The sequence below is a fragment of the Bos indicus x Bos taurus genome, chromosome X, assembly GCF_003369695.1.
Source record: "Bos indicus x Bos taurus breed Angus x Brahman F1 hybrid chromosome X, Bos_hybrid_MaternalHap_v2.0, whole genome shotgun sequence".
In the NCBI taxonomy this organism is placed as follows: Eukaryota; Metazoa; Chordata; class Mammalia; order Artiodactyla; family Bovidae; genus Bos; species Bos indicus x Bos taurus.
In genome coordinates, this window is record NC_040105.1 from 114069167 (window position 1) to 114208884 (window position 139718).

At 48.8% G+C, this 139718-nt stretch overlaps 2 protein-coding genes and 3 pseudogenes across 3 annotated transcripts; 4 read left to right on the plus strand and 1 right to left on the minus strand.

Moving 5' to 3' along the window:
* Nucleotides 1-655: 655 nt before the first annotated feature.
* On the plus strand, nt 656-45294 carry LOC113888166 (annotated as a pseudogene).
* A 5967-nt stretch (nt 45295-51261) lies between these two features.
* LOC113887047 lies at nt 51262-52552 on the minus strand (annotated as a pseudogene).
* Nucleotides 52553-52638: 86 nt separating this feature from the next.
* Nucleotides 52639-56480, plus strand: LOC113887048 (annotated as a pseudogene).
* An 11855-nt stretch (nt 56481-68335) lies between these two features.
* Nucleotides 68336-110203, plus strand: TMEM185A (transmembrane protein 185A). 2 transcript variants are annotated; one of them, XM_027533863.1, is made up of 8 exons: nt 68336-68580; nt 96420-96596; nt 99183-99390; nt 103426-103509; nt 106679-106855; nt 107328-107451; nt 108618-108816; nt 109566-110203. In XM_027533863.1, exons 1-8 carry the CDS (start codon nt 68351-68353, stop codon nt 109579-109581), a joined length of 1215 nt encoding a protein of 404 aa, XP_027389664.1. In that variant the 5' UTR covers nt 68336-68350; the 3' UTR covers nt 109582-110203. The 2 variants fall into 2 exon arrangements, with proteins under 2 accessions (XP_027389664.1, XP_027389663.1); XM_027533862.1 differs by having other exon boundaries at nt 108618-110203.
* A 14836-nt stretch (nt 110204-125039) lies between these two features.
* Nucleotides 125040-125831, plus strand: LOC113886693 (melanoma-associated antigen 8-like). Its single transcript, XM_027533019.1, has one exon. It carries the CDS (start codon nt 125040-125042, stop codon nt 125829-125831), a length of 792 nt encoding a protein of 263 aa, XP_027388820.1.
* Nucleotides 125832-139718: the final 13887 nt, after the last annotated feature.

The window sequence follows — 139718 nt, forward strand, 5'->3', positions numbered from 1 at the left end:
GGAGACCGTGGTGTGGGAAGGGTTGGGAGGAAGGTGGCTTCCAAAGGTGAGGGGAAGACACCTGGCAGGGCCGTCTGAGGTCCAGGGTGGCCCCAGGGCTGAGGCCAGATTGGTTAGCACAAATCGGCCCTCAGAAGCCCTGGGCTAAGATGGGGGATCTGCAGAGCATGGGCAGGCATGGGGGCCGGGGAGTTGAGGGCTGCAGTGGGGGCCAGGGGTGGGGGAAGCCAAACCTGGGACTGTGCCTGTCTGTGCTGGGAGAGGACCAGAGCCCGGCCACTGGGCTGTGAAGCCAGGGGACCCACCCTCCCTCCTCAGTGCTCCAAGGGTGTTGAGACTCTCTGTCTTGGAACTCACCTTGTACCTCTCTTCTGCTGTCCTGCCCTCCTTCCTGACCTCCCCACAGACTGCATGTGATGACCAGGTCCTCTGGGTCACCACCCCCTGTCAGCAGACCACGTGGTGATGGATGGAAAGAGCCAGCCCTCTGTGACCCTCCCCTCTGTGTCAGCAGGCTTGGCTGTTGCTTGGGCACGTGAGGCTGAGGTCCCGCCTAGGGCTGTGAGCTTGGAGGCCTCTGTGTCACGCTCTTGGTCTTTGTGGTTCTGTGTTCTGCAGCCACGTGAGGCAGTGGGAGCCCTGGGAGCCCTGGGAGATGAAGTTCGGCTGTCTGTCCTTCCGACAGCCTTATGCGGAATTAGTCTTAAGTGGTGTCAAGACCCTGGAAACTCGGTGCCGGCCTATGCTATGCAGACCAAGCAATGTACCCTGGCCGTCCACATCAGGCACCTGCAGTGAGAGGACATGTCCTGGCGGGAGCTGTTGGAGCAGAGGCTGGGGATGAGCCCCACCTGGATCCGAGCCTTGCTGCGGGATGGGGACCAGTTCAGCTGCAGAGTGACCATGGGCAAGTGAGGATCGTGGGGCAAGCGCCCTTCCCCGTGCTGCCTAGACAGCCCCGGGCACTTCCCTGGATCTCAGCTGGGTTGTGCTCATTTGTTTTCTGTTGAACCAGTTTGTGGGGGTGGGGTGGGCTAGGGTTTCTTCAGAGGGGCAGCAAGGGTACGTGGCCTGGGAGATGGTGGCACAAGTTGCCTGACCACCACTCTGGGCCTCAGTCCCGGTTGTGCTCTGAGGCAAATGTGGGTCCAGGTCTGCACGTGGCAGTTGTCTGTGTGTGTGTGTGTGCGTGTGTCCATGTGTGTGTGTGTGTGCCCGGCAGAGACCATGAGAGGCAGCACGACACCCAGCCTGGGTTCCCCAGCCCCACTACCTGCAGCTGGGCCTGAGCAAGTCCCCTGACTCCCCAGGGGTGAGGCCCCACAGCAGCACCTCTCTGCTGGTGAGTCGAATGGGGACCTGATGCCCACAGGCTCCCCACTGGGGCCCTCCTACTCTGTCCCTGCAGCCTGCAGTGGGCAGCCTGAGAGCTGCCCGTGGCCTGGTGGGTTCATGGAGCACCAGGCCTCTCCCTTTCATTTCGCTCCGTCCCTCGATTGGCCTCGTCCCGAATTCCCTTTGCTGAGGTGAGCCCATCTGAAAGGCTCAGACAGAGGACCCAGTTCACCCCGGGTCCCCTCTGTGATACGGTCTTAGTCTCTAGCAGGAATGACTTTGAATCACCTTGCTCTCCTTCTGTGTCCTGTCTTTGTACACAGGTCTTATGGACGTTGGGGACACTTTGCTGTGCCCATAAAACCTAGGACCCATTGAGGTGGAGGAGCTGGAGAATCAAGCCCTGCTACCCAACCTGCAACAGAAGTACCTGACTGTGCTCGCCGACCCCCGCTGGAGGCTGCAGCCTGTCCCAGGGAGGGCCAGGAAAGACATCTTCCAGGTAGATACCCTCAAGCACCTGATCCCCTTTGTGGGGGAGGCCTGTCCAGGCTGGGCTGTCGAGGGGAGGGTGACAGAGAGACCAGCTCATGGTGACACCGTCCAGTCACAGCTGTGCCCTGTACGTGCCCGTCTGGTTTGGTCTGATTCGGCCCCGCCCTGGGGTGTGCTGCCCACTTGGTGGGGGTTCGGGGTCTGGTACTCCTCTCATGTGGTTTTGCTCTTGACTCAGGGAGAGTCTTTGGGACTTTGACCTTTATGAAAAGATGGCATCGCCACTCGTTTTGGCCCTGCTGGGTCTGGGTGCTTGAGAGAAATGTGTTGTTAGGAAACCGGTTAGTGTTTTTCCCTCTGTGCTCTGGTCCAAACTCCCTGTTTTGGAACAGTGTCCAGAGGGTGATGGGGGAGCCCGGGGGCTGGGCTGAGCATCGGCAGGCAGAGAGGCCCGCAGGCCCAGAAACAGGCAGCAGTCTGTCCTTGCAGGCGACCCTTGTCCTGCTGTAAAGTGTCCCTTGGCTCACAAAGCATGTGTGTTGGACATGGTGCCTGGTGGCCGCACGTCCAAAGACAGGCTCCTAAATACAGTTGTGAGGGCAGAGCGACAAGGGCTGGTGTTCACCTTGTGGAAACTTTGTACTTGTCTTTGGGTTTGGGATCACGTGTTTTCAAGGCCTTTGGCAGTGGCGTGACTGTGTTTTCCGGTGAACCTCTTGGGGAGGCCCCTGGATCAGGAGCTGGAGACACTCAGCTGCTGATCAGAAACTTGTGGCATCATTGGGGGACTCATAAGGAGCCTTTTTTGCTTTAGGGTGAATGACTCATGGGAGGTGACACCCCAAAGGTCAGGAACCTGGCTGGGCTGTCTACTGAGTGGCAGCCCAGGTCAAGGTGTCAGCAGACATTGGCTCTCATGAGGGCTGTGGAGAGAGTCTGTCCCATCTTTCCCCCTCCTCACTTCCGGGGCTTTGCTGGCCATGGTGTGCATGTCTGGGCTTGGAGAGATCCTCTTTTCTCTTCATCGTGAGTTCTCCCATGTGCCTCTCTGTCTCTCAGTGTGTCCTATGTATGGGGACAGCCATCGTGTTAGAGGAGGGTCCATCCTAATCAGCTCACTTGATCTCCATCAGCTCTGTGAAGACCTTTTCTTTGTCTGTAAGGTCACACCAAGGTACTTGGGATTGAGACTCCAGGACTTGAGGGACATGATGTGACTCCTCACACCCTACAAAAGTTCTTAGGCAGGAACACACTGGAATGTTTCATGGATGGAAGGATGGCCTTCATGGCTACCAGGGGGAATCTAGGGGCGAGGAGAGCAGGCCACCAGGATAGGAGCCTGATCACGTGGTGCCTCGTGGGCCTGTGAGAACTGTGGCTCTGTTGTGCTCGGGGAAGGAAAGGCCCGGGAGGCCCTGGGCTGGGTTCCTCTGGGACCTTGTCCCCATCCTCATAGCCATGTGAAATGGAGCCTCCTTGTGAGGTGCTGAGACCCTGCTGAGGTTCAGGCCTATGGCTCTGGTCCTCCCCTCCCCCCTCCAGTAAACAGGGACCCTTCCTCCAGGTACAAGGAAAAAAGTGAGGACGGAGGTGTGTGTGCTCAGGTCCCCTGCAGTCATGGGCTATCATTCTATCCCTCGGTGCCTCCTCAGCAGTCGAATGAGGTGACAGTAACCTAATGGGTTATTTGGTCCAGGGTGGCCCCAGGGCCAAGGCCAGACAGGTTAAAATGGATCTGCCCTCAACAGCCCTGGGCTAAGATGGGGGATTTGCAGAGCATGGGCAGAGATGGGGCTGGGAGCTGAGGGGTCTTTGTCAGCTGTGGCTTGGGACACTCGTGTGGTGTACACACAAGCCCTCATGATGTCTAAGGCCTGCCTTTCTCAGCCTTGCTTTCTTGTCCCTGTGCTTGGCATCCCCACTCTGGTGTCCCCAGTTCAGAGACCTTCCAGCTGCTCTTCTTCCTCTCTGAGGCTGGGGAGACCTGGAGCCTCGGGGTTCTGCCCATGTTATCTGCCCTCCCATATCAGAGGAGGCTCTTGTAGCGTCCTTATCCCAGTGGGCACTGGGGCCATTCAGTCAAACACTCCATCTCTGAGGCCATTCAGTCAAACACTCCATCTCTCCTGCTCGGAGAGGAGCTGGTCAGCCTGGCAGGTTCAGCCTGCTGGTCAGCCTGGCAGTTGGGCAGGAGGTCCCATGGCAGCAGCAGGGACAGGGCACCACCCTCAGGCAGGAGGCGCTGGGACTGGACAGAGATGCAGGCCCCTGGCAGAGTCAGTTCCCAGCAAACCCCAGAGAAGCCCCACAGTGCTTCTGATTCCCCTTGTCCCCTTCCTTCCACGGGCCTGATTTTGTCACCTCAGAGGCATCGTGTAGCACTGAGAAGAGGAAGGCAGGAAGGTAGGGCCACAGCCTGGGGTGGACAGGCAGGGTGGGGGCTCCAGAGGAATTGAGATCAGGGCTCTGAGCCCACCCCAGCCCAGTCCTGGGAAGATGCCCAAGGGCTGTAGCCTCAGTTCTTCATCTGGGAGGCGAGTGGGTGTGAGGAGCCCCGTGTGTTGGGCTGCAGGATACATGTGAGGGACGACACAGAGCTCAAGGCCTGGCGGCTGTTAGCCCTGTGATGACGAGGCAGGAATTTCTCACACTGTTGCCCCCAGACACTCCTCCAGTAGGTGGAGTTGGCTGCTTTGTGGTCCAGGACAGGTCAGAGGATATGCACCTCAATAGGATGTTTCATAAATAAAACTAAGAAACTTTTCTAGTTAGACCATAGTGGAACATAGTGTTAGTCACTCAGTCATGTCTGGTTCTGCAACTCCATAGACTGTAGCCTGCCAGGCTCCTCTGTCCATGGAATTCTCCAGGCAAGAATACTTGAGTGGGTTGCCATGCTCTTCTCCAGGGGGATCTTCCTGACCCAGGAATTGAACCCAGCTCTCCCACAATACAAGCAGTTTCTTCATTGTTTGAGCTACCCAGTAACCCCATTTCCAGTTAGAGGACCTGTGAAATTTGGGTGTGGAGGAGTGTTCCAGCAGGACCCAAGCTGCTCTCGGAAATAGAAGCAGGAACCACTCTTTGCCTGTGTCCCAGCTGTTCTTCCATCCCAACCCTTATTTTCATCATTGCAGTGCCAATAAATGCCGAGTCTTTGATTACAATGCCCAATGAAAATCAAGATAATTAAAAGCTAGTTAACACCTTGAGACCTGGGTCCCTGGGACCAGGAAAGAGAGGGTCAGCCCATGGATTTCTGGGCATCATTTCAAGGGAGTGTGACAGGAGTTCTGCAGGATTTCTAGCAGATACTGGGTAGAAAACACCTACTCCATCCCTGTGGTCAGCAGAAATGTGAGAAGAGCCAGGACCCCTTCCATCCTGCCCCAGAAACAGATCTCTCTGGGGTTTATCTAAGATCCAAAGGGACACCTTACAGCAATGTCTCATTTCCCCTCACTCCCACGACGAACCTCATGTGACCGTGGCTCTCAGACCATTGCTCCAGGTGTGGGGCTGTCCTGCTTCTCCCAGTGTCCCCACTGCTAACACAGGGCTTTTCATGGAGCAAAGGCTCCATAAAGGTCTTCAGAATAAATGAGCCAGTGAGCAGGGGCTGCTTGACTCAGATTACTTGCCACTTCCTTTGATAATCCGGGCAAATCCAAATGAACAGAGATCCCTTAGCTGTACAAAATGACACACAACAAGTATAAGAAGCAAAAATTCAGTACTATCACTTTTTATTTTCTAATTCTTCCACCAACTATGTCACTGCTAAATAAATGCACATTTCCAAAATCATTCTAATTCTAATTCCATGTTATCTTGTGCAGGACCACAAAATAAAATGGAAGCGTTCCCAATCTCTTTTACAAAAGAGAAAAAACTCTTGTTCTTGAACTGGCTGGGTACAAACACACGGTGATCAATGTCACTGACACAGTTAGATACTGGGATGCATCGTCTTCTATAAAAATGAATAACATTTGAAAAATTCCTCAAGAAAAGAGAGATGAGTCTCCGTGTCATTGTAGAGAAAAGGAACACAAAGATGCCACACACTGGGTTCCCCCAGTGGGCCCGGGCTCTCACTGCTGAGAAGGCTGACCGCCCCCTCTTCAATCACAGAGGGAAGGATCACCTCCCTTCCTGCACCCCCCAGGACAAGCTGCTGGATGTGGGCCTGGAAGGAGCCTGGCTGCTGCTCTGGCTCAGAGTCACCATTCCTCCTCCCTCGCAGCCTCTGCAGAGGGGGTGGAAGGAGCTGGAACCCCTTCAACCGACTCTGTCCAGATACTCCAGGACTTTAAACTTGCTGGTCTCTGCATAGGCCCAGGAAGCCCACAGGAACTTGTATCGAGCAGGGCCGTTGTCAGGCACCTACCGGTATTCCAGGTACCCCTCCCGCACCCACACTTGGGTCAGCAGCTCCCTGGGATCCCCATACATGTAGTGCTCCCTCCCAGGACACCCCCATCCTGCTGAATGCTTCCCAGACCTCCTCCTCAGGGGCACGGTTGTCTTCCACAGTGATCAGGCACAGGATCACCACCAGGAGGCCGGCCTTGGGCAACCCCTGCCCATCCCTCAGCATCTCATTGAGGGTGAGGCCCAAGGTGGGGACCAGGATATAGGTCTGCTCACTCTGATCCACCTCCTTCATCTCCAAACCAAAGATCAGCTGCAGGTACTCTGAGGCTTGACCGAGGACCACCAGGAAGTAGTCCTGGTAATCTTTGAGGACACTATTCAGCACTTCTGCCTTTGTGATCGGCTCCTTGGCAAGATACTTGCTGAGCAGGAATCACACCAGCTCTTTCTTCTTCACCCATAGTGCATCTTGGAGCAAGGACTTTGCATCTTCCTGGTCACGTGAGGTGTCTGGCACTTCATCTTGTCTGCTGAGGCCATGGTCTTCAGACTGGCTCCCAAGATTGGCAGCCATGGCAGTGGGAGAGGGGCAGACACCTAGAGGGCTCTGGGGGAAACTGGTTGTTGCAGTAGCAGCCACCTCCTCCAGGGTGCCCCAGACTGGGAGACAGGGAGAGGAGGAAGCTGCATCTCTTTCCTTCATCTGCTCCTCCTCCTCCTCACCCCAAGTGAACTTTGCCACCATCAGACCCTCATCCTCTCTTGGATCCTGAAAGACTCTCTCAGGCTGTCAAAGCTCATGCATCCCAGGCATGATGACCAGGGTCGAACTGCAGACAGGAGTGAGGCAGGGGGACAGATGGGGACCCCAGGTCTGCAGGAGAGGGGGGTTGTGAGCAGCCTCATATGAGAAACCCAGCCTGGGCGGTCTGACTCAGGCCACTTACAGGTCTCCTCTTGAGAGGTGCTCTCAGGCCTCACAGAGGAGCTCCTCCAGATTGGCCTGATGCCTGGCTACCCGAAGGAGGATGGGAGGTGGCCCCCCAGGTTGCAGTCAGCACAGAGTGAGGTTCTGGGTCTGACGTGCTGTGGGAATTAGGACCTTGTGGGCTCTCCTCTGTGCTGGGATGGGAAGCCCCTGGTGCACACTCAGGACACCGTCCTCACCTTGACTCCTGGCACTGCCTGGACCTCCTCTGGTCTCTGACCTGTGGACACGGGCCACAGACCTCCGCCTTCACCTCTTGGTTCCTGGAGCTCCTGTATCAAAAATGGAGGGGGCACCTAGGGGGTAGACTGTGGCACAGACTTGAGCCTTCTGTGCTGGTAAAAGGGGTGAACTCTACGAGGTCCCCCAGTTATGGGGTGGCTGGTCCCCTCTGGACTCCCTTGTATTGCCCACTGTTCCCCTGGCATGGCCTGGTCCCTCCCCCTTGGGGGCCTGCAGGGAAACTCAGAACAAGACCTGAGTCTGAACAGAAAGCACTGAGGGCTCCCACGTGTGGTGTCACCTGTCCAGGGCCTTCGGCAGGTCCTAGGCTGGGGAGATGCTCAGTGCTCACCTCCTCCTCACATCCCGCCTGGCCTCCTAACACTGACCCCAGAGGTGGGAGGGAGGTCTACTCAATACTGCTTCAGGGTCTCGAGAGTCCATCCTCTGCAGATCTGAAGCTTCCACCCTCTGCCCTAACACCTCACCTCCTGAAGTTCTGTGGAATAAATGAACCAGTGAGAAGGGGGCTTATTAATCTCATCAATTTTCTCCTAGTTTCTTAAATAACAACCTGGCAAAATCCAAGTAAACAGATGCAGATTAGCCGTAGAAAAGGACAGTCAAAACCTATAAGAAGTGAGAATTCACTACAACTGTTTTTTATTTTCCAATTTTTCCACCAACTATATACTGCTAAGTAAGTTCACATATCCAAAGTATTTGTAATTCCAATTCTTTATGATCTTGCTCAGGGTCACAAAATAAAATAGGAGAGTTCCCAATCTCTTTTACAAAACAGCAAAACTCTGGTCCTTAAACTGGCTAAGTACAAATACATGTGGGATCAATGTAATTCACAAAGTTAGATACTGAAGTTTATTAAGGCTTAAGCTGAAAAAACACATTTGAAAAATTCCTAAAAAACAGAGATTATTTTCCATGTCATCACAGAGAAAAGGAACACAAAGCTACACACCGGGTTCCCCCAAGTGGCCCAGGCCATCACTACTGAGAAGGCTGACCGCTCCCTCTTCAATCACAGAGGGAAGGATCAGCTTGGCTACTTTTATGGGTCAGGGCTCCTATTCCTCCTCCCTCACAGCCTCTGCAGATGGGGGTGGGAAGGCCCTGGAAAACCTTTGGTTGTCTCTGAGCAGATATTCCATGACTTCCTACTTGCTGGTCTCTGCATAGGCCCAGGGACCCTACAGGAACTCGTGTCAAGCAGGGTCGTTGTCAGGCACCTGCCAGTACTCCAGGTACCCCTCCCACACCCACACATGGGTCAGCAGCTCTCTGGTATCACAAAAGACACAGTGCTCCCTCCCAACAAACATCCCCATTTGCTAAGTGCTCCCCAGACCTCCTCCTCAGGGGCACGGTCTCCATTCCACATGATCAGGCTGAGAACCAGCACCAGGAGGCAAGCCTTGGGCATGCTCTGCCCACCACTCGGCATTGCATCGCAGGTGAGGCCGAGGGTGGGGACCATGATGTAGATGTGCTCCGTGGGGTCCACCTCCTTCACTTCCATGCCACAGACCGGCTGCAGGCTCTCCGAGGCTTGGCTGAAGACCACCGACAACTGTTCCTGGTTATCCCTGAGGACCTTCTTCAGCATTTCCATCTGGGAGGTCAGCTCCTTGGCTCAATACTTGAGGAGCAGGAACGTCACCATGTTCCTGTCACCATCTCATTAAGAGTTTCCTGGGGCAAGGCCTCCACAAGGGTGGAGCAGGAGATAGAGGGGATGAGGCCAAGGCAGATGCAGCCTTCCCCGCCTCAGTCCCCAAGAGCTGCACCTCTTCCGGGCCCTGGGCCTCACCTGGGTCCTGAAGGTTTTCCTCAGGCTTGCTTGGCTTGCTCAGCTCACTCATCTTGACCATGAGCATGATGCCTGGGATCAAACCACAGACAGAAGTGAGGCAGGGGGACAGATGGGGACCACCTGCCTGGAGGAGAGAGGGGGTGTGAGCAGCCTCGGCTGAGAAACGCACCCTGGGCGGTCTGACACAGGCCACTTACATGTCTCCCCTTTAGGGGTGCTCTCAGATCTCACAGGGGCGTGCCTCCAGAGTGGCCAGCCCCCTGGCTACCTGAAGGAGGAAGTGAGGTGGCTCACCAGGGTGCAGTCAACACAGCTTGAGATTTCCAGTGTGACAAGTTGTGGGAATTAGGCCCTTGTGGGTTCCCCTCTGTTCTGGGATGGGGAGCCCCTGGTGCATACTCAGGCCACCCTCCTCACCTTGACTCCTGGCACTGCCTGGACCTCCTCTAGTCTCTGACCTCTGGACATGGTCCTCAGACCTCTGCCTTTGCCTCCTGGTTCCTGGATCCCCTGTGAGAGAAATGGAGGGGCACCTCAGGGGTATCCTGTGGCACAGCCCTGAGCCTTCTGGGATGGTACGAGGAGTGGACTCTGTGAGGTCCCCCCAGTTGTGTGGTGGGAGGTCCCCTCAGGGTTCCCTTGTAGTGTTCACCTTTATCCTGGCACGACCTGGTCCCACCCCTCTGGGAGCCTGCATGGAAACTCAGAACAAGACCAGAGTCTGAACAGAAAGCACTAAGGGTCTCCACATGTGGCCACACTGCCCACGGCCTCCTGCGGGTCCTCAGTTCCTCCTCACGTCCTGCCTGGCCTCCCAGCACTGAGCACAGGGGCAGGGGTCTGCTCGGTCCTCCCTGAGGGTCCTCACCTAAACTCCTTCAAAGCCTAAGAATCTCCCCTCCAATCCGCCCCTTATGCCAAGTCTTCAATGTCTCTGAGACCCCGAGCTCATGCCCCCACGAGAGTCGCCCCTGACTGACAGCAGGTGCCGGGATCTGTGGGATTCCCTGTGTCCTCCCTCAAGGTCCTCATCTTGAGCCCTGGCAGGTCGGGGGATGCCCCTTGTGTTGACTGGAGGCAGGGTCCTCACACCAAGGCCATCACTTCACTGGGATCCCTCAGGGGGAGTCTGCAGACACGACATCAGGGCTCCATGCCCAGGGCTTCCCAAGCTGAGATGATGCCCCGGAATTCCTCAACCCTCCTCCTGCTCTTCACTTTGACTCTCAGCAGGTCTGAGCACCACCCTCTGTCCCTGACCTTGCTCCCCTTAGAACCAGGCCCTCCCCAGCCAGGACCCCGAGAGGCAAGCAGGAGTAGGGGGCTCACTCCCACAACCCTTCCAGGGTCTCCCAGGGCTGACAGAAATGATGACCTGGATTGTCGTGGGGTCCCAGAGCCCCCCTCAGGGTTCTAGCTGACTCCTAGCACAGCTGGGTTCCTTCACTCTGCTGACCTGAACCCGGGCACCTGACCCAGGCCCTCACTTCACTCCCATCAGGATCAGTGACATTACATCTGGATGCCAGGCCCTATGGTCCCCCAGGGCTATCAGGAGGGCCACACATGCATCCCCTGGGGACCCTCAGCCTCCTCTAGTCCTCATCTCAAGTCTCCACAAGACGTGGGCCCCTCCCTCTGCCCACCTGAGACTGCGCCCCAAAGACCAAGCCTCTGACTCCCTGAGTTCACTGAGGAAGTGAGGGGGTATGGGGTCTCAGCCTGACAGCCCAAACTGGGACCCACAGGAGTCTCAGTCAGGGTGGAGTTGTATTCTATAGGATCCTCTGTTCCAGGGTGACTGGACCCCTCGTCCTCTCTCAGGAGGGGGCCTCTTTAAGCCTTGAGAGAAGGCTGGTGTCCTAGCTCAGATGCTGGATGGGGGCTACTCAGCCCATGACCATGGGGGAGCTGAGGGAGCCACTCGCCTTCCCATGGGGGCCCCTCAGTGTCACCAGACTTCAGAAACTTTTGTATAAATGATGTTGTTTTAGTTGAAGAGGGTGAGCAGCGGCAGGTGAGTTAGCAAGAACTCAGCAGCCTGTAGATGGCCTTGGCTGCTCACAGTAACTTCACATGCCTCCTCTCTGGGGTATCCCCAGGGTCATTTCCTGGTGGCTCTCTTCCACTGGTCTGCATGGATGCCCCCTCCCATGGGCCCTTCATGGGCAGAGTTGGCAGAGGGGCTTTCGGGGTTCAAGAACTCGTGAGTTGTGGGTTCTAAGTCCCCACTGGTCAGGCAAATTTAGACTCTTCCCACAGAAAGGAGAGACATTCAGGGGTAGGGTGGGTGGCTGACCCGCCCTGCCCCTGGGGCCCCTGAAGGCCAAGGGCTCAGCCTCACTGCAGTTCAGCCCAGCCCCCATGATGGCCTGGCCACCCCCAGCACCCCCCCAAAACCCCCCATAGCACTGCTTAGAGGCCAGAGGTGCTGCCTGAGCGAGGCTTGGGCATCCCCAGGTTTGCTGAGGGTGGGGTCATGCAGAGCTCGTTACCTGGGGGATTTGCATGGGGCCTTGGAAGGTCCCCTGGCCAGGACCTTAGACCCTGGAGATGGGGACCATCCCTCTCTTTCCAGAGGCTCAGCAGATGGCTGAACACCTTGCTGCCCAGTCACAGGCCTTGCTTGTGTGGTTGGGCGTGGACAAGACCCAGGCTGTGGTGTCTCATCAGCCTCCCCTGCCAATTTGTAGCTCAATCCAATCTAGTGCCTTTCCTCATGACAGTGCCCACGGAGTCCCAGGTGGTTCCTCCTGCAGAGAGCTGGCACTCCAGAGCACTGCCAGCCTTGCTCACCTTGTTTCCATCATCCAGAAATCAGCTTCTTTCAGCCTCCCTACCTCATCTGTTTGGCCATGGCACCTCCCTTTGTGAAGGGACAGAGCATGGGAGCCCAGGGGCTACTGAGGACCTAAAATGAGCACTGGGCTGAGGGAGGCTTGGGCAGAGCTGGTGGGAAATGTGTTGGCCATGGATCACTGGCTCCTCAGGATCTGCCTGGTTGAGCCTCCAGGGTCACCCTTATCTAGTTGGAGCACTTGTGAGGCAGGGCCCGTCTCTGAGACACCCTGTCTGGTTGAATTGTATTTCCACTCTCCTAGACACTGTTGCCTGTGTGGTCCTGGGGAGAGAACTAATTCTGTGCCTCTGGAGCCACCTGGCCTCTCCTCTGGTGACCCGGGCATGCGTGGGGCTCAAGACAGTTTCACTGTCCAGGGCCAGCCCATCAAGGCCATGCTCCCTCCCTACACTCCTGTGTGACCTTAGGCTGCCGCCTCTGCCTGGCCCAGGAGGACGCGTGCTTAGCCACTTTACTCCACAGACATCAGTCAAAATCTACTGAGGACTGAGCATTGTACCACATGGGTCTCTTTTGATGTCAGGCAGCCTTGACTTTGTCAATAAAAGGTGCCTTTTGTGACAAGCAGATGACTTGAGATTGCAATCTGAACAGTTTCACTTTCTCTATAGGTTTACAGGTAAGCATGTGCAATACATACTGAGGTTTCTGGGAATGTGGTTTTTAAATAGCAGCATCTGCGTGTGATTCCAGGTTAAGAGGCATATGGAAGTCAAGGCAAAAAGACAAATGAAAACTTCTCAAAAGGTAAGGTGTTCCCCAGGCAGCGAACCTTCATAAGGGGCTGTGTTTTGTCTCGAAAGTGAGCAGCCTGGTCGGGCATCACAGCAGCTCGGTGCTGGGGCTGACAGAGCCCTGGCCTTCACCACCCCAAGTCCTTTCTCAGGGGCCTCCTGTGCCTGCACCAGACTTCCAACAAGGGAGACCTGGCCTTCCAGTTCCAGTGGACTGGTGTGTACGCTCTCCCCTCTCCTGACCTCGAAGCTCTTGTCTCTGTAGTGCAACCCTGGAGGGCTATTTGCTATGATCCTCAGGACAAACTCTTTTAAGAGAAAGCACGTTATAAACTGGACACCCCAGCGAGCAGAGGGTGCTGAGGTGTGACACCCTCAGAGTCCTCAGCTGAAAAAGGAAAAGAAAGAGAAACAAGAAAATGTCACCAGATGCAGGCCCTGCCATGAAGCCAAACCTCAGGCCTGGTGTCCAGACACCAGCAAGCCCCCAGACTGAACACCCGCACGCCTCGGGCAGGGACCACGGGCTCCAGCCCTGTGCCTCTCAGGAAAGGAAGGGCTCTTTTGGGGCCCCGGACAAAGGGAGGCGTAATTTCTCCTCATTTGTCAAGGGAGGAGCCTGCTGGACAGTGTCTCTGTGCCCATTGGGCCACTCTGCCAGGCTCTTGTCCAGCCTTTGAGAGGTCTTTTCAATGAGCGGGTACAGGGTGTCTGTGAGACTTACCCAGCTGTGTATGAGGTGCCCGCATTGTGCCGGGGGTGGGTGGCCATCTGTCTTGTCTTCACAAGCAAGCAGCTGCCTGAGGGGACTCAAATGCTCAGCCAGGCCCAGGATGGAGGTGCTGCAGATGTGTGCTGGATGGGAAATACCTCATGTTTTCAGCCTCTTTATTGCCCTGTAGTGTTCTGACCACAGGGCCACCTCTATCTGTCTGAATAGGATGCATGTTTGGGGTCCTTTGGGGGCACACCTGAAGGGGTTGGGGATTATGGGAAAGAATGGCTGGAGATTATGGGAAAGAGGGGCTGCCTGAGAAGTAGTAGAAGGGGTTCTGGGCCTGAGCAGTCAAGGTCAGGTTGGGGTCTGGCCTGGCAGCCATGACTGGCATCCACATGGTGCACAGAGGCACCAGTGTGGCCACTGGGAGCTGCCCAGAGGGTAGGCTGAAGATCTGGGTAGGCACAGTGGTGGGGCCCACCACCAGCATGGGAGGAACCATCTGATCAGGAGGCCAGGTGAAGCAGAGCCTTAGGCCCTCAGTGGGCAGGGCCACCACCTCAGGACAGGGATTAGAGAGACTGGAGCCTCTGTGCCCTTGGGCTGCCAGGTGTCAGGACCCATCGAGTTGGGTGGGACCACTTTCTCTGGACCAGCAGCAAAGGAGCATAGGTCCTGGCCAGGGCGGTGATAGGGGCGAGTTCCAGGTGGCTGTGGTCCCCTGGGCACCCTCAGGGCAGGGTGACAGGCCAGCCTGTGGCTGTGTGGTTCTGGGTGCAGGAAGGACACCCAGGGCTGCTGGCCTGCCCTTCACCTGCCGAGATGCAGACTTAACGCCCACTCTCCTCTTAATCTTCCCCAGGAGGTGTGGGCTCTCTCTCTTAAACAGGGGACTGCAGCAGAACTGTAACTTGGCTTCACTGAGAGAGAGAGAGAGAGAATAGCAAAGTCTGAGTCTCAAAAGGCTTACTGAAACCAGCACCCTCCTGGCTAGGCCCCTGGGTGCCCTCACCCAGTCATCTTCAGGCCACTTTGGAGAATGCAGGACCCTGTCCCACAGGAGGCAGTGCCCCAGCTTGCCCATCCTCGGGACTCACTAACTCACCATGGTCTCTCGCCCTTGGAAAATGACAGAGTGGCCCAAGAGTATCCGCACAAGGCCCAGAGAGGGGACTTGGCATTTGCAGTGGGCAGACTGCAGAAGCTTCTCTGCTTTCTGTGCAGGTGTCGACCCCTGACCTGCACTTCCTTGGCTGACCAGGACACTTCCCAGGAAAGGACCTGTGCTTCCCTGCACTAAACTTCTGCTCCACAGCTATGGGAGTCATGTGCTTAGTCAGTCATGTCTGACTCTTTGCGACCCCATGGATAATAGTCTGCCAGGCTCCTCTGTCCATGAGGATTCTCCTGGCAAGAATACTGGAGTGGGTTGCCATGCCCCCCTCCAGGAGACCTTCCCAACACAGGAATCAACCCCAGGTCTCCCATATTGCACGTGGATTCTTTCTGGTCTGAGCCACGAGGGAGTCATGGGAGCACAGAAGGAGGACAGGCTGCTGTCCTCTGGGCTCCGCAACCTGCCATGTCCACACCAGGTAGGCCTTGCTCTGCATATCATGGTCCCAGGCATGCAGGAGGGGGCGGTCTCCCTGGGCCTTCATGCACAGTGTGGCTCCCTTTCCTATGACCACCATCCACGGGACCTCTGTCCCACTCTGTGTCCAGGCCATGAGAGCTGCCATTCTGCTCTGGGGCCTGATGCTCTAGCATCAAAGAGGCGGCCATGCAGGACAGCCCACATTGGTGGCCCACCCCACTAATGCCCCTCACCCCAACTCTGGTCCTGGGGTTGAGGATCTTCCCGAGATTTCCAGAATCAGAAATGCCTCTGACCTTGAGGAGTCAGCCAGCTGGGGCCCAGGAGCCTGGCCCAGTGGGTGAGAGAGAGGGCTTGTGTGAGGAGATGCCAAGGTGGGCACTGCTGCCCTGCTGATCCCCAGCTGATGCCCAGCTGCCTGCCTCACCCACTCTGAGCCTCTGCTTCCCCACACAGGTAATCCTAGGGGCACCTGCCTCATGGGAAGACTCGGGGGAGGTACAGGAGGTGGCAAGGTTCCTGACGCGTAAGTCTGCCATGTGGTTATGGGGAAGCGTGCTGTGTCTCACAGCAAGTCTGCATCTAAGGTGCATAAGCACTGATCTCCCGGTGGACATTGGCTCCATGCTGGAAGCCTCCTGTCACAAGTGAGGGGTGGGCTTCTTTGTTGATTCTTGCAAACTGGGGGCTGAAACACCATCTGAATTAAATGTTTATAGACACAGCTCAGGTGAGCTAGATAGCATTGCCCGGTGTCCCCATAGCCAGAAGCCCTACTCAGTGCCCTCCCATGTGACCCAGGGATGCCTCAGACCCCTGAAAAGGTGAGTTCCATTTTAGACTCCCTGGGACTCAGCAAACACTCTTGGCTGCCTCCTCAGCTGTCAGGATTGTGGCAGGGCACTCCCTGCCAATGGCTGAATCCCCTGCCACCCCCCTCCTCGCCTTCCTCTCTGTGTGTTCTGGTTGCCCTTGCATACTCCTGTGAGATGCTCACCTACCCCTGCTCCCTTTGGCCGTCCATGGCAGCTTGAGGTTCCCTTTTGTTCTGGCTGAGATAACTCCCAGCATCCTGATCCAGAAAACTACCAGAGTTCATCAATGAATTCAGTGAAGCTGCAGTATAAAAAATTGATATATAAAAATCTATTTGCATTTATGTACACTAACAGCAACCAGAAGAAAGAGAACTTCAGGATATTATCCCATTTGCCATTAAATAATTCCATTTAATTGCATCAAAAAGAATAAACTACCTAGAAATAAACCTACCGAAGGAGGCAAAAGACCTGTACTTGGAAAGCTGCAAGATATTGACGAGAGTAATTGAAGACAGCACAACAAGATGGAAAACTATACCCTGTTCTTGGACTGCAGGAATCAATTTTGTAAGTGACTATACTACTCAAGGCCATCTACAGATTAAATGTAATCTCTATCAGATTACCAATGGCATTCTTTCACAGAACTAGAAATTTGTATGGACACAATAGACCCCAAATAGCCAAAACCATCTTGGGGAAAAAAAAACAAAGCTGGAGAGACTTCCCTGGTGGTCCAGTGGCTAAGACTCCATGCTCTCAGTGTAGGGGCACCCGGTTTGGTCCCTGATCAGAGAACTAGATCCCACATGCAGCAATTAAGGGTTACCATGCTGCAACTGAGATTCACATGCCACAACTTAGAGTTCATATGCTACAGCTGAAGACCCTGCATGCTGTATCTAAAGAGATCCCATGTGTTGAAACTGAGGATTCTGAATGCCACACCTGAGGATCCCACATGCCTCAATGAATATCAAAGATCCCATGTGCTGGAACAAAGACCAGACACTGTCCATAAAGGAAAAAGAGAAAAAGAATGGAGCTGGAGGAATCAAACTTCTTGACCTTAGACTATACTACAAAGCTATAGTAATCAAAACAGTATGGTACTGGCACAAAAACAGACCTACAGATCAAGGAAATAGGATAGAAATCATAGAAACATGCTTATGAACCTATGGCCAATTAATCTACAACAAACAGGCAAGAATACAGTATGCAGTGGAGAAAAGAGAGTCTCTCCAGTAAGCAGTTTGGGAAAACTGGATAGCTGCATGTAAAAGAATGAAATTAGAACATTATCTAACAGTATATACAAAAACAAACTCAAAATGGATTTAAGACCTACACATAAGGTTGAATATGTAAAACTTCTGGATGAAAGCACGGGGAGAACACTCTTTAACATAAATCACAACAGCATTATTTTTGGATCTATCTCTTAAAATCGAGGAAATAAAAGCAAAAATAAACAAATGGTCTTCCCAGGTGGCACTACTGATAAAGAATTTTCCTGCTAATGCAGAAGACATAAGAGATGAAGATTCAACCCCTGGGTCAGGAAGATACCCTGGAGAAGGGCACAGCAACCCCCTCCAGTATTCTTGCCCAGAGAATTCCATGAAACTCGGCGGGCTACATTTCATTGGGTTGCAAAAAGTCAGACATGACTGAAGCGACTTAGCATAGCACAGGGACCTAATTAAACCTAAAAGCTCTTGCACAGCAAAAGAAACCACTGAAAAATGGAAAGAAACTACTGAATAAGAGAAAATATTTCAAATGACTGATTTGGGGTTAATATCCAACATATATAAATAGCTCAAAAACACAATGTCAGAAAAGCAAATCACTTTAAAAATGGGGAGAAAAACTGAATAGAAACTTTTCCAAAGTAGATATACAGATGGCTAACAGGCACATGAAAAGATGCTCAACATCACTAACCCATCAAGGAAATGCAAATCAAAATCACAATGAGATGTCACCTCATACCTATGATAATGGCTATCATCAAAAAGAGCACAAATAACAAATGGTAGCAAGGATGTGGCAAAAAGGGAATCTTTGTGCACTGTTGGTGGGAATGTAAATTGGTGCAGTCACTGTGGAAAATAGTAGGGACGTTTCTCAGAAAACTGAAATTGAGCTATGTGACCCAGCAATTCCATTCCTGGGTATATATCTGATAAAAACAAAAACACTAGTTAGAAAAGGTACATGCACCCCAATGTTCATGGTAGAATTATTTACAATTGTCAAGATATGGAAGCAATCTAAGTGTCCATCAATGAATGAATGGATAAATAAGGTGTGGCACACACACATACAGACATATGTATACATAATGGAATACTACACAGCCATAAAAATGAATGACATTTTGCCATTTGCAGCAACATGGATGGACTTGGAGGGCAATAAGCTAAGTTGAATGAGTCATACAGAGAAAGACAAATACTGTATGATCTCACTTAGATGTTGAATTTAAAAAATAAAACAGACTAATAACCTCAGATATGCAGATGACAGCACCCTTATGGCAGAAAACAAACAAGAACTAAAGAGCCTCTTGATGGAGGTAAAAGAGGAGTATGAAAAAGCTGGCTTAAAATTCAAGATTCAAAAAATTAAGATCATGGCATCTGGTCTCATCACTTCATGGCAAATAGATGTGGAAACAATCGAAACAGTGACAGACTTTATTTTCTTGGGCTCCAAAATCACTGCAGATGGTGACTGCAGCCATGAAATTAAAAGACGCTTGCTCCTTGGAAGAAAAACTATGACCAACCTAGACAGCATATTAAAAAGCAGAGACATTGCTTTGCTGACAAAGGTCCGACTAGTCAAAGCTATGGTTTTTCAAGTAGTCATGTATAGATGTGAGAGTTGGACTGTAAAGAAGGCTGAGCACTGAAGAACTGATGCTTTAGAACTGTGGTGTTGGAGAAGATGTGGTGTTGGAGAAGAGTCCCTTGGACTGCAAGGAAATTCAACTAGTCCATCCTAAAGGAAATCAGTCCTGAATATTTATTGGAAGGACTGATGCTAAAGCTGAAACTCCAATACGTTGGCTGCTGCTGCTGCTGCTGCTAAGTTGCTTCAGTCGTGTCCGACTCTGTGCGACCCCATAGACGGCAGCCCACCAGGCTCCCCCGTCCCTGGGATTCTCCAGGCAAGAACACTAGAATGGGTTGCCATTTCCTTCTCCAATGCATGAAAGTGAAAAGTGAAAGTGAAGTCGCTCAGTCGTGTCGGACTCTTAGTGACCCCGTGGACTGCAGCCTACCAGGCTCCTCCATCCATGGGATTTTCCAGGCAATAGTACTGGAGTGGGGTGCCACTGCCTTCTCTGAATACGTTGGCTACTGATGCAAAGAACTGACTCATTCAAAAAGACCCTGATGTTGGGAAAGATTGAAGGCAGGAGAAGGGGAGGACAAAAGGTGAGATGGTTGGATGGCATCACCAACTCAATAGGCATGAGTTTGAGCAAGTTCTGGGAGATGGTGAAGGACTGGAAAGCCTGCCATTCTGCAGTCCATGGGGTCACAAAGAGTCGGACAGGACTGAGCAACTGAACAACAACTGAATATTAACAGATAAGTAGCTGACTCAGACACAGAGAACAAACTAATGGTTACCAGTTGGGAAAGGGAAGGCGGAAGGGGCAAGATAGGAATAGGGGAACAAGAGGTACAAATGATTATGTATAAAATAAGCCCCAAGGATATATTGCAAAACATGGGGAATATATCCAATATTTTGTAATAGCTATAAATGGAATATAACCTTTAAAGTTGTAAATCACTATATTGTACGTCTGTAACATATAGTTCTGTATAGCCACTATACTTCAATTAAAAAAATGAGTTTTCTCAATTGGTTCTGTGGTTTCTAGAATTAGCTCTGTAATCTGATTAGGGTTAAAGGTGCTAATGACTCTGTAGTAAAGACAGCATTGATAGTCTATGGCAATACATATATGCAAAATATCTGCTTTGGATATGCCTGATGAACCACTTAAAAGAAGTTCTGGGTGCAAGGTGTTCTGTGACTGTGTATATGATACTTTTGAACATTTTTATAACACCAATAGGTATAATGAGCTTTCTGGTAGCTCCCAATGTAGTTGGAAAGAGTGGTTAAAGAAAAGGAGTAGCTCAGTTTACAGTTAAAGACGTAAAAGATTCTATGTGTATCCATAAGGAGACACTTATCTCCTGTAGATACAGGGTTAAGATTGCTAAGGATCATATGCAAATGCACATCCTGCAACTGGTTGAATTAGACTAGAAGTTAAATTCTGCCACTAAGGTGTTTCCTTTTAAGATGAGGGCACTGACTTGGAAAGAATGGGATTCTGTACACTGTGATAGAGCTGTGTGGGAAGACCCTGATGAAGCTGGGGACACTGAGCCCATCAAGTCTGGTGAGTTATCCTTGCCAGGAGAAGTATCCTCCCCACTTTCAGTTAGAAGCAGCCTCTTGACCCCCAGTGGGATCAGCCTCCCCACATAATGCTAGATCAGGCCAAAATGATTCACTAAGCATACATTCTGCATTTAGTATTGCAACTCAGGGAGTGATAAAGGGCTTTTATTAGTTTGGTAGGCTGAACTATGGACCAAAAGTTGGCCCACAGTGAGTGAGCTGGAAATGTCAGCCCTGCCTTGGTTTAATACAGAGGAAGGCATTCAGAGGTTTACAGAGATTTGACCATTAGTGTGGATTTGTCATTTAAGACCTACTCATTCATACTGGGAGAATCCTGAAGACATACATTTCCCAAGACTGTGAGGGGAGCCCTAGCACCCTTGAAGAACTCTGTGATTGCTCTTCTCTGCAGGCCAGAACTCACAGTAGGAACTGCAGTCACTGAACTGGGAAACCTAAATACAGTGGAGTATTTAGATCCCCAGATGGCAGGAGCCAAGTGGGAGCACACAACCACCAAGGGCCAGGTGGGCCTGGTTACAGTAATGGAGAGAAGAGTCAAAGCACAATCACAACAGGCTGACTTGGGCAGCTCTATGGGTTTATCTAGTTGCTCATGATCTTCCTAGAAGTAAAAGAGTTAGGAAGCCCAATAAGTTCTTACTTGGTCTGTATAAGCAGAGATGTCACAGGTCAAATGATCAAAAGTCTACTCTGAATCACAAAAACAGAGAGTCGCAGCCCTTTGATCAATTTCCAGACTTGAGCCATTAAAACTCTCAGAAGAAAATGCAGAGGTACACTTTTATGATGTTGGATTTCAGCAATGGATTCGTAGATGTGACACCAAATGCATGAAAAGCAAAATGAAAAAAGACAATGTAGGTGAACCTCAAAAACATCATCCTAGGTGAAGGAAGCCAGCCACCAAAGACCACATATTATGATTCCATTTATATGAAATATCCAGAATAGGGAAATCTACAGATAAGGAAAGAGAATTAATGGTTACCTAAGGCTGGAGGCTTCCCACATGGCACAGTGGAAGACATGGGTTCGATTCCTGGCTTGGGAAGATCCCCTGGAGAAGGATATGGCTACCCACTCCAGTATTCTTGCCTGGGAAATCCTGTGGACAGGAGGGCCTGGCAGGCTGCAGCCCACGGGGTTGCAAAGAGTCAGACATGACTGAGTGACTGAACACACACACACACAAGGCTGGGGTGGGCCAGGGGGAGGTGGTGGTGGATACAGTGTCTGTGAATGTTCATCCACTTGGGTTCTTACTGGTGTGCTAGATATTTTCTAAAACGGATTGTGGTTATGCTTGTCTGACTCTCCAAACACATTAACAATGACTGCATTTTACACTTTAAATGGACAAATTTTGTGCTATATGAATTTGTATCAATAGACATATTTCAAAGAATATTTTAGAAGAAGTAGAATATTTAAATAAAACTTAAAAGACAGGATTTCGGGGACGTCTCTGGTTGTTCAATGGTTAGGAATCTGCCTGCCACAGTGGGGAACACGGGTTTGATCTCTGGTCTTGGAAGATTTAACGTGCCATGGAGCAACTACTGAAGCCCATGAACCCTAGAGCCCGTGCTCTGAAACAAGAGAGTACTCTCCACTAGCTGCCACTAGAGAAAGCCTGTGTGCAGCAACAAAGACTGAGCATGGCCACAAATAAAAGAAATAAATTTTTTTAAAAGTAAGAATTTTGAATTATTATATAAAAATTCTTTCCACAAAGAAAAGCCCAAGTTCAGATGGCTTTAATTTTGAATTCTACCAAACAGTAAAAGAATGAACACTGATCCTCACACTGTACCAAAATGTTAAAGAGAGGGGAAACACTTTACACAGCCAGTATTATATGCCAAACTGAATAAAGTCATCACAAGGAAAGACAACAATAGACCATGACAAATGTACAAAATGCTCAACAATATGCTATTAAACTGGATCCTGCACCACAGAAGAGGGATGATACACCGTAGTCAAGTTGGGTTTATCCCAGATATGCAGCTGTTTTAACATGTGAAAGTCAATTAATGTCATGTATAATATTAATAGAAGAAAGGACAAAAACCACAGGATTACCTGAATATATATAGGAAAAGCATTCAGTGAAATTCAACAGCCTTTTTAAATAAAAACTATGGGCTTCCCTGGTGGCTCAGAGGTTAAAGCGTCTGCCTACAATGCTGGAGACCTGGGTTCAATCCCTGGGTTGGGAAGATCCCCTGGAGAAGGAAATGGCAACCTACTCCAGTATTCTTGCCTGGAGAATCCCATGGACAGAGGAGCCTGGTAGGCTACAGTCCACAGGGTCACAAAGAGTCAGACATGACTCAGTGACTTCACTCACTCACTCATTCATTCAATGAGCTAATAATAGAAGCATAATTCCTCAACCTGATTAGGGTATATATAAAGAAAAACTTACAGCAAACACCAAACTGAACACTAAGATGCATTCAATGATATACTGAAAATGAGTGAAGAGTAAAATCTTTGGTATGTAAAATATATGTCAATACAATTGGTAGATCAGTTGTTCATGTTGGTCTCATGGGTGCTATTTCTGACTGGTAGAGAGAAAGAGCGCCTACCAGGAACTTATGGCTTGCCTCTCTGGAGAGTAACTGAACTTGGTAGCTTCCATCACCATGGCCCTTTCTCTTCCCTTCACCCTTTCCCACCCACTGCCTGTTACCCACAGGTACCATCTTGGCTGGGCACTGTGTGACCCTGGGAAAGGAGAGCAGAGAAAAGCAGAGGGAGTCATATGTGGGGGAACGGGGCTGGGAGACATGTCAGTATGAGAGAAAGGATGCTTTTAGAAAATCCGCAACGGTTGCCAGCCATTTAAAATTCGGAGAGGCAACATCGAACTCTGGATTTACAGCTCAATTTAAAAAAGAGAGGAAGCACTGACAACACTTGGCCCCTGTGCTGGGCTGGTGTTTCTCCTGCATCTGGGCAGCTTCATTCATTTTTAATAGCCACCGAGACCCCACCAGCATCTGCATTTGTGTATTCCTTTTGTCTTGCCCTGTGCCACAAACTTCTGTTCTGGCCACAGAATGACCCTATTGGGACTTCTCACATAGGACTGCACTTCACACTTCTGGGTTAGCGGTGCATGTAGTGAGCTTCTCCTCTCTCTCCTGTTAGCTCTTCCATGAAGCCTCCTCCCGTTCCACCATTCATACCTGATTTCACTCTTCAGTCTCTCTTCTGAACCTTGCTCAGATCTGAGTAGGCAAACCCCACACCTGCCTCTGCCCTAGGCATCTGCATGCTGTTCTAGGGCCTCCACTAGACTCTCATCCTGGTTTCTGTCTTACTGATTGCTGCCTTGACTACCTTACCCCCTAGATACCAATACACAGTAGGTGCCTAATATTTTACAGACTGGATGGTCTTGCTGGCCTGGCCTATGCTGAGGAAGGAAAGTTGCTATCAATGTAGGAAAAGATTCAGCACAGAAATCATGGTACATTAACTCAGAGCAGTGACAAGTTAAAGAATTTAGCAGCAAAGACCATGGGGAAACACTCCTTAATTGAACTGACCTAAGTCTGTTCAGAGATATTCCCATTCAGAGATATTTCACAACGTGGCTCAGTGGTAAGCAATCTGCCTGCAATGCAGGAGATGAGGGTTCAATCCGTGGGTCAGGAAGAACCTCTGGAGGAGAAAATTACAACCCTCTCTAGTATTCTTGCCTGGGAAATCCCATGGACAGAAGAGCCTGGCCGGCTGTGGTCCATGGGGTCACAAAGAGTAGGACACAACTGAGAGACTGAACATGCAGGATCTCACTCAAACTGCAAGTGGCCTCATTCCTTCCAACAGCAATGCTCTCCTGACAGTGGCTGGTAAATGGCGTGTTGGCAGCTAGGGGAGTGAAAGGTGATCTGGCCTGTGCAGCCAGTGCTTGCAAATCTGACAATCACGTTTTCTGACAACCTCATGGGCGAAGCGCTACTTCTTCCTCCCACTAGAACAGGCTAGACTTCAGGGGTGACATACAAAGCACAGAAATCAGTATTTATTGCCTGTCTCCACCTGAGACATTAGGAGAAAACCAAGAACAGAGGTTTGGAGTTTGGGTGGGGGCTGGGAAGAGAAGTCCTAACTTATGTATTCCTTTAAACCATTAAGATCATTTTTTTTTTTCCTTCATGGTCCTTGCTCTTCAGTTATGAAAAATTTCATCTCAAGAATGAACGAAATCATGCTCCTAAGGAACTGAGAACAACTCTTGCTAGGTGAGTAACTATCTGGAGCTTCCAAAAGTCTCCACTGAAGAAATCAGGCTCAATTACTTCTGAATATGCGTGCGTGCTAAGTCGTTCATGGACTGTAGCCCACCAGGCTCCTCTGTCCATGGAATTTCCCAGGCAGGAATTCTGGAGGAAATTCTGCGTTTCCTCCCGCAAGGAATTTTCCAGATCCAGGGATCAAACCCTCCTCTCCTGCAGCTCCTGCATTGCAGGCGAATTATTCACCACTGGGTGGCGGTAGAGGTTAAAGAAACGCTTGCCAACCCAGGACGGAACTGAAGCCACTTGGCAGGCACGCAGGAGCCACTGGGGAAGCCATTCCTGACCATGGAAAACACAATGACCCTGCAGTCACAGACTCTACAAGGCAGAGGACCACAGCCCAAGGCGCAGTGAACACGTGGTGACTTGCCCCCTCCCCCTCCTGAAAGTGAAGTGTGAGTCTCTCAGTCGTGTCAGACTCTGCAAACCCATGGAAGCTGCCAGTCTCCTCTGTCCATGAAATTCTGGGGTTGCCATTCCCTTGTCCAGGGGATCTTCCAGACCCAGCGATCGAACCTGGGTCTCTCGCATTGCAGGCAGATTCTGTACCATCTTAGCCACCAGGGACGCCCCTCCCCATTCTGGGGATCTCGTTAATATGCAGATCCTCGCTGTGTAGCTGGGTGGAGCCTGTGATCTTGGTTCTCTTCTCTGCACCCAGGTGATGGAGTGCTGCTGGTCCAGAACCACTGGTGGGCTGCAGAGGAGGGCAGGAGTTGGGGTGGGGGGGAGGGTGGGTGGCAGTGGAGACAAAGCCGCCAGAGTGGGCCTTGGCTCACCCCAGGCACAGGTGGGTGCACCCTGGTGGTCCTTGAGAAGGCTTGGGATTTGTTCAAGCAGCCCTGGCCTGTCACAGCTACTTTTGGCTCCTGCCTTCTTAGAGATCAGACATTCTCTGGTGTCTCAGAATCATGGTAAAGCATCTGCCTGCCATGCAGGAGACCAGGGTTCGATTCCGGGGTGAGGAAAATCCCCTGAAGAAGGGAATTGCAACCCATTCCAGTGTTCTTGCCTCAAGATTTCCATGGACAGAGGAGACTGGCAGAGTCAGACACGACTGAGTGACTTTCACTTTTCCTTAAAGATCCACCAAAGGATGGTGACGGCCCTGGAACCGGTCAGTGTGTGCAGGCAAATGTCAGTGTGTAGTGTTGGGCACAGGATGGGATTGGCTGGGACTAGATATGACCTCCCCAGTGTGTCCTTCCCCGAAGTGCCAGAGAGATGAGTGGGATCATTCTCAGGGACGCCCTAGGGAACTCGGGGGAGACCCCACACCTCTCCCCAGTCTCTCTCCTCAGGAGATCCCGGGTCCCCCCTCGGGAGGTGCCCGCAGCGCCTGACCGTTCTCCCTCAGGGGACTGGTGTCTCCACCAGACCGAGCACTCCCTTGGCCCCAGGCGAGCAGGTGCCCCAGGGGTGCTGGCCCGCCGAACTTTCCTCCCTGTCAGGGCGTCTCTCCACGGGTGCAGGTGGCAGCCCGCACCACTCTCGTCGCTGTCCCTCCTTCAGGACCTGCGGCACCCCCTCAGTGGCACCATGCAGGCCCTGGTCTCCCCGGAGACCAAGGCCATCTTCGTGGCTCTGTTCCTCTTCGCTATCCTGCTCATCCTCTGCGTGATCTTGTGGTACATTTGCCGGGACCTATACGATGATTACATCCGAAGCAGGTAAAGCTCTGCCTCAGCCCCCTGAGGCCCCACTCGTGACCCCGCTTTTGTCCCTGGAATCTGTGTCTCTTCCCAGGACCCCGAGCTCTTCCTATGGATTCTGTGTTGCTCCCCGGGACCCCAAGCCCTCTCCCAGTCCTGCATCCTTCCCCGTACTCTGGGTGCCCCCATCTCAGACCCTGCACCTCTTCCTGGGACCACTTGCCTTTCCCTTGTTTCCAAATTCCTTCCCTGGACCCGGCGCCTCTCCCCAGATTCCTTGCCCACAACCCAATCCCACGCCCCACCTCTCACCCCGTGCACTCCTCCCCTGGACCCCGTTCCACTTCTCAGGACCCTAGCACCCTCTCTTAAGCTTGGCATCCTTTCACAGCACCCCGTTGCCCTCCCTGGACCCCCAGAGTCCTCTCAGAAATCTCCAGGATTCCGTGTTCTTTCCAAGACCCTGTGGCTCCATTCTGATCTGTGATCCTGAGCCCTCTCCCTGGACCCCCCTCTCTTCCTTGGAGCACTCTCCCCTCCCCCAAGCCCCGAGGCCCTCTCCCCATCTCTGAAATCTACTTATTGCCCCTACTCCCCACCACACCCCTGCATCCTCTTCTGACCCCACACTCTGCAGCTTTCTCCAGACACTGGAGAAACCCAGCGTCTTTCTTCAGAAACCCATAGCCCACCGGCCAGCACTCCTCGTCCCTCCCCAGGCCCAGAGCCCCCTTCTCTCATAACCTTCCCAGGATGCCTGGGCCTTCTCCCGAGCTTGGCCCTTCCTGGGGTCCTTTGCCCTTCTCTGGATTCTGCCCCCACCAACCGCTATCCCCACCCCCAGTGCCTGCTCCCCTTTCTAGCTCCTGGCAGGTGCATGGGCTCACTTCATTGCCCCTCCCACTCTGCTGCTGTGTTTTGTGTCTGAGCAGCAGGTGACTGAAGGCCAATGAGGGGACTTCCGGTGGCCAGCGGCCTCCTGTCCACTGCTCCCCCAACTCGGTAGGCTGCCCTCCTTGTTCCTTGCATGGATGTGCTTTCATCCTTCCCACAGGTAGAACTCCAGGGTTTCTTGAGCCTATACACCAGCAAGCAAATCGTGATTTTACATGTCACTCCTGTGTCCTAAGTTGCCTCAGATGAGGTTCAGTCCCACAAAGAAGTTGCTGGAACTGTGGCTGAGCATGGCTCGGGAGATTAAAGGGTGCACCAGGGATGAATTCTTTGGTGGAAATGGAGTAATAGAGGCTGGTCCATACTAGTTAGATCAACCGCTTCTAGTTTTGTGCTTCCGATGGGGTGGGTCCATCTGTGGGCAGATGGTTAGTCAGAACGTGACCGGGTGGACACTGGGGCATCATCCACTGAGGCTCCTCTGGGAGAAGTAGGTGGGAACGTGGGCAGGGAGTGTGAGGCTGCTGCCTTTGGTGCCCTTGGCATCACTAGGGCATGAAGACTGACCCAAACACCTGGTTGAGCAGAGACTTGAAGTGAGTTCACCCCAGATTCTCCCTGCAGAGGCCAAGGGTCTCCAGCAGGATGGAGTACGGCATCTTCAATGGACCCTCTGGACAGACATGTGTAGGGTGGTGCAGGTACATGGCGTGAGAGCTGGGTTCCCGTTGCAGACCAGCTGATTACCAGCTGTGCTACTGTGCACATTACATCTCCAAGCATCTATTATTTTATCTGTAAATGGGAATTAATGACGGTGTCAGGCTCATTGAGGGGATTATGTGAAATACTGTATTTAAGCTGATAAACAGTCTTACATGCATAAAATTTGCAGTTAGCAGTGGTAGTTACTTCTGGACAGCCGACCATCCTCTAAAGATAACCTATTGTTTTACTTATTTGTGAGGCATAAGTTACATGGAGTAAAATTCACTATTTTCTGTGTACACTGCTAAATTTTTACAAACACAGTAAGCTGTGTAACTGCCACTACAAGCAAGATATGAGTACCTTCTATTGATAACCTAATACTAAAAATATTTTCATTTCCACGTTTTTAAGTCCAAGAAAAATAGCATCTAAAGCTTGTTTTGAAGAAACAAGGGAAATGTTCATTTATATTTATATTCAATATAAACATTCATTACTTGTTTAATATTTTAGTGGTTTGAGATTTGCATGGTACTGGTTGACTGCCCCACCAAAATGCGTCATTTTTTTTCACCAATATTCATGGTACTCTACGTTCAGTTCAGTTCAGTCGCTCAGTTGTGTCCAACTCTTTGCGACCCCATGAACTGCAGCATGCCAGGCCTCCCTGTCCATCACCAACTCCCGGAGTTCACTCAAACTCATGTCCATCGAGTCGGTGATGCCATCCAGCCATCTCATCCTCTGTCGTCCCCTTCTCCTCCTGCCCCCAACCCCTCCCAGCATCAGAGTCTTTTCCAATGAGTCAACTCTTCGCATGAGGTGGCCAAAGTACTGGAGTTTCAGCTTCAGCATCATTCCTTCCAAAGAACACCCAGGGCTGATCTCCTTTAGGATGGATTGGTTGGATCTCCTTGCAGTCCAAGGGACTCTCAAGAGTCTTCTCCAACACCACAGTTCAAAAGCATCAATTCTTCAGCACTCAGCTTTCTTCACAGTCCAACTCTCACATCCATACATGACCACTGGAAAAACCATAGCCTTGACTATGTAATGTAGTAATGTCTTTGCTTTTTAATATGCTGTCTAGGTTGGTCATAACTTTCCTTCTAAGGAGTAGGCGTCTTTTAATTTCATGGCTGTAATCACCATCTGCAGTGATTTTGGAGACTCAGAGGACTCACGATACAGTCGCACTGACAGCTAAGATATAAGTACAGCAGTGCAGTAAGGACGCAAAGGTGAATCACAGGGAGAAAGACAGGCAGAGCCTGGAAGAATCCATGTGCAGACTTCCTTATGCTCTCTCCCTCCCATGTGGGGCTACAGAGAGGATACCCTTCCCTCAGCAAGGAAAATGCACTGACAGATGTGCAATGTTTCTGCCCAGGGCAGCCCAGATTCGGAGCCCACAGTTTTTCTTCAGGGCTGGTCACATAGACAGCATCTGCCTACTGTGCACCAGAATCCCAGTCTCCCAGAAGGAAAATGGAGTTTGGCATAAAACACACTGTGTAAATGGTCTGTGCACAGTTTTCTGTTAACTGGGGACATTCTGAGAGCCACGATGCTAGACGCCAGCAGAAGGCCACTCTTATAAGCAGCCCTTTCTATGAACAGCAGTCTCAGGCCTGCTACATTAATTCATCTGCATACCCCCCTCAGTGTTTGGGGTCTTGTTTCATGTCTGTGCCCACAATGTCAGGAATTCTGAAGAACATCTTTTCACACAAGCCCCATCCAAAGGGGAATATAAATATATCTTGTGTTTATAATTGCATCCACTGCACACTGAGTATATTCCTGACAGGACGGAACTTATGTTCATTGGCTTTACATATCTGATCATGACTGAAAGACTTTCCCATAGACTAGCTTCTAGCTCCATATAGTGTGACTGTGATGCTCCCTCACTGTCAGCGTTCTTCTGGTACCTAGTGCTGTGAAGCACAGTAACATCACAATGTTCCCTTCAGCCTCTCACCTCTTGTCCTGATACTGCGCAGAGGCATGGTAAGTTTGAGTATTCCTGGAAGCTATTTCAATACAGGAAAGCTAGGAATAACTTGAATGTGTACAGAATTGTTTGGGAGCCCCTAAAATATGTTTCTCGAAATCCAGACTACTTTCTCCTGATTTAGTCTCCCCTTAGCCAGATTCCCAATATGCCCATGGTCACTGTATAGCCACCCAATACAAGAGCAAGAGGGATGGAGGCAGCAGAATGGACACAGAGATGCCCTGAGCCAACTGTGGCTAAACCACCTTTCGTTGATTTTACAAAGCAGACTCTGGCATATATCATAATGCTAGGGCCCCTTCCAGGCCTGGAAATTCCAATGACTCTGAAGCTTAATCTTAAACTTCATTAGCTTTGCTGTTCATCTCTGTCTGGTCCAGAGACTTACAGAAGGGAAACCAAACACCGAGAAAAGGCTTATGACTCAGATAACAAGGCAGAAGGGAGGAGGGTGTCTAACCAGAAGCAAGGATAAGGCATCAGGACGAATTCCAGATAACCAGAATGCAAAAGTACCTGGGAGTGGGACTTCCTTGGTGGTCTAGTGGTTAAGACTCCTTGCTTCCACTGCAGGGAAATGGGTTCAATCCCTGGCCAGGGAACTAAGATTCCACATGCCTCAGAGCAAGGCCAAAGTAAATAAATAAAAATTAAAAAGACATCTACATTTACTGACGGCTCAAAAAATAAAAAAATAAAAAGTACCTGGGAGTGAGTGACTAGCATGTGACCTAAAGAATGGATAGCTTGAGAGGGGACACCACACAAGGACCCAAACTACAGAGCTGTCTTTCCTCCATGGCTGAGGTGAGAAACGTGGCATGACGTTGGGTAGACACTGAGTGGTAGGAGGAGGAAGCAGTTCAGGGAGGCGGGCTTCTTGAGCCAGCATCAGAGAAGAACCATGCTGAGCCAGCACAGAATCAAGTCAAGCAACGCAGAAACCAAAAAGACAAAGACAAAGACAACCCTCTGAGTCTGTCGACACTGAATTCCCGGATGGTACAGTCATAGCATCCAATGTGTGGCGAGTTTGAAAGGACTTCCTATGTCCCATGTTCCAGGCCCCACCCTCTATGGGGACAGGGAGCAGGTCACTAGTGCAGGGGTCAGGACTGCCCCTGGGGGTGGACTCCTGTCTCGCTACCATCCACACCCCACCCACTCTGCAGTGTGCCACTCAGAGCCCGCCTTCCTCTTCTCACAGGGAGAGGCATCCTCGCACTTCAGATGTTTCTACAGAGAGTGGTCCTGCGTCCAATGAGATTACTGACATATCTGCCTCACTTACTCAACTCGCACACACTGATGCCTGGCCAGGGCCCATCTCATCACCTGCCGAATCATGAGTGGTACAGCAGAGTTGATGAGTGCCAAGTGACAGCATAAAGAAAGCTGAATGCAGAAGAATTGATGCTCTTGAACTGTGGTGTTGGAGAAGACTCTTGAGAGTCCCTTGGACTGCAAGGAGATCCAACCAGTCCATCCTAAAGGAGATCAGTCCTGGGTGTTCATTGAAAGGATTGATGTTGAAGCTGAAACACTAATACTTTGGCCACCTGATGTGAAAAGCTGATTCATTTGAAAAGCCCCTGATGCTGGGAAAGATTGAGGGCAGGAGGATAAGGGGATGACAGAGGATGAGATGGTTGGATGGTATCACCGACTTCATGGACATGTGTTTGGGTGGACTCTGGGAGTTGGTGATGGACAGGGAGGCCTGGTGTACTGTGGTTCATGGGGTCGCAAAGAGTTGGACACGACTGAGCGACTGAACTGAACTAAACTGAAATGACTCGAAGCCAACAGTCAGCACCTAGTCAGTGTCTCCTCTGGCAGAAGCATCTCTGGGGACAGTACCAAAGTAAACTGGGCGGGGTCTTTATCCTCAGAGGGATTGCAGTCTAGCTGGGGTAACAGTGCATGCGTGCACTTGTGCACACGCACACACACAGAAACAGAAACAGAAACCACCCCAGGTAACCTTGCACAAAAGGAGTACTATACAGAGGGTTCTGGAAGGTTTCACACACATGGACACACACACACAAACACATACACACAGAAACCGCCCAAGGTATCCTTTCACAAAACGAGTACTATGGAGAGGGTTCTGGAAGTTGTGGGGAGGAAGGAACAGTCCTGAAGTCAGCTTCGGAAGCTTCAGAAGGACATGGGAAGTGAGGAGGGAGGAATTGCTGTGAGCAGCAGTGTGGAGGGCTGGGCACACTGGGAGCAGGCTGCGGGAGTGGAGGCGAGTCCATGACCATCGGGGAGACAGGGGGAAGTGCTGCTGCGAGGAAGGGAGGAAGGCCTGTGGTAGGGGTCAGAGCCCCAAGAAGCATGGAGAGCGATGGCTGATCCTGGGCCCAGAACTGTTTTCATTGACCTCATTTGACAGACGGGCAAGATGAGGCCAGAGAGCTGCAGGCACTCAAACACCAAGTTGTGGGAGTCAGGGGTTGCCTGGGGGAAAGCTGTGTTTTAGGATTCGTGGTTATGCTACCAGGGTGACCTGGGTGGGAGGGGCTGGAGAAGGATTAGTAAACTGCCTGTGTCGTGTCAGCACAGGCCCCAGGTTAAGAGAGCTCAGGAAGCACTGGATAGACAGAGTATTCTTCCAGAAACTTCTTCTTAAGGATTCTATCTGAGACTCCTCTACTCCTAACTGCTGATTTTATGCCAGGGGGAACTGAGTGGGAGAGAGGTGGCTGGAAAAAAAGACTCTCGTGCTTCATCAAAGGTGTGCAAGGAAGGCTTAGGCACGGGCCCTCCACATGTACCTGCGGTGACCCAAATGCTCTGGGGATGTGACGGGAAGGCAATGCACTCTGGATCGGTACCCCAGACACACACTGAGCCCTATGGCCCCCGGCAACCATCCCTGGCATCCCTCCGCAGAGATTCCAGATTCTAGGAGCTGCGCCTTTCTGTCCACCTGTCTGGGGCTTGTCAGCAAGTTCCCCATCTTCTCCACCCTTGTAGACCCAATGCCAGGCACCAAGGAGGTGCTCACACACCAGAGAGTGAGGGGATTAATGAAGGAAAGAAGGTGACCGGTGGCCACTGACAGAGCTATTGATGGACCAGTCGCCATACTCTCAGCGTCTGGAGGAGGGGGCGGTTGGGCACACTCTGTCTGGGCTTCCCAGGTGCCTGATGCTAAAGAAGCCCATTGACAAGTCCTGGGAACACACATCCCCTAGACTGTTCTCTTCACTGACTGACCACCTAAGGAACACCTCTGTGTTTGGATCCAGCCTCCCTGGTGTTCAGTCTCAATTGCTTCCTCAGATGGTGCACATGCCACCTCCACCCCATGGGAAAGTGGTCATCCTTCTTAATGAAGGGCTCGGGCAAAGCCACCGAGCACACACTGTTCTCCTGCCATATTCCACAAAGGATACCTGACATTTCAACACACTGGCTACTCTAGCAACTGGGCTTTTGTCTCCTTGCTAAAGTGGGTTCCTCACCTTAGTCATGATGTTACCGAATTGAAACAGGCAAAGATTGACAAGCAAAGCCCTATGGTCTGTCAAAGCAGCCGGTCTTCTGGACACACACCAGAGCAGTCTCAACAGAGTGCTAAAGACAGAACACTCTACCAACTCTGAACCTGGAGCACTCAACTCAGCAATGGACAGAAAGGGTGGAGGCCACTTACATGAAGGTATCTTTCTAGATGCCACATCATTAAGATTATCAAGAAAGCACATGGATGCCAGACACACCAACAGCTGTCCACAATTCTGAACCTTCACTTAGACATACAGTGTGGAGACAGGCCTCAGCCAGGGCCTGAAAGCAGGTCACTTGTTTCTGTCAGAAATTCCCTTAGAAAAGTGTCCATTAGCTTACCTTGTGGCTCAGATGGTAAAGAATCTGCCTGCAATGCAGAAGACCCAGGTGTGATCCCTAGGTCGGGAAGATCCCCTGGAGAAAGGAATGGCTATCCACTCCAGTATTCTTGCCTGGGAAATTCCATGGACAGAGAAGCCTGGCAGATTACACTCAGTGGGGTCACACAGAGTTGGACACAAGTCATCGACTAACACTTTCTGTATGATCCAGACTACAACCAAACCAAAGTGCAACTCTTCTTAACAAAGTGCAACAGCTTCTTAACCCAAATTGTGTTCTTCAGAAAATATTTTACAGATGTTTCAGACACTCACAGTTGAGAAACAAATACTTTCTGTCTCCTTCATATCCCAGGTCAGTTTCCAGATTTGTATAGTTGAAGATGTTGCCCTTAATAGAAACATTCATTCAACACAGATTTTTATTTTATGACACAATCAGAATAACAGTAAGAACTCCAAATCAAAGGATGTGAAAGGTCAAAGGCAGTCTGTGATCAGACCCTTGCTTTTCAAAATGCTATCCATGGACCAGGCACTTAGGCATCAATTGGGATCTGTTCAGAAGCACAGAATCTCAGGTCCACCTCAACATGTGAATCAGAAGCCACATTCCACAAGATCACTGAGGGATCTGAATGCACACCAAAATCTCAGATCTAGTTTTCAAACTGTGTTCTCTGGCACCTTTTGGGGGCCTCTATGAGGAGTGGGCCAGGAAGAGATTAGGAAGGAGGGGGCTGGGGAGCAGGCCTCGCTTCAGCTGAGCAGCCTGCCTCTGATCTGTTTGGGAGGCTGAACCCCACACCACCTGCCAGCCAGATATCCCATGGACACAAAGGTTGGAGAATCCCTGTTCTGGACCAACCATCTCATTTTCTACATGCACAACTGACAACTTCCAGATAGCATAAGGGAATTTCACCAAGGTCACATTAGAGTCCCTTGAACACTGTTAGAGGATTCTGAAATTTACCAAGTCTGGGAATCAAGAAAAATCTTCATAGGCAGTGTGGCTGGAACAACCTCCCAACTGCAGAAGTAGAAGCAAAGACAGACCCTCAGCCCCAGTGGGAAACATCATGACGTCCAAGGCTGTGCCCTGGAAAAGCCCTGTGTCACGAGCATCATCTTGTGCTACCTGGTTTTCAACAGAGGAGAGACACCCAGAGATAGCAAGTGCCAAGGCTATACAGCAGGAGAAGAGCTGATGTCCAAACCCAGGTCCCTGGATCCAAAAGCCCAGGCTCTGGATTATGTCATTCACATCATGAGCACAAATAGGCAGCCCCTCTGTGTGCCCTATGCACTGGCCCAGCCTATGAGCTACATGGACACACATCCACTCAAAAAAGGAGCCATCCACCCTCACGGACCCATGGGATACAAACAATGGGCTTCTGTGCCAATGCCTGGGCTCCTGCTATAGGCTCAAGGCACGGAACATGCAAATTCAGTTGCTATATCTTTGTGGTAATGAGAGTTAAGAATCCATTTTAATATCCATTGCTATGTATCTGACATCTCCATGCCTTGTGAAAGTTAAAAGGATTAAGAAGACAGAAATGGTCAGAGGAGGAAAAGGAAATGAAATACTTTACTATGTATTACATATTAGGTTTAGCACCTCATTTTTACATTCACACCCTCCAAGCACTGCCTGGAGCTTTCTGCCGTGGAAGCTCTTATTGCTAACCACTTTTAACTAAAACTGAAGCTGAACAAAAAAAAAAAGACCATCCAATCAAAAAATGGTCAGTAGACCTGAATAGACATTTCTCCAAAGACACAAATGGCCAAAAGGTACATGAAAAGATGCTCAATGTTCTTAATTATCAGGTAAATGCAAATAAAAACTCCAATGAAGTATCATCTTACACTGGAAAGAATGGCCATCATCAAAAAACCTACAACGACTAAATGCTGGAGAGGGTGCATAGAAAAGGGAACCCTTGTACACTGTTGGTGGAAAAGTAAATTGGTACACTCAATGTGAAGAACAGTATGGAGGTTCCTCAAACAACTACAAACAGAACTACCATATGATCCAGCAATCCCACTCCTGGATATATAACTGGAAAGGAAAAAACTCCAGTTTGAGAATATACATGCATCCCAATGTTCATTGCAGCACTATTTATAATAGCCAAGATATGGCAGCAATGTAAATGTCCATCAACAGATAAACGGACAAAGAAGACATGGTATATACACACACACACACACACACACACACACACACACACAGGAATACTACTCGGCCATGAAAAATATTGAAGTAATACCTTTTGCAGAAACATGAGTGGACCTAGAGATTATCATACCAAGTGGAGTATGTCAGAAAGAGAAAGACAAATGTCCTATGATATTAATTATATGTGGAATCCAAAAAGATGATACAAATGAAATTATTTGCAAAGCAGAAACAGACTCAGAGAATAAACTTTTGGTTACCAAAACAGAAAAACGAGGGAAGGGATTAATTAGGAGTTTGGGATTAACAGATACACTCTACTATGTATAAAATAGTAGTACTGTGGTGCTGGAGAAGAGGCTTGAGAGTCCCTTGGACAGCAAGGAGACCAAGTCAGTCAATTCTAAAGAAATCAACCCTGAATATCCATTGGAAGGACTGATGCTAAAGTTGAAGCTCCAATATTTTGGCCACCTGATGTGAAGAGCCAACTTACTGGAAAAGACCTTGATGCTGGAAAAGACTGAAGACAGAAGGAGAAGAGGGTGCTAGAGGATGAGGTAACTGGATGGCATCACCGACTCAGTGAACATGAGTTTGAGCAAACTCTTGGGGAGAATGAAAGACAGGGAAGCCTGGTGTGCTGCAGTCCATGGGGTCACAAAGTCATATACAACTGAGAAACAGAACAACAATGTATAAAATACATGATTAAGGTCCTACTGTATAGAACAGGGAACTATATTCAATATCTGCAATAACTTATAATGGAAAAGAATCTGGAGGTGTTTTATATATATGTATGTGTGTGTATGTATATATATATATATATATATATATATATATGTAAAGTGAATCACCTTGCTGTACACCAGAAATGGACACAACATTGTTAATCAACTATGTGAAAGTGAGGGAGAGTCACTCAGTGGTGTCCAACTCTTTGTGACGCCATGAACTCTACAGTATACAGTTCATGGAATTCTCCAGTCCAGAATATTGGAGTGGGTAGCTTTTCCCTTCTCCAGGGCGTCTTTCCAATCCAGGAATCGAATTGGGGTCTCCTGTGTTGAGGGTGGATTCTTTACTAACTGAGCTATGAGGAAAGCCCTATATATACTTCAGTTTAAAAAAAAAAAAAAAGTGAAGCTGGACGAGCTGGCCAGCAGATGGCACAACGAGCAAGCAGCACATTACTGTCAAACTCTAGTTTCATTTCAGAAGCGAAGCTGGCCCCTTTCCTAAAGCCTCCTCCAGGTGCCATTTGGGAACACTAGGTGGGCAATACAGCAGGCCAAGGCCAGCCTCCCATATCATCTTGTCTTCACTGCCTGCACTACTCCTTCAAAGGCAGTAAGCGAGGGGCCCACACTGCCAAACTGCTCCTGGCGCTTGAAGCTGCCACAGTTCAGGCCACTGGGGAGCTGGTCTGGGCAAACCTGCACCACGTCTTCCTTCTCTGCACAATGCATCAGCAGCAGCCACTCTGCTCAGCCTGGGGGACACTGGGTGCCACAGGGGGCAAATCAACCTTCTGCCGGGAGCCAGGAGAGCCTGGGCCCAACGCCCTCACCTCTGTGTGTGTTCGGTCGCTAAATCGTGTCCGACTTTTTGTGGCCCCATGGACGCCAGGCTTCCCTGTCCTTCACCATCTCCCAGAGTTTGGTAAAATTCACGTCCATTGAGTTGGTGATGCTATCTAACCATTTCATCCAGTATCCAGGCAGTAAGTCTCAAGACATCTCTCCAAACCTCTTTCTGGAGTCAGTAACAACCATTGGAAACCTGCACACAAGCCAGGAGAAGTCAGCCTGCAGAAGACAGTGCCCATGTCCAGTTCAGCGAAGACAGGCAGCAGCTGCCAGAGCCACTCATCCTGGAAAGAGCCATGCTGGTTATTGCCTGACTCACCTGTGTGCCCCTCTTGTCTACCTGCAGCCTGACCCTGTCTATGGGAGGCACACAAAGTTTTGTCCAATCATTGACTAACCAAATGACTGAATCAATGAATTCTTCTCAGGGAGAGAAGCAATGGCTTTCCTTTTAAACTGCAAGTGAGGGCACTGATCAGCTGTACGCAGGGTATAGGGCAGATGCCTTAGAGTCGCCTCTGAGTCGGACCCAGTCTAGTATCCTAGACCCTTTCCCATGACCTTGATCCAGCTACAGAGCTGAGCTCAGTTCCCTCCATGGGTCTGATCCTTCTGGGGGCCCTTCCCCCATTTCCCATCCAAGGAGACCCTCTCTCCTACAAGTCCCAGTCCAGACGGCCCTCCCAACTAAAAAGCCTTCCATGGTCTCTTGATGTGAGTCAGTATTTGGTTCCCCACTGTACACACTCCCAAACTTCTGCCTCGTTTCAGGCTCTGCACTTCACAGGTCTGCCTGGAAGATGCACTCCAGTCTCCGAACACCTCAGCCCTGAGTGATACAGGGGTGAGTGGAGACCTGATGCCCTGCACAGTGGAGAAGCCTCTTGCAGGACAGGTGTCCGTGGACTTGAATGCACTTTGCCTTGTGAGGTCTGGCACCCAGACCTGCCCTCTCCCATCAGGCTGGGCTTACACCGGGGCTAGCAGATGACCAGGTGGCCAGCACACTGGAAGCAGTTGTCCTGCCCAACCCAGCAGTTGTCTGATGCGAAAGACACCAAGAGCCCCTCCCACCAGCCTGCGTGCAGGGCATAGCGTGGAGCCACCCAGGCAAAGCACTTGGCGTCCTGTGTGTACACACGGCCACCGCTCAGGCACCAATTCCTTTCGTCAGTTCTCCTGCTCGGTCAGTAGTGATCATGAGCCTCAGGCACTGTGAGGGCCCAGCACTAGGGCCCACTGTGGACATCTCCAATGACTGTCTGTGCTCTGCACCTCCCGACGGGCTGGCAGGAACTGTCAGGTCAACACTGCAGGTGAGGGGATGCCCTGCCCACCCCTTCCTGCTCCCTGTCCCCTTGGTGGTGAGTCCCCAGCCAGACTCTGGCACCAACTACCTCCCCCACCACTCATGGGAACAGCCTCACGAAGGACCCATCCCAAGAAGGCTGGCCCAGAAGTGGTCCAAGGAGAGGTGGAGAGATGGAGCCTTTGTACAGGGTTGACATCCCCTGTCCCACTGGTTATGAGGAGCCATCCTGTGCACTCAGCCCTGGGCTCAAGGCCACAGCCCAGCTGCTAGAACTTTTGCTGGTCTGGCAGGGGGAGAGGAATTTCCTGGCAGGTGAGAAGATCCAGGCATGTGGATCATGGGAGGAATAGAGGGAAGTGACTTCTTTCCTTTGCTGTCTGCTGGGGGATGATCAGCCTAGGGTGAAAAACAGTGAATACCAAGGCGGGGTTGGGCGGGATGCCAGGGTCTTCCTGGTAGCTGACAAAGCTTCAGGAAGTGGACAAACGTTGGCCCAGGATTCAACAGGAGTGGCTGAACCAAAAAGACACTGAACATTCCACCAAGGCAGGCCTGACCCACTGGTATCGGAGGTCTTCTTGGGAAAACCTGCATCCCTGACACAAGGGCCAGGGAGACCAAGAGGCAGGCCCCTGACGACCAAGATTCCCCAAAGGTCTCTGAACTTCTGAGCCTGCGGCAGCAGCCCATCCCCTGCCCCCTCACCCTATAAAGAGTTGGTGCCCCCCCACCCACAAGGGAGCACATGGGACTGGATTCGTTCATCACAGGTACCTTCCATCCCAGGAAGCAGGGGAGCTGGCCGCCCCTGATCTGCTGCACAACCCAAATCACTACCAGCATGACCCTCCAGGAACCACGGGAAGAGGTGGTCACCTACTGCCTTGCCACCAAGGAGAGCAAAGTCATTGTGTAACACAGGCCAGGCTCGCCGGGGCTGGTGATGGAGGAGACGACACTCCCCTCCCTCCGTCTCCGCTGCCCAGGGACTGCAGCAGAGCTCGTGGTGTTGCACTGAGTGGCCAGGAGCCAGGGGCCAAGACAAGGGCTGCTGCCACCCAGGAGGCTGGACCTACAGAGAAGGACAGGTGGTCAATACAACATGCCCTCCTGGGGGCTCGATGGATGGGCAACCAACCAAGGTACAGTCCAAAACAACACTGAAGCCAAGGGCAACTGCCCCAGTAAAAAGGTCAAGGTCCCTCATCCAGGTTTGGCACCAAAGCCAGTTCTAGATCTGGAACCAAGGAACGGGGATGGGCAGGTCCCCGGGGGAAGGACCACAGCAAACAGACACCAGAATGACCCAGGCCCCTCCCAAAGGGACCTTGGGCTCTGCGATGGTGAACCCACGCAGGGAGGTGGGACCACCAGAGGGATACAGGTTGCCAGACCTAGGGTCAACTTGACACCTACGTGAGAGACCCAGTTTACTCTGACTCTGTAGCCACTTCAGGAGGACCCCATGGGCTAGGGTTTCTGGGCACAGGGGGTCAAGGGGCAAGAGACATGGTGCCAGTCCCGAGGATTTGTCAGTCAGTCTTGAGCTGGGAGAGCCTAGAATGCACGAGAGTCCACTCGCTGAAGTCCTTCACCATGGGTATGGGATGGCAATGTGCACTCCAGACTGTCCTCCCTGCTCCTCAGTCTCACAAACTAAATAGCTGGACCCATTCAGTGGGCCTCAGCAGGGTGTCTGGACGCCCCCTCCAGTGGTGGGCTGCTGTGATACGCTCCAACCTGGGCCTCACCGTGCAGGCTCAGTTGCTTGTCCGCGGTTCCCCTCCTGGTGGGGCCCAACCACGAGTCCATGGAGGGCAGTCCACTGACTGTGGTGGCCCCTGGATCCTTCCAGAGTGGCAGTGTGAGAGGAGGAGTCATTTTCTCTTGTTCCTTGTGGAGTCTCCTGGGCTGTAAATCTCCATCACTCCTGGGGGATGGGTTTCTATGCTTCGGGCTGAGGCATCGTGGGGTCCCTGTCCCAGCCATGTGAGGACAGGCCAGCTGCTGTGATGAGCAGAACCCACCCTGAGGGAACATGCACGTGTGTTTCTCATCAGTTGGGCCCTCCTGGGTCCCCGTGGTCTCAGGCGCCTGCCGAGGAGAAGACCATGGTGGCTTGTTGTCCAACACTGCTGTCTTGTCACAGGTGATTTTCTCCCTGTTCCTCTGGTCCTCGTGCAGGTGAAGATGCCCAGACAAGCAGGTGGAAGAGGGTTTTCTCCTCTGGCCACCAAGCAGGCACCCTCTGCTTCAGGCCGTAGGAGTGCTTGCAGCCATTTCTTGCTCAGGGATTCCACCCACAGGTGAGCTTCGGTGGTACCCAGGAGGAAGGGGGTTGGGTTGGCTGAAACACTGAGTGGTGGAAACTGGGCAAGCCTGGGATCCAGTCACATACCCCAGTAGAAGACGGCAATGGCCATGCCCCAGGGATCATCCAGGCTCTATGGTAATTAACACAGACCCAGTGAAGAGAGTGACCCTTTCTCACCCAGCAGGTGGGCAAAGGTTCAGTGGGATAATGATGTTCGGGGCAAGCCAGTGTGGAGGACATGGCACACTTGACTGTGGTTGGGGGAGTGGACGCTGGGGAGCCTTTGCAGAAGGCCATTAGCTGGCATGTGTCAGCACCTCGGGTATATGCCCTGTGCCCCGGGCCTCTTCCTCTGTGGTTCTTCAGTCAGTGAATGTGTGGTCACGTCAAGTGGTTGTATTGGCACAATGAGTTTTCCCTTCCCTTCCATCAGGAAGGAAGAGTCAGTAACTTGTGGGACCCCCGACACTGGGAGGTGAAAACAGACACATGAAGATGTGCAGACATGGAGGAGTGTGCCTGAGATGCTGGGAGTGGAGAAGTCATCCCCCAACTCCCCGTTTGCCCCTGCGGAGAGATGTACAGACAGGGCTGACCTTCTGTCTTCATTTGCCAGCAGTCATGTCAGGATTGCATTGGGTGGCTCACACTACAACTGTGTTGGTTCAGGAGGCCGGCAGCCGAGGTTGAGGTGTCGGCTGATGTTGGTGCTCATGAGGGCTGTGGAGAGAGTCTGTCCCATCTCTCCCCCATCACTTCCGGGGCATTGTTGGCTATGGTGATCGTGTCTGGGCTTGGAGATCTCGGCCTTCCTCTTCACCCCGATTCTCCTGTGTGCCTGTCTGTCTCTAAATGTGTCCTTTGTATGGGGACAGCTGTCCTGTTAGAGGAGGGTCCATCCTAATGAGCTCACTTGACCTCCATAAGCTCTGTGAAGACCTTTCCTTTGTCTGTAAGGTCACGCTGAGGTACTCGGGATTGAGACCCCAGCACCTGGATTTGAGGGAACGCGATGTGACTCCTCACACCCTACAAAGGTTCTGAGGTAGGAACACACTGGAATGTTCCAAGGATGGAAGGATGGCCTTAATGGCTACGAGGGGTGAATCCAAGGGCGAGGAGAGCAGGCCTCCAGGGCAGGAGCCAGATCACCTGGGGCCTCGTGGGCCTGTGAAAACTGTGGCTCTGCTGTGTGTGGGGAAGGAAAGGCCCAGGAGGCCCTAGGATGGGTTCCTCTGGGACCTTGTCCCCATCCTCACATAGATGTGGAAACAGAGGCTCCCTTGCAGGTGCTAAGACTGTGCTGAGGTTCAGGCTTGCTGCTCTGATCTTCTGCCTTCACCCCCCCTCCAGTGAACAGGGATCACCCCCCCTCCAGGTAAAAGGAAAGAAGTGAGAATGGAGGTGTGTGTGGTCAGCTCCTCTGCTTCATGGGTTATCTCTCTATCTCTTAGCACTTCCTCAGTTGCAGAACAGAGTGACAGTAACCTAGCAGGTTATTTGAGGTTTGAATTCTGTGATCCCTGTGTGGTGCTGTCCCAGGCCCTGGCGAGGACACAGAGAGTGCCCATCCCAGTAGTTTCTGCTCTCCTCTGTTCTTTCTCTAGCTCTGGGCAGGGGCCAGGGCATCTGCTGACAGTGGAGGCCATGGTGCACGAAGGGGTGAGAGGAAGGTGGCTCCCAAAGGCAAGGGGAAGACTCCTGGCAGGGCCATCTGAGGTCCAGGGTGGCCCCAGGGCCAAGGCCAGACAGGTTAGCATGGGTCTGCCCTCAGCAGCCCTTGACTCAGATGTGGGATCTACAGAGCATGGGCAGAGATGGGACCCAGGAGCTGAGGAGTCTTTGTCAGCCATGGCTTGGGACAGCGAGGGTCCCTGGGCTGGGAGATGGCAGCCGAGGTGCCTGACCACACTCTGGGCCTCAGTCCCGGTTATGCTCTGAGGCAAAGGTGGGTCCAGGTCTGCATGTGGCACTTGTCTGTGGATGTGTGTGTGTGTCCGTGTGTGTGTGTGTGTGTGTGTGCCCAGTAGAGACCATGAAGGCCGCACAACACCCAGCCTGGGTTGCACACCCCTGCTGCCTGCAGCCGGGCCTGAGCAAGTCCCCTGACTCCCCAGGGGTGAGGCTCCACAGCAGCACATCTCTGCTGGTGAGTCACTTGGGGACCTGATGCCCACAGGCTCCCCACTGGGGCCCTCCTACTCTGTCCCTGCAGCCTGCAGTGGGCAGCCTGAGAGCTGCCCGTGGCCTGGTGGGTTCGTGGAGCACCAGGCCTCTCCCTTTCATTTCGCTCCCTCCCTCGATTGGCCTCGTCCCAAATTCCCTTTCCTGAGGTGAGCCCATCTGAAAGGCTCAGACAGAGGACCCAGTTCACCCCGGGTCCCCTCTGTGATACGGTCTTAGTCTCTAGCAGGAATGACTTTGAATCACCTTGCTCTCCTTCTGTGTCCTGTCTTTGCACACAGGTATTGTTGACGTTGGAGACACTTTGCTGTGCCCATAAAACCTAGGACCCATTGAGGTGGAGGAGCTGGAGAATCAAGCCCTGCTACCCAACCTGCAACAGAAGTACCTGACTGTGCTCGCCGACCCCCGCTGGCTGCTGCAGCCTGTCCCGGGGAGGGCCGGGAAAGACATCTTCCAGGTAGATACCCTCAAGCACCTGATCCCCTTTGGGCCGGAGGCCTGCCAGACTGAGCACTCCAGAGTAAGGTGACGGAGAGATCAGCTCATGGTGACACCGCCCAGTCACCGCCACGCCCTAGGCATGTCCATCTGGTTGGGTCTGAATCGGTCCTGCCCTGGGGTGGGCTGGCCACTTGGTGCGAGGCCAGGGGCGGGGACTCCCCTCATGCAGTGCTGCTCTGGACTCAGCGAGAGTCTCTAGGACTTTGACCTTTATGAAAAGATGGCATCGCCACTCGTTTTGGCCCTGCTGGGTCTGGGTGCTTGAGAGAAATGTGTTGTTAGGAAACCGGTTAGTGTTTTTCCCTCTGTGCTCTGGTCCAAACTCCCTGTTTTGGAACAGTGTCCAGAGGGTGATGGGGGAGCCCGGGGGCTGGGCTGAGCATCGGCAGGCAGAGAGGCCCGCAGGCCCAGAAACAGGCAGCAGTCTGTCCTTGCAGGCGACCCTTGTCCTGCTGTAAAGTGTCCCTTGGCTCACAAAGCATGTGTGTTGGACATGGTGCCTGGTGGCCGCACGTCCAAAGACAGGCTCCTAAATACAGTTGTGAGGGCAGAGCGACAAGGGCTGGTGTTCACCTTGTGGAAACTTTGTACTTGTCTTTGGGTTTGGGATCACGTGTTTTCAAGGCCTTTGGCAGTGGCGTGACTGTGTTTTCCGGTGAACCTCTTGGGGAGGCCCCTGGATCAGGAGCTGGAGACACTCAGCTGCTGATCAGAAATTTGTGCCATCATTTGGGGACCCATAAGGAGCCCTTTTTGCTTTAGGGTGAATGACTCATGGGAGGTGACACCCTCAAGATCAGGAGCCCAGCTGAGCTGTCTGTTGAGTGGCAGGCAAGGCCCAGGGACCAGCCCATCCTGGGCTCGCCTTAATGCTTGGCTTATGAACCAGATCCTTGGCCGGGCGTGTGAAATGCTGCTTCAGGTGAAAAAGGACCACAGGGACCAGACCGAAGCCTGCCTGGGCTGTGGGCTTCCAGCTTCATCTGGCTCACCCAGTGCCGTGTGTGAATAGCATGGACAGATAGAAAGAACAGACTTGCAGTTCTTGTTCAATGCTTTATTTAGTCCGGTGGAGTTTTGCTTTACTTTATTAGAGCCAGAAATCAATTTTTGATTACAAGATAGTGCTCTTGAGTCTCCCTAGGAATCTGGGGGCTCAGGGATTGGGCTTGTCCTTGACCTGCTCACAGAGGACACACATAATCTGAGGACTCTCTCTGCTCCTCCTCCACCTCAGGGGCCTTGTTTGGGGCCATGACGGAAAGGGCTGCTGTCAGGATGGAGTAACAGGTGTTGTACAAAGCCATCACTGATTCATAACCTGGGTACTCTGGGGGGCTCTCAGGCAGTTCCCCTGGGCTGTCCCTTCCAGCTGTAGCTGGGTGTACAGACATGGCATTGCTGGATGTACCCTCTCCACTGGGGCCGCCCTGTTCACTGGGGAGATGGTTTCCCCTGGCCCACCGGGCTACGCTGCCGGTAGACCAAAGGTGAGAGAGCACAAATGAGCACCGGCTGGGGTTCTGTGAGCAGCTGGGCTTCTCTTCTGGACTTTCTTGCCCGCCTCTTGGGCGCACTGGTTGTGGTGGAGTTGAGGAGAGTGTCTGGTTGCCACCGCTCACTTCTTTCTCTTTGGGGTCACTATTGAACCAGTGGTGGGCTGAGCAGTTGTTCTGGAGTCATCTTTCCTCTGGATGTTCTGCAGGAGGACAGGCTTGTCTCTCTGAAAATTGGAGTGCGATAGATCTGAAAGGAAATGAATCATTTTCGCCATGGTGGGGGAGAGGAGCCCTTCCTCCCCACTCTCCTCCCAACCACTGTCCTGGCCTTGCCTAAGTATAGAGATAAGGTCTCTTCATTCCTGGCATGTTATGAGGCCCTAGCATGTAGCTCCTCACTTGAGGTGTTACTGGACCTCCATGACATTAAGTGGCCCCTGAAGGTCCTGTCTAAGGGGGTTCATGGAACACGACAGGCCCTGCTTTCTCCTCTTTCATTAGCCACCCTCTCACAAGAAAAATGTTCTCCTGGAAAATGAAACCCATCCAGCACTTGGCTTGCCTAGCCTAATCTCCCTGGAATGGCTTTCTACGTTACCATCATCCTCTTCTTCCCTGCAGAGCAACCCGGAGGGCAGATTTTACTGAACCCATAGAGGTTCAGTTCATGGGTGAAACTCTTCACACTGTTTGTCTCGAAGATTCTGTCTGTGCCTCTGTGCTGGAGGACCTCCATCTGGAAGAGATCTGCCTTGATGACCACCATGTCTCCCTCGTTGTTCCAGTGCACAGAGGTGAAGGCCGCATCCTCCATGATCCTCTAGAGCTTCCTGGGAAAGCCCTAGGACAGCGTTGTTCTCTTCCTCATTGGCCATTTCTGGGTTCTGGCCCTGTGGGGGCAGATTGTCATGGAGGCCTGGATCGGGGCTCTCGGGTTGGTCACCCTGCTTCTCCAGAGCCTCCTTTGAATCCACGTTTGGATCTGGGGAGGAATCACAGGGATCCCCTGCTGCAGGCTCCTCATCAGTTGATGGGGCCAGCAGGGCTGCACGTGCCTCATGGGAACTCTCACTAACCATGGAGCCAGTCTAGCTCAGGAGCATTCTCCACCCAAGCAGTGAATGCTCAGGGCAGAAGGGCCTCAGACCACGGTCGGGGTGCCCCATAAATAATCTCTGGAGATTCTAGAATCTGTGTCTTGGGCCAGGCAGCCAATTAAGTGGTCAGCTCCCTTAATTGTTTCATGATGTCACAGAGGTGATGTGGAGAGGCAGCCCTGGCCCAGTGTGGGGGAGTGGGGGATGGGGACAGAGATGTGATCCCCAGCTTGTCTCTTGTCTGAAAGTACAGAAAAGTATATTTCAGGTTGCCTGCAAAGGCTCCCATCTGTGGCCAGGCCCCTTGTTTCAGGGAGCCAGGCCCTGGATGGGTTGACAAACGTGCCCCTGGCTCCACTCCCTCCCTACCAGTGGGCAGGCTTCTGCTGAAGGGCCAGATCCTGGCGAGTCCTGGCTTGGCTACCACGGAGAGAGACCCCAGGGGTCCGATGGGCCCCTGGCAAGTGCCCCTCCCAGAAAATGGGGTCTGTAACGGGCTGTTTTGGCCTAGCCTGAGTTGGTGGTCCCACGTCTCCACCCTCGGCCCTAGCCTTGCCCCTCTTCTGGCTTGGTCTCTTCTGGCTGGTGCTGCCGGTTGCTAGGTCCCTCTGAGATGGCCCAAAAGTCAGAGTCCTGTTGTCCTGCTCCGCTGCCCCCCAGGTTGAGCTCTCCCCAGAGTATGGCTGTGCTCGAGCACAGTGGGAGCAACCTTACATTCCACTTGACTGTTCCCCAAACACCTGAGACACAGACTACTCATGACACAGTATGGGAGGGCGCAGCCAGGTGCTCTGCTGAGCTTGCAGCCTCACGGAGCTCTGCCCACACCATACGTCATCCTGCTGGAGATCACAGGCTGCTGTCTTCAGTTTCCATTTCTTCCCATAAAGACCACTCTCGTGGCCCTAGAGTGCTCACTTGGGAACACCTGTGTGTGTGTGCTTTTCTCGTCCCCCTCCCAGAGCCTTGGATTCAGCCTCCCTGAGGCTACCTCAAAATTCCTGTTTCCTTTTGTCAATGGGTTGGATGGGCTTCTGCTACCCCTGTTCCTGGCCTGCCATGTCCAACTTGGGTCTCCGTGGGTACCTGCCCTTTGAAGGACTTGATTGGGGGCTCAAGGTACAGGTTGTTCTGTTGAAAACAAGCATTTCACTGGTCTTCTGTGAGGCCAGCTCTGGTCTTCTTTGCCCCTGCCCCTGTCGCCACCACCACTGTGGACCAGTTCTCCCTTACTCAGATGGCAGGTACATAGAATGATTTAGTTGGCTCACAGGTTACGTGCTTTTCAGGGGGCCTCCTTTATACACACTCACTCCCAGGGACATGTCTAACTTGTTGAGCTAGATGTGACCAAAGGAAGTCCCCGTTTCCCTGTATTTGAAAATGGATGAGAGTTGGGGTGTGGGACTGGACGAAGCCCCAGTGAAAGTCACCCATCTTCACCACACATGGGCAATAGGGCAGTGGGTTTGGAGATGCATGTTCTCTGACCTTGGGGGCCACTGTTCTTCAACATCACCATATAGGGGACAGACTGGCACCTTGGAAAGGCCCATGTGTGAGGACCCTAGAACACTGTACCGCTAGGGAGAGTGTCCCCCTAATTTTGCCACTCAGCAGGGTCTTTGCCCTGTGTGAGGGGCACAGCCTAGTGTCTGAAAGGGGAGAGCTAAGAGGGTGTGGAAGAGGCTCACCCAGGGCCTTTCAGTCTGAGGTCTGGCGGCTAGAATGGAGCTCGCAGGCCTTGACCTGTGCTTGCTCCCTTGCCTTTGTGCTCCTAAACAGGTTGACAGAGCATTCCTTCAGGTCAGTTCATCTGACTGGGACATGACCCTGGAGGCTATGATCGTTGGTGGGGGCCCCTGGTGGCTCCTCCGAAGGGGACCAAAGACTGTGGTACCTGTGGTAGCCTGGCTAGGTGGCCTTTCCTGCTCCCATCCTCTCCCCATTCGGGGTCCCTCCTTGCCCCCTGGGTCCTGAGGGAGCTGCCTTTTCTGGCCCCCCTCCTCCAGGCACCACCCGGGCCCTGGCACTGGGTTTGCGTGGCACCAAGGAGTCTTTGTCAGCTCTGGCTCAGGACACTTGCACTGTGCACACACAAGCTCTCATGATGTTCAATACCTGCCTTTCTCAACCTCGCTCTCCTGCCCCTGCACTTGGCGTCCCCGCCCCAGTGTTCCCAGCCCAGAGGCCCTCCAGCTGCCCCCTACACTCAATGCAGCTGGGGAGACCTGGAGCCTCGGGGTTCTGCCCATGTTACCTTTCCTCCCATATTGAAGGAGGCTCCTGTAGGGGCCTTATCCCAGTGGGCACTGGGACCATACAGTCAGGCCCTCCTCCCTCCCGCTCAGTGAGGAGCTGGTCAGCCTGGCAGGTTCAGTTGGGCAGGAGGCCCCATGGCAGCAGCAGGGACAGGGCACCACCCTCACGTGGGAGGCGCTGGGACTGGACAGAGACACAGGCCCCCAGCAGAGCCAGTTCTCAGCAAAACACAGAGCAGCCCCACAGTGCTTCTGATTCTCCTTGTCCACTTCCTTCCCTGGGCCAGCTTTTGTCACCTCAGAGGCACCGTATAGCACTGAGAAGAGGAAGGCAGGAGAAGTCAGAAGGTCGGGCCGTGAACTGGAGTGGGTGGGAAGGGCGGGGGCTCCAGAGGAATTGAGACCAGGGCTCAGAGCCCACCCCAGCCCTCACTAGCATGTGGTTCTGCAAAGATGCCCAAGGCCCATGGCCTCAGTTCTTCATCTGGGAGGCAAGTGAGTGTGAAGAGCCCCGTGTGTTGGGCTGCATGATGGGACAGAGCTCGCAGGGCCTGGCAGCTATTTGCACTGTGACGGCAGGGCAGGAATCTCTCACATTGTTGCCCCCAGACACTATTCCACTCTCCACTGAGGGATGGGGTTGGCTGCTTTGTGATCCAGACATGTCAGAGAATACAACCCTCAATAGGATGTGGAAAAGCTAATCAACCAAACAGGATATTTCATAAATAAAACTAAGAAACTTTTTTCCTTAGACCATGGTGGACCATAGTGTTTGTTGCTCAGTTGTGTCCAACTCTTTGCAACTCCATGGACTGTGGCCTGCCAGTCTCCTCTGTCCTTGGAATTTTCCAGGCAGGAATACTGGAGTGGGTTGCCATGCCCTTCTCCAGGTGAACTTCCTGACCCAGGAATCGAACCCAGGACTCCCACAATGTAAGCAGAGTCTTCATTATTTGAGCTACCCAATAAGCCCCATTTCCAGTTAGAGGGCCTGTTAAATTTGGGAGTGGAGGACTGTTCCAGCAGGACCCAAGCTGCTGTAGGAAATAGAATTAAGAACCACTCTTTGCCTCTGCCTCAGCTGGTCTTCCATCCAAACCATTATTTTCCTTCATGGCAACCCCAGCGAAGGTCGAGTCCTTGATTATGATGGCCAGTTACAATCAAGATAATTTAAAGCTAATTAACACCTTGGGTTCCAGATCCCATGGACCAGGAAAAAGAGGGTACTTCCATGGATTTCTTGGGCACCACTTCAAGGGAGTGCGAAGGAATTCTGCAGGATTCCTAGCAGATATGGGGTATGAAAACACCTCCTTTGCCCCTGTGATCAACAGCAATGCAACAAGAGCCAGGACTCCTTCTTTCCTGTCCAAGAAAGAGATCTCTCTGGGCTTTGCTGCTGCTGCTGCTAAGTCACTTCAGTCGTGTCCGACTCTGTGCGACCCCATAGACGGCAGCCTGGTTGGATACCTCACAGCAATGATCCATTTCAGAATTTCCCATCACCCCCCAGACACACTGTCTGCAAGTCTGAGGGCTGCCACCACCCAGCCTCATCACAATCACCTCCCACAGAAGGAACCCAGCTTCTCAAAGCCCCAAACTGCCCTGGCTCAGGCACTGGCACTCCAGTGCTCCTCCTGAAGCCCCACCACCCTGCCCTGTGTTGCCTTGTTCAGTGTGACTAGGGGACATGTCTCTCCACTTTCCTTGTGTGACTGTGGCTCCTAGACCATCGCTCAAGGTGTGGGGTGTCCTGCTTCTCCTAGTGTCCCCACTGCTAACACAGGGTCTTCCACAGAGCAGAGGCTCCGTGAAGGTCTTCAGAATACATGAGCCAGTGAGCAGGGGGCTTAATTAATTATCTGCTACTTCCTTAAATAACCCAAGCAAACCCAAAAAAACAGAGACAATTTAGTTTTTGAAAATGACTCACAAGAAGGACAGAAGCACGGATTCACTATGATTACTTTTATCATCTAATTCTTACCCATCAATATTACTGCTAAGTAAGCTCATGTTTCCAAAACAGTTCTAATTCCAATTCCATTGCATCCTGTTCAGGACCACAAAACACAATGGAAGAGTTTCCAATCTCTTTTACAAAACAGCAAAACTCTTGTTCTTGAACTGGGTAAGTACAAGCACACTGTGATCAACATCACTCACAAAGCTAAGACACTGAAGTTTATTTAGCCTTCTGTGACAACAATGAAAGCTTTAAAATTTTCTAAGGAAAACAGAGATGAATCTCCATGTCATCATAGAGAAGAGGAACCCAAAATTGCTATACACTGGTTTCCCCAATTGGCCTGGGTCCTCACTTCTGAGAAGGCTGACTGCTCCCTCTTCAATCACAGAGGAAAAGATCAGACTAGCTCCTGCTCTGGTTCAGGCTGCCAAGTCCTCCTCCCTCACAGCCTCTACAGACAATGGTGGGAAGGCCCTCAAAACCCTTTGTTTGACTCTGAGCAGAAATGCCACTTGCTGGTCTCTGCATAGTCCTGGGGACCCCACAGGAACTTGTAGTGGGTAGGGTGGCTGTCAGGCACCTTCCGGTACTCCAGGTACCCCTCCTGCACCCACACTTGGGTCAGCAGCTCCCTGGGCTCCCCAAAGACGCAGTGCTCACGCCCAACACACAGCCCTATCTTGCTGAGTGCTCCCCAGAACACTTCCTCAGGGGCCCAGTCTCCATTCCACATGATCAGGATGAGGAGGCCAGCCTTAGGCAGGCCCTGCCCACCGCTCTGCATTGCATCGCAGGTGAGGCCCAGGGTGGGGACCATGATGTAGATGTGCTCCCTAGGGTCTACCTCCCTCACCTCCACACCACAGACCAGCTGCAGGCTCTCGGAGGCTTGGCTGAAGACCTCCAAGAAGTGCTCCTGGTTACCCCTGAGGACCTTCTTCAGCATTTCCGCCTGGGAGGTCAGCTCCTTGGCTTGATACTTGAGGAACAGGAACTTCACCAGTTTCCTGCCACCATCTCATTAAGAGCTTCCTGGGGCAAGGCTTCCACAAGGGCAGAGGAGACTGAGGGGACAAGGCTGAGGGGGATGCAGCCTCTCCTGCCTCAGCCCCCAAAAGCTGCACCCCTACTGGGCCCTGGGCCTCACCTGGGTCCTGAAGGTCTTCCTCGGGCTTGCTCATCTCACTCATCTCGACCATGAGCACGATGCCTGGGATCAAACCACAGAAGTGAGGCAGGGGAACAGATGGGGACAACTGGCCTGGCTGAGGGAGAGAGGGACTGTGAATGGCCTTGACTGAGAACTGCACCCTGTGTGGTCTGACACAGGCCCCTTACAGGTCTCCTCTTGAGGGGTGCTCTCATACCTTATAGGAGTGTGCCTACAGGGCAGTCAGTCCCCTGGCTACCTGAAGGAGGGAGTGAGGTGGCTCTCCAGGGTGCAGTAAGCACAGCCTGAGATTTCCGGGGCTGACTTAATTGGGGGGATTAGGTCCTCGTGGGGTCCCCTCTGTTCTGGGATGGGAAGTCCCTGGTGCACACTTAGGGCGCACTCCTCACCTTGACTCCTGGTACTGCCTGGACCTCCTCTGCTCTCTGACCTTAGGCCATGGACCTCAGACCTCTGCTTTCGCCTCCTGGTTCCTGGAGCTCCTGTGAGAGAAATGGAGGGGGTACCTTGGGGGTATCTCATGCATTTCTCAGCCAAGGCTGCTCACACCCCCTCTCACCCTGAGGTGGGTGGTCTCCATCTGTACCCCTGCCTCACTTCCGTGTCTTGTTCAACCCCAGGAATCATGCTCGTGGTCAAGATGAGTGAGCTGAGCAAGCCCAAGAAAGACCTTCAGGACCCAGGCAAGGCTCAGGGCTGGGTGGAGGCATAGCTCTTGGGGGCTGAGCGGGGGGAGGCCCCATCTGACTTGGCCTCCTACACCCCAGCATCCTCCTCCTCCCCTGGGGAGGCCTTGCCCCAGGAAGCTCTGAATGAGATGATGGCTAATCTGATGAAGTTCCTGCTCCTCAAGTATTGAGCCAAGAAGCTGACCTCCCAGGCAGAAATGTTAAATAAAGTCATCAGGGATAACCAGGAGCACTTCCCAGTGGTCTTCAGCCAAGTCTCAGAGTGCCTGCAGCTGGTCTTTGGTATGGAGGTGAGAGAAGTAGACGCCAGGGAGTACATCTACTTCATGGTCTCCACCCTGGGCCTCACGTGTGATGAGATGCTGAGCAGTGGGCAGGGCCTGCCCAAGGCCAGCCTCCTGGTGCTGGTCCTCAGCCTGAATGTGCGGAATGGAGACTGGGCCCCTGAGGAAGCATTCTGGGGAGCACTCAGCAGGATAGGGCTGTGTGTTGGGAGTGAGCACTGCATCTTTGGGGAGTCCAGGGAGCTGCTGACCCAAGTGTGGGTGCAGGAGGGGATCCTGGAGTACCAGAAGGTGCCTGACAGCCACTCTGCCCACAATGAGTTCCTATGGGGTTCCCGGGCCTATGCGGAGACCAGCAAGTGGCAAGTCATGGTGTTTCTTCTCAGGGTCAACCAAAGGGCTTTTAGGTCCTTCCCACTCCCTTCTGCAGAGGCTGCGAGGGAGGAGGACTCGGCAGCCTGAGCCAGAGCAGCAGCCAGTCTGATCCTTCTCTCTGTTATTGAAGAGGGATCAGTCAGCTTCTCAGAAATGAGGACCTGGGCCAGTTGGGGGAACTGGTGTGTAGCAATTTTGGGTTCCTGTTGTCTACAGTGACATGGAGATTCATCTCTGTTTTCTTTAGAAATTTTTCAGACTTTGATTTCATAGAAGGGTAAATACAGTTCAGTGTCTTAGCTTTGTGAATGATGTTGATCCCAGTGTGTTTATGGTTACCCAGTTCACGAACAAGAGTTTTGCTGTTTTTTAAAATTGGGATTTAAGATTGGGAACACTTTCATTGTGTTTCGCAGTCCTGAACAATGGAATAGGAATTAGAATTGTTTTGAAAATGCGAACTTATTTAGAAATAATATTGAATGGAGAATTATATAATAAAAGTAATAGTAGTGAATTCATGCTTCTGTCCTTCTTGTCTGTCATTCACAGTAACTAAATTATCTCTGTTTATTGAATTTTACTGGGCTATTAAAGAAAGTATCAGACAATCTGAGTCCCCTGCTCACTAGCTCATTTATTCCGAAGACCTTTATGGAGCCTCTGCTCCATGAAAGGCTGTGTTAGCAGTGGGGACACGAGGAGAAACAGGACACCCCCACACTTAGAGCGATGATCTAGAAGCCACAGTCACATGAGGTTTGTGTTGGGGGTGAGGGGAATCTCTGAAATGGATCATTGTTGTGAGGTGTCCTTTTGCTTCTTGGATAAACCCCAGGGAGATCTCTTTCTAGGGCAGGAAGTAAGGGGTCCTGGCTATTGTTGCATAGCTATTGACCACAGGGATGAAATAGGTGTTTTCTACCCACCATCTGCTAGGTTTCCTAGAGAAATATAAATCTTGCTCTTTTATGTATGGCCCAGTATTCCCTGTGCTGGCCCTCCTCTCTCTGCCCTGGGAAGCTGATTACCAAGTACATTGAAATGACAGTTTATTTGGGCATCTGGACTTTATTATTTTCACTTGTGAGCATGGTCTAGATTTCATTTGGATGAAATGAGTGAAGAGAAGCTGCAAAAGTGGACAGGACCTGCTGCATGACTAGAATCCTGGGATCTTTGAGTGAGCTGTGCCCAGCTGGGAAAGATACTGCTCCCCATCCTCAAACCCTCACAAACACCCAAATTGAATAATATATCCCCGGGGAGGAAAACACACAGAACAGCAATTTTGAGTGGTTTTCTATTCCATTTCCTATTGAGCTGCCACTTCTCTGAGGTGTCTTAAAAAGAAAACAATTTTCAGAGGAGAGAGGGACAGAGTCTGAGATCCAAATAACACTAGAAATAAGTAGTAGCCAGGAAAGATGCAACATCCGCCAGTGTTCCCAGGTTCAGGCAGGTTCAGAAATGTGGAGGCAGCAGAGACACAGGTTAAGGCTGTGCCTGGCATCAAAAGGCAGGAGCGACTTCCGGGCCTAAGGAGGTGGTAAGGTCACTGCAGTGGGGGGTGCGAATGGGTGCAGGGGGCTGAGGGGCAGCTCTCCGTGCTGAGTGCCAGAGAACAACAGGCACAGGAGATGTGATTCTGGCCACGTATATGGCAGCTGCCAGATAGTCAGTGGACACTTGGAAAAGGTGGAGAATTTCAAGACCCATGTGACCTGCTCAGACGCTCCTCCCCAAAACAAAGGAGATTTTTAACTGCTGCTCTTTGTTAAGCATCTGCTAGGCAGTGTGCAATTGGAGAGATGTCAGGTGCTCGGCCACCTCTTGTCTTCCTCTCTCCCTGCACACATGGGGACACGACCCTGCCAGGCCTCTTCACTTAGGAAGCGTCATGTGATGACCTGTGACCAGTGAATTTTGAGCAGAAGCAATTTTGTCACGACCATTTGTTTTTAAGGGACACAGGCGCCTGGGGTTGATCCTCAAGTCAGGACAACACACAGACACAGACCGCTCCGAGTGTGGTTCCTCTCCCAGAGACTAAAGTCCTGCACCTCTGACCCTTGACAGAGGCTGCCCCACAGGGAGCTGGCTTCAGGAATTCCTCTCACCCCTCACACAGACACACACCCCTGCTGCCCACCCTGAACCACGCTGTCAGCCCCCTCGGGGCTGTGCTCAGTCTCCATCAGGAGGACAGCAGCTAGCTCCCAAAGTTCCCTGTTGGGGTTGGGGGCATCCTCCTTGTGGGGCCCAGCCCCGAGGCCATCCACCCCTGCTGCCCATAGCACCCCCTCTCCCCTGGAACCTGGGCTTGGGATTTGTCCTGCCTGCCCCCCTGAGAGCAGCTTAGGCCCTGGTCCTGATGACCTCATGTGTGTATCTTTATCTGGAAGTCCCAGGGCGGCATCCCCTTCCACAGTGCTTCAGGTGGAGCCGTCAGGACTTGATGCAGCCTGTGGGTGAGTGTCCTGGTGGTGGGTCAGTAGTATTCATTGCCATGGAAGTGTGGGGCACATCTCTAAGATCCTGAGGTATATCAGACCATTCCCTGTGGAATCCCACGTGTTGGAGTAAACTCAGGGTCTTGTGAATGTGACTTTGAGGTCCTGGCTTTTGAGCCTGAGTGTAAGATGCAGAGGGGTGCCTGGTCAGCCACCTGTGCAGCCAGCTAGGACTTTGGTGTCCCCATTCCGGCTGTTTGAGCAGAGGATAGGCTCTAGCAGTTGGCAGGGTTGGTCCCCAGGACACTCTCCCAGGCACCAGAGGCCCAGACTCCAATGAGGATTCAGAAAGGAGCCAGGCAGGAGACTGTGGGGTCCCGGGGGTACAGACTACAAAGAGGGTTGGCCGCCCCAGAGAGGTGGAAGCAGTAAGCCCCTGTAGATCCCATCAGACCCGCCCGGGGCTGGCCGGGAGATGGAGAGGGGCACAGATGCCGCTGCAGGTGAGCTGCCGCCCCGACCTCCATGAGGACATCTGTGCTCTGGGGCCAAGGCCGGGACCACAGCTCCAGGGGGCAGTCCAGGATGGATACATGACAGCTCTCAAAGCATGTACTTGTCATGCCCCTCACTGGATATGACTGCTAGGTGTGGTTGGGTTCTTGCTCTGGGTACATAAGAACCTCAGGCCTTTGGCTGCTAGGAGGTGCAAACTGCCCCCTGTCCCCACTGACTTATCTGGGGGTCATTTCCAGGATCCAGCATCTTCTGCAGCAGCCTCTGTGTGGACACAGACCACCCTGTTCCCAAGCTGATCTTGCCCAGGGCACCACAGATTGGGCAGGTGCTATCCCTGGGTTAAGGATTCTCAGTGAAAGTTTTACTCCTCTGAGAAGTCCCTGTGTTTCCTCATGGCTTCCCCGGAGGCTCAGTGTTAAATAATCTGCCTGCAATGTGGGAGATGCAAGTTCTATCCCTGAGTGGGGAGATACCCTGGAGGAAGAAATGGCAGCTCACTCCAGTATTCTTGCCTGGGAATTCCCATGGACAGAGGAGCCCCAGGGGGTTACATTCCTGGGGTCGAAAAGAGTTGGACATGACTGAGCGACTGAACACTCACACGTATGCACACCTAAAGTTTTGCTCTGGACCCTTGATATCCTTTCCAACAATTTGAATCCTGCCTGGATCTTGACAGACTTCTGTGGCAAATAACACTGGCAGATGTCTTAAAGTGGTTTTTGAGCAAATACAGGGTTCCAGGTCTATACCTGGCCTCAGTTGTGGGCTCTTGCTGTAAATCACAGCCCTAGGGGGCTCTCCCAGAAAAAAACAGGTATTCTTTGTGTCTATTCATGAAATGAACTGACTGATGGGTGACAGTACTAGCCCAGGGGAAGTCCAGCAAGCATGACAATAGTAGCCACGACATATCAAGAGCAACCCAGGGCATTCCGGGGGAGGGGCATTTCCCGGGGGCACCATCCTCTCCAGTAGACACTGCATAAGCACAAACCACCCAGGCACCCAGGTTATTCTCACCAAGGTGGGGCCAAGCACAAGGAGCTCCCTGCCCATCAGAGAGAAGCTCTCGCATTCTCTAAGTGCCCTGAGCCTGCCCCTTTAGGTGCTGGTGGGAGTTGTCTCAGCCGGAGTTCTTCTCCGGAGAAGCCCCCATTCCCCACCCACAGTTGATGTCTGCTCTGACCTCTAGCCTCCTTGGCAAAGGACTGACCTCCTGTCTGGCTCTCACCTACCCTCCTCTGTGGCAAATATCACTGGCTACTGCTTTAGGGACCTTTGTGAGCAAGGAAGGAATCCCAGGCCTTTGCTTGTCCTGGTTCCCTGAGCTAGGCCTGGGTACAGGGATAGGGCTGGGATGGTGGTGGGATGCAGGATGTGAAGCCAAGGGATACTCACAGGATTACATCTGGGTGGAAAGCCACATGTGCTCAAGCATCCAGAAGGAGGGGCATCCCAAAGACCCACAGTCTCAAGGGCTCACCCTGCCCTGCAATCACTGTCCTTTAAAGGACAGGCTTCCCCTTGCCTGACAATCAGTCTGCCCGGAGCAGTGAGCCTGCAGGAGAACATGGAACTCTGCAGCAGCTGGGAGAGAAGTGAGGAGAGTGGGCATGGAATGAGAGAGCAGGACTGTAGCCTGAACATAAGAGCAGCCTTCAGTGGGCTGTGCCTCCAACCCTCCATGTCCAGGAGCCTTCTCCATCCTCACACTCTCTATGCTAGATCTCACCCCTCATCCAGGATCTCATATTCATTCCAGGGGAGATGGTGTCTTGAGGGGTTTAGGAGAGTTGCTGTGGGCAGTGTCCAATGTCAGGCTCTCTGTAGAATGGAGACTGTAACAGTACAACTTCTGAGCCTTGATATGAGATTATATTATTATATTAGGTTCCTAGAGCTGCCCAACAAAGTACCACAAATTGGCGGGCGGGGGCGGGGGGTGGGGCGAGTTGTGACTTCTCTCTCTTTCCTCAAGGCTCAAGTGATTTTCTGAAAGTCACAGTGGTGGTAGGGCCATGCTCCCTCTGATGGCTCTGGAGGAGGATTTTTCTTGTTTCTTCCATCTTGTGATGTCTCCAAGTGTTTCCTGGTTTTTGGCTGATTATTCCAGGCTCTACTTTCATGCTCTCGTGGCTGTCTCCCCTCTGGACATGCCTATGTTCAATTTGCCCTCTTCCTATACAGATAACAATCCTATGGGATAGAGTTCAGTTCAGTTGCTCAGTCATGTCCGACTCTGTGACCCCATGGATTGCAGCATGCCAGGCCTCCCTGTCCATCACCAACTTCCAGAGTTTACTCAAACTCATGTCCATTGAGTTGGTGATGGTATCAAGCCATCTCATCCTCTGTCGTCTCCTTCTCTTCCCGCCTTCAATCTTTCCCAGCATCAGGGTCTTTTTAAATGAGTCAGTTCTTTGCATCAGGTAGCCAAATTATTGGAGTTTCAGCTTCAACATCAGTCCTTCCAATAAATATTCAGAACTGACTTCCTTTAGGATTGACTGGTTGGATCTCCTTGCAGTCCAAGTCTTCTCCAACACCACAGTTCAAAAGCATCCATTCTTTGGCGCTCAGCTTTCTTTATAGTCCAACTCTCACATCCGTACATGACCACTAGAAAAACCATAGCCTTGACTAGATGGACCTTTGTTGGCAAACTAATGTCTGTGCTTTTTAATATGCTGTCTAGGTTGCTCATAACTTTTCTTCCAAGGAGTAAGCGTCTTTTAATTTCATGGCTGCAGTCACCATCTGCAGCAATTTTGGAGCCCCCCAAAATAAAGTCTGCCACCATTTCCATTGTTTCCCCATCTATTTGCCATGAAGTGATGGGACCAGATGCCATGATCTTAGTTTTCTGAATGTTGAGCTTTAAGCCAACTTTTTCACTTTCATCAAGAGGATCTTTAGTTCTTCTTCACTTTCTGCCATAAGGGTGGTGTCATCTGCATATCTGAGGTTATTGATATTTCTCCCAGCAATCTTGATTCCAGCTTGTGCTTTATCCAGCCCAGCATTTCTCATGAAGTACTCTGCATATAAGTTAAATAAACAGGGTGACAATATACAGCCTTGACATACTCCTTTCCCTATTTGGAACCAGTCTGTTGTTCCATGTCCAGTTCTAACTGGTGCTTCCTGACTTGCATACAGATTTCTCAAGAGACAGGTCAGGTGGTCTAGTATTCCCATCTCTTTCAGAATTTTCCACAGTTTGTTGTGATCCACACAGTCAAAGGCATTGGCATAGTCAATAAAGCAGAAACAGATGTTTTTCTGGCACTCTCTTGCTTTTTCAATGATCCAGAGGATGTTGGCAATTTGATCTCTGGTTCCTCTGCCTTTTCCAAATCCAGCTTGAACATCTGGAAGTTCACGGTTCACGTACTGTTGAAGCCTTGCTTGGAGAATTTTGAGCATTACTTTACCAGTGTGTGAGATAAGTGCAATTGTGCAGTAGTTTGAGAATTCTTTGGCATTGCCTTTCTTTGGGATTGGAATGAAAACTATGGGATTAGGCCCAGTCTAACGACCTCATCTTAATGTGACTATATCTACACAGGCCCTATTTCCCCTTCAGTTCCCCTGGTAGCTATGGGCATGAAGATTTCAGCATACCTTTTGCGGATATAATTCAAATCCTAACAAATACGATACAAGGTGTTACCTGCATATGAAGTGGCTGACCCAGAGTTGCTGCTCAGTGACAAGGGGCTATTTTTACTGAGTATTCAAGATGTACCTTCCCCCACATTTTAATATTCCCACATCTATGTATGTCTAAGGATCCATTTATGCATTGCTTGATGCATATTTTTCTCTTTTCAGTTAAAATGTTATCAAATGGATGACCTATCTCATGTCTGTGCAAACATGGTTTAACTTGTTCTATAATAAGATTCAAAAAGCTTCAGCATGTCCATGCCCTGGGAGAATGAGAGGGCAGCTGCCCACAGATAATGCCTGTAGCTACTGGAAACTTAGAAAGCAGAGATCATGGTTCTGACAGAGGTGGGGGACCCAGGGTGAGGTCTAGGGTGTGGGGAAACTGCTTGCTAGCATGGCTCTTGTGTAGCTTGGACTCCCAAATTCATTTCCTGAGCACCTATAACCTAAGGGGCTGCAGGGAGGCTGAGCTGTCAGGACACAGAATTTGGTGAGAGCACCACCCCCTTAGAATGCAGAGAGGTCAGGGCAGGGTGGAGCACCATGCATGGGGCTGGAGAAAACATTTTAGGAGGTGGCAGGATCCCACTGTAGATGGGAGACTGTGACAGAGCAATCTATCCATCTGACAAATGTCTACAGCTGCTTGACTGTTCCAAGTGGTGCTTGTCAGAGGCCCAAAAGCCTCCCTCCCTACCTGGAACACTTTCCTGGAGTCTCTGGTGGCAAGAGAGGTCCACAGCAGAAGCCACAGGGACATACTGGTGGCCCTAGAGGCCCAGACACAGCCTCCCTACTTGACCTTACAACAGGAAATGGTCCCTGCTTGCTTTAGTGGGTAGCTTGCTCCAGGAGAGGTGTTCATCCACTGGCTCCCAGGGACAAGTGACAAGAGGGCCAGAGAGGCCTGGACACACCCCTCCTTCTTGTCCCAGCAGCAGCAGTATGCTAATCCTAAGGGACTCCTCCCAGCAAGGGGTGGCCCTTCTGATCTCTGAAGGAAGATGTAGTGGGGGAGGGGGGCAAAGTTCAAGCAGAATGGAAGCCCCTCCCTGAGCTCCTCAAGCCCCCAAACCCAGCCTCTGCCAGGGAGCTCTCAGGGCACAAGAGACTAGGCACTTACGGAGTCTAGCTAAAGGAGCCAGAAACAAAGGGTCCTCTCTGGAAGTGGGCATGGATGTGGGGGGTGCATCATATAAGTGAAGTCTTGGGGACTCCAGGGATTTTCTCATTGGTGGCATTCAGGATGAGCCCTTTCAGGAACTCAAGAGTGCAGAATTTCAGGTCGAGAGGGCCAGTACAGTAATACAATTCACGCCCCAACCACTCAAGCTAAAGAAGCTGAAGTCAACAGTTCTATGAAGACCTACAAGACCTTCCAGAACTAATACCAAAGAAAGATGTCCTTTTCATCATAAGGAATTGGAATGCAAAAGTAGGAAGTCAAGAGATGCCTGGAGTAACGGGCAAGTTTGGCCTTGGAGTACAAAATGAAGCAGGACAAACGTGAACAGATATTTGTCAGGAGAAAGCACGTCATATGGATACCCTCTTTCAACAACACAAGATATGATTCTACACCTGAACATAACCAGATGATCAATATCGAAATCAGATTGATTATATTATTTGCAGTTGAAGATGGAGCAGCTCTATACAGTCAGCAAAAGCAAAACATGGAGCTGACTGTGGCTCAGATCATGGACTCCTTATTGCCAAATTCAGACTTAAACTGAAGAAAGTAGGCAAAACCACTAGGCAATTCGGGTATGACCTAAATCAAATCCCTTATGATTATACAGTGAAGGTGACAAATAGATTCAAGTGACTAGGTCTGGTAGCCAGTGCCTGAAGAATTATTGACAAAGGTTTGTTTCCATTATTGTATAGGAAGTGATGACTAAAATAATCCCAAAGAAAAAGAAATGTAAGAAGGCAGAGTGGTTGTTTGAGGAGGCTTTACAAATAGCTGATAAAAGAAGACAAGTGAAAGGCAGAGGAGAAAGGGAAAGATATACCCAACTGAATGCAGAGTTCTCGAGAGTAGCAAGAAGAGATAAGAAAGACTTCTTAAGTGAACAGTGCAAAGAAATAGAGGAAAACAGTAGAATGGGAAAGACTAGAGATCTCTTCAAGAAAACTGGAGATATCAAGGGAAAATTTCATGCAAAGATGGACACAACAAAGGACAGAAACAGAAAGGACCTAACAGAAACAAAAGAGATTAAGAAGAGGTGGCAAGAATACACAGACCTGTACAAAAAAAGGTCTTAATGACCCAGATAACCAGGATGGTGTGACCACTCAGCTGGAGAAAGACATCTGGGATGTAAAGTCAAGTGAACTTTAAGAAGCATTGCCATGGACAAAGCTAGTAAGGGTGATGGAATTCCCACTGTTGTTGTTCAGTCGATCAGTCATATCCGACTCTTTGCCACCCCATGGACTGCAGCGTGCCAGACTTTCCTGTCCTTCACTATCACCTGGAGCTTGCTCAAACTCATGTCCATTGAGTCGGTGATGCCATCCAACCATCTCCTCCTCTGTCATCACCTTCTCCTCCTGCCTTCAATCTTGCCAAGCATCAGGGTCTTTTCCAATGAGTTAGCTCTTCACATCAGGTGGCCAAAGTATTGGAGCTTCAGTCTCAGTATCAGTCTTTACAATAAAAATTCAGGACTGATTTCCTTTAGGATTGACTGGTTTGATCTCTTTACAGTCCCAGGGACTTTCAAGAGTCTTCTCCAACCCACAGTTCAAAAGCATAAATTTTTTGCCATTCAGCCTTCTTTATGGTTCAACTCTCACATCCATATATGACTACTGGAAAAATCATATATTTGACTATATGGATCTTTGTCAGCAAAGTAATATCTCTGCTATTTTAATATGCTATCTAGGTTTATCATAGCTTTTCTTCAAAGGAACAAGTGTCTTTAAATTTCATGACTGCAGTCACAATCTGCCCCCCAAATTAAAAGTCTGTCACTGTTTCCATTGTTTTCCCATCTATTTGCCATGAAGTTATGGGACCAGATGTTATGATCTTAGTTTTCTGTTGAGTTTTAAGCCAGCTTTTTCACTCTCCTTTTTCACCTTCATCAAGAGGGTTTTTAGTTCCTCTTCACCTTCTGACATAAGCATGGTGGCATCTGCATATCTGAGGTTATTGATATTTCTCCCAGCAGTCTTGATTCCAGCTTGTGATTCATCCAGCCTGGCATTTACCATGATGTACTCTGCATAGAAGTTAAATAAGCAGGGTGACAATATACAGCCTTGAAACACTTCTCTCCCAATTTGGAACAAGTCCATTGTTCCATATTCAGATCTAACTGTTGCTTCTTGACCTGCATACAGGTTTCTCAGGTGGTCTGGTATTCCCATCTCTTTAAGAATTTTCCACAGTTTGTTGTGATCCACACAGTCAAAGTCTTTAGTGTAGTCAATGAAGCAGAAGTACATATTTTTCTGTAATTCTCTTGCTTTTTCTATGACCCAATGGATGTTGGTAATTTGATATCTCATTCCTCTGCCTTTTCTAAATCCAGCTTGTACATCTGGAAGTTCTCAGCTCACATATTGTTGAAGCCAGCTTAGAAAATTTTGAACATTACTTTGCTGGTAGGTGAAATGAGTGCAATTGTGTGGTAGTGTGAACATGCTTTGCCATTGCCCTTCTTTGAGATTGGAATAAAAACTAATCTTTTCCAATCCTGTGGCCACTGATGAGTTTTCAAATTTGCTGGCATATTGAGTGAAGCACTTTTAGAGCATTATCTTTTAGGATTTAAAGTAGCTCAGCTGGAATCCCATCACGTCTGTTAGCTTTGTGTGTAGTAATTCTCCCTAAGGCCCACTTGACTTTGCACTTCAGGATGTCTGGCTCTAAGTGAGTGATCACACCCTAGTGATTATCTGGGTCATTAAGATCTTTTTTTTTTTTTTTTTTTTTATAGATCTTCTGTGTATTCTTGCTACCTCTTAATCTCTTCTGCTTCTATTAGGTCCATACTGTTTCTGTCCTTTATTGTGCCTGTCTTTGCATGAAAAATCTCTAATTTTCTTGAAGAGATCTCTTATTTTTCCCATTGCAGCTGAGCTATTTCAAATCCGAAAAGATGATGCTGTGAAAGTCCTGGACTCAATATGGCAGCCAATTGGGAAAACTCAGCAGTGACCACAAGACTGGAAAAGATCAGTTTTCATTCCAATCCCAAAGAAGGGCAATGCCAAAGCATGTTCAAACTACCACACAATTGTACTCACTTCACGTGCTAGCAATGCAACGCTCAAAATCCTTCAAGCTAGGCTTCAACAGTACGTGAACCAAGAACTTCCAGATGTTAAAGATGGACTGAGGAAAGGCAGAGAAATGAGAGACAAAATTGCCAACTTCTGTTGGATTATGGAGAAAGCAAGAAAATTCCAGAAAAACATGTACTTCTGGTTCATTGACTACACTAAAGACTTTGACTGTGTGGATCACAACAAACTGTGGAAAATTCTTAAAGAGATGGGAATACCAGACCACCTTACCTGCCTCCTGAGAAACCTGTATGCAGGTCAAGAAGTAACAGTTAGATCTGAATATGGAACAATTGACTGGTTCCAAATTGGGAAAGGAGTATGTCAAGGCTATGTATTGTCACCCTACTTATTTAACCTGTATGCAGAGTACATCATGGGAAATGCCAGGCTGGATGAAGCACAAGCTGGAATCAAGATTTCTGGGAGAAATAACAACCTCGGATAAGCAGATGATACCACTCTAATAGCAGAAAATGAAGAGGAACTAAAGAGCCTCTTGATGAAGGTAGAGGAGAGTGAAAAAGCTGGCTTAAATCTCAACAGAAAACTAAGATCATGGCATCTGTTCCCATCACTTCATGGCAAATAGATGGGGAAACCATGGAAACAGTGACAGACTTTATTTTTCTGGGTTCCAAAATCACTGCAAATGGTGACCTCAGGCATGAAATTAAGACACTTGTTCCTTCAAAAGAAAAGCTATGACAAACCTAGACAGCATATTAAAAAGCAGAGCCGTCACTGTGCCTAAAAAGGTCTGTCTAGTCAAATATGTGATTTTTCCAGTACTCATGTATGGATGTGAGAGTTGGACCATATAGAAGGCTGAATGCCAAAAAAAGAGATGCTTTTGAACTGTGATGCTGGAGAAGACTCTTGAGAGTCACCTGGACAGCAAGGAGATCAAACCAGTCAATCCTAAAGGAGATCAACCCTGAATATTCCTTGGAAGGACTGATGCTGAAGCGCCAATACTTTGGCCACCTGATGCGAAGGGCCAATTCATTGGAAAAGACCCTGATGCTGGGAAAGATTGAGGGCAGGAGTAGAAGAGGGTGGTAGAGGATGAGATGGTTTGATGGCATCATCAACTCAATGGACATTAATTTGAGCAGACTCCGGGACATGAAGAACAGGGAAGTCTGGCATACTGCAGTCCATGGGTCACAAAGAGTCAGACACAACTGAAGGACTGAACAACAACAACAAGGGCCAGCCTGGCTGAAGAAGCTCTCAAGTAGGTCCCCCAGGAACCCTGGGGCAGGTGCTGTTCCCCAGCAGGCCTGGCATTGGTTCCTAGCTATCCCTCTCTGCACTGGAGGGACAGTGACACCAGTCTGAGTCCTCTGTGTCCCCTTCATTCTGCCACTGTGGTGGCCTGGGGGAGCAGCCCTGGTGGCACGGACAGCTGGGCAACAACTATTTTGTTCCCTGACCCAGGTCTTCCATGACCAGAGTGTCTGAAGGCATCATTGGCTCCTTTTAGGGCCCTGCTCTTCAGAAGCCCACCTTCCACTCACCACATTGGAGTCAATGTGAATGCTGAATTGGAAAAGTCACCTACTTATCCGAAGGGTAGCATAAATCCAAGGTGGTCTTTAAAACTATGGTCCATATATACACTGAAGTTTCTTGAACCCAGTAACACGTGTCCACTCCAAAGCCACATGGATATGCTTTCTGGTTTACTTGGGGTTCATGCCTTTTCAACCCAGAACCATTTCAGGCCTTCGTATGAATATTATTGGCAGCCTCTAAGTAAGGTGGCCCTAAAATGTGGTAGACAGTCCAGGCTGGCTAGAGATGATGAAGGTGTCATCCTTTGCATGGCTCAGGGGCTTTCCTCAATGCTCGGGTCACTCATGGATTTGTCCACACAGGCCACTGAAGCTTTGGGCTGCTGCACAGGGTCAGACACTGAGTGAGGGGTCTGAGGTGAGCAGCAGATTGGCAGCAGAGTCTTTTGTGCTTGTTGGAAAGAGACAAGAGGGTCACCTGGATGCTCTGAATCTTATTTCCATGGGAGCTCCAGGAAAATACATGGCAGGGCCACCAGTGAAGTTGAGGCAGTGCAGGCACCTCCACTTCTCAAAGGTTCAGGATGGGAGGCTTGGATAGTCGAATTTTTCCTATATGTCCTCACGGACAGGCCTTTATGCTCCCTTGGTAATTTGGCTTGTCAGGACAAAAGAATACAGTGACAGTTGTTTGTGCATTGGCATCCTGTTCCCGCAGGCTAGGCAGCCCCCACAGGCTGATCATCTTGGATGTGGGGGGTACTGCCGGCCTACAGAGCAGTGGCTCAGCTCTGAGATTCTCTGGGACCTCACTAAAGTAGTGCCTGCTCTCAAGTCTCTGGAGTCTGAGCAGCCTGTTTGGTCTCTGTCCATGAATCTCTTGAAAGGGCAACAGTACCTGGTACTCAAGTGTCTTAACTGACCAACAATCTCACTCTTAATGCCTGTTTGGAGTGAGGCCACTAGTAAGGAAGTGGTGCTGGCCAATCTGGTCACTGGCAAGTATCTCTTTTTTTTTTTTGCAGAGTGTGGGCTTCAGGTTTGTCAGGAACTCCAAGTCCTACATCCTTCATTGCTGGGCAGCTCAGGGCACATTATACAAGCTTTTCTGTGCCTCAGCTTTCCCTTCTGTATTTCTATGCCCATTGAGAACCTCCTCAGGGATAGACAAAGGACTCCACTGGAAGGATGGGCTGGTGAGATAGACTCAAACTCTAGGACAGTCCTCTGGTGCTTCGGCAGCTAACAAACTTGATTCAGGTTACTCATCCTTAAAAACAGGTCATATAATAATACCCACTCCCTAATGGGTTTGGGAAGCCTAATTACCACTTGTGAAATGTTTTGCAAGTTCTCAAAAGAAAGGTAATACATCATAGCAAAGTATGACTCTCATAATTGTGATATTCTCAAGCTGCCTCCAGGGCTAAGTCCTATAAAACTGCCATTTGAGAAACTGCAATTGTAACAAAGTATAACTATTACCCATAATGATAGGAGACTAATGTCTAAGGTATTCCTGTGCCCATGGAAAACTCGTATCAGCGGGGAAGTGAAGAAGGTAGACTAGGCCACCTGCTTGAGCTTGTTCTGCTAATTCCAAAAGTTAACAGACTCCTTGAAGAGAGGCCCCTGCAGAAGCACCAGATAGCAACAGTGTTCTCAGAGCACCGAGTGTGCACCAGGCAGTGTGTTATGCATGCTATCTCACCGAGTCTTGCCAAGTTTAGGAAGTAGGTTTTATTATCTCCATTTTGCAGAGGAGAAAAAAATGAGGCTCAAAGATGTTGACTTGCCCAAGGAAAATGAACCCGGCAGTTATAAATAGGATGGCTCATAGTGCAGGAAGAGCTGGGCCAGGTGGGACGTGACCACAGAGTCTAGGCAGGAGCCAAGGAGACTTTGAACTAGGTTAGCAAAGCCAGGATAACTTCCAGATTTCCAGTTTGGGCACCCCACCTTGCAACCAAGCCGGTGATTAGGTCTACTGCCAACGCAGAGAGGCAACTGAGGAGGGGAAGGCCGTAGGGAGGGCGGATGACTTTGGAGCGGGGTAGCCTGAGTTTGGGACGGCCAGCATATCTCCTTGCGCTGACGTGGGCCTTGGGAGGGAAGTTGAGAAGCGGTCATTGACACGTTTGACAGGTGAAGCCTGGGAGGAGATCGCCAAAATGCAATGTGATTCCTGGAGTCACTACCCTCAAGGCTCAGTTCTCGCTGAGGGAAACCTCCAGAAGGCAGCGCGGGCCAAGGTGTCAGGGGTCCGCGAAGACCACCCCGCGGGACTCCCGGGCGGACCGCTCCCTCCCCGTGGGCCTGCGCAGAGTCAGCACCCTGTTTGGTTCTCCGCGCCCTCCCCCGGGTCCCCTGTCCCTCCGGCCTCCGTTGTCCCCGCCGTCTCTTTAGCCCGGTGCGGGGCCGAGGGCCGGGACCTTCGCGCGCCGGGAGCGGGGACACCGGCGTCGCGCATTGCCCACCGCGCTCCTCGGGCCGGCGGGGCGGGGCTCAGGGCGCATGCGCAGCGGCCTTACGGAAGCCCGGAAGGAGGGGAGGGAGGTGCAACTCAGGTTTCTCCGGGAGGCGGCGGCGGCGACGACGGCTACGCGGCCAGCGCTGGCACCATGTACCCGCTGTAACGCGCAGACCGTGCTGCTCGGGGGGGCGGGGGGAGGAGGAGGAGGAGGACGCCGCCGTGAGTTCTCCGCCATGAACCTGAGGGGCCTTTTCCAGGACTTCAACCCGAGGTGAGGCGCCGCCCGCACGGCTTGGGGAGGCGCGGCGGCCGTGATGCCGCGGTGGGCGACGGGGCCTGCCCGAGCCTCGGAAAACCGATCGGCCTCGGCGCCGACCCGCTGCTCCTCCCGCGTCCGCTACATTCAACCTCCGGCCCACCGTCCCTTCTAGAACCTCCCGGCCGCGGCCCCAGCCCTGCCGGAACCCCGCGCCCCTCCGCTCGCCCTCCCTTGTTGATGTCCCGACTTCCCTCTCACCACTCCATCTTCTGGCACCCACTGCCTGCCTCCGTTCGCCGGGCCAGGGCCGCTTCACTTGACCCGACACCCCTACCCCCCACCCCAGCTGTTTCCTCCAGTTCCTCCCAGCCCTTGAGGTTTGCCTTGGACGTTTGCCCAAACCTCGCTTGTTTGCTTCTTTGTGGAACTGATATCTGAAATACTGTTGAATCCTTGGAGTCCGTGTCAGGGTATGGCGGGACCTTACATAATGCTTTCTGGGGGGTAAACCTGACAATTTTCCATGCGTGTTGTCTCATCAGTCTTGATTATATGTTTATTTGCAGGAAGTAGATATTGCTGTTCTGTTTCCCAGATGGGGACTAGCGAGTGGACAGGATGGAAGGCACTCAGGCTAAGGAATCGAGCGTCTCTCCTTGCACTACTTGCCCAAGTGTTCTGTAACTCTTTTACGTCCTCAGACTGTGAACTCCCTAAAGCAGAGATGGTCTCCTACTCAATTCTCTATTCCCAACAGGCCCCTGCTGTGTCTGACACACACAGGAGCCACTTGTAAAATGTGGAACTAAACTGAGCCCAAAGACCAGGCCATATGTAACTGGGGGATTTTCTGCTCATGTGAAAAATAAGGAGTTGGTCTAGCTGATCTCTTAAGTCCATTGCCCTGTGAAGAGAGTGCCCTGTCTCTCATATTTGCTGGTTGGAAGCCACGCATTTGATGAACCTTTCCTATGCTGGGTCCTGGGCTGGGAGCTTCAGATACTGGGAGGGCCCATGGGAATGGAGAAGGGCAGGGAAATAGACGATTTATGGCAGTGTGCAGTGTTGTACGGAGAAGGCAATGGCACCCCACTCCAGTACTCTTGCCTGGCAAATCCCATGGACGGAGGAGCCTGGTAGGCTGCAGTCCATGGGGTCGCGAAGAGTCGAACACGACTGAGCGACTTCACTTTGACTTTTCACTTTCATGCATTGGAGAAGGAAATGGCAACCCACTCCAGTATTCTTCCTGGAGAATCCCAAGGACGGGGGAGCCTGGTGGGCTGCCATCTGTGGGGTCGCACAGAGTCGGACACGACTGAAGCGACTTAGAAGCAGCAGCAGCAGTGTTGTACTGTGGCAGCCCAGGAGAGACCACTGTCCAGGCTGCTTGTGGGGGATGCAGGGAAGTCTTGGGGGAGAGATAGAGGATGAGTGTGTGTGTGTTGGGAGTGCCATCTCCTTAGGGATGGTGACGTTTTAAGCTGCAAGCCACTGTGACTTCCTGAGTGCTCTTACTCCTCTTTGAGCACTGTCCTGTTCATCTTCTGTCTAGTCTGAAGTGCCAGTGTGCCCATCCCAGTGCAGTCATTATCACTGTTGGCCTTCAAGATGCTCTGCATAGAGGAGCTTGTTGAGAGCAAGTAGCAGAGAACTGACTACATGCACCGCCTTCCTCTGCTGCTCCTAGGTAGGGGTTAGGGTTGATCTCCGGGATAGCAGAGTTGAATAGGCCTTGTGTAGCTACACTGTTTGGTGATGGTGATGAGAACGATAAGATCTGAATTGTTTTGTGTTCTTGGGCCACTCACTTATCTGTTTTATTGGTAGCAGAATAGGGAGGCCAATTTAATGATTGATTGCAAAGCGCTTTACAAATAGAAAGCTCCAGGACAATTTTGCAAGGTGACAAGAGCATTCTAAAGCTACAAAGAGCTGCCTGGAGTGATGGAACTAACAGTTGGCGAAGCAAAACCATGCTGCACAGATAACGTCCTTAACCACTTTTTTCGGTAGCTTCTCCCCTTGCCCCCCAAAATTTGCACATGAAAATTATAATCAAATACCAGCTATCTAAAGGCTTCCCAGGTGGCACTAGTGGTAAAGAACATGCCTGCCAAGGCAGGAGACCTAAGAGACGTAGGTTCGAGCCCTGGGTTTGAAAGATCCCCTGGAGGAGGAAATAGCCACCTAGTTCAGTGTTCTTGCCTGGACAATCCCCATGGACAGAGGAGTCTGGCGGGCTACAGTCCATGGGGTCACAAAGAGTCAGACACAACTAAAGCGACTTAGCACACACACATGCACCAGCTATCTAAACAGGTTTATAGTAAACATCACCATATTTGTCAGCCCTTTAGTTCTCCCAGGATTGAGATGCACAACTCCCTGGGAAGTGTAAAGGTGTGGTGGGTCAGTGGAAGTGAGCAGTGTTTCCTCACGGTGGAGACTGCTGAGACAGTGGCCAGCTCACGTTGGCAGCTGCCAGTTTTCAGCTGGCAGTGTGTTATGTCTCACGGGCATACCTTGTTTTTGACACTGTTCTGTCATTTTTAGTCTTGCTTCATGCCAAGGAGGACCTGCCAGAGAGCTCAAAGCAAGCTGAGGGCTGTGCCAGGGCCTCCAGCTTTGCCCCCTGCCTGGGATTCAGAGCCCATTCCACACCTGCCTCCTAGCCCAGCACCTTGGCACACACTGTTCTCTTTGTTGGGAATGTTCCCCTCTCCTCCTGACCTAGTGAACTCCTGTTTCTCTTTGAGGTCTCAGCTCACTTGTTGCTTGCTGAGGGCAGCTTTTCTGCCTTCCCCAACCAGCCCACTGAGCCCTGTTTGTACCCCTGTGCATAGAGTGCTGTGCTCCTCCTCCATGCACTCCTCTGGACCCTTGTGTTTGTCTGTGTGCTTGTGTGATTAATGCCTGTCTGCCCCGTGAAAAGACAAATGTAGCTCTGTCAGGGCAGGCACTTGACTCTGTGCATTATGGTAGCCTGCCTACCTGACTCAGAAAGTGTTTGTGGGAGGGATGGATGAATGAATGAACAACTCACTCTGTAGAGTCACTGTCTTCCTCATGGTCTGCGGCCTGGTTCTCTTTCTTCTCACCCCCTTCCCTCCTTCAGAATGCAGCCCTTCCATCAGAGAGCTGGGAACACCGTGACACCAAGCAGACTGTGGCTGCCTTGACTTTGCATATTGTGTGTGTCACAGGAATAGTCACTGTCAATAGTCAAGGCAGGGGCCATGACTCCAAATCTCCTTTCCAGCCTTTTGATCTTGGTGAGTCTGAATCTGCTGCTGTATTGCCAACGCTCTGGGAAGTGGCACAGACAGAATGATTCACAGCTGTCAACACTCAGATGTGCAGGACTGCCAGCTGACCTTCTGCCTAGTTGCATCTGGCTCAGAACTGGTTGATCATGAGCTTCTTTTTAGTTACAGAGGTTAAGGCTTGCTGGTAATTAACAAAAGGGAGCTGCCTGGCCTTTAAGAGGTGTTTGTAAAGTACATGTAAAGCATTCCTTCATCAAACATCTCCCTGGTTCCTGCTGCATGCCAGAGATGTGCTGGGTGCTCAGAGTACAGTTGTGAATGGGATGTGGTCCCTCACCACGCTCCTCAAGCCCAGCAAAAGAAGCAGAAATGGAAACAGATTAAAATTCACACAGGATGAAGCATTCCAGGGACAGGAACCTAAGAACCATATGCTGTGGGAACATGAGGGGCAGAGCCACGAATTCTGTCTAGCTCAATAGGGAGGGTTCCACAGCCTGGTCCTGAAGAATAGAATTATAGGCTTTTGTCAGACCAGAGGGCAGGGAGAGTATCTTAGGAGGGATGAAGTATGCAGAGGTGCAGGGTCATGGGAAGGCCTGGTGTGTTAAGACAGTGGTGAAAGGTCAGTGTGGTAGGGACATTGCAGACAACGCCCATCATGTGATTTTAAAATACTGTATCTACATAGTGCTCACAATTCCTGTAAATATTTTTGGCACATTACTGTTTTTTTTTTTTTTTTAATGATGCATCAGTGGTGAGTGTATGTTGGTACTGTTAATGAACTCCTAACCTCCCAAATGTCTGTTTATCTGTCGTTCTGTCATCTCAAATTACCTATAGTAAGAAAACCCTGTTGATTATAGTGAGGTTATTATTAATAATAGCTATGACTTATGCGACACCTACCACGTGCCAGGCACAAAGTCAGTGCTCTGTACCCATTATCTTGAATCTTTATAGCAGCCCTGTGAGTTTGATATCAGCCTTGTTTTGTAGAGTCTTAGCTTGTGACTTCCCTAAAGCCACACAGGCAACAAGGGGCCAAGTCAGGATTCTAAGAGGTTGGTCTCCTTCTGAAGCCTTTGCTTTTGGGTAGACCATGCATGCCCCCCCCCTCTAATTTAGTGACATGCCCCCCACCCCAACCATGGCACAGTAGGTCCAATATACTAAGGAGCCTTCTATTTATGAGTGGTAATTAAACAAAGCAAACCTTGTGTTTGAGCTGACACATCCAAATGAGTGTTATCTTTCAAAGAAGTTACTTAGGGAAAAGGTAAATATATACCTGTTGCATTGCTCATACCCCTTGTTACTCATCTGAAATTTTCCTTTGAAGCAAATCATCTAAGAAAATCTATCTCACTGCTTTATAATCATATACAATTGTTGAACCAAAATAGTGCCACCTAGTTTGATCACATTTCCTATTCACCAAACTTAGCTCTGACTGACTTTTGGCCATTTCCAAAAATCCACTGTCAATGAAGATTTGGCACCATTGAGGGTATTCAAAAGAACAGACTGTGGGTTCTCAAGGCAAGTCCAGGAGGAAAGGTCCAAAGATGACTTGAGCAGTCAAGTGAGATTAATGCCCTGCCTCCCAGGGGGACTGTTTAAATGAGAACAGTCTCACTTGAATGCAGAATTTCTGGTTTCGAAAATATCATTCCCATTACTTGCTAATTACACACACATTTTTCTTGGGTACTAGTTCTTTGAAGAGCAGGATGGTGAGGGGCTCGATAAATGTGCAGATTGTTGGGTACAGAGAGAGATGAGCCATTGGGAACTCTGTTATAGGGGAGAGACAGTGGATTGGAGCCGTTTTAGATAGTTTCCTAGGACTTTGGAAGTGAAGCTTCCCAATATTGAGCTTGGGGTTTCCATTTGCGTTGCTAGATCATAGGTCATGCCTGTACAAGGAGACTAGAATTTAAGATGAAATCCCTGAACTCTGGAGATAGGCTCTTTATAACTGACGATTTGTACTTTGTCACCTATTACCTAATAGTGAGTAAAATGATTGCTAAGTGAGCTTGTTACAACTGGTTTCTTTGGCCATACTAGAGGTAAAATTCATCATTTACAGGCACTTTCTTATCCCCTTATCTTAATGAGTGGATATATGAGCAACCTAGTGTGGAGAGAGTGACCCCCACCCCACAACCACAAAGCTGGGAAACAGTTCCCACAGTCCTGGGTTCTATCTAGTCCTCCTCAAAAGTCATTTGCTTTTATTTGGCTTTTGTGTGTTGCCAGTAAATGACTAAATTTTGTAAGGTTCTGCTCAGTGTAAGAGGTGCAGTTCCTTTAAAATGTTGGGAGAGTGTCAGCAGCTTGTCAATTGGAGCCATTCTCTGAAGTTATAGACAGATGCTAACAGGGATGTGTCACCCAGAGCATGTATGTGTGCCTGCTTCAGGTAAAGCCAGCGGCTTTCACTGGAGAAAACTATGAGTTCAGTTGCATTCTTTTGACTTGTAGAAAACAAAATACTAGAACTTTATACTCACAGTGTCATCTCTTTATTTGGTATATTCCCTCCGTCCCTAAATCCTTTTCCCCTCGCTCCAAGGTGGAGAGAGGGGATTTGAGCCTTAAGCAGAGAGCTCCGTGTACATTTCAGAGAGGATGCTAGCTTTGTAGTTTGACTCATGTGACTCTACTTAGTGATCTTGTATTGACATTACAGATTCAGATGAGAGTGTAGTAAATCCATTTTTAGGGTGTAATTGGAAGAGTGAAATTGAGGAAGTGGTGGTTCGATGCCAGAATATCCACTGGAACCTCCATTTGCTGATTGGTAGAGAATTGAGCAGTCTGTTTTTATACTTGGATTCTGGTCTGAAAGTTTCTTGAAAAGTAACTCATACTAGTTTAGGCTTTTTTTTATTTTTAATGATTTTTTTTTAATCGTGGTAAAAGTCACAGGATATAAAACATACTGTTTTAACAGTATTTATCTGTTCAGGTCAGTGGCATTAAGTCTGTTTACATTGTTGTGCAACTGTCACCATCATCCATCTCCTGAATCTTTCACCTTCCAAAGTTTAGACTTTTTTAAAAAAGTAAACTTTCTTATCACTGTGTTACTGCTGTGTCATAATCTCTTCCTGCCAATCAGCTTTGAAATTTCCTATTTAATAGGCAGTCGTATTTTTCACATGGGTTTAAATGTATTGGTATTGTTGAGATACTCTTCTTTTTCTTCCCAGTTAAAAACGTGTATAAATTCAACATTTTATAATTTCTGATGGTATTAATTTGTTTTATTTGATTGACTCTGGAGTTGTTTGTTTTTTCAAAGAGCCAGCTATTCATGTTACTTATTGATTTCATTTTGGTTCCACATTTCTACTTCTACTTTTATTATTTCCATATTTTGGCTTCTTTGCTTTTTTCCCTTAAAATTATTGATCTTTCTTATTTTAGGCCTGTGATAGCAGAATGATGACACCTGTCCCCCAAATATGCCCACATCCTAATCCTTGGAACTTCAAAACACATTCCATTACACAGTAAAGGGAAATTAAGGTAACAGCTGGAATTATGGTTGCTAATCAGCTGACCTGAAAATAGGGGAGATTATTCAGGATTTTCTGGCTGGGCCCATTATCCGAGGTCTTAAATGTAGAAGAGGGAGGCAGAAGAGGAAGTCAGAGTGAGTCAGTGTGGGGAAGAGTGCTGGATCTTTGAAACTGGAGCTGGGGGTTACTAGCCAGGTCTGAAACAGCTTCTGTGTGTGCATGTGCTAAGTCGCTTCAGTCGTGTCTAACTCTGCAACCCTATGGGCTGTAGCCCATCAGGCTCCTCTGTCCATGGGATTCTCCAGGCAAAACACTAGAGTGGGTTGCCATGCCCTTCTCCAGGGGATCTTCCTGACCCAGGGATCGAACCTGCATCTTTTATGTCTCCCACATTGGCAGGCAGGTTGTTTTCACCAGAGCCACCTGGGAAGCAGCCTCTTTAAGCTGGTAAGACAGGGAAACATTCTCTCATAGAGCCTCCAGGAGGCTCAGAACCCTGGTGACACCTTGATTTTCATCCAGTCAGACCATTTCAGACTTTTGACATTCAAAACTGTAAAGATACTGTTTGTGCTTTTTAAGCCACTAAGTTTGGTGCTAATTTTGTATGGCTACAATAGAAAACCGATACCACAACACTTCATCCTCTTTAGATTTTTCTAACAACAGTATTTGAAGAAGTTATATTTTGTTATTATTTGTTATTATAAATTATTTGTCCTCTTGTAAGGTCACCTTTTTTCCTTGATATTTTTAATTTTTCATGTAATAGACCCAGAGCTCTTAATATCCCTTTGAAAAGTAAAAGTGAAGTCCCTCAGTCGTGTCCGACTCTTTGCAACCCCATGGACTGTAGCTCGCCAGGCTCCTCCGTCCATGCAATTTTCCAGGCAAGAGTGCGGGAGTGGGTTGCCATTTCCTTCTCCAGAGGATCTTCCCGACCCAGGGATCGAACCCGGGTCTCCTGCATTATAGGCAGACGCTTTACCATCTGAGCCACCAGGGAAGTCTAATATCCCTTAAATTATGTCAAAAATTATTAAATACTTTTCCAACATTTTAATTTTCATTATTTCCACTACTCTTTCTTTCTTTTTTTTTTTTTGCCTTACAGCTACTGAATTTATTTATTTTTTTCTAATTTTATTTTATTTTTAAACTTTACATAATTGTATTAGTTTTGCCAAATATCAAAATGAATCCGCCACAGGTATACATGTGTTCCCCATCCCGAACCCTCCTCCCTCCCTCCTCCCCATACCATCCCTCTGGGCCGTCCCAGTGCACCAGCCCCAAGCATCCAGCATCATGCATCGAACCTGGACTGGCAAGTCGTTTCCTACATGATATTTTACATGTTTCATTGCCATTCTCCCAAATCTTCCCACCCTCTCCCTCTCCCACAGAGTCCATAAGACTGTTCTATACATCAGTGTCTCTTTTGCTGTCTCGTACACCGGGTTATTGTTACCATCTTTCTAAATTCCATATATATGCATTAGTATATTAAGTAATAGAACTCTTTTAGGGAAGATAATGTATTTAGCTTACAGGGTTTACTCTCCCCCACCTCATTTATTTTTTTGTTTATAGTCTGAAACTCCTTTGGAAAATTTTTGCCTCCACGTATTATCTAATTTACCTAAGAACCTTGTGTTTGTCATTGTCCTTGCATTTGTTAATGTTCTAATCCACTTTTTTCTTTTAAAAATCCTTTCTGTTTTCCAGTCCATTGTTTCTGGTACTGATATATGTAGCTGAGGGCTTTGGTTGACAAATTGGTTCTGATTTTCTAGATTGTGTGATATCCCCCTGTGCTATCAGAGAGAAAAAGTTCTCTCACCTGCTAACTTTGTGTTTCTACTAGCTCTTGAATCTCCCTCAAACCCTTTTCTTTTCTGAAGTCTAGGAACATCATTCTTCTCTTGGCATCTTGCACTTGTAGCGCTCTCCCTGGGTGGCGGCTTGTAAAGGCCTCTCTCCTTGTTTCTGAGCATGAATAATCATAACTAACATATATTTAGTGCAGGAGTTATCAAACTGTTTTTCACAGACCCCCTTGGGGCCTTGAGAAACTTGCCAGGGATCTGCGAGGTCAGAACTATTTTCATAATAATATGAAGACAGCTTTCGCTGGGTTGCCATTTCACTCTGGTGAGTAAACTGCTGGCACCTGAGCACAAATCAAGCTGGTGCCAGGAAAAGTGAAAGTGAAAGTTGCTCAGTCGTGTCCAACTCTTTGCGACCCCATGGACTATAGTCCATGGAATTCTCTAGGCAAGAATACTGGAGTGGGTTGCCATTTCCTTCTCCAGGGGATCTTCCCTACCCTGGGATCGAACCCCAGTCTCCTGCATTGCAGGCAGATTCTTCACCATCTGAGCCACCAGGGAAGCCCTTCTGATAAAATAGGTTGTGATAACAACTAATGTGCTTTTTTTGTTGCTATAATATAGTGAAATGTGTCAGCATTTAAAGATCTTCATTACTCAGTGCACTAATATTTTCTGGTTGACCTATATGGAGTTAAAATCATGCAAGGATAAAAGATTCATTCAAAGTGCAAGAGAGACCAGTGTATTTTAATGTAGCAGACTATAAAAAGTTCACTGAAGAAATTCCCTTGTGGTTAGGACTCTGTGTTTCATTGCTAAGGGCACGGGTTCAGATCCTACTTGGGGAACTAAGATCTTGTAAGCCTTGCAGCATGGTCAAGAAAAAAAGTTTATTGATGGTGTTTCAGACTCCACATCAAGGAACCACCACTTATTGAGTTTTGGTGTCCTACTGAAGAAAAAAATCCACCATTGTCTCAAAGACCAATTAAAATACTCAGTTTTTTTCTGATGACATATCTGTGACATCAGCTCTTCTTCACATGCTTGAACCCAGACAACGTCAACAGAATGAATGCAGACATAAATATTATAATCTAGGTATCTGCTATGAAGCCAAACATTTTATTTTTTCTGATTTTTAAAAAAATTTTATTTGAAGGATAATTGCTTTACAGTATTGCATTGGTTTTTACCAAAGAGAAACATGAATCAGCCATAGGCTTACCTATGTCCACTCCCACTTGAACATCCTTCCCACCTCCCTCCCCATCCCACTGCTCTAGGTTGTTATCCAGCCCTGGTTGGAGTTCCCTGAGTCACACAGCAAATTCCCATTGGCTATCTATTTACATATGATAATATATGTTTCCATGTTACTCTCTCCATACCTCCCACTCTCCTTCCCCAACCCAGGTGTGTCCATAAGTCTGTTCTCAATGTCTGTGTCTCCATAGCTGATCTGCAAATAGGTTCATCAATACCATCTTTCTAGATTCCATATATATGTGTTGCTGCTGCTGCTGCTAAGTCGCTTCAGTCGTGTCCGACTCTGCGCTACCCCATAGACGGCAGCCCACTAGGCTCCCCCGTCCCTGGGATTCTCCAGGCAAAAACACTGGAGTGGGTTGCCATTTCCTCCTCCAATACATGAAAGTGAAAAGTCAAAGTGAAGTCGCTCAGTCGTGTCCGACTCCTGGCGACCCCATGGACTGCAGCCTACCAGGCTCCTCCGTCCATGGGATTTTCCAGGCAAGAGTACTGGAGTGGGGTGCCATGGTATATGTGTTTCTCTTTCTGACTTACTTCACTCTGTATGATAGGCTCTAGATTCATCCACCTCATTAGAACTGACTCAAATGTGGTCCTTTTTATGGCTGAATAAATATTCCATTCTATATATGTACAACAACTTCTTTATCCTTTCATCTGTTGATGGACGTCTAGGTTGCTTCCATGTCCTAGCTATTGTAACTAGAGCTGCAGTGAACATTGGGTTACGCGTGTCTTTTTCAGTTTTGGTTTCCTCGGGGTATATGCCTAGTAGTGGGATTACTGAGTCATGGTGGTTTTATTCCTAGTTTTTTAAGGAATCTCCATACTATTCTCCATAGTGGCTGTATCTATTTGCATTTCCACCAATAGTGCAAGAGGGTTCCCTTTTCTCCACACCCTCTCCAGCATGTATTGTTTGTAGATTTTTTTGATGATGGTCATTCTGACCAGTGTGAGGTAATGTCTCATTGTAGTTTTTACTTGCATTTCTCTAACAATGAGCAATGTTGAGCAGCATTTCATGTGTTTATTAGCCATCTGTATGTCTTCTTTGGAGAAATGTCTGTTTAGGTTTTTTTGCCCATTTTTTTGATTGGGTTTTTTTTTTTCCTGGTGTTGACTTGTATGAACTACTTATATATTTTAAAATTAATCCTTTGTTAGTTGTTTCATTTGCTATTATTTTTTCCCACTCTGAGGGTTGACTTTTCATCTTGTTTATAGTTTGCTTTGCAAAAGCTTTTAAGTTTAATGAGGTCCCACTTGTTTGTTTTTGTTTTATTTCCATTATTCTAGGAGGTGGGTCATAGAGGATCTTGTTGTGATTTATGTCATAGAGTTTTCTGCCTATGTTTCCTTTAGGAGTTTTATAGTTTCTGGTCTTACATTTAGGTCTTTAATTAATTTTGAGGCTATCTTTGTGGATGGTGTTAGGAAGGGTTATAATTTCATTCTTTTACATGTAGCTGTCCAATTTTACCAGCACCACTTATTGAAGAGACTATTTTTGCTCCATTGTATATTCCTGCCTTCTTTGTCAAAACTAAGGTACCCATAGATGTGTGGGTTTATCTCTGAGCTATCTATCTTATTCCCTTGGTCTTCTTGTTCAGTTGCTCAATCATAGCTGACTCTTTGCCACCCCGTAGACTGCAACATGCCAGGCTTCCCTGTCCTTCACCATCTGCCTGAGCTTGCTCAAATTCATGTCCATTGAGTCAGTGATGCCATCCAACTATCTCGTCCTGTCATTGCCTTCTTCTCCTGCCTTCAATCTTTCCCAGCATCAGGGTCTTTTCCAATGAGTCAGCTCTTTGCATCAGGTGGCCAAAGTATTGGAGCTTCAGAATCAGTACTTCCAAGAATATTCAGGATTGATTTCCTTTGGATTGACTGGTTTGATCTCTTTGCAGTCTCAACAGTCTTCTCCAACACCACAGTTCAAAAGCATCAATTCTTCAACACTCATCCTTCTTTATGGTCCAACTCTAACATCCATACATAACTACTGGAAAAACCATAGATTTGACTATACGGATCATTGTTGGCAAAGTAATGTCTCTGCTTTTTAATATGCTGTCTAGGTTTGTCATAGCTTTTCTTCCAAGGCGCAAGTGTCTTTTAATTTCATGGCTGCAGTCACCATCTGCAGTGATTCTGGAGCCCAAGAAAATAGTCTGTCACTGTTTCCATTGTTTCCCCATCTATTTGCCATGAAGTAATGGGACTGGATGCCATAATCTTAGTTTTTTAAATGTTGAATTTTAAGCCAACTTCTTCACTCTCCTCTTTCACTTCATCAAGAGGCTCTTTAGTTCTTCTTCATTTTCTGCCATAAGGGTGGTGTCATCTGCATATCTCAGGTTATTGATATTTCTCCCGGCAATCTTGATTCCAGCTTGTGCTTCACCCAGCCCGGCATTTCTCACAATGTACTCTGCATATAAGTTAAATAAGCAGGGTGACAGTATACATCCTTGACACACTCCTTTCCCAATTTGGAACCAGTCCATTTTTCCATGTTTGGATGTAACTGTTGCTTCTTGACCTGCATACAGGTTTCTCAGGAGGCAAGTAAGGTGGTCTGGTATTCCCATCTATTTGAGAATTTTCCACAGTTTGTTGTGATCCACACAAAGGCTTTAGTTTAGTCAATGAAGCAGATGGGTTTTTTTTGGAATTCTTTTGCTTTTTCTATGAGCTAATGGATGTTGGCAAGTTGATCTCTGCTTCCTCTGCCTTTTCTAAATCCAGCTTGTATGTCTAGAAGTTCTCAGTTCACATACTGTTGAAGCCTAGGTTGGAGAATTTTGAGCATTACCTTGTGAGCATGTTAGATGAGTGCAATTGTGTAGTAGTTTGAACATTCTTTGGCATTGCCTTTCTTTGGGATTGGAATGAAACTGACTTTTTTGCACTCCTGTGGCCACTGCTGAGTTTTCCAAATTTGCTGACATATTGAGTGCAGCACTTTCACAGCATCATCTTTTAGGATTTGAAATAGCTCAGCTGGAATTCCATCACCTGCACTAGCTTTGTTAGTAGTGATGCTTCTCTAAGGCCCACTTGACTGTTGAAAGTTCTTGCATTTAATGTTGTCCCAGAGAACTCTGAGGCTATCCTCAATTCTTTTCATTCTTTTTCCATTATTGTGTTCTTCAGCAGTTATTTCCATCATTCTATGTTCTAGCTCACTTATCCATTCTTCTGCTTCCATTAATGTATTGGTTCCGTCCAGAGTATTTTTAATTTCAATAATTGAGTTATTCATCACTGTTTGCTTAATCTTTATTTCTTCTGTGTCCTTGGCAATTGTTTATTCGTGTTGATCACTTCTTACATTTTCTCCATTCTATTTTCAAGGTTTTGAAATATCTTTGCTATCATTATTCTGAATTCTTTTTCAGGTAGTTTGCCTATTTACTCTTTGTTTAGTTAGTCTTGTCTGTTTCTAGTTTGTTCCTTCGTTTGCACCATACTTCTCCGCCTTTTCTTTTTTCTTTTTTTTTAATGTATTGTGTTTGAGATCTCCTTTTCTCAGATTTTGAGGTCGAATTCCTCCTTCCTCTTGGTTTATGTCCTTGGTGGGTAAGGTTGATTCAGTGGTTTGTGTAGGCTTCTGTTGGGTGTGACTTGCGCTTGTGCTCTGGTGGGAGAAGGTAAGTTTTTTTTTCCTCTGGTGGTCAGGGCTGTATGAGGTGCTAATCCTGTTTGCTGGTGATCGGGTTTGTGTTTTTGTCTTTGTTGTTTGGATGAGTCGTACTGTATTGCGTTCTGCCAGTAGTTGGGTACTGCCAGGTCTTGTATACAGGTGGAGGCCTTTGTGGGAGTTCTCACTAATTAATACTCCCTGGGTTAGAAATTTTCTGGTAGTCTAGAGTCTTGTCAGTGCTCACACTCCAAAAGCTCAGGGCCTGATCTCTGGCCAGTGAACAGAGATTCCACAGGTGGTTTGTTATGGCATTAAAGGGGATTAAAACAAGAAACAAAATGCAAACCCCAGACAATTGGCAAATACAAAATCAGACAAATACTAACAAAAATAATGGAATATATATACACACACATATACAGATATAAACAAAACCAAAACAGTCCAAAAAAAAAAAAGAAAGAAAGAAAGAAAGTAGAAGAGATTGACCTGGTGAGCAAAGGAAAGTAAAAATGATATCCAACAGGTGAAAACAAAACTAATTAGAGCATAAGCTGGAAAACAAAGCCAAAGCAATATGCCAACTGGGGAATAAAGCAATGAAAGCAAAACAGACTGATAAACATGGTGAGAAAAAGAAAAGAAAGAATAGAAAAGCGAAGTTAGAGGTAGATAAAGGAGATTTGTATATATTAAAGAATAAATATGACAGGAAAAGAATTAGAAAAGCAACAAAAGAATATATGTAGAAAAATAATAAATTTTAAAAAATTAAAAAAGAAAAAAACCCTCAAAATCGTAAGAGACCATCATAGATGCAGATGTATTTAAAGGAAATAAAAGGTGTGATTAGCAAAAATATTCTCAAAAGTGTAAATAGATTTAATAGTACTATTAAAATCAACAACTACAGCAACAGAGGGGAAAAAAAGGAAAAAAGAAAAAATCCAGAAGCAACTACAGAACAAGTAAAAATATAAGAATAATGTTTTTCTTTGATCTCAGTTGTCAGTGTCTTTTACCTCACTGTGAGTCACCGTCCACCCCAGGATGCCCTCCAGTACTGGGCTGGTCTCTTCACCTGTTGCAGGGGAAGCTCAGACTCTAATCTGGTCCTACTCCTGTGTGTTCTTGACTCTCATGTCCACATCTGCCTGTGCTAGTGTGTTTCTTTTGAGGGACTTCTCATTATGCTTTTATATATTCCATAGACACACAGTCAAGTCAGGCATTTTAAAACATTGCAAAACTCTACAGTCTTGAAAAAGATTTCATTAAAATTATGTTGTTTATGTTAATATGTTTATTATTTTTAATTTTATGAAGTAATATTTTGAATAATGTTTTAAAATCTGATATAGTAAATAGCAATAGCAAACATATAACCTATATAAACAAAGCTCTTTAGAGTCCTCAGTCACTTTTAAGAGTGTAAAAGATTCTTGATACAAAAAATTTTGAGAACCATCAGTTTAATGCTTTACACAAAGCACTTTTCATATTAATTATATTATATTCACAGCCACCTTATGAGGTACATATTACCCTGGTTTTGTAGCAGAGAATGCTATGAAAGTATTAGTAATATTCTAAGAAAAGGCTGTATAGACACTCTAGTTAGAAACCTCTCCAAATTTGATTGTCCTCCCACTGTTGTTTATACTCTTGGAGGTTAGCTTCTGAGCTAAATTTTGTGGGTCCTTGTTGTTGTTATTCAGTCGCTCAGTCATGTCTGACTCTTTGCCACCTCATGGACTGCAGCATGCCAGGCTTCCCTGTCCTTCAGTATCTCCCAGAGCTTACTCAAAGTCATGTCCATTGAGTTGGTGTTGCCATCCAACCATCTCATCCTCTGTTGTCCCCTTCTTCTCCTGCCTTCAATCGTTCCCAGCATCAGGGTCTTTTCCAAGGAGTCCGTTCTTCACATCATGTGCCCAAAGTATTGGAGCTTCAGCTTCAGTATCAATCCTTACAAGGAGTATTCAGGGTTGATTTCCTTTACGATTGACTGGTTTGATCTCCTTGCAGTCCAAGGGACTCTCAAGAGTCTTCTCAAACACCACAGTTCAAAAGTATGAATTCTTCAGTGTTCAGCCTTCTTTATGGTCCAACTGTCACATCCATACATGACTACTTAAAAAACCATAGCTTTGATTATATAGACCTTTATCAATAATGTCTCTGCTGTTTAATACACTTTTGAGGTTGGTCATAGCTTTCTTTCAAGGAGCAAGCATCTTTTAATTTCATATCTGTAGTCACTGTCTACAGTGATTTTGCCATGAAGTGATGGGACCAGATGCTATGATACTAGTTTTTTGAATGTTGAGTTTTAAGCCAGCTTTTTCACTCTCCTTTTTCACCTTCATCAAGAGGCTCTTTTGCTCCTCTTTGCTTTCTGCCATTGGGGTGGTGTCATCTGCATATCTGAGGTTATTGATATTTCCCCTGGCAATCTTGAATACACCTTGTGCTTCAACCAGACCGGCATTTCCCATGATGTACTCTGCATATAAGTTAAATAACCAGGGTGACAGTATACAGCCTTGACATACTCCTTTCCCTATTTGGAACCAGTCCATTGATCCATGTCCAGATCTAACTGTTGCTTCTTGACCTGCATACGGGTTTCTCAGGAGGCAGGTAGGGTGGTTTGGTATTCCCATCTCTTTAAGAATTTTCCACAGTTTGTCATGATCCACACAGTCAAAGGCTTTATCATAGTCAATGGAGCAGAAGTAGATGTTTTTCTGGAATTCTCTTGCTTTCTCTATGATCCAACGAATATTGCCAATTTGATCTCTGGTTCCTCTGCCTTTTCTAAATCCAGCTTGTACGTCTGGAAGATCTCAGTTCACATACTGTCAAAGCCAAGGCTGCTGGAGGATTTTGAGCATAACCTTGCTAGCGTGTGAAATGAGTGCAACTGTGTGGCATTTTGAATATTCTTTGGCATTCCATATTTTGCGATTGGAATGAAAACTGACCTTTTCCAGTCCTGTGACCACTGCTGAGTTTTCCAAATTTGCTGGCATATTGAGTGCAGCACTTTCACAGCATCATCTTTTGGGATTTGAAATAGCTCAGATTGAATTCCATCACCTCCACTAGCTTTGTTCATAGTGATGTTTCCTAAGGCCCTCTTGACTTTGCAGTCCAGGATGTCTGACTCTAGGTGAGTGATCACACCATTGTGGTTATCCGGGTCATTAAGATCTTTTTTGTATAGTTCTTCTGTGTATTCTTGCCACCTCTTCTTAATCTCTTCTGCTTCTGTTAGACCCATACTGTTTCTGTCCTTTGTTGTACCCATCTTTGCATGAAATGTTTTCTTGGTATCTCTAATTTTCTTGAAGAGCTCTCTAGTCTTTCCCGTTCTATTATTTTCCTCTAGTTGTGGGTCATATCATCTTGAAATCTCCCCCCTTTTTTCCAATTGAAATTTCTTATGTTGTTTCTCATAATACAAGAGTAGTGCATGTATGTATCAGTCAGTTCAGTTCAGTCGCTCAGTCGTGTCCAACTCTGTGTGACCCCATGGACTGTAGCACACCAGGCTTCCCTGTCCATCACCAACTCCTAGAGCCTACTCAAACTCGTGTCCATTGCATTGGTGATCCTGTGCAACTATCTCATCCTCTGTCGTCCTCTTCTCCTCCTGCCCCCAATATCTCCCAGCATCAGGGTCTTTTCCAATGAGTCAACTCTTCGCATGAGGTGGCCAAAGTACTGGAGTTTCAGCTTTAGCGTCATTCCTTCCAAAGAACACCCAGGACTGATCTCCTTTAGAATGGACTAGTTGGATCTCCTTGCAGTCCAAGGGACTCTCAAGAGTCTTCTCCAACACCACAGTTCAAAAGCATCAATTCTTCGGCGCTCAACCTTCTTCACAGTTCAACTCTCACATCCATACGTGATCACAGGAAAAACCATAGCCTTGACTAGACGAACCTTTGTTGGTAATGTCTCTGCTTTTGAATATGCTATCTAGGTTGGTCATAACTTTCCTTCCAAGGAGTAAGCATCTTTTAATTTCATGGCTGCAGTCACCATCTGCAGTGATTTTGGAGCCCAGAAAAATAAAGTCTGACAGTGTTTCCACTATTTCCCCATCTATTTCCCATGAAGTGATGGGACCAGATGCCATGATCTTTGTTTTCTGAATGTTGAGCTTTAAGCCAACTTTTTCACTCTCCACTTTTCACTTTCATCAAGAGGCTTTTGAGTTCCTCTTCACTTTCTGCCATAAGGGTGGTGTCATCTGCATATCTGAGGTTATTGATATTTCTCCTGGCAATCTTGATTCCAGTTTGTGTTTCTTCCAGTCCAGCGTTTCTCATGATGTACCCTGCATATAAGTTAAATAAACAGGGTGACGATATACAGCCTTGACAAACTCCTTTTCCTGTTTGGAACCACTCTGTTGTTCCATGTCCAGTTCTAACTGTTGCTTTCTGACTTGCATACGAATTTCTCAAGAGGCAGATCAGGTGGTCTGGTATTCCCATCTCTTTCAGAATTTTCCATAGTTTGTTATGATCCACAAGGTCAAAGGCTTTGGCATAGTCAATAATGCAGAAATAGATGTGTTTATGGAACTCTCTTGCTTTTTTGATGATCCAGTGGATGTTGGCAATTTGATCTCTGGTTCCTCTGCCTTTTCTAAAACAAGCTTGAACATAAGGAAGTTCACGGTTCACATATTGCTGAAGCCTTGCTTGGAGAATTTTGAGCATTACTTTCCTAGCATGTGAGATGAGTGCAATTGTGCAGTAGTTTGAGCATTCTTTGGCATTACCTTTCTTTGGGATTGGAATGAAAACTGACCTTTTTAATTCCTGTGGCCACTTCTGAGTTTTCCAAATTTGCTGGCATATTGAGTGCAGCACTTTTACAGCATCATCTTTTAGGATTTGAAAGAGCTCAACTAGAATTCCATCACCTCCACTACTTTGTTTATAGTGATGCTTCCTGAGGCCCACTTGACTTCCCATTCCAGGATGTCTGGCTCTAGGTGACTGATCACACCATCATGATTATCTTAGTCATGAAGATCTTTTTTGTACAGTTCTTCTGTGTATTCTTGCCACCTCTTCTTAATATCTTCTGCTTCTGTTAGGTCCATACCATTTCTGTCCTTTATCGAGCCCATCTTTGCATGAAATATTTCCTTGGCGTCTCTAATTTTCTTGAAGAGATCTCTAGTCTTTCCCATTCTGTTGGTTTCCTCTATTTCTTTGCATTGATCGCTGAGGAAGACTTTCTTATCTCTCCTTGCTATTCTTTGGAACTCTGCATTCAGATGCTTATATCTTTCCTTTTTTCCTTTGCTTTTCACTTTTCTTCTTTTCACAGCTATTCATAAGGCCTCCTCAGACAGCCATTTTGCTTATTTGCATTTCTTTTCCATGGGGATGGTCTTGATCCCTGTCTCCTGTACAATGTCACGAACCTCTCTCCATAGTTCATCAGGCACTCTATCTATCAGATCTAGTCTCTTAAATCAATTTCTCACTTCCAATGTATAATCATAAGGGATTTGATTTAGGTCATACCTGAATGGTCTAGTGCTTTTCCCTACTTTATTCAATTTAAGTCTGAATTTGGCAGTGAGGAGTTCATGATCTGAGCCACAGTCAGCTCCTGGTCTTGTTTTTGCTGACTGTATAGAGCTTCTCCATCTTTGGCTGCAAAGAGTATAATCAGTCTGATTTTGGTGCTGACCATCTGGTGATGTCCATGTGCAGAGTCTCCTCTTGTGTTGTTGGAAGAGGGTGTTTGCTATGACCAGTGCGTTCTCTTGGCAAAACTCAATTAGCCTTTGCCTTGCTTCATTCCGTATTCCAAGGCCAAATTTGCCTATTACTCCAGGTGTTTCTTGACTTCCTACTTTTGCATTTCAGTCCCCTATAATGAAAAGGACATCTTTTTTGGGTGTTAGTTCTAAAAGGTCTTGTAAGTCTTCATAGAACCGTTCATCTTCAGCTTCTTCAGCGTTTCTGGTTGGGGCATAGACTTGGATTGCTGTGGTATTAAATGATTTGCCTTGGAAACGAACAGAGATCATTCTGTTGTTTTTGAGATTGTATCCAAGTACTGCATTTTGGACTCTTTTGTTGACCATGATGGCTACTCCATTTCTTCTGAGGGATTCCTGCCCGCAGTAGTAGATACAATGGTCATCTGAGTTAAATTCACCCATTCTAGTCCATTTTAGTTCGCTGATTCCTAGAATGTTGACGTTCACTCTTGCCATCTTCTGTTTGACCACTTCCAATTTGCCTTGATTCATGGACCTGCCATTCCAGGTTCCTATGCAATATTGGTCTTTACAGCATCGGACCTTGCTTCTATCACCAGTCACATCCACAACTGTGTATTGTTTTTGCTTTGGTTCCATCCCTTCATTCTTTTGGAGTTATTTCTCCACTGATCTCCAGTAGCATATTGGGCACCTACCGACCGGGGGAGTTCCTCTTTCTGTATCCTATCATTTTGCCTTTTCATACTGTTCATGGGGTTCTCAAGGCAAGAAAACTGAAGTGGTTTGCCATTCCCTTCTCCAGTGAACCACATTCTGTCAGACCTCTCCACCATGACCCGCCCATCTTGGGTGGCCCCACAGGGCATGGCTTAGTTTCATTGAGTTAGACAAGGCTGTGGTCCACGTGATTAGATTGACTAGTTTTCTGTGATTATGGTTTCAGTGTGTCTTCCCTCTGATGCCCTCTTGCAACACCTACCATCTTACCTGGGTTTCTCTTACCTTGGACGAGGGGTATCTCCTCACCGCCACCCCTCCTGACCTTGAATGTGGAGTAGCTCCTCTGGGCCCTCCTGCGCCTGCGCAGCTGCCACTCCTTGGAAATGGGATAGCTCCTCCCAGCCGCCGCCCCTGGCCTCAGGCGTGGGGTAGCTGCTCTGGGCTATGCTTCTGCGAGGTCTGTTCTGTATTAGCATGCATTTATCTTGATGCTTTTCCAAGAGTGTTGAATAATTAGTGTGAAGTGAGTATTGAATAGTACTCCATTAGAAGAACTTTGGAGTCAAATAGTTCTTCATTTGAATCTCAGCCCTGTGAGCTACTATCTGCTTGGACAAGTTAAATTTAACATCTAAGCCTTCATTTCCAATCTGTACAATGGGAATAGTGAAAGTGCCTCCTTCACAGCGTTGCTGTGAGGCTTAAGTGAGATTGCCTGACTTTTCATAAATAGGCATTGATGTGTAAATAGATCAATATTATTGTAGCTAGGCCAACATTAATGAAGTGTATTTTGCATGCAGTAAGTTTTATCATTTTTAGTGCTCAATCCTATGAGTTTTAATAAACCCATTCATTTGTGTAAGCATCACCTAAAGACAGAAATATAGAAAAGTTCCATTACTGCAGAAACTTCCCTTGTGTTCTTTTGTAGTCACCCTTTCCCCCAGCACAGCCGCAGGTAAATACACGGATCTATTTTCTGTCGCTATACTTTTGCTTTTTCTACAATGTCAAATAAATGGAGTCATACAGTGTGTTGTGTTTTCAGTCTGAGTTATTTTACTTAGCATAGTGCATTTGAGGTTATCCGTGTTGTTTGTTTGTTCCTTTTTACTGATTAGTAGTATTCCATTTGAATAGACATATCACAGTTGGTTTAGCCATTCACCAGTTTTTGGACATTTGGATTGTTTCCAGTGGCTATGATAAATAAAGGTGCTTTGAGCAGTTGAATACGAGTCTTTTTGTGGACATATATTTTCCTTTTTCTTAAGTAAATACCTAGGTATGGGATTGCTGGGCTGTAGAGTAACTGTATACTTAACTTTATGAGAAACTACCAAAGTGTTTTCTAAAGTGCCTGCACTGTTTTGCACTCCTGCTAGCAATATATGAGGGTTCCATTTGCTCCATGTCCTTAGCAACAGTTGTCATATGCTGTGAGGTTGAGTCTAGGTTCATTATTCCTATCTATCCAGTTGTTTCAACACCATTTATGGAAGCCCGGTTCTTTCTCTACTGAATTGCCTTGGCATCTTTGACCATGTATGTATGGGTATGTTTTTGGACTCTATTCTATTCTCTGTGTCTCTCCTGATGCTAATACTGCATTTTCTTGATTACTGTAGCTCTATAGTTAAGTCATGAAAGCATGCAGTATAAGCACATAGTATAGTTTCTCCAACTTTGTTCTCTCTCATAATTGTTCTGCCCCTTTGAAGTCTTTTGCATTTTCATATAATTTTTAGAATTAGTATGTTAATTTCTCCAGAAGAGGCTGCTTGGATTTTCATTGGGATTGCATTGAATCTTTTTTTTTCCCTGTATATTTATAGCAGCTTTAATCATAATTGCCAAAACTTGGAAGCAACCAAGATGTCCCTCGATGGGTGTATGTATAAATAAACTGGTGCATCCAATGGAATATTGTTTAGCACTAAAAAGAAATGAGCTATCAAGCCTTGAAAAGACATGGTGGAACCTTAAATGCATACAGGCATACCTTGTTTTATTGTGCTTTGCTTTATTGCCCTTTTCAGATATTGCATGTATTCTTTTCTTGCAGTTTTATTGAAACATAGGTGACATACAGCACTGTGTAAGTTTAGGGTGTACGGCATAATCATTTGACTTACATACCTCATGAAATTATTACCACAGTAAGTTTAGTGAACATTAATCATCTCATATACAAAAATAAAAGAAAAAAATATTTTTCGTTGTGATGAGAACTCTCAGGGTTTACTCTCAACAACTTTCATATATAACATACCACAGTGTTAATTACATTTATCATGTTGTAAAATTCCTCTCTAATACTTATAAAGGAATTTTCTATGTTTTGACTACCTTCATCCAACTCCCCCTTGCCCCACCCTAACCTCCAGTAACCATGCATCTAACATCTTTTTCTATAGGTTTGTTTGTTTTTGAGATATAATTCACCCACAACACTACGTTATTAAATAGTTCCTGTTGTACAACATAGTGATTTGGTATTTCTATACATTTTTAAATGGTCACCACAGTGTCTAGTTACCATCTGTCACTATTTAAAGATACTATATTACTTTTGTTTAGCACTAAAAGGGGACTGTATTCCCCACACTGTATATTTCATACCCATAGCTTCTTTATTTTGTGGCTGGAGGTTCTAATGCTGAATCTCCCTTACCTAGTTCTCTCCTCCCCTCCTCCCACCACCTCTGGCAACCATCTGTTTATTCTCTGTACCCATTACTCTGTTTCTGTTTTGTTTATTTCTTTTTCTAGAGTCTACATATAAATGCAGTTATATTTGTCTTTCTCTAACTTATTTTACTAGTATAATGCCCTGTAGGTTCATCCAAGTTGTCACGAATGACAAGATTTCATTATTTTTTGTGGCTGAGTAATGTTCCATTACACACACATACACACACACACTCCTCACATGTTCTTTAAACAGTCATCTCTTCATGGCACTTAGGTTGCCACTTAGGTATATTTTAGCTATTGTAAATAAGGTTGCAGTAAACATAGGGCTACATATATCTTTTCGAATTAGTGTTTTTTTCTTCAGATAAATCCCCAGGAGTCGAATTGCTGGAGCACATGATAGTTCTATTTTTAAGTTTTTAAGGAACCTCCATACCATTTTTCATAGTGGCTGCATCAGTTTACATTCTTGCCAACATTGCATGTTAATTCCTTTTTCTCTACATCCTCACCAACACTTGTTATCTGTTGTCCTTTTGATAATAGTCTTTCTGACAGATGTCAGATATTATCAAACTAGACTACTTCCTAATACCATATACAGAAATGAACTCAATTTGGATTAACAACTTAAATATAAGACCCAAAACCATAAAACTCCTCAGAGAAAACATAGGCAGTATGCTCTTTGATGTCAGTCTTAGCAATATTTTTTTAATATGTCTCCTCAGGCAGAAGAAACAAAATCATAAATAGCAAATGGGACTACTTGCATTGACTCTTCAGAATAACGTGATGAGTATGGTAGGCTAAATAATGTCCCTCAAAGATATCTACTTACTAATCCATGGAACCTGTGTATATTACCTTCTCTGGCAAAAAGGTGAATATTACCTTATATGGCAAAAGATATGATTAAATTACAGATCTTGAGATGGGAGAATATCCTGGTTTATCCAGGTGGGCTCTAAATACATTCATGGGTTGCCATATAAGAAGGAGGCAGAGGAGATACTATAAAGAGAAGACAATGTGATTGAAGCAGAGAAAGAGATTTGAAGATGCTGCCCTTCTGATATTAATAATGGAGGAAGGAGCTCAAAGGAGTACAGGGAATGCAGCTCTAGAAACTTGAAAAGGCAAGGAATGGATTCTCTCCTAGTCTCTGGAGGGAACATGGCTCTGCTGACTCCTTAGTTTTAACCTAGTGAACCCCATTTTGGACCTTTAGCCTGCAGAACTATAAGAGAATAAATGTGTGTTGTTTTAAACCATCATGTTCATGGCAATTTGTTATAGCAACCATAGGAAATCGAATAGAGGATGTAAATTTTAATAGTATTGAATTTTTTAATCTGTAAAAATGGTGGATTTCTCCATTTGTTTAGATCTTTAATTTTAAGACTTCTCAGGTAGCGCTAGTGGTAAAGAACTCTCCTGCCAGTGCAGGAGATGTGAAAGACACGTGAGGGTTCAATCCCTGGGTGGGGAAGATCCCCTGGAGAAGGAAATGGCAACCCACTCCAGTATTATTGCCTGGGAAATCCCATGGACAGAGGAGCCTGGCAGGCTGCAGTCCATGGGGTCACAAAGAGTCAGATATGACTGAAGCAACTTAGCAAAGCTACAAAATTTTTTTGGCAATGTTTGTTAGATTTCAGAATCTTTAAGTCTTGCAGATATTTTGTTAAATTTGTCTCTAGGTATTTCATACTTTGATACTGTTGTAAATGGTAGTTTTTTCATAAACTTCTGATTTTAAATATTATTGTTTATAGGAAAGTTGCAGTAAATTATAGTTTTTTTTAAAAAATCTGTGTCCATTTTCTCATTGCTAGCATATAGAAATGCAGTAAATATTTTCATTTATTTACCTTGTATCCTGCAACTTTACTAAATTCACTAATTAGGTTTAGTAGCTTTTTTGGTCAAGTACTTAGGATTTTCTACATAGACAGTCACATTGTCTGCAAATATTAGATTTACTCCTTCCTTTCCAAACCTGTATCCTTTTTATTTCTTTTCTTGTATTATATTTGTGGCTAGGGCTTCTAGTACAATGTTGAATAGTTGTATTGAAGTGGACAAACTTCTTGTTTACCATCTTGCGGAAAGTATTTAGTCTTTCACCATTAAGCATTTTTAACTATTTTTTTTTCTAAACATGAAAGTTGTTCAGGCATGTCCGACTCTTTGCAACCAATGGACTATACAGTCCATGGAATTCTCCAGGTCAGAATACTGGAGTGGGTAGCTGTTCCCTTCTCCAGGGGATCTTCCTAACCCAGGGATCAAACCCAGGTCTTCTGCATTGCAGGCATATTCTGTACCAGCTGAGCCACCAGGGAAGTCCAAGTCCAAAGGCCCAGAGCCCTTGGCAGCAGACACTGAAGGCGACTGTCAGGTTTTTTCTAGATACCCCTCTATTCTTAATTTGCTTAGAGATTTTTATCTTGAATGAGTAGTGAGTTATATCTAATGTTTCTCCTGAAACTATTGAAATAATCATATGGCTTCTCTTTTTCATTCTATTAATACAGTGAATTACATTGATTTCAAATGTTAAGCCAAACTTGCAGTCCTGGCTAAACCACACTTAGTCATAATGAAGTATTCTTTCTATATATTGTTGGATACAATTTCCTGTTTTTTAGGGGTTTTGCATCTGTCTTTCATGAAGGAAACTGGTTTGTAGTTTTCTTTCTTGGTCAGGTTTGAGTATCAGGGTAATGCTACTAGCTTCATAAAATAAATTGGGAAATGTTCCTCTCTCATCTTTTTCTGCAAAAGTTTGTGAAAATTGGTACTAGTTCTTCCTTATGTATTTGGTAGATTTTGTCTGGGCTTAACAGTTTTTTGTGAGACTGATTCTAACTACAGTTTCTGTCATTCTTTAAATAGATGTAGGAATATGAAAGTATTTCTTCTTGTGTGAACTTTAATAATATATTTATTTCAAGAAATTTGCTTGCTTGAAGCTGTTCATAATATCCACTTCTAATACCTGTAGGATTTGTCATGATGTCCCTGCTTTCATTCCTGGTATTAGTAATTCTTGTCTACGGTTTTTTTTTTCCTGATCACTCTAGCTATCAGCTCAGTTCAGTCACTCAGTCATGTCCGACTCTTTGCAACCCCATGGACTGCAGCACACCAGGCTTCCCTGTCCATCACCAACCCCCGGAGCCTGCACAGATTCATGTACATTGAGTTGGTGATGCCATCCAACCATCTCATCCTCTGTCGTCCCCTTCTCCTCCTGCCTTCAATCATTCCCAGCATCAGGGTCTTTTCCAGTGAGTCAGTTCTTCGCATCAGGTGGCCGAAGTATTGGAGTTTCAGCTTCAGCATCAGTCCTTCCAAAGAATATTTAGGACTGATTTCCTATAGGATTGACTGGTTGGATCTCCTTGCAGTCCAAGGGACTCTCAAGAGTCTTCTCCAACACCACAGTTCAAAAGCATCAATTCTTTGGCGCTCAGCTGTCTTTATGGTCCAACTCTCACATCCATACATGACTACTGGAAAAACCATAGTTTTGACTAGATGGACCTTTGTCAGCAAAATAATGTCTCTGCTCTTTTTTATCTTTTCAAAGAACCAGCTTTTAATTTCTTTGATTTTTCTCTAACATCTTTCTTTTTTTTTTTAATGGATAAACAGAATGTAGTATAAACATACAACTGAATAATATTCATCCTTAAAAGGAAGGAATCTGTCACTTGTTATAACATGAATGAACCTTGAGGACATTGTGCTAAGTGAAATTTCATTTCGATATTTGGCAAAACTAATACAATATTGTAAAGTTTAAAAATAAAATAAAATTTTAAAAAAAAGAGCAGTTCCCCATAGCCCTCTCCCCTAGTTCTAGGTAACATCTTTCTTATGTAGTTCATTTATATTTGTGTATGTATTTATTATTGACTTCCATTCATTTTTTAAAAATGTCCTTCCCTTCCTAGGTTCTTAAGATGGATCATAAGTTGTTGACTTGAGATCGTTTCTACTAAGCATTGGGTCGGGAAGATCTCCTGAAGTAGGAAATGGCCACCAGCTCCAGTATTCTTGCCTGGAGAATTCCATGGTCAGAGGAGCCTGGTGGGCTACAGTTCATGGGGTCGCAAAGAGTTGGACATGACTGCGACTTTCACACAGAGAACATTTACATTTGATGTAATTGGCAATAGGGTTAGATTTTAACTGCCTTCTTACTGCAGTCTGGAATTTAGCTCCAGGCAGTAAGCTGGAGCATTGATAGAGTTTATTTCCTTTTTTTTTTTTTTTCAAATTTCTTTCTGCCATCATGGTCCTTCACTGCCTGTTGCCCTGTGTTTGAAAACTGTTATTTCATATATTTCATCCAGTTTCTTTTTAAGGTGGGAGGGAAAACTGCATTCCTCATATTCTACCAAAGTTGTAAGTAGAAGTCCTTAACAATGTAATTTCTAATTAATATTTTTAAAACATCCTCTTCATGAAGCCTGTTTTGTATAAAATATGAATGTATGTATGTGTATAATTCAGTCACCAAAAGACTAACACATGGATTAAAATATTACTGTAAATGAATATGGCAGGTGGCTACTTTTTTAAAAATAGAATCAAATAATTAGTGACACAAGTTGACCATATCTTGAACTGTCAACTTTTTTCAGTCTCCATGTCTGGATGGCTAGTTCCTTCTGCTTGGAATGCTTCCTCATCTCATATCCTTTCCTGCGTGGTAGCTTTCTGTGTGTCCTTCAGACTAGCTTCAGGCTTATCACTTCTCTGCTTCCCAGTCCCCCCCAGACAGAATCCATGTTTCCTCTGTGGGCTGGCATCACATTCTACCCATAGAATCATTCTGACATATGCCTGTTATATATGTTTCTGTATGGACTTCTCTTACCAGGAAGCCCTGGAAAGTAGGGAACTTGTTTTAGTCTTCTTTATATTTCTTTTATCCTCTAACAAGAGTATGTCTTCTACATAGAATTTTCAATATATGATTATTGAATTGGTGATTCTTTTCACATGCTAAAAAGTTAATGCTGTTATCACACCTCATTTTATCGCCTATTTGTAATGTGAATCTTTGTTTTGTTTTTCTCCTAGTAAATTCCTCATCTATGCCTGTCTACTGCTGTTCTCTGTGTTGCTGGCCCTTCGTCTAGATGGCATCATTCAGTGGAGTTACTGGGCTGTTTTTGCTCCAATATGGCTGTGGAAGTTAATGGTCATTGTTGGAGCCTCAGTTGGAACTGGAGTCTGGGCACGAAATCCCCAATATCGGTAATACTGCTTTATAAAACCTGTTGGTCTCTACCCTGGGCAGGTGCAGGGGGGAGTATCTTGTTTTTCACTTCTCATAAAGTAAGGAGTATTTTCTTTTCTACCTGTCAGAGGTTTTAGAAGAGCTATAATATAAGCAAGCTTATATCTATTCTAAGTTTTTAAAAATTAAGTGTTTGATAGCCACTGTTACTTAAGTCCCTGGCCAGCCCACAAAATTTTATGTAATCTAAAATGCATCCAAAATATAGAACTGTTACACCATGCTAGACAAGGAAGTTATGAAACCATCATGTTTGTAGGAGAAATTCTACAAATCAAAGTTCTAGTTTTGGCCATCAGGGACATACCCTTCTCCATTAATTTCTGGAACTGGGTCTCCCCTTACCCCAATCTCCTAGTCCTGGGATTTTAGGCCTATTAGTGGTGTGGGGGAAGCAGCTTGCCCAGGACACAGTGAGGCCCTGAGACTGGAAAAGATGAGACCCAGATGCTGTGAAGGAGAATAGAGCCCTGGGGGCCAGGAAGAGGTGCACTCTTTACCTTCACCCCTCCCCTCACACCTTTCTTCTTGGACGCCTCAGTTGGTCCAAGTCCCTGTCATGGGCTTAACTCCAGTGCACATCCTGCTGCTGCTGGGGCCCACCAGAGTCTCTCTGCTCTCCCTTGCAAAGTCTGCCACTTTGGAAAGAAAAAGGGGCGACTTGTTGCGGGGAGCTATTCTAAACCATCACCAGGCAGATAAGGAGTGACAGAATGCCCAGTAGGCAGGTGGGGAGAGAAGAGGGGAATACATGCAGCTGCTCATATGAGAAAGTATATAAGTTGGGGCCATCTCAACTTGTTTAAATCTTCACTATGAACTTTAAAAATAAGATTTAGATCATCTAAAATATGTTACCACATATGTAGCTAAGAACTTGAAAATAGCCACACACAGAGCCTTAGCAGATGGGGGACATTAGTGTGTAACTTAGATTTTTTTAAATTCTTAGATTTTTTTTTAAGATTACCTGTGTGGCCACAAATCTTTTTTTTTATGAGATATTTTCACATATCTAATGTTTGCTCTACTTTGGCCACCTCATGCGAAGAGTTGACTCATTGGAAAAGACCCTGATGCTGGGAGGGATTGGGGGCAGGAGGAGAAGGGGACAACAGAGGATGAGATGGCTGGATGGCATCACCGACTTGATGGACGTGAGTCTGAGTGAACTCCGGGAGTTGGTGATGGACAGGGAGGCCTGGCGTGCTGCGATTCATGGGGTTGCAAAGAGTTGGACATGACTGAGCGACTGAACTGAACTGAACTGAATGTTTGCTCATTCTCTGCTGCCCCCTTCTCCTTTTGCCTTTAATCTTTCCTAGCATCAGGGTCTTTTCTAATGAGAAAGTTAAATAGCATCACCGACTCAATGAACACGAGTTTGAGCAAACTCCAAGAGATAGTAAGGGGTAGAGGAGCCTGGCATGCTGCAGTCCATAGGGTTACAAAGAGTCAGACACGACTTAGTGACTGAACAAGAACCTTTGCTACTTAAAGAATGAAAAGTGAAATTGCTAAACAGTTTAAGTTCCACTAGTTGTTTAGAAACTGTTTGAGTTTTTTTCTTTTGGTTTAAGATACCTTTCAAGATTCCCTTAAGAAAAGGAATTGTATGTGTGTAGTTCAATGTCCTGAATGTACAGACATGGTCATTCTAGCATCAACATTGTCCAGTGGAACATTGTTGGGTCTTACAGATTATAACTTCTGATCTCATTTTCTCTGTGTTCTAAAGTCACACCAACATGATGCATCACAGATGTTCACCTATATATTGAATTAAGTGCATTGTTGGCCTTGCAGACGCATTTTTAACCATTTTCCTGATTAGTGGCCTTATTATTTTTTTAATTGTTAACCTATTAAGTCCATGCATGATCCATAAGCAGCTTAAACTGATTTAAAGAACAGTTTTAATGGCTCTTCTTTAGCATCTGCAGGTGTTAGTTTATCCTAATGGAATAGGATAGGAAGGAAAATAACATTAATAATTTGATTTGCATTTTAAAATAGCACCTAACAACAGTTGCTATATTTTCTTGAAATATAACAGACACTTATGCAGTAAAACTAGGGTTTTTTTTTATTGTATTGCATGAAATGTGATTTACATGGTTTTTAATTCATTGAGAGAAGGGGATCATGAGATTTAAGGGATATGTGTCAGCTGTTAGCATTAGAAGTAATAGCTTAAATAATTTTGGAAGTAGTTGAATTTAAATTTATGAACAAAAGTGTTAATGTACACTGTCAGGAAATAAAAACTGTGGTATTGCTTCTGAGAATATTCAGTTAAAACTCTTAAGTCCGGTTTGGTTGTAAATATTCATTGCTTGTCATGTGGTAGTTCTTTGATGTTTGAAAGATTGCCCCTTAAAGAGGAATGTTAACTTAGCTTTCCACCTGATTTCCCTTTGCCTTTTGTCAGATTTACAAATACAATCCAGAGTATCCGTGTAAGTTGGTGTGCTGGGCTGCTTGCTCGCTATGGAGATTTTGAACTGAGGATGTTTTTTTCTTCTTCTTCTGTCCCTCTTTAGAGCAGAAGGGGAAACATGTGTGGAGTTCAAGGCCATGCTAATTGCAGTGGGCATCCACTTGCTGTTGCTGATGTTTGAAGTGCTGGTGTGCGACAGGATTGAGAGAGGCAGCCACTTCTGGCTCCTGGTCTTCATGCCACTCTTCTTCGTTTCCCCCGTGTCTGTGGCAGCTTGTGTTTGGGGCTTTCGCCATGACAGGTCACTGGAGGTGAGATTTCATATTTTTAGGAAGGTTTCAAAAATCAGAATCTTTTGATGAGTTACTATGATAGAAGAGATTGATCACTAATGCTAGATCATGGTATATAAGGAAATGAAAGACAATGGAAATAATCATGTTTCTCTTTCTTGACTTAAACACTGGTTTTTCTCTCAGGCCATCAGGCTTCTTCCTGCTTCATGTCTTTCCCTGTCCACCTGGATCAGCCAGCTTCTCCTGAGAAAGAGACCCAGTAGTATAGATGCAGATGGAGATATAGTTGCAGATATGTAGATAGGTGTTCACATAGGAGGCTTATTGGAAGGTGCTGGCTCACGTGCTTATGGGCGCTGGAGATTCAGCAGGATTTCTCCCTCTCCAGGAAACCATGGTCTTTGCTCCTAAGGCCCTTTAGCTGATTGGATGAGATGTAACCATACCATCGAGGGGAATCTCCTTTAGTTAAAGTCAGTACCCTCACAGCAATACCTAGACTATTTTTTGATTAAATGACCAAGTACTACAGCCACGCTGCCTGCTTTGGCACTGCACCACCGCCCCCCCCACCTCCGTGTCCTGCTGCCTCATCTGGAGGCCTTTGGAGCCCTTGTCTCACTGACCACTCTGCAGGTCCTGACACTCTGGGTCCCTCCACCAAGCTGGCTACCTCAGCCTGTATTCAGCTTCTTCACTGAATTCTTTCATCTATTCCTCACAAGTCACTGTTTCTTAGGATCCTCAGTTTAGTCACTCAGTCGTATCTGACTCTTGCGACCCCATGGACTGCAGCACGCCATGACCAACTCCCAGAGCTTGCTCAAATTCATGTCCATCAAGTCGGTGATGTCATCCAACCATCTCATGCTCTGTCATCCACTTCTCCTCCTGCCTTCAATCTTTCCCAGGATCAGGATCCTAACCTTGGGCATTTTCTGTCCTCACTGTTCACTTCCTCTGAATGATCTCGTTCACACTTCCTGCCTCCACTGCCACTTCTGTGCTCTCACTTCCTGAATCTGCATTTCTCAACTCTGATTTCCACACGAGCTCCAGGCTCCTACCTCACTTGCCCCAAATCTGTATTCCCCGTATTTGTTGAAGGTGCCATTTCCAGCCCATCACACTTACCTTTCCACCTTATGCGTCTTTTGCTTTGCATTCTTTTCTATTATCTGAGCAAATGAAGTAACAATACCACGGTTTAAAAATCATTTGTATATTAAACAAAATCACTGACATTAAACTTTCTAGATTTTGCCTATTTGGGGCAGTGTTCCTCAGTGGGGGCTGGATATGCTGTTGTCCTTTGGGATAGGAAATGTCTTCTTGAGCAGGACTGTCCCCTGCATTTCAGATCACTTACTGCTGATGTCTGCCTAGTAAACAGTAGTGGATGTGCTCCCGCAGGTTATTTTCACATCCAGCAGGGTCTGTGCACATTTCCTAGCTCCTCCCCAGGCAAGCAGCATTACCCAGGTTGAAAAGCACTGAGAAAGTTACGTAAATACTGTTGGATGGGAGCTGAGGAAGAGATTAAAGAAAACTAAAAAATTGGAACTATATGTCTTAGAAAATGAAAGCATATACCAGGGCTACAACTATACTAGGCATAAAAATGTATTTTCCTAATGCAGAGTTCTAGAAAATATGTCACTCATAGGGTCACACTCTTGGCAATCTACCTGCGAGAAGAAACCATATACCAAGACTTGAGCCCCCCTCTTGGTTTTTGTGTCTCAGGAGGAGGAGTACTCCTTGGTTAGAGGTTAGTGGGCCTAGGCTTCCCCATGGCCATGCAGGAGGAGTCAGGGTGTGGCAGGGTGCCCTGTGCAGGAAGGAAAGGGGATGGTATTTTTCAGGCAGAGGAAATAACACATAAGAAGCCATAGACATAGAAGAAAGTCTGTCATGTCAAGTGAACAGTGGCTCAGATATGACTGGAGCACAGTTTTGCAAGATGCAGAGAGTCCTGGAGATGGAAAGTGGTGATGGTTTCACAGTCATACTCATATGGTAGTAATATGAATATACTTAATACAGTTAAACTGTACCCTTAAAGAGACTCAAGATGGTAAGTTTTACATTATTTGTATTTTTCCACAGAAAAAATGCATGGAGCATAAAGTGTAAATGAAGGAACTAGGGAGAAGTGGGGAGGCTGTAGAGAGGGATTGGGCTGACTAAGGACCAGTCCTTAGTCTTCAAGGCAGTGCCCAGCTGCCCAAGGCACCACAGGGTGCTCACAGGGTACCATGGGATATTGGGCATTTTTGAGGGAGAAGCAATGATCCCTGACATCTGTGGGGATACACAGTGAACTACTAGCTCCACATAGTTTGGGTCTTATTGTTAGGGCACACTGCATTGATTTCAGTGGTGTCATAGAAGAGTCTAGGTTGTTGGCTTTCTCTGTCATGAGAAGGCAGTGCTGTGCAAAAATCCATAGAGTGCTACTTAGGATGTCAGTATTCCTTTTAGATCTAATGACTTAAGTCAGTGGAACCATTAGATGTTTCTTTTGGCCCATAGGCCTCGGAAGGAATGGCTGAATCACTAACTGCCCAGGGAACTGGGAGCTTTGGGGCAGCCGTGGGCCAGGTTGGGTAGTGTCCTGTGATTTTCATTCTGTGGGTGGTGGTGAGCTGTTGAAGAGCAGCAAGTGCTGGAGCCAGCAGGAGGGCCACCTGTGGGGCACTGGGACAGAGACTGGGCTAGGGACCCTAGAGAAGTCTGCATGGTAGAGGACACAGGCAGTGCCTGAGCCTAGAGCATGGGGAAGGGAGTGCAGCTGTGTACCCATGTCCTGATTTGGGGAATCCAGGCTGTAGTGGCTCCCAGTGAGACAGGAGGCTATGGGAAGCTATGGCACAGGGTGAAGGAGGCCAGGTATGGGAGATGATCGACTCTCTAGGGGATGGCTTCAACTGAAGTGCCTCAGGGAGAGCCGACTCTGGGCCCTGGCAGGAAGGCTGCAGTGGAGACGGAAGTTGCAGAAGCGAGCAGGAGGAGGGCGTGCCTGCCAGAGGTGTGGAGGCCGAATAGAACAGAGCAACGGAGTCAAGAAAGCACGCATGTTTGTGTTTGTGTCTCTCCAGTGGGTAGAGAAGGCAGACTTTGGGGGCCATCACCATTTAAAGAGAGAAAAATGTACCTGATAGGGAAGTATCAGAGACCAGGAGGCTGGCGAGACAACACACTGGGTTCCTCAACGAAGGAAGAGTGGTGGGCAGTGTCACTTGGTGTGGCAGCACCCAGTCGGGTGCAAGTGGCAGTGTCCCCAGTGCTGCAGAAGTGACTGGGGACCTGGAGGAAAGCAATTTCCAGGTAGTTGTTGTGGGGACAGAGGCCAGTGCACAGTGGACCCCAGAGCTTGGAGTGGCAGGGGAGGCCATGGAGACTCCAGTGTCCACGGTGTCTCACAAAGCTCTGTGGTGATGGAAAGAGAGAACTAGGGCTGGTAGGGGCATTAGATCAAGAGAAGTGTGGGTTCATTTGGTCTTGGGGTTATTTCGTGTCTAATGGAGATGAGTTGAACATGTGCTTGCAGGAAGGATCCATGGCATGGTGTGATTCAAGATGCAGTAAAGCATCCATGAGTGACATCTTGATGTGACAAGGTCCTCCAGGATCAAGAAAGGAAAGTGTGGGGTGTAGGCGGAGTCCCAACACAAGAAGGCAGGACAGTGATGGTTAGGAACCATCCTAATATAGATACGTATGGGAAGGGGCAGGAGGGGAGCTGGGGACTCCAGCAAAGACTGCCTCTACAGATTGCAAGCTTGGAAACAGGTCACTGCATGGATGAGCTTAAAGGGCCAAGCAGCCACCAAGCAGAGAGGACAGGACACAAGGCCAGAGCCAGGCTTCTCCTTGGCACAGCACTGCTTTGCTCCTCTCTGCTGAAAATCAGGAGGTTCCAAGTATGATGTAATAAAACTTTTGCTGCATTATAATTTGAATTGCCTTTTTAAAATGTTAACCAAACAACTGTGGTATTGAATACAACTATTACTTTGTTTAACTGATTCTTCTCTTCATTTTTAGTTAGAAATCCTGTGTTCTGTCAACATTCTCCAGTTTATATTCATTGCCTTAAGACTGGACAAGATCATTCACTGGCCCTGGCTTGTATGTAACTTTTTAAATCTTTAAAAAAACTTTTTTTGATTATAAAACTCATGTTCATCATAGAAATCTTGGAAAAGACAGATAAACATAAGTGGTAGGATAATAATCACCCATAATCCCCTAGGAGATAACATGGTTAGTGGTTTTTGTTTCCTTGTTTGGGGGTTTATTGTTTCATAAGGATAATTGAGATCATACTGCATTTATAATTTAGTATCCTGCTTTGTTGTTCTAATGTTGTGTCATAAGCAGTTTTCCATGTCAATAAATGCTCTTTATATATATAACTTTGAAAGTTTAATTGATAACAAAATATTCTTCAAATACATTTACCAGACTGTCCTCTAATTTCTGAATATTGAACTTGTTACCAGTGTTTTTACAACTATAAATCATGCTGCAGCATATAATTTTGTGTAGATAAATCTTTGCCTGTTTTTTTTTTCATTGCTTTTTTTTAGGAAAGACTCCAAAAGCAGTATTACTGGCCCAGAGAGTAAGAGCTTTTTGAGATTTTGAAATATAAACTGCACTGCCAGCTCCCTTTTTCAAAAAAAAAAAAAAAACTGTGCCTCTTTATACTTTTGCCAGGGATGAAGTCTAAGTCACGCTAGTGACCTCTGACTTCCATGAAAGGCTGTATGGTTAAAACTGATTGTGCTTACATAGGTAGGAGAATGGATGGAGCTACACACACACACACACACACACACACACACACACACACACACACACAAATGGCTCCATCCATTCTCGGCAAGCTGCAAATTAGAGAATACAGTACAATTTCAACTAGTAACACATAGAAAGAAGATGAGAGAAAAGATAGAAGACTTACATTGCCTATGTGAGATGAGGTCTTGCCAGGGTTTGGGATCCCGTCCCCCACTGCTTGTTGTGTACTTTTGTACACAAGACATTTTCTGTGATAAACATGGTTTACCTTTAAAAAAAAAAATTACAAAGGTAAAAAAATATACTGAAAAAAAGAAAATACTCATTTGGAGACAAGGAAGAAAATAAGGGAATAAAAGATGCCTTTATAATGAATAAAGATAAAATCAATCACTTCTTCCTAAAGTCTTTGATAAAATATTCATAATAAAAACTGTTGTTCAGTCATCCATCTTAAAGCTTCAGGGTTCTGTATCTGCAGAATGGTAATTGGGCTCAGAGCTTTCTCTTGTACCATGGTGGAAATAAATGTGAGTTAAGACCACAATTTGAGTATAAGATACAATCAGAAAAAAAAAAAATGATTAGGAAAAACTATGCATGTTTTCTATAGATAAACAAAGGAATTTTTCCTGCCCCAGTGCAGTGCAAATCCTAGCAGATGAAACAGCCTGACTGCAGGTTTCCCACAGTGTTCAAGAGAAGCCCAGTGAGGCTACTCACTGACTTTCTACCCACGAGGGCCAGGCCACTGTGCCTGACCCCAGATGTGCTTTAGGAGGAAGACCACAGCAAACCTCCATGCAGAAGGTCCAGCCTCTTCAGGAGTCCAGCTTAAGTCCTACGTCTAAAAATGAAATGTGAAAACCAAAGAACTGTTAGGAGGAGACAGTCTTTGGGATCTGAAGTTAGGTGAAGAGTTCCTGGAAATGATACCAACAACATGGTCCATAAAAGAAGCTTAAAATTAAAGTAATATTAATGAAAAGACAGGTTGCAGACTAGGAGGAAATACTCATAAAACACATGTGTAACCAAGGACATATATCTAAAGCATCTAAAGAAGTCTCAAAACTAAAAACCTCAGCAACCAAATTTTAAAATTGACGGAAGACTGAACCAACTATTCACAAAGAAGATAGACATATGGTGAATATGCACATGTAAAGGACATCATTACCTACTAGGGAAAAGCAAATAAAAACCAGAATGAGGTGCCACAATACCTTCATCAAAATGGCTAAGATAGCCACAGTACCAGGTGTGCTAGGGCGGAACCAAGGGACGAGGACATTTGCCCATTGCTAGTAGAAAGGCCAAACTGGATAGACGCTCTGGAAAATGTCTTGGCAATTTCTAATAAGGTTAAATAAACATAGAGTTGCCATGTGACCTAGCAGTGCCAATCCTGGGTGTTTCCCTTGGAGAAATGAAAACATACCACACAAAAACCTGGGCACAAGTGTTTACAGCAACTTCATTTGCAACAGCCCAAAGCGGGAAAGCACCCACATTTCCTTCCCAGGGTAAGCAGATAAACAGGGTTGGGTGCATCCATCCAGTGGAACACCACTCAGCAGTGACTGGTAGATAGACACAACAGCCTGGAAGCATCTCAGAGATGTCCTGCTGAGTGGGAGAAGGCAGCCTTGGAAGGTGACATGCTCTATGAGTCCATCTCTGTCACATTCTTGAAGAGACAAAAGTATTGTGTTAGAGGACAGAGCAGTGGCTTCTGGGGGTTGGGGTTGGGGTAAGGTGGTCACACAGCAAAGACAGAGCATGAGTGAGTGTGGCACGGTGACGGAGTTATCCTCTGTCTCGCCCAAGGCCCCACAGATCTACACATACATGTATGAACCATCATGGAACTGGCCACCAATGGAAAACAGTCAATTTTACTGTTTCACAACAGAAAACAAAGGGACAACAGATGTACCCAAGGGGCCATTGAGAAGGGGTAAAAGGTCAAACACAGGGAGCTTGGTGAGGCCCCTGGGACTCATCTTCTGGGCTTATATGGGAGGTGAAACGAAGTCTTTCTGGTGTGACAGCAACAGACACAGAACCCGTCTGAGCGAGGCAGCGGAAAAGCCTCCTGGCCTCAATGTGCAAGTTCATGGAGGTCATGGGTCCCCTGGGCAGCCTGAGTTGCCAGGGGGCACGATCCCCAGCCTCTAGCTACAGAACCCCTGGCAGGATGGGCAGTGCCTGGGAAGAGGGGACATGCTCGTGAGCTGGGGTGGCCTCACTACCCTTGGCAGGTGGAGGGGAGGTGGGCAGAGCGCAGGCCAGCTGAGTGAGCTCAAGATTCAGGGAAATGGCTGCTCTCCACCCCGAGGGTGGCCCTGGCTGCGGGGGATCCCACCAGGAGCAGCAGGTCCTCTTTACACGCTGGCCACATCCAGGCCTGGCACCCACCTACATGCAGAGATCCAGGATGAAGTCAGTCGTGCCTCCCCTAAAGACCTTTCTTCTCTCCTCCCGCCCTCAGGTCGTGTGTGTCCCCTTGTGGATTCTCATGTCGTTTCTGTGTCTGGTAGTCCTCTACTACATCGTGTGGTCCGTCCTGTTCCTGCGTTCCATGGATGTGATCGCAGAGCAGAGGAGGACACACATCACTATGGCGCTAAGCTGGATGACCATCGTTGTGCCACTCCTTACTTTTGAGGTAAGCTCTCTGGCAGACTGTGCGCCCCTGGGGCTTGAAAGGAGCTCAGGACAGTAGAGCTGCCTTTCTTTGGAGGCCTGGGAGCTGGCAGTGGGAAGTGGACCTTTCCAGCTACCATGCATCTGAATGTTGTCTTCTAGAAAGAGAAAGTTGGATGTGGTGTTTTGGTATTTGAGCCCTATAGAGAATTAGAGAGTGGGCACTGTTATTCCTCCGAAAAAAAACACCAGGAAGAGTTTCCCATAACAAGCCAGATGTTGGAAATTTTCTAGGTGGATGGATTCTGCTTTGTCCTGAAGAGCCATGTGAAAGCTCTTCTCATCCTTTCCCCCAGAATTGAGGCTTTCTGTTATCTCCTGTGGGGTGACCTTTCCCCCTTAGGAGGCCTGACGAGGGTGGGCAGCCTGGCTTCAGACAGGGTCCATTTTCAGACACTCCATTGACAGAACATTGACCATTTCTCTTTCCTTAGATCCTGCTGGTTCATAAGCTGGACGGCCACAATGCGTTCTCCTGTATCCCCATATTTGTCCCCCTTTGGCTTTCCTTGATCACTCTGATGGCAACCACCTTCGGACAGAAAGGCGGAAACCACTGTATGTACTTAGCATTTCAGAAGTCCTTGAATGGTGGGTGTGCACATCTCTGTCTGGTGTGTGGCTATATGGGTGTGTGTGTGTGGCCCTGCTCTATGAAAAAATGAACCTGAGGACCCCAATCAAGGAGTTTCCCTGGGGAAGGTGGGACTGGAGAAGACCTGGAGTCTTCCAGGAAAGGGAGCACTGTTAATCCTGTGACTGGAGAACTGAGCATGGCAGGCGGCCTCTCTGAGTCCATTCACTGTGACAAGGGAAACATTATCCCTTCTAGCCAGGGGCTCCTGAAGATTCAGTGAAAATCCGCATCATCTCCCAAACTCTAGACATCCTCCGGGATCTGTTTCCTCACTCTTGGCAGCATTATTCTTGATATCACTGACTCTCAGCAGTGGTGCCTGGCTCGCTCGCTCTCCCTCTCCATTGTGATGATACCTGTTTAGAAGTGCTCTTTGATGAGAGCCTCTCCTCACTAGTCCTTGAGCTCCTTTGCATGTAACCCTGAAGCACACCCTTCTGGAAGCTAATGTGACAAGATGTTGTACCTAAGGAAAGCCAGCACTGACCTGATGGTTTAGTGGTACCCAGACAGGAAGAGCGGGCCTTGGAGAAGGAGCTTTGAAGTGGCTCTGTGAGCTCAGGCCACCTGCTGGCTTGGACCAACACATACCTATTGTCTTCCCAGACTCCAGGGGTAACAGAAACCTTTTTCTTGGATAACATTCCTTGTTGCACATGGCTTTCTCCTGGGCCAGGAAGATTGAGTGGTTGACATTATCTAGGTGCCATAGGCATTTGAGATTCACTAGGGCAGTAGTTCTCAAACTGGAGGACCCATCAGAGCCCCAAGACCCCACCCTACCCCCCACCCCACCCCCCACACAGAGTTTCTGATTCAGGAGGTTTGGACCAGGGCCCAAGATTGCATCCCTGACAGGCCCCAGGGAGACATCCTGGGGGCTGCCAGTCCAGGAGCCCCAGCTACGGAGCCACAGAGCTGCAGGACGTCCTTCTGGTCCTTGTTGGTATTGAGGCCTAGCTTAGGCTTCATTCTAAGATGTCAGGATAAAGCAGTACATTATACAAGAAAAACTCTTCAGGAAAGAAAAGCAACCTGAGATTCAGTAGAGGCTAGTGTTTGAGAAAGTACATTTCTTCTGTTTCAGGGTGGTTTGGGATTCGCAAGGATTTCTGTCAGTTTCTGCTTGAAATCTGCCCGTTTTTGAGAGAATATGGAAACATCTCCTACGACCTCCACCATGAAGGTAGCGAGGAAACTGAAGAAACGCCAGTTCCAGAACCTCCTAAGATCGCTCCTATGTTTCGAAAGAAGACCCGGGTGGTTATCACCCAGAGCCCTGGGAAGTACGTCCTCCCACCTCCCAAATTAAATATCGAAATGCCAGATTAGACCGTGTTCCCAGGGCAGATCAAGAGTGCACCTGGCCCGCCCTCTTTTCCACCTTCTTCTGCCTCCATTCACCCCCTCCCTCCCACCCTGAACTGGAGCTGGAGCTGGGTCTCCAGGGACTTCCATCTCATGCCTTGTTTGCACTCAATGCCTACCCAGTGACTCACCGCCACGGGACATGCGGCTGGCAGGTGCCTGGAACATGCAGCGTGGTGTAGGGTGCACATCAGCGGATTTGGACCTGATGGAGGGAGCATATGGAGACAGAGGAAACAACTCCCAGTGGGCAGGTGCCTTCAGAGCTGGCTTGGGCCCAAGAAGGAATGGCCACCCAGCTGGTTTTCTAAGTGTGAAAATTCCCATCAAAAGTGTTATTGAAAAATGTATTATTGAACCAAGCCAGCCTGGCCACTTAGCTCAGAAACTCCTGTTGTGGTGTGGTCAGGGGCCCTGACTAAGCCTCAGGCCTCACATGCACCCACGCCACTGTGACTGGCCATGCTCCTGCCATACACATCATTTCTGGGTTTTTACTGACCCCATTGGTGAGCCCTTTCTAATGGAGTGACTCCGTGCCTGTATAGTATTTATACAAATATTTTAGCGTTGTAATATACCGTGTTAAATCCTAGTTCTGTACAGTATATTCTGTTAAAGTATTTTTTTACAAGCTTGTACTGGAGACATACATGTTCTGTTGCAGAAGTAGAAGCCAGTAGCACCGCACCCCTGTCCTGACCACTGGAGTGCTACCCCCTTCATGGGACATTGCCATCTCCTCTTCAGTTTCTCCATATACATACTAGCTGCTGCTGCCAGAACTGCCACAGTAAGCAAGAAATGGTTTGTACTTTTTCTCCCACACTGGGAACACTGACTTGCAGAAAACCGTAAAGCACGCCTGGGAGCTGGAGCGCTGGACAAGGTGCCAAGACTGGGAATGTCCAGCAGCGTGCACAGGTTGAGATGTGGGGCTTGTTGTCCATCACACACTGCACCTATGCTTTTAGCTAGGAGCTTGGGGTAGAGCCGAGAGTCAGAAGGAAAAAAGCAGATGCGATGCAAACAAGATGGCCATGAGTAAAAGAGGGTAAAAGGAGCCCTGGCTTTGTCACCCAGGAGCAGGGGGGAGAGGGCAGCTACTGCCTTGTGTGAACCAGGCTCTGCTGATGTACACTGCACCACCACTCCATCCTGACACCAGCCTGGAACAAGCCCGTGCTCTCTTCAGGGGCACACTTGGAATGGTGTTGCCTTTCCTGCTTGGTATGTAACAAATGTAGCCCAGTCTACTCTTTTTCTCCCCTTTAGCTGTTCAATAAACTAGTTCTTCATTTTCCATGTGCACTGTGCAGGTCTTGCTTTAGATGTGGACCAGGATGCTGGGAGTTCTCTTGGCCAGCACAAAAGGGAATCTCGAGTTGCCACAGCCAGCTGAGGGGAGCAGGGGTGGGTGAATATGTCTCAGGAGTATGCAGGGGCAGCCAGGACATACATAGAGGAAAGGGTGGGCCTGGGGATTCAGCCATTGGCAGGGAGTGCCCTGCCACAATCCTGATGGTGAGGAGGTAGCCGAGAGTGTTTGTGGGGTCCCAGACAGTCTAAAATGGAACTCGCCTTTTCAGGGGTTTGAGGCATTCCTGGGTCACGTGGGAGGGCACTGAGTAGGGCTTCTGTCTAAGGGAAACACTGGGAAATTCTATATAGCTCACTCGAGCTGTGTCTAGAAACATTTAATTCAAGTGGTGTTTCAGCCCCCAGTTTGCAAGAATCGACAAGGAAGGCCACCCCTCGCTGGTGACCAGAGGCTTCAAGCATGGAGCCAATGTCCACCGGGAGATCAGTGCTTATGCACCTTGGATGCAGACTTGCTGTCAGACACAGCACACTTCCCCATAACCACGTGGCAGACTTACGTGTCAGGAACCTCGCCACCTCCTGTACCTCCCCCGAGTCCTCAGGACCCCGTGAGGCAGGTGCCCCTAGGGTTACCTGTGTGGGGAAGCAGAGGCTCAGAGTGGGCAAGCCAGGCATCTGGGGATCAGCAGGGCAGCCGTGTCCACCTTGGCATCTCCTCACACAAGCCCTCTCTCTCACCCACTGGGCCGGGCTCCTGGGCTGGATGGCTGACACCTCAAGGTCAGAGGCATTTCTGATTCTGGAAATCTCGGGAAGATCTTCAACCCCAAGAGCAGAGTTGGGGTGAGGGGCATTAGTGGGGTGGGCCGCCCATGTGGGCTGCCCTGCATGGCAGCCTCTTTGATGTTAGAGCACTAGGCCCCAGAGCAGGATGGCAGCTCTCAGCCTGGACACAGCCTGATGGAATTCCCGTGGATGGTGGTCAAAGGAAAGAGCCACACTGTGTGTGAAGGCCCAGGGCAACCACCCCCTCCCACGTGCCTGGGACCACAGTATGCAGAGCAAGGCCAGCCTGGGGTAGACATGGGCAGGCTGCAGAAGCCAGAGGACGGCAACCTGCCCTGTGTCCCTGGGACCTTGTCCATAGCCTCTACAGCCCCCACCCTTGGGCTCCTGCAGCCCAATGGCAGGACCTGGAGAGGGTCTGTGTGGAGGACTGGATGCCCAGCCAGCGACAGTGCACAGGGGGCCGGGTGGCTGTACCCTTGACTGTGGACCCCCACCCTGGACGTGGCTGTGCTTGAGCACAAGCGTGCCATCCAGAACCCTCATGGCACCTGTGAACACAGAGGATGGGCTGACTTTGAGGGTCACATGTCTGTTGGTGTGTTTCTGCCCAGACTTGGGACTCTAGGACCAGAAGGCCATGCCCGATTCGCACAAGTGCTCGGCCTGAGACTTCATGCCCATGCACGAGTGTCATGGGGCCCACTGCCATGACGAGCGTGGACCAGGAAGCTAACACGTTGAGCAACCTGGGTACAACAGCCCTTTATTAGGTCACTTAATGACTGCCTTGTAATGTTAGCCCCAAGCAAGCAGAGGCCTTTGGTGAGGGGCCAAGCACCCTTGTGAGCCTGGACTGCTCCTGGCCACTGCACTGTCCCATTTCCAGGAAGGAGGGACGCACCACTCTCCACGTGGCTGCAGACAAGGAGGGCCCTGCGATGGACGGGGTGCCCGGCTTCAGGGGGGCTCCCTTTCTTCCAAACACAGGGCCTCTGGCCCTCAGCTCAGGGAGCTATGACCCTCCCTGTGGACCTTTCGGTAGCCCTGGCTCAGCCTGTGCCCGTGGGCCACCGCAGCTTCAGGCTGCTGCTGGAAGAGAGCGCTTTCCAGGCTTTGAGGTAAGAGCCTTTGTTGAAGAGGCCACACACCGTGCCTCTTCACGTGCAGTGTCGTGCCCTGCCTGGGGGAGAGGGCAGCCTCCTCTCCCTCCCCTTTCCCATCATCAACAGTCACTGCTTTATGTCCTTCTGGTGGGAGGAAGATGGCACTTGCTTACACATCAATGAGGAGCTCTTTGAGGACATTTTGGAGAGGGTGGGCTCAGGCAAGTTATTTGAGACAGACTGCATGAAGAGCTTCGTCTGCCAGCTTAGTCTGTACGGATTCAGCAAAGCGTGCCAGGATGTGCTCACCTCCCTCTGCCTGACCAGTCTGCTCATGGAGGAGCCGCCTGTCTGTGTCCTGAGCAAGGTAAGGGCCGGGCAGTACCTGCTGGGTCCTGGGAGCGGGGTGGGTGCCAACCTCAGGGCCGCCAGGGACAGTGGCCGGCCTGCAGGGAAAGATGAGTGTAAAGACAGGACTGGGGACCGGCGTGACTGCTGGAGCTGCCAGTGCTGCGTGCTGCACTGGGGAGTTGTGAGGGGGAGAGCCTGAGCGTTCTCAGCACAAAGAAGTCACTGCCCCTCCTCTCTTTCTCCAGTGGGGATGTCTGTGTGAGATAACGGAGGTGAGCTGAATGCACAGTAGGGATCAGGTCAGGCTACCCGGAGGCCAGGTGTCACTCGGTACCGCTGATCCGTGGGCCCTTAGATCGCAGTCACACCGGGGAAAGAAATGACACTGCTCAAATGCTGGACCTTCCTCTCCTCCAGCCAGGGAACAAATGGGCCCAGGGTGGAGGCAGGCAGGGAGAGGGGTTTGTGTACCCCCATGACTCCCTCACGGCTCAGACCAGAAAGAATCTGCCTGCAAGGCGGGAGACCTGGGGAGGGAAGATCCCTGGGTTGGGAAGATCTGGAGGAGGGCATAGCAACCCACTCCAGTATTCTTGCTGGGAGAATCCCCATGGACAGGAGCCTGGTGGGCTATTGTCCATGGGGTCACAAAGAGTCAAACACAAGTGACTAAGCACATGCCTCCCATAGCTGTGGAGCAGAAGTTTAGTGCAGGGAAGCACAGGTCCTTTCCTGGGAAATGTCCTGCTCAGCCGAGGAAGTGCAGGCCAAGGGTCAACACCTGCATAGAAAGCAGGGAAGCTTCTGCAGTCTGCCTGCTGCAAATGCCAAGTGCCCTCTGAGGACCTTGTACGGATATCCTTGGGCCACTCTGAGTCATTTTCCAAGGGCAAGAGGCCATGGTGAGTTAGTGAGTCAAGCTAGATGTTAGATGGGCAAGCTGGGGCACTGCCTCTTGTGGGACAGGGTCCTGCTTTCTCCATGAGGCCTGGGGATGGCTGGGTTAGGGCACCCAGGGGCCTAGCCAGGAGGGTGCTGGTTTCAGTAAGCCTCCTTTTGACACTAGGACTTTGCTATTCTCTCTCTCTCTCAGTGAACCCCGGTTACAGTTCTGCTACAGTCCCCTGTTTAAGAGAGACAGCCCACACCTCCTGAAGAAGATGAAGAGGAGAGTGGGCGTTAAGTCTGCGTCTTGGCAGGTGAAGGGCAGGCTAGCAGACCTGGGTGTCCCTCCTGCACCCAGCACCGTGCAGCCACAGGATAGCCTGTCACCCTGCCCTGAGGTTGCCCAGGGGACCACGAGCCACGTGGAACTTGTCCCCACCACTGGCCTGGCCGGGACCTATGTCGTCCCTGCTGCTGGTCTGGGGACAGCAGCCCTGCTCCCCTTGATGGGTCCTGAGACCTGGCAGCCCAAGGGCACGCAGGTTCCTTTCTCTCTAGTCCCTGTCCTGACAGGCGGCCCTGCCCATTGAGAGCCAGTGGCTCTGCTTCACCTGGCCCCCTGCCCAGATGGCTCCTCCCATGGTGGTGGTGGGCCCCACCACTGTGCCCACCCAGATCTTCAACCTGTCCCCTGGCCAGCTCCCAGTGTCCATGCTGGTACCTCTGTGCTCCATCTGGATGCCTGTCATGGCTGCCGGGCCAGACCCCAACCTGATCTTGACTGCTCAGGCCCTGAACCCCTTCTACTACTGCTCAGGCAGCCCCTCTTTCCCATAATCTCCAGCCATTCTTTCCCGTAATCCCCACCCCCTTAAGGTGTGCCCCCAGAGGACCCCAAACATGCACCCTATTCAGACAGATAGAGGTTGCCCTGTGGTCAGAACACTTCAGGGCAATAAAGAGGCTGAAAACATGAGGGATTTCCCACCCAGCACATGTCTTCAGTGCCTCCATCCTAGGCCTGGCTGAGCATTTGAGTCCCCTCAGGCAGCTGCTTGCTTGGGAAGGCAAGATAGATGGCCACTCACTCCCAGCACAATACAGGCACCTCTTACACACACCTGGGGAAGTCCCACAGACACTGCACCCACTCACTGAAAAGACCCATCAAAGGCTGGACAAGAGCCTGACTGAGTGGCTTCATGGGCACAGGGACACTGTCCAGCAGGCTCCTCACTTGACAGATGAGGATAAATTAGGCCTCCCCTTGTTGGGGGTCCCAAAAGAGCCCTTCCTGTCCTGAGATGCACAGGGCTGGAGCCTGTGGTCCCTGCCCAAGGCCTGCGAGTGTTCAGTCTCGGGGTTTGCTGTTGTCTGGACAGCAGGCCTGAGATTTGGCTTCATTGCAGGGCCTGCATCTGGTGACATTTTCTTGTTTCTCTTTTCCTTTTTCAGCTGAGCACTCCAAGGGTGTCACAACTCAGCACCCTCTGCTCGCTGGGGTGTCCAGTTTATAATGTGCTTTCTCTTAAAAGAGAGTTTGTCCTGAGGATCATAGCAAATAGCCCTCCAGGGTTACACTGCAGACACAAGAGCTCCGAGGTCAGGAGAGGGGAGAGCACACACACCAGTCCACTGGAAGCAGAAGGCTGTGTCTCCTTTGTTGGCAGTCTGGTGCAGGCACAGGAGGCCCCTGAGAAAGGACTTGGGGCAGTGAAGGCCAGGGCTCTGTCAGCCCCAGCACTGAGCTGCTGTGACGCCCGACCAGGCTGCTCACTTCCAAGACAAAACACAGCCCATTACGAAGGTTCACTGCCTGGGGCACACCTTAACTTTTCAGAAGGTTTCATTCTTTTTTTGTCTTGACTTCTGTATGCCTCCTGACCTGGAATCACATGCAGATGCTGCTATTTAAAAACCACGTTCCTAGAAACTTCAGCATGTGTGGCACCTGCTTACCTGTAAACCTATAGAGAAAACAGAGATAGGCAGATTGTAATCTCAAGTCATCTGCTTGTCACAAAAGGCACCTTTTATTTACAAACTCAAGGCTTCCTGACATCAAGAGACCCATGTGGTACTTCACTCCCACCACTCAGTCCTTGGTAGATTTTGACGGATATCTGCAGAATGAAGTGGCTAAGCATGGGTCTTCCTGGGCTGGGCAGAGGCAGCAGCCTAAGGTGACACAGGAGTGTAGGGAGGGAGCATGGACTTGATGGGCTGGCCCTGGACAGTCAAACTGTCTCGAGCCCCACACATGCCCTGGTCACCAGAGGAGAGGCCAGGTGGCTCAAGTGGCACAGGGTTAGTTCTGTTCCTGGGGCCACACAGGCGACAGTGTCTAGGAGAGTGGAAATGCAATTCAACCAGACAGGGTGTCTCAGAGAGGGGGCCTGCCTCACAAGTGCTCCAACTAGGCAAGGGTGACCCTGGAGGCCCAACTGGGCAGACCCTGGGGAGCCGGTGATCCATGGCCAACTCACTTCCCACCAGCTCTGCCCCAGCCTCCCTCGGCCCAGTGCTAATCTTGGGCCCTCAGTGGCCCCTTCGTCCCCTGGGCTCCCTTGCTCTGTCCCTTCACAAAGGGAGGTGCCATGGCCAAACAGGGATGAGGTGGGGAGGCTGAAAAAGGCTGATTTCTGGATGACAGAAACAAGGTTTAGCCTGCGGTGAGCAAAGCTGGTGGTGCTCTCGAGTGCTAGCTCTTTGCAAGAGGAACCGCCTGGAACTCCGTGGCAACTGTCATGAGGAAAGGCCTTGGGATGAATTGAGCTACAAACCAGCAGGGGAGGCTGATGAGACACCACAGCCTGGGTCTTGTCCATGCCTGACCCCACAAGCAAGGCCTACGACCAGGCAGCAAGGTTCTCAACCATCCTCTGAGCCTCTGGAAAGGGAGGGAAGGTCCCCATCTCCAAGGTCTGAGGTCTCGGCCAGGGAGCTCCCCAAGGCCCCATGCAAACCCCCCCAGATGATGAGCTCTGCACATCCCTGCAGACAGGAAATCTGGGGACACCCAAGCCTCCCTCAGGCAGCACCTCCGGCCTCTGAGGGGGGCTGGGGCAGCCAGGCCATCATGGGGGCTGGGCTGGACTGCAGTGAGGCAGAGTCCTTGGCCCTCAGGGGCCCCAGGAGCAGGGAGGCCAGCCACCCACCCTCCTCCCAAATGTCTCTCCTTTCTGTGGAAAAAGTCAGGCCAATAGGGACTTAGAACCCACAAGTCACAAGTTCTTGGCCCCTGAGAGCCCCTCTGGCCACTCTGCACAAGAAGGGCCCATGGGGGGTGGGCATCAGTGCAGACCAGTGGGGAGAGAGCCACCAAGGAGACGACCCTGGCGATACTGCAGACAGGAGAATGAAGTCACTGTGAGTGGCCAAAGGCCATCTCCAGGCTGCTGAGTTCTTGCTAACTCACCTGCCACTCCTCACAGTCTTCAGCTAAAACAACATCATTTAAACAAAAATTTCCAAAGTCTGGTGATACTGAGGGGCCCCCATGGGAAGGTGAGTGGTTCCCTGTGCTCCCCCAAGGTCATGGGTGCAGCAGGCCCTCATTTAGCATCTGTGCTAGGACTGTAGCCTTCTCTCAAGGGTTAAGGAGGCCCCCTCCTGAGTGAGGACATGGGCATGCAGTCACCCTGGAACAGAGAGTCTCAGAACACAACTCCACACCTACTGGGACTCCTGGGGGCCCTGGTGCAGGCTGTCAGGCTGAGACACCACCACCCCCCGCCCCGACTTCCTCAGTGAACTTGGGGATTCAGGGGTTGGTCTTTGGGGCACAGTCTCAGGTGGGCAGAGGGAGGTGCCCATGTTCTGCTAATACTCAAGGTGAGGACCAGAGGAGACTGAGGGTCCCCAGGGGATGCATGTGTGGCCCTCCTGACAGCCCTGGGGGATCATGGGGAACAGCATCCAGAGGTTATGTCACTGATCCTGATGGGAGTAAAGTGAGGGCCTGGGTCAGGTGCCCGGGTTCAGGTCAGCAGAGTGAAGGAACCCAGCTGTGCTAGGAGTCAAGGTAGAACCCTGAGGGGGGCTCTGGGGCCCCAGGACATCCAGGTCATCACTGCTCTCAGCCCTGAGAGACCCCGGCATGGTCGTAGGAGTGAGCCCCCTACTCCTGCTTGCCTCTTGGGGTCCTGGCTGGGGAGGGCCTGGTTCTAAGGGGAGCAAGGTCAGGGACAGAGGGTGGTGCTCAGACCTGCTGAGAGTCAAAGTGAAGAGCAGGAGGAGGGTTGAGGAATTCCGGGGCATCATCTCAGCTTGGGAAGCCCTGGGCATGGAGCCCTGATGTCGTGTCTGCAGACACCCCTGGAGGATCCCAGTGAAGTGATGGCCTTGGTGTGAGGGCCCTGCCTCCGGTCAACACAAGGGGCATCCCTGGACCCGCCAGGGCTCAAGATGAGGACCTTGAGGGAGGACACAGGGAATCCCACAGGTCCCGGCACCTGCTGTCAGTCAGGGGCGACTCTCGTGGGGGCATGAGCTCGGGGTCTCAGACATTGGAGACTTGATATAAGGGGCAGGGCCTCAGAGATTGGAGGGGAGATTCTTAGGCTTTGAAGGAGTTTAGGTGAGGACCCTGAGGAGGGACTAGAGGACCGTGGACCCCAATCAGAGGAGACCTCAGAGAGCCCATCTCCATTGTCAGTCCAGGGCGACAGTGGAGTAGAATGAGTGCAGCGGGCATGGTCTGACTTCCTGACACCCGTGTCTTCCAGAGAGTGGGGCCCTGGTATAAGGGGGGGGGCTTCAGCTGGGTGGAGGCGAGAATCCAGGTCCTGCCCGGGGGCAAGGTGAGGTGCCTGAGGAGAACTAAGGGGACCCCAGGGATTAAAAGACCCCACAGATCCCCACCCCTGGAGTCGGCCGTGGGAGCCCTTGGGGTGAGAAGCGCACACTAGGTCTGACTGGGGACCTCCTGAGAGCAGCAGGGCCTCAAAATGGAGGACGGGATAAGCCCGGGTCCTGCCTGGAGTCCAGGCTTCATGAGAGGAAGGAATCAGGCAGTTAGACCCGAACATAGGGAGGAATCCTTGCCTTTGATGGGGGTCTTGGAGGCTGCAGAGTGGGGTGAACAGGGTGAGCAGTTTCTTGACCTCTGGCTTAGGGACCTCAAGACCTGAGGTGATCAGGCAGGGGGCTGAGGCTTCAGGTCCACAGAGGGTGGACTTCCCAGACACCGAGGGAGGACCGAGCAGACCCCTGCCCCTGTGCTCAGTGCTGGGAGGCCAGGCAGGACGTGAGGAGGAGCTGAGGACCTGCAGGAGGCCCTGGGCAGTGTGGCCACATGTGGGGACCCTTAGTGCTTTCTGTTCAGGCTCGCATCTTGTTCTGAGTTTCCATGCAGGCCCCCAGAGGGGTTGGACCAGGTCGTGCCAGGATAAAGGTGAACACTACAAGGGAACTCTAAGGGGACCTCCCACCGCACAACTGGGGGGACCTCACAGAGTCCACTCCTCGTACCATCCCAGAAGGCTCAGGGCTGTGCCACAGGATACCCCCAAGGTGCCCCCTCCATTTCTCTCACAGGAACTCCAGGAACCAGGAGGCAAAGGCAGAGGTCTGAGGACCATGACCAGAGGTTAGAGAATAGAGGAGGTCCAGGCAGTGCCAGGAGTCAAGGTGAGGAGGGTGGCCTGAGTGTGCACCAGGGGCTCCCCATCCCAGAACAGAAGGGACCTCACAAGGGCCTAATCCCCACACCTTGTCAGCCCTGGAAATCTCGGGCTGTGCTGACTGCACTCTGGGGAGCCACCTCACTTCCTCCTTCAGGTAGCCAGGGGACTGAAAGCACCTATGAAGAAGAGACTTGTACATGGTCTGTGTCGGACCGCCCAGGATGCGGTTCTCAGCAGAGGCCGCTCTCATCCTCTCCCTTCCCCAAGCCCATGGTCCCCATCTGTCCCCCTGCCTTATTCCTGTCTGTGCTTCAATCCCAGGCATGGCACTTGGATTCGAGATGAGTGAGCTGAGCAAGCCCAAGGAAGACCTTTAGGACCCAGGCGAGGCCCAGGACCTGGAGGAGGAGCAACTCTTGGGGGCTGAAGCAGGGGAAGCTGCACCCGCCTCGGCCTCCTCCCCGTCAGTCTCCCTTGCAGTGGCCTTGTCCCAGGAAGCTCTGAATGAGATGCCGGTTAACCTGATGAAGTTCCTTGCTCTCCAAGTATCAGGCCAAGGAGCTGGTCTGTGGCGTTGAGGTGAAGGAGGTGGACCCCATGGAGCACATTTACATCATGGTCTCCACCCTGGGATTCACCTGCAATGCAATGCTGAGCAGTGGGCAGGGCTTCCCCAAGGCCGGTCTCCTGGTGCTCGTCCTCAGCCTGATCATGCGGAATGGAGACCGAGCCCCTGTGGAGGAGGTCTGGGGAACACTCAGCAGGTTGAGTGTGTGTCAGGAGTGAGCAATGCGTCTTTCGGGAGCACAGGGCACTGCTGACCCACATGTGGGTGCAGGAAGGGTACCTGGAGTACCAGCAGATGCCTGACAACGACCCTCATCGATACAAGTTCCTGTAGGGTCCCTGGGCCTATGCGGAGACCAACAAGTAGGAAGTCACGGAGTATCTGCTCAGAGTCAGCCAAAGGTTTTCCAGAACCTTCCCACCCCCGTCTGCAGAGGCTGTGAGGGAGAAGAGGAGCCCTGACCCAGAGAAGCCGCCAAACATCCTTCTCTCTCTGACTGAAGAGGGACCAGTCAGCTTTCTCAGTAGTGATGGCCTGGGCCACTGGGGAACCCGGTGTATAACATCTTTGTGTTCCTTTTCTCTGCGATGACGTGGAAATAAATCTGTTTTTTTAATGAATTTTTCAAATGTGTTTTCTCACCTTAAGCCTTAGTAAACTTCAGTATCTAACTTTGTGAATGACATTGATCACACATGTACACTTAACCAGTTAAAGGACCAGAGTTTTGCTGTTTTGTAAAAGAGATTGGGAACTCTCCCATTTTATTTTGTGACCCTGAGCAAGATAACATGGAATTGGAATTACAACTATTTTGGATATGTGAACTTACTAGCATATATAGTTGGTGGAAGAATTGGAAAACAAAAAATGATTGTAGTGAATTCTTAGTTCACTAACTATAGAACTTAGTTCTATAGTTTTTGTCTGTCATTCTCTAGAGCTAATCCATATCTGTTTACTCGGATTTTGCTAGGTTATTATTTAAGAAAGTAGGAGAAAATTGATGAGATAAATAGCCCCCCTTCTCACTGGTTCATTTAGTCCACAAAACTTCACGGAGCCTCTGCTCTGTGGAAGGCCCTGTGTTAGCAGTGGGGACACTAGGAGAAGCAGGAAACCCCATACCCAGAGCGATGGTCTAGGAGCCACAGTCACACGAGGAAGGTGGAGAGACGTTCCATAGTCCCACAGAACAGGCAATACGGGGCATGGAGGTGGGGATCCAGGAGGAGCACTCGAGTGTTGGTGCCTGAGCCAGGGCAGTTTGGGGCTTTGGGAAGCTGGGTTCCTTCTGTGGGAGATGATGGTAATCAACCTGAGTGGTGTCAACAGCCAGACTGTAGATAGTGTCTTACGAGTGAGAGGAAAGTCTGGAATCAGACATGCGTGTTAGAAGTTCATCTTCTCTCCAATAAATCTCCTGGGTCTGAAAAATAACGTGCACTTTGGTCAGAACAGGTAGACACCTGGTTTTTCTGCCTGAGTCTAAATATACTCGAAAGTTTCCAAATGGGAAATGAGCACATTTTATTTGGTGCAGTCTATTCAGTCTCGGGGTATATAGTTGAAGACATTGCAATTACCACCCTCAGTCTTCTGGTAAGATATTAATGGGGTTCTTCTTTGAAACTGGCAGTTGGACACTTCAACTGTTGGGTCAGCTTTGCTAGGTGGTCAGACCCCAAAGCCATAAAAACTGCACTGAACCTGAATTCACATACCTCAGAATCCTCCTTGCAGGTGAAGGGTGGTGCATTGTGCCTATCCTTGGTGGATTTTGTAAAGAAAACTCCCACTGTCCTTTTCCTCCCACTGTCTCTTGTCTGATACCTGCCCCTCATGAAGGTCACAGCTGTTGGGGAGCCTACGGGCAACTGTGTAGGTGCTCAGGCAAGTTCTATCCTGTGGAGGCAGCTGAGTCTCCCAGGCTACACTCCCTGGCATCAAGAGGTAGGGGCACATATTCACTCTGCTGAGACTGTGGGTGGGTGTCACTGCAAAGGGTAGGGCAGAAAGAGCACTGGAGGGAGAAGAGGGGGAACCCCCCTCCCTGACATCCACAAGAGCCTTGGAAACTAAATCAGATCTTGCATTTAAAAGTGCTGATACAGAGTAGTTACTAGAAAGAGTTGGGGATTCAAGGCATCTTTGGCTTTCTCAGAAACTCCTCAACACACGAAGGGCATTGTCTTCATCGCAGGCTACACCTACCAGTTGCTGTCTGTTGAGCATCAAGCACACTGCAGGGCAGGGGAGAGACTCCAGGTCCTTGCCCACATCTCTTCTCCCTCTGCTTCCTGGAAGCTGCCTGTAGGGAACATGGGATCTTTATGTAAACCTACAAAAATTTAGAAATAAATACATGATTAATTCACCGATTTTAATACAAAGACAGAAAAAATGGTTCATCTAAATAACAATAGCATGTTGTTTGAGGGGAAAGCATCCCCTTTGTGTTGATGCCTGGGGTGGGATGGAAAGGTATTTTGGATGCAGGTGGTGCCACATCCATGGGGCTGAGCTCCCAAGAGCTTCCATCTAACTGGCTGATGGGAGCTCTGTCCAGGCGCCATCCATTCAGGGCCAAGGTGAGGACCTGGGCTCCTCCCGGTGGCACAGTCAGAAGGTGGGTGTTTTTAGGCAGGTGGAAGACGACGGTGCATTTTGGATTCTGGGCACTGCAGAGGGTATCCTGGAGGTGGTACAGCCAGAGGGACTGAGGAGGGTGGAGAGCCCTGGGAGCAAGGGGCAGGGATCCAGCCTAGGAGTCTGGAGCTGAGCTTCAAGCCAGAGTCACATGAGGACCACACAGTCCTCGCCTTCTGGCCTCCTTCTGGGGTCCATCCTTCTCTCCCTTTCCCTTCGTCACATGGCAGGGCTGGGTCAGGAGAAGAAGAGACATGTAGATGGGGAACTGGTGCCCGAACCTCTACGGAGAGGAGCGCAAAGTGCCAGGTGGGAACCATGGCTCACAGGTCAGTAGGACTGTTATGATATCTCCCGTGGGAACCATCTTCCTTTGGGAAGAGCATGTCCTGTCACCACCATTAATAGAGTAACCAGTAGCCACATGAGGCTGGGTATTGTGAACTCATGTGCTTAGTGTGTCCCACGGCCTGGCCGTCTGCCTTATAAAATGTGGAATCAAATGTAAATAGCTAGAAGTGGGTAACGGCTAGATAGCTCCGCTGAGGAACTGCAGAAGCTACATGGAGGACCAGAAGCACAACTTTCCTTGTGGGTCACCGGGAGTGGTGGTAGGTGGGGTCACTGTTCCCTCTGGTTCCAGGGCCATGTATCTTACTTAGTGGGGGAACTAATGACGACAGATGTGGAGTTTGCCCAGTCCCTGGAGGGTGAAACCCCAGCACCACGGGCTCTCATATCCCAGTGTGCACCTCACATGTGCTTCGTAGAGGCCATTCCACTGCCCCAGGAGACCAGCAGCTCTGGAAGCTGTGGTCTCAGGGCAGTGAGGGCTTTGGTGTAACGGTCCAGCCTTGGGTAAACTCAGGGACATCTTGTACCTTCCAGAGCTCAAGATGAGGACCCTGAGGAGGACACAGGGCCCCTCAGATCCCACCCCTGCTGTCAGCCCTAGGCATCCCTGGTGGCGGCATGAGCAATTGGCAGCGGGTCCTGCCTTTGGCATCCCTGTCTCTGACAGGTTGGGGCCCTGCTTTAAGGGATGGGCCTTAGAAGGAGAAGGGGAGGATCTTAGGTTCTGAAGAAGTCTGGGTGAGGACCCTGAGAAAAGACTGAGGGGAACCTGGATCCCATCACAGTGGGCTCAGGGAGCACATAGGGTGGGATGAGCACATGCCTCATTTCCTGACATCCAGGTCTCAGAGAGACTGGGGACCCGCTATAGGCGGCGGGGCCTCAGGTGGGCAGAGAGGAGAATTCCAGGTCCTGTGCGGTAACCAGTTGAGGTCCCTGAAGGGGGACTAGGAGACCCTTGACCTCAAAGAAAGCTGTCTCTGTTGTCGGTCCTTGGAGACCGTGAGGTAGGATGAGAACAACAGGCATGGTCTGACTTCCTGACATCCGGGTCTCAGAGAGATGGGGCACGTGATATAGGGGGCGGGGCCTCAGTTGGGGAGAGACGAGGATCTCTACTCCGAGACAAGGTAAGGCCCTGAGGCAGGACTAAGGGGACCCCCAAGGAGGACTGATGGAGCCCCACAGATCCCTGCCCCTGTCATCTGCCCTGCGAGACCCTGGGGTGAGAAAAGCACACTACCCCTGTCCTGACTTTCTGACATCCGGGTCTCAAGAGGGACTGGGGCCCTGGTGTGAGGAGCCGGGCCTCAAACTGGGGGAGGACAGAGCCCCGGTCCTACCGGGAGTCAAGGTGAGGATCCTGATGGGGGAGTGAGGGGAGCGGGACCCCAGAACAGAGGGGACCCTAGTAGTCCCCAGGCAGGACGACCTCGTGCCGCATTTCCTGACATGGGGTCTCAGAGAGACGGGACCGGGTCAGAGCAGCGGGCCTCAAAATGGAGGACGGGCCAATTCCAGGTCCTGCCTGGAATCCAGGCTCCAGGCGGGGAAGGACTGAGGCAGTTAGACCCCAACACAGGGTGGGATCCTTGCCTTTGATGGGGGTCTTAGATGTCCCAGAGCGGGTTGAGCAGGATGAGCAGTTTGTCGACCTCTGGCTTAGGGGCTTCAGGAGATGAGGTGCTCGGGCGGAGGGTGGAGGCTTCAGATCCACAGAGGGTGGACTCCTCGGACAGAGCCGAACCCACCCTTGTGGTCAGTGCTGGGAGTCCAGGCTGGACGTGAGGTGGGGACCGAGCATCTCCCCAGCCTAGGACCCGCAGAAGGCCCTGGGCAGGTGCGACCACATGTGGGGCCCCTTAGCGCTTTCCCTTCAAACTCGGGTCTTGTTCTGAGTTACTCTGCAGGCCCCCAAAGGGCAGGGTCCAGGCTGTGGCAGGGGAAAGGTGGGCGCTACAAGGGAGCTACAAGGGGACCACTTCCCCCACAGTTTGTTGGGGGGAGCCTCAGAGTCCAGGGCTGTGCCACAATCTACCCCCAAGGGGCCCCCTCCGTTTTTCTCACAGGGGTTCCAGGAACCAGGAGCAGAGGTCTGAGGCCTGTGTCCAGACATCAGAGAAAAGAGGAGGTCCAGGCAGTACCAGGAGTCAAGGTGAGGAGGGTGTCATGAATGAGCACCAGGGGCTCCCCATCCCAGAACAGAGGGGACCCCACAAATCCCTAATCCCCCCACCGTGTCAGCCCCAGAACCTCTGGCTGTGTTGGCTGCACCCAGGAGAGCCACTGCCCTTCCTCCTTTGGGTAGCAGGGGGTCAGACTGCCCAGGAGGAGGGCCCGTGTGAGGCCGAGAGCACCCCTCAAGAGGAGACCTATAAGTGGCCTGTGTTGACCACCCAGGGTGTATTTCTTAGCTGAGGCCCATGGTCCACAATGTCCCCTGCCTCACTCCTGTCTGTGCTTTGATCCCAGGCATCGTGCTCGTGGTCGAGATGAGTGAGCAGAGGAAGCCCAAGAAAGACCTTCAGGACCTAGGCGACACCCAGGGCCCAGAGGAAGCACAGCTCTTGGGGGCTGAGGGAGGGGAGGCTGCAACCCCTTCGGCCTCCTCCCGCCCAGTCTCTTCGTGCTCTGCTGAGGAGGCCTTGACCCAGGAAGCTCTGAATAAAATGGTGGCTAACATGGTGAAGTTCCTGCTCTGCAAGTATCGAGCCAAGGAGCCAACCACCGATGCCGAATTGATGAATACGGTCCTCGGGGATAACCAGAAGTACTACCCAGTGGTCTTCCGCCAAGCGGTTGAGTGCGTTCTGCTGGTCTTTGGTGTAGATGTGAGGCAGGTAGACACTGCACCCATCTACATCATGGTTCCCTCCCTGGGCCTCACCTATGATACGATACAGGCAAGTGGGCAGGGGCTGCCCAAGGCCGGCCTCCTGGTGGTGGTCCTCAGCCTGATCCTCCAGAATAGGGATCGCAGCCCTGAGGAGGAGATCTGGCGAGCACTCAGCAAGATGGGGGTGTGTGTTTTGAGGGAGCACCCCATCTTTGGGGAGCCCAGGGAGCTGCTGACCCAAGTGTGGGTGCGCGAGGGGTACCTGGAGTACCGGCAGGTGCCTGACAGCGACCCTGCTCGCTTCGAGTTCCTGTGGGGTCCCCGGGCCTTTGCGGAGACCAGCAAGGAGAAATTCACGGAGTATCTGCTCAGGGTCAACCGAAGGGCTTTTAGGTCCTTCCCACTCCCTTCTGCAGAGGCTGTGAGGGAGGAGGAAGAGGGGTCCTGAGCCAGAGCAGCAGCCAGGCTGATCCATCCCTCTGTAGTTGAAAAGGGAGTGGTCAGCCTTCTCAGGAGTGATGGCCTGGGTCACTTGGGGAACCCCGTGTGCAGCATTTTTAGGTTCCTGTTCTCTGTGATGACATGGAGACTGATCTCTGTTTTCTTTAGGAATTTTTCAAATGTGCCTTTCAGCATAAGGCTTAATAAACTTCAGTATCCAACTTTGTGAATGACATTGATCACACATGTATTTGTACTTACCCAATTTAAGGACAAGAGTTTTGCTAGTTTTTAAAAGTTTGGGAACTCTCCAATTTTATTTTGTGACCCTGAACATGGTAACATGAAATATGACTTATAACTATTTTGGAAATATGAACTTACCTAGCAGTAATGTACTTGGTGAAAGAATTAGAAAATAAAATGTGATTATAGCAAAATCTTGCTTCTCATACTTTTTGTCTGTCATTTTATACAGCTCAGCTATCTCAGTTTATTTGGGTTTTCCCAGGTTATTATTTAATAAAGTAGGAGAAAACTAATCCAACTAAATAAGCCCCTGCTCCTGGCTCATTTATTCCACAGAACTTCAGGGAGCTTGTGCGCTGTGACAGGCCGTGTTAGCAGTGGGGACACTAGGAAAAGCAGGACACCCCCCACACCGGGAGTGATAGCCTAAGAGCTGCAGCCACATGAGGAAGGTGGAGAGGCGTCCCCTAGTCCCACAGAACAAGGCAACATGGGCCAGGGCGGTGGGGTTCCAGGAGGATCCCTCAAGTGTCAGTGCCTGAACCAGGGCAGTTTGGGCTTCGGGAAGCTAGGTTCCTTCTGTGGGAGGTGATCGTGATGAGGCTGGGTGGTGGCAGTACCAGACCTCTCGACGATGTCTTATGGGTGAGAAGAAAATCTGAGATAGGACATATACATTAGAAGTTCCTCCTAACTCGGAGATGAATCTCCTGGGTCCAAAAGAGAAAGTGCACTTTGATCAGGATCAAGTAGACACCTGGTTTTTCTGCCTGAGTGTAAATACACTCGAAAGGTTCCAAATGAGACATGAGTGAATTTGGGTTGGCACACAATCTTCTCAGTCTCGGGTTTATAGCTGAAGACATTTCAGTTACCATGTTGCAGAAACCGGTACTCGAGAATCCAAGCACAACACTCAGAGGGTTGGAGAACTCAGGTTTATTATGCTGGTGGGCCCAGAGGAGTCAACACTCCAAGCTCTGAGCCCCGATCAAAGGGATTGCAGAGTTTTTATAGACAGACTGTAGTGGGCAACACTAGCTGTTAATAGGCTGTTTTAAACTAAGGGGTTTCTCACACGTGGGAACAGTGGTCAAGATGGGGAGGAGGATGCCTGACCTGGACAGGCATGATTAAGCAGGTTTGCAGGGGCAAAGAGCAGGACAAGGGTGAGTGAGATAAACTCCAGTTTCTAGCATTGCAAGTTCCCGTTTTCTGAGACTACAGGACCTAGGTCATTTAGTCTTTGCAAGGGGTAAGCTGAGTTACAGAGGCAGAAGGAGAAGGAGGTCATGTAAAATTTTAACTTTTCCTCTTCATTCCCCACTCTTGATGCGTCTATCACTCGCTGTAGAAAGCATCGTCCCATGTTTTTGGTAGGACATTCCGGGCTCCCCATCATTTAGGGGGGTGTATTGAACTATTGCCGTTTGTAACTTTGTGGCTTCAATCCAAGAGTTTATGAACTGGATTGAGAATACAAGGGCCAAACAAGATTGCTGCAAAGAGCATGAAGAGAGGACCTGTTAAAGGGAGAAGCCATGATGCCCAGCTCCAGATATTGCTCCAATTACCCCAAGAATTAGCTAGTTTTTCTCTCTTTTTATGATTTGTTCTCTTTGATGCTGGGCCATGTTCCTGACTATTTCTGACTGGTGTATATAAAAGCAGCATTCTTCATTCAAGAAGAGGCAGTAAAAGAAGAGGCAGCTGAAAAGGCAGACACTTTTCAACTGTCAGTAGGTCTGCTGCTGCTGCTGCTAAGTCACTTCAGTCGTGTCCAACTCTGTGCGCCCCCATGGACTGCAGCCTGCCAGGCTCCTCCGTCCATGGGATTTTCCAGGCAAGAGTACTCGAGTGGGTTGTCATTGCCTTCTCTGGTCAGTAGGTCTAGACCTCTCTTATTTTGCAAAACCACCTCAGCCAGGGAGTCTAGTTAGTCCTGTAAGGCCACTAAAGATTTGGCCACTCTCTCAATGTCGTCTGTGAAGTCTTTGGACAGTGTATGATAAGAGGTGGTTGATGAAGCAATTCCTCCTATTCCCATACCTATCCCAGCCGTGATTCCCAGACTAGCTAGTAGGGGTATAAACTGGATGACTCTTTTTGACCGCATATGTGCTGCCAGAGGTACGGTGAGAGTCTGGTTGTTAGGGACAATATACATCTGGGGAGTGAGGAAAGCTAAGGTGCAGATACCCACCTAATTGACAGGTAGACATAAGTAAGTATCTGTCCCACAAACAAAGAAAAGGCCTTGATGGGGGCGGCACCATCTATAACAGCAAGGGACACCAAACGACTGCAAAGCAGCCTGCACATAACAGATAACTGAAGACTTGCAGAAGGTTTTCTCCCCATCTTTGTGTTGTCATGGCTATAGCAACTGAGCCTATCGTGAAGGGGCATCAGTTATACTGTGGAGCAATTCAGTTAGTAGGGAGAATCGATCATAAGAGACTTCTAGTAAGAATAAGCCTTCCCATTACAGTGAGATAACAGACAGTAAACTGTAGATTCTGACCCAAATCCTAGTCCTGGGGTGGGACAGAAGCTAGTCCTGTGGCGAAGGGCACAGAAATAATAGCAATCAGGGGTAGAGTCCAGGGTTGACAATGAAAATCCATTGATATTTTGATAGCCGGATCCTCAAGCTCCCACCATGTGTTGAGCAACCAGCTGCCGGAGTGTGGCTGGAGCAAGGCTGAAGAATCCTCAAGCTTCTGCTGTGCATGTACTTAGTCAGCTTCCGGAGTAACTAGAGCAGAGCTCAGCATCCTTTATGGGTGGCGGTCCTTGTTTCTGAAATAGACCTTGAGGAGGTTTTTGGGGTCCTGAACTGCTTTCCAGGTGTCCTCATTACAGGAAGCCACTGCCTTCTTGACTCTGGTGTGGTGGATCCAAGGGATGATACCTATAACTTTAACAGTAGTAGGGGTTGCCAGAATGACCGTGTGAGGGCCTGTGCAAACTGGCTGAAGTGGTTCTTTTTTCCAGTCTTTAACCCATACCTCATCTCCTGGCTGACAGGGGTGAACCCAATTGCCCCGTGAAATGCGTGTCCTTTCTCAAGTTTCTTAGGCAATATGGCGGAAGACTTTCCAGGACCTGGAGGTGTTGGGACATCTCCAGGTCAACTGGTTGTTGGTGGTCTCCTTTGAGCTTTCTTATCACTGGGGGTGGTCTCCTGTATAAGATATCAAAAGGAGAATAGCCTGAGGTCCTCAGGGTGCATTTACAGAGGGCAATGAGAATCCACAGGCTAAGGCAGCTTGTTCTAGTGTTGTCTGAGCATTGGCCAGGGGATATTTTTGTCATACTACTACTTGGAGAAACAAACTTAACGAGAAAGTTAAAGATATATGGCCCAAAGTTTAATAGAAGTAGGAAAGCTGCTGAGGTGCAACTAGGAGAACCAGGTCCAGACATTGGTTCGTGACATTAGTGTTTCTCTATGTGTGAGAAGATGCAAGAAGTTGGAGACATAAAAATCTTTACCTGAAAATATCTGACTATCTTAAGGCCTGTTTTCCTGGGTTTTTCCCAGAGCACAGAGTGCCTTATTTTTTGTCTCCACCCTGAACTCCTTTCAAGGGGGTGTTGAAGGTCAGCATCTTGTAGTGGTCATGATTCAGTCTTTGTAGAGGCAGCTGGCAAGGGCCAACTTCCAGTCAGCAGGGCCCCTTCATAGTCATATTTGACCATGTTTGGGGGGCATTTCACAGTTATTGTGTCCCGCAGTGCTGGGAAGGCTCATTCCCAGGTCTAACAAAGATTCCATTGACAGGCCACTCAATGTGTTGTCACTAGATCAGGCCTTGTAAGTAGCAAAAGTTTCTGGACCATACCTGTCTTACTAGCTTCTTGGTCCAGGAAAATGTTTCCTCTTGTTGCTTCTTCCCATATCTGAATTTACATTATTACAGTTACTGATCTCATATGGAACTGCATATTAGCATTTTATCACAGGCTCTATCACACATTTGGTAATATAAAAAATAATCTTCTGAAACAAGCTACATAGAAAATAAGATAGCTAGCGGTTATTAGTAAGGTCACAAGCAGAAATTTAAGTCAAGAACTTTCACTGGGGATAGCCCGGTATACCCCAGGTCACCTGTCTCAGTTAAATGATTATAGCCAAGTGTTAATCTCCTGGTTGTACATCATGGAGCATCTGACCTTTATCCAAAGACTGGCTGCTGAGGTAAGCTTTAGAAATAATCTTAAGAGTGTCCTTTTTAATAATTGAATTAAAACTTTTAGCAATACAACATAACAAGGAACTACCACAGAAGTGAGTGTTAGTAGCACAGACCTTAATTAACAAAACTAGAACTTAATATTTAATGAAACATGATTTTCTTTTTTGAGAATTCATGTGAGGGCATTAACACTGTAGCCAGGTAAGGCTTTAACCCATCAAATAAAAATGAGGTCTGTCAGGGAGCCGGGAAAAGCTAAGCAGCCATCTTGGATTTCCCATTGCCCTAGATCTTTGATTTTTAGCTACTGTTTATTTATTTTTAATTTCCTGATATAAAATCAGACTGTCACCATGTTTTAAGGACATCAAGATAGCAAAAGTCTAACCTTGAAGGGTTATTTTTTGTTGAAGCAGAATGAGCTTTGTCTACATGTACCATAATCTTAAATAATGCTTATTTACATTACCAAAGTAACAAAAAGATTTTTAAAACAAATAAGAATCACTTAACGGCAAATAAATTTATAATCTGTTATCAAAAGCTGAATTTTTAAGAAAACTTTGTTCTCTAAACAGAGAGAAGACTAAATTCCAGTCTGGTACCAGCTTACTGTTAATAACAAAATTTGTTTATCTGTTTAATCTTAGAAAGTCTTTTACACAAATCTTGAAGAACTAGCAGTATTCTTCTAAATGCATGAGAATAAATTCATAGAAGACATGATTAAAATCTGATTCTTTTGTGATTGACAAGGAAACCTGGTCATAACACTTTAATATGGACATGGAACAATAGACTGGTTCCAAATAGGAAAAGGAGTACGTCAAGGCTGTATATTGTCACCCTGCTTATTTAACTTATGTGCAGAGTACATCATGAGAAATGCTGGGCTGGAAGAAGAACAAGCTGGAACCAAGATTGCCAGGAGAAAGATCAATAACCTCAGAAATGCAGATGACACCACCCTTATGACAGAAAGTGACGAGGAACTAAAAAGCCTCTTGATGAAAGTGAAAGAGGAGAGTGAAAAAGTTGGCTTAAAGCTCAACATTCAGAAAACTAAGATTATGGCATCTGGTCCCATCACTTCATGGGAAATAGATGGGAAAACAGTGGAAATAGTGTCAGACTTTATTTTTGGGGGGATCCAAAATCACTGCAGATGGTGACTGCAGCCATGAAATTAAAAGACGCTTACTCCTTGGAAGGAAAGTCATGACCAATCTAGATAGCATATTGAAAAGCAGAGACATTATTTTGCCAACAAAGGTCCATCTAGTCAAGGCTATGGTTTTTCCAGTGGTCATGTATGGATGTGAGAGTTGGACTGTGAAGAAAGCTGAGCACTGAAGAATTAATGCTTTTGAACTGTGGTGTTGGAGAAGACTCTTGGGAGTCCTTTGGACTGCAAGGAAATCCAACCCGTCCATCCTAAAGGAAATCAGTCCTGAATATTCATTGGAAGGACTGATGTTGAAGCTGAAACTCCAATACATTGGCCACCTGATGCCAAAATATGACTCATTGGAAAAGACCCTGATGCTGGGAGGGATTGGGGGCAGGAGAAGGGGAGGACAGAGGATGAGATGGCTGGATGGCATCACTGACTCAATGGACATGAGTTTGAGTGAACTCCAGGAGTTGGTGATGGACAGGGAGGCCTGGCGTGCTGCAATTCATGGGGTCGCAAAGAGTTGGACATGACTGAGTGACTGAACTGAACTTAACTGAATTGTTGCTTCTTGACATGCATACAGGTTTCTCAGGAGATAGGTAAGATGGTCAGAGATTCCTATCTCCTTAAGAATTTTCCAAAGTTTCTTATGATCCATACATTTGGGATTCCCTGGTAACTCAGTTGGTAAAGAATGTGCCTGCAATGCAGGAGACCCCGGTTTGATTCCTGGGTTAGGTAGATCCCCTAGAGAAGGGCTAGGCTACCCACCCCAGTGTTCTTGGGCTTCCCTGGTGGCTCACCTGTTAAAGAGTCCACCTGCAGTTCTGGAGACCTGGGTTCGATCCCTGGGTTGGGAAGATCCCCTGGAGAAGGGAAAGGCTACCCACTTCAGTATTCTGGCCTGGAGAATTCCATGTACTGTATAGTCCATGGGTTCGCAAAGAGTCGGACATGACTGAGCAACTTTCACTTCACACAGTCAAAGGCTTTAGCGTTGTCAATGAAACAGAGGTAGATGTCCCTCTGAAATTCCCTTGCTGTCTCTATGATCAAAAGAATGTTAGCAATTTGATCTCTGGTTCCTCTGCAAAGACACTCTAGGATGTCTGGCTCTATGTGAGTGATTCTACCACTGTTGATATCCAGGTCATTAAGATCTTTTTTGTACAGTTCTCCGTATTTTTGCCATCTCTTCTTAATTTTCCAGGGGAAAAATGAGCACTACAAGTGAGCCCTGAGAGGACAACATACCCCAGAACCGGGGGGACCTCACAGAGTTCACCCCACTTTCCAGCACAGAAGGCCTAGGGCTGTGCTACAGTCAACACTGGATATGAGCCTTTGTTACTTCTCACAAGGACTTCAGGAACCTCGAGGTGAAGACCTAGGTCTGAGAATGTGTCCTGAGGTCACAGAGTACAAGGTCCAGGCAGTGTGAGGAGTCAAGGTGAGGCGGGTGCCCTTGGTGTGCACCAAGGGCTCCCCATCCCAGATTAGATGGGACCTAACATGCCGCAAATCACTTCCCCCCTCATCCCATGAAATACTGGCTGTGCTGGCTGCACCCTCAGGAGCCATCTCACTTCCTCACTTGATACTGGAAAGTCGACCAAGGAGGAACGCCCTTGTGAGGCCCAAGAGCAGCCCTCAGAAGGGGATCTGTAAGTGGCCTGAGTCAGAGCAGTCCAGAGCATGTCTCTCAACTGACCATTCACCGCCCTTCCGGGCCCAGCCCCCGCCCCCACCCCCGCCAGGCCCGAGGTCCCCGTCTGTCCCCTGCATCACTCCTCTCAATGGTTCGATCCCAGTCATCATGCTCATGGTTGAGATGAGTGAACTCAGCAAGCCCAAGGAAGACCTTCAATGCCAAAACCAGGCCCAGGACCCAGTGGAGGTGCAACTTAGGGGGGCTGAGGCAGAGGAGGCCTCATCCCCTATGACCTCCTCCTGCCCAGTCTCCTCTTCCTCTGCGTTACCCATGCAGAGTCCTTGCTAAAGAAGGCTCTGAATGTGATGACAGCTGAACTACTGGGGTTCCTGCTGCTCAAGTATAGCACCAAGGAGCCAATCTCCCAGGCTGAAATGCAGAGTACGGTTCTCAGGGATAACCAGGCTCACTTCCCGGTGGTCTTCCGTAAAGCCACACAGTGCCTGCCCCGGGCTTTAGCGTGTAGGTGAAGGAGGTAGATCCCAGAGAGCACATCTACTTCCTGGTCCCCATCCTGGGCCTCACCCTCAATGAGATGCAGAGGGATGGGCAGAACATGCTCAAGGCTGGCCTCCTGGTGACGGCCCTGAGCCTGATCCTTCTAGCAGGGGACCTGACACTGAGGAAGAAGTCTGGGGAACACTTAGCAGGATGGGATGGTGTGTCTGGAGTGAGCACTTCATCTTTGGGGAGCCCAGGGAGGTACTGACCCAAGTGTGGGTGCGGGATGGGTACCTGGAGTGCCAGCAGGTGCCTGACAATGACCCTGCTCACTATGAGTTCCTGTGGAGTCCCCGGGCCTATGTGGAGACCAGAAAGTGGCAAGTCAGGGCATTTCTGCTCAGGGTCAAACAAAGGGCTCTGAGGGCCTTCCCACCGCTGTCTGCAGAGGCTGAGGGGGAGGAGGAAGAGGGGGCCTGAGCCAGAGCAGCAGCCAGGCTGATCCTTCCCTCTGTGATTGAGGAGGAAGCAGCCGGCCTTCTCAGAAGTGAGGGCCCGGGCCAGTTGGGGGAACCAGTGTGAAGCATCTTTGTGTTCCTCTTCTCTCCGATGACATGCAGATTCATCTCTCTTTTCTTTAGGAATTTTTCAAACTTTGGCTGTTTTCATAGAAGGCTAAATAAACTTCAGTGTCTTAGCTTTGTGGATGATGCTGATCACAGCGTGTTTGTGCTTACCCAGTTCGAGAACAAGAGTTCTGCTGTTTTTTAAAAGTGATTGGGAACTCTTCCATTTTGTTCTGTGACCCTGAACAAGATGAAATGGAATTGGAATAGAACTATCTTGGAAATGTGAAAAGACTTAACAGTAATATCATTGGGGAAGAATTAAGAGATAAAATGTAATTGAGGTGAGTTCTTGCTTCTTATATTTCTTGTCTGTCATTTAATACAGCTAAGCTATCCCTGTTCAGTTGGACCTTTTGGGGCTATTATTTAAGGAAGTAAAAAAGAAATCTGATCCAACTTAATAAGTCCCCTGCTCACTGGCTCATTTATTCCACATTTATTACTTCATGGAGCTTCTGCTCTGTGGAAGGCCCTGTGTTAGCAGTGGGGGCATGTTAGCAGGGAACATGGGATCCTTATGTAAACCTACCAAAATTTGGAAATAAATATGTGATTAATTCAATGCTTTTTAAAGTAATTCATTGGAAGGACTGATGCTGAAGCTGTAGCTCCAATATGTTGTCCATCTGATGTGAAGAGCCAATTCATTGGAAAAGACCATTGTGCTGGGAAAGGTTAAGGGCAGGAGAAGAAGGGTGACCAAGGCAAGAAATGGTTGGATGGCATCATCTATTCAGTGGACATGAATTTTGTCAAACTCTGGGAGACAGTGAAGGACAGGGAAGCCTGACATGCTGCAGTCCATAGGATGGCAAAGAATGGGATGTGACTGAACAACAACAAATTCACTCTTTTAAATATAGATAAAGGTTTTATCTAAATAATATTTGCACGTTGTTTGGGGGGAAAAGCATACCATTTGCACTTTGCCTGGGGTGAGGTGGAAATGTATTTTGGAGGCCGGTGATGCCACATCCATGGGCCTGAGCTCCCAAGAAGCAGGAAAGGCTCCTGACTGACTGACTGATGGAAGAGCTGTCCAGGCACCATCCGTTCAGGGCCAAGGGGGAGGACCTGGGTTCCTCCCAGTGGCAGAGTCAGAAGTGAAGTCGCTCAGTTGTGTCCGACTCTTTGCGACCCCGTGGACTGTAGCCTACCAGGCTCCTCCATCCCTGGGATTCTCCAGGCAGGAATACTGGAGTTGGTTGCCATTTCCTTCTCCAGGAGATCTTCCCAACCCAGGGATCGAACCTGGGTCTCCCGCATTGCAGGCAGACGCTTTACCATCTGAGCCACCAGGGAAATCCACCAGGGAAGTCAGCAGGCGCAGTCAGAAGGTGGGTGTTTTTCCAAGGACTGCTGTCCTCCTAAAACCCTCCAGGACAGTTGTGATGTAGACAGGGTGGAAGAGGAAGGAGCATTTTGGACTCTGGGCACTGCAGATGGTATCCTGGGGGTGGTGCAGCCAGAGGGACTGAGGATGGTGGAGAGCCCTGAGCCAAGGGGCAGGGATTGAGCGAGTCAATTCCTAGGCAGGTTGATAACACGTCTAGGTTCCCTGAGGAGGAGAAAGGGGTCTGGGGCTCTCAAGGAGGAGATAGGGGTCTTGAATTCTCAAGGAGGAAGAAGGGACAAATGTTTTTCCCCTCTACATTTCTTAGTCTTAGTCACATAAAATGTTTTTTCCTTTAAGCCTCAAACTGATGATTACACAACCAACAACTCAGCTTCAACTCTGTACTAGGGATTATATAGCAACAATGTATCCTGCTTGAGGACAGTTTCTCCTACCTGAAAACCTTCTGACTAATCCTGATATTTTAGAATGTATATTATGGGAGTGGGTCTGGTAGGATCTTTCTATTTTTAAGTTCTAGTCCTGTTATCCTAAAATGTAAATTGTGAGAGTGGGTCTGGTAAGATTTATACAACCCTGAGACAGTCTTTTGATTAATTGTAATAACCAATTATAAAAAAGTATATAACTCCCTGGCTAACACCAGCAAGGGGCGCAGTCTCAGTCCCCCTTCTGATGTCTATGTCAGAAGCTTTCTCTGTCCCTTTTCTTACTTTAGTGAAACTCCTCTACACAAAAGCTCTTGAGTGATCAAACCTGGTCCCTGGTCCCGAAGCTAAATCTTCTTCGGAGATCATGAATCCAACACAATTGACCATAAGCTATCAGGATGCAGCCTAGGAGTCTGGAGCTGAGCTTCAAGCCAGAACCACGTGAGGACCACACAGTCCTCGCCCTCTGCCCTCATTCTGGTGTCCATTCTTCTCTCCCCTTCCCTTCCCTACGTGGCAGGGCCAGGCCAGGAGAGAGGAGACACGTAGATGGGGGACTGGCCTAAGAGCCTCTGGGGATGGTGAGAAAGCAGCTGGGGTACACGAGACTATGAAGGCCGTTTATACCGAAGCAGCCTCCGGAATCTCGGGTTCCTTCTCTAACCAGCACAGTCGTGAAACATACCACTATGTTTGCACAGCAGGATGAGCTACGGTCCTGTGTATTTGTTCCTTTTTCATGAAATGTCACACTCTGCATGTCTCCTGATGGTAGCGGGGGTGGTGGACTTCATACAAGGGGCCACCCTTCAGGAAACAAAGTCCAGGAATTCCTTCCTGTCACCTGCTCACTTTAGCTCTCAGAGCAGCACCCTTCCATTGTCTCAGAGCTCTTCGGTCCTCCTGATGGTGCGTTGGAAGCAGCAGCCCAAGTGGACCTCTAAGCTTGGGGGCACCCTGTCCCTGGCGTCCAGCCCAGAGCTCGCGTCACCCCTACTGTGGACCCCTTGCCCCCACTGTCTCCAATCTGGCCTCACTCTCTGCATCTCGGAGCTCTACTCTTCCTGTTCCTGTCCAGACAACCTCCCAGCCCAAGATAGCCGCAGGGTTGGCATTCCCTTACAAGTCGTATATGAAGGTCCCCAGATAATAGTCCCCTGTCACAATTGTTGTGATTCAGATAAATGGACAGTCGAGGTCACTTTTGCTGAGTGTCATGACGGCTAGTAAATAACAACCCTGTGCGATGTGAATAATGACAAAAGGCTATGATTATGAATGACTATTCAAATGATTCCTAAATTCCCAATCTTTGATGAAAGTGATCAGTGAGCCTGGGTAGTAGAAGACTATCCTTTCTGAGGTTTAGCCAGCAGCGTGTTGCCAGGATGGTGTGTCAGCCACCACAGAGCCAGAGAGGACCTCAGTGTCCACAAACAGGCAGTTGGAGCAGATGAAAGGCTGTAGCAGATGACAGGTGCAGTCACCAGCCTGCTCCCCAGACCCCATCATCCCCAGGCTCAAATGAGGGTGGGAAGTAGCTGGCTTCGTCACAGTCTTATTTGTCCACGTGTGGGTCATGGGCATTTCCTCACTGGAGCAATAAAGGAACCCTGGCATTTGAAATCCAGAATGTAGTGGTTGTTCATTCTCCTCTACATTACTGTGCAATGCACAAATATTGTAATCATAATAGCTGTGGTAAATACTCACTAGTTCTGTTCCGTTTATTCACTGGAACAAGAAGATGATCTGACTTGCCAAAATAACCATCAGGGCACAGAAGCCTTGAGATATAGCTTTGTGATTGAGTCCAACACAAATACGTGTGAGTCATACACTGGGAACTTCTGACAGGGTGCAGGGATCGCCCCTGCCCATAACTTAAACCTCCAGAGGCTAAGACTCTGTATCTAACTTGCATTTCATTCTGTTGTTCACTTCCACCTTAACATAATGTGAAATCAATGTAAATAGCTAGATGTGGCTACTGTGAACTTCCCTGCTGTGGAACTGCAGAACTTACTCTTAAGAACTGGAAGCACAACTTCCCTTGTGGGTCACTGGGAGTGGTGGCAGGTGGGGCCATGAGTCACTGGGAGTGGTCGTACGGGGAGTCATAAATCTCTGGGAGTTGGGTTGTAGGTGGGGTCATGGGTCAGTGGAAATGGTGATCAATGGGGTCACTCTACCCTCTGGTTCAAGGACCATGCATCTTACCTCGTGGGGAACTAAGGATGGCAGATGTGGAGCATGTCCAGTCCCTGGAGGGTGACACCCCAGTACCACGGGCTCTCATATCCCAGTGTGCACCCCACGTGTGCTTTGTAGAGGCCAATCCACTGTTCCAGAAGACCAGCAGCTTCTGGATGGTGGGGGCTGAGATAGCGACTTTGGATCCCATGGCCACTTGCCCTCTGAGCCCCTGGTGTGCTGTTAGAGGGTCTCTTGGTCTTGGATGGTTTTGTGAAATACCCTGTGTCAGTCAGTTCTGCTTTCTGTGAGCCCTCAAATAGTGATGCCAGACAAGGTGCTGCAAGAAGGAAAGCGAAACCCACATCTAGAATGTGTACCTATCGATTTCAGTAAAGATGAACTTCTCCTCCTTCAAGGATGGAAGTGAGATGTTGTGATCAACTCACCATTAGTGGCTCAATGATCTGGAGGGACGGTGCCACTGAGGGATCGGCATCACTCTCTGTCATGGTGGGGCAAACACCTGGTAGGTGCCGTAGCTCATCCGGCCTGCTGGTGGCGCCTGTGCTGCTGAGCCCAGATGCAGCATCATCCTTGGCCCCAGGGCTCCTCCACGCATGAGAGCACTGTGCAGCCCTGAGGGACCACTGACAGAGGCTGGGCGCTCTCAGTTCTTCAGGCACTGGGTCTTCAGTGATGTTTCTTGCCTCTTGTGTGCTGCATGCTTTTGTGAGTAGCAAGAGGCAATGCAGATATCTTCCTTTTTTGGTGTCCCTTCCTATAGGTTCATTGATGTACCCCTTCTCAAAACCTACTTGTGGCAATCTACCAAAATGTCTCATTCTAAGTACCTGACTGGCTGGCTAATCCATTTTCCATCGTCTTTAAGCCCATGTCTATTCTTGACATGGGCCATTTCCTTTATCCATAAATAGTGGATCCCTAGAGGCACCATCAGAAGTTGCATCCACTGGGAGCAGATTTCCGCTCGCCCCTGTCTCTATGGCCACATGTGGTGGAGGTGGTACTGCAGCAGGAGTCCATTTCCACCTGCAGTTTCAGTTCAGCCAACCCACCCCTCATCTATGCTCAGCATTTCTACACCCCCAGCAGCTGGTCAGAAAAGAACTTTCTGGTCCATTAATCTCCAGGAATAAATGGTGGCAGAGGTGCTTGTGACACATTTGCAGGTCATACTGGTGTTTAGCTCACCTTCTTGTAATCTATGGCCCTGCTTGGGTCTGATCTCCTCAGAGAAGCCACTTCTGTTTTGCGGTGGACTACTGTTGCAGTCGCCTCCCTTTGTGGGTCTGACAGAACCTAGCTCATGAGGACCAATGTCCGCATGCTGTATGCCGAGGAGGTGGCCATGTGTTCCAGCAAAGATAACAAACCTGGCAAAGCAGTTGCTATCGAGTGGGTGGTGGTCCAGTGTCCTCCTCAGGAGCCTAGAGGTTTGAGTAGGGTCCAGACCGCTGAGGAGGTTCGGTGGGGACCA

What these genes read in the sequence shown, in the direction of transcription:
- TMEM185A (XM_027533862.1), top strand. Translation starts at nt 68,351, where the DNA reads ATGCGCAGCGGCCTTACGGAAGCCCGGAAGGAGGGGAGGGAGGTGCAA. An exon ending in TTCCAGGACTTCAACCCGAG is followed by an intron (nt 68,581 to 96,419) that starts GTGAGGCGCCGC and finishes TTTTTCTCCTAG; the next exon opens with TAAATTCCTCATCTATGCCT. An exon ending in TGCCACTCCTTACTTTTGAG is followed by an intron (nt 106,856 to 107,327) that starts GTAAGCTCTCTG and finishes CTCTTTCCTTAG; the next exon opens with ATCCTGCTGGTTCATAAGCT.
- LOC113886693 (XM_027533019.1), top strand. Translation starts at nt 125,040, where the DNA reads ATGAGTGAGCAGAGGAAGCCCAAGAAAGACCTTCAGGACCTAGGCGAC.